Raw genomic sequence first — 117,010 nt, forward strand, 5'->3', positions numbered from 1 at the left:
GAAGCAGTAGCACTACAGTGGCTACTGCGATAGCCAGCTGGCCACCCTCACCCAGCCAAATTGCTGCTAGGGCAAGTGTGTTGGACACTATGGAACTAAAGTGACCTGTGCCACATTGTTCCCAGTGCAAAGCTAGGCAAATCCACAAGGCAGGAAAAGTCCAGGTCCTTGCTTACTTTTTATAGAGACACACAAACACTGCCCCTCCTCCGCCAACCTCAGCATAGATCCCTCCGCCAAGCAGCCCAGCTCCAGAGTGCAGGGGGCGGGTCCCAGGGCCTAGCCATCCATCACTATGATCGGCACGCTGTAGGGGCGGGGGCTAGTTGATCCCGCCCCGAGACGCCACAGGGGTGGGGCCATCAGTCTGATTGGCGGGGGGCGGTACAGAACCTCGTCTCGCCCTCCCCCCTGCCCCGCGGCTGGGAAGGAGGGGCGAAGCGGGCTCCAGTCGCCGCCTGTGATTGGTCGACGGCAACGTCGGGTGGGTGGCTCGGAGCCCTGTGATTGGCAGAGCAGCGCAGGGCCGGCCCCAGTGATTGGCAGGCGGCGGCGGCGCCGGCGGGTGCGTGCGTGCGCGGCGGCGGCGGCCGCTGAGCCGTTTGTTTTGCTGAGGGGTCCGCGCGCCCCGCGGAGGCGGCGGAGGGGCAGCGAGCCGGGCTCCTTCTCGCCATCCCGGTGCCGCCGGGGGGAGGGGCGGCTGCGAGGAGACGTCGTCTGCGGCCTGGGAATGCGGCGGCGGCGGCGGCTCTGAGCCCGCCCCCCTCCCCTGCGCCATGGAGCCGCGGCCGTGACAGCCTGGGGCCGGAGACAGCGCGCCGGAGCCGCACACTCCCCTCCCGCCGCGGAGCGGGCCCGGCCGCCGCCGAGATGGGTAGGAGTCCGGCGGGGCGGCCGTTGGCTCGAGTGAGGGGGGGGGGCGCTGCGCGCGCGCGCTCGGGCCCCGCTGTGAGGGGGGGGGGGCTGGCAGCTCCGGGGTTCGACTGAGAGCCCCTCCCCCCCCGCAGGTTGGGCTCCTCCCCGCTGAGGGGGCCACGCGCAGCCTGGGGTGCGGTAGCGGCTGGGGCCCGCTGCACGGGGGGGGGGGGGAGTTGGGAGCGGGGCTTGGCCCCCGCGCGCCTAGGGCAGGCTCGCGTGATCCGCCGGGCGTGTAGCTCGAACAGCGGGCTGGTGGGCACAGCCTGGTCTCAAGCCCCCCCCACCCTGGTGTGCAGAGCGCCCCCCCCCCCCCCCACACACACACACACAGAGCGAGTGTTTATTCCCGATCGGTTAGCGCACGCTTGCTATACGGAATCAGACAGACCCTGACGGAAGGTGCAAAAACCCTGCCGTGCTGTTATGTAACAGGCTCTTATCTCCTGTGAAAGTTAACACAAAATACATCTCTAGTGTCATGAGCTTTCCTTGGCAAAACCCACTTCCTCAGATGAGCCGGTGAAAGTTCACAATACTATACGTGTATTTGTATTTAGTCTCTAAGGTGCCACCGGGCTACTGTTGTTTTTTTAGGTTACAGACTAACAGGGCTGCCCTTGAAACAAAAAACAGGACTGTGTAGCACTTTAAAGACTAACAAGATGGTTTAATAGGTGGCTCATCACCTAGTAAACCATCTTGATAGTCTTTAAAGTTCTACACAGTCCTATTTTTTGTTTCAGCTGCACCAGACTAACACAGCTACATTTCTACCCTTCTGAGACTTTGATAGGTGATGTCAGGTAGTAGTTGGCTTATGCCCTTAAACATGAATTTGTATCCCTTATAGTTTTCTTTTTCCTTGTCTTCTGTAACAATGAATGTAATCATAAGAGATTTCTAGGGATAACTTTTCTTTAAATTCTACCAACTGCTTTGTTTTGTGGCAGAGTTCCATTAGTTAATTAGGTGTTGTTTGGAGAAGTGTTTGCTCATTTTCATACATGTTTACTTTAATTTTTGCATTATAAAAAACTAAATAATAGCATTCCTGATATTATTTACTGTATATCTTTGTCACATCCCCTTTTAATCTCATCCTGATTCTAAATCCTGCTTGAAAACCATTCTTGAGCATGGTTAGAAGTAATATTTCTTGCTGCAGTGTCTGTGGGCCTATGTTTTGAACAAGTTATGGTGGTTCTGTTACTGCCCAGTAGTACTTGACAATTAGTGATATTTGAGGAATGTAAACATTTTGTAAATTTTTTTAAAAACCAATATTGATTTTTTGATTGGTAATGTAAAATACTTATAGTAAAAACTTGATCAAGAGATTGGAGGCTTTTTCAGTAGCATAAAAATAATAGGGAGACATTTTCAAATTCTGATTAAAGTCAGGCACGTCTGAAAGGTGAATGAGCATGCACAGCTCCTCTGACTTTGATTGAGATGGTGGAAATGTATCACCTCTGAGAATCAGGCCATGGATTTTGAAATACGGATTTAGGTGCATCACTGTTGACATCCAAATGTGAAAATTCCGGCCATAGCACTGATTGTAGCTTGGAATTCTATCAGAATCTTCAGTCCCAGGGTGAAGCAAGCTTCCATTCAGTCATCATTTGTTTTTCTTAATTTGGACAATAAACATTTTTAGACAAATAATGGAGCTGAATAACTGATGTTGCTTCTACAGGCTGTAGTAATTAAATCTGATCTATTTGAGTTAATGTTTTAGGAAGGCATGGACTATAGAAGGAAGCACCTTACAACGTTTTCTTGGTTTACCTAGTTTCTTGTTTAGTCTGTTGTAAACCAGGAGAAGAATTTAATTTATGTAAGCCAGAATTTATTACACTTAGCCATGTTTGTATGCTGGTGAAGACTACTATATACCTAAATGCAACATTGTCTAGTTGCACTGTTTTAAAAGTTGCAACTTGGTTTTTTTTTCTGACGTTTATCTTGTTTTAAAACTCTGCTATTACTCTCCTTGCATATAATTTGTTAAAATATAAATCCATGCAGCATCACTACCAAGGCTTAAAATGATGTATAGAATTTGGTTTAATATTCTTGTAAATTCAGATGCTCATGCTTTTAACTCCATGACTAGGTCATGATTATTTTCACTGTATTTCTAATCTGGAGTTTTCTCTATAGTAACAGACCTGAAGGTCTTTAAACACACAATACTTGAGAGTGAAAGTTTCCCTCCCACTAAAATGCTTACTTATCACACTCATATAGCTAATATTTGTGTTTGCATTCAGGAGTTGCAGAAAGAAAAGGGGTGATTTCACAGGTTGTTAAACTCTCCACCTTTGGATAATTGTTCTTAAATTATGAGCAGAGCACTGATTATGAGGCAGCCATGATTATTGAAATGTCTTTGAGGATAGAAAATAAAATTAGATAATTGATTCAAATAATGGAGGGCATTTTCAGTATGATAGACATCAGGGGACGACATTGATGGATTTTTGGATAGTCTAGGTTATACTGTATTATTCGTTACACTGTTTCATCTAGCTCTGTACATTTCTTCATAAATTGCTCTAAAAGACCTAAAGTTAATATAATGAAAAGTTAAAGGGATATTAGGTTTGCATTTTGAGGTTACTCCATTAATGCTGCTGAAGCACATTAAAGTTGATTCTCTTGCACTTTATAGGAGGTTACAACTAAGCATTAATTTCTGTACAGAGCTATTCAGCACCATTAGAGAAGCTGATCCTGCTTTTGTTAAAGAGAAACATGTGCGTATATTTGAGAAGCAGTGGGGAGAGCTGTGTTGAGACTGAATGGCTTGTGCTAGACCTAGACTGAAATGCTCATTGCAGGCCCAGCTGCAGTTGAGTCTTTCCCTCAATCTGCTTTTTTCCTGCCTGTGTCATTTCCTTCCCTTGGCTCACACGCTTACCCGTAAGCAGAGCTTTTAGGCTTTGCTGCATTGACAGTCACTGTTGCATTATGGGGGAGGGGGAAGAAATAAGTCTACAACCAGTTTTTAATTCTTAACAGTTTTTCTGTACTTTAAAGTTAAGTAGAGGAGCTCTGGCTTTTGACATTTCTAATTTGAGACATTGGCAAATGTGGAGACATAAGCTTCTAAAAGTAAGATAAACGAATTAGCATAGAATGTCTCTAATGTAAGACATTGTACTGTTTAGTAGTAATTGTATTACAATAGTGCCCAGAAGTCTGACTCAGGGATTGAGGTCAGTCATGCTAGATGCTTACAGACATGTAGTTAAAAACAGCTCCTGAATGTTATGCAGTTTTATATCATTAATAATTTACTTTTACAAAATATCATAGGCTACACTGACCAGTGTGCACTGAATGGCAGTAAATTATACTTGTCCAATTATCAAAATACATCCTAAAGCTTTTTTATTTTAGAGCCTGAAATTCATTGATTGCTATGGATTTCCCAGTCACTGGGTCAAACTGACTAGATGCCTCTGTCTTAAAAGGTGTGCATCTTTCTTACAAGTAAATAGCAGACACTACTGTCACCATCCCTCCCATTCTCATACCATGCAAACTGGTTTACAGAGGTTTACAGGCTTCCTGTTTTTAACCAACGTGCAGATGCTTCTATGCTCTGTTTGTTGATCTTTGATTTTTTTTAAAAAACGATTTCAATCCCTGCCATAGCAAATTTGCTGACTTGGTTTATTACACAAGTCTGAGTGAATTTTAACTGAAATAAATGTTTTACACAAGGAATAACTTTCCCTGTAAGTAGCAATTCCTCTTTATCAATGTTATAACATTCTGGAGTGTAGTTTTTAAAACATGAAAAGCATTTCCTGGACAACATCTTTCCTGCACAAAAGCAGAACTGTGTTTCCCAGACCTACTGGAGACCTAGAAAAACAGAGTCTCTGTGTTCTTCAGAAGTTGCGTAGATTTCATTTGTAATAACTTCTGCATTGTGACATAAAACAGATAGTACTGCAAATACTTGATTTTTTTTCAAAGTAAGGCTATGAAATCCTGAGCATATTAACATACCTGTTGGTATACATAAAAGAAACAAAGCCTTTCAAATTTGTATTTCCATGACCATACAGATCTTATCTGAAGCTACACTTTCATATAAAATGAGTTTGAATATCAAATATTTGATTTTGTTTGCTGTAAAAATGTGGAATGGTATCTAATCTTCATTTTCCACTTTACTAAAATGAACTTATAACATGACTTTTTTTTAGCACTAGGGATTATTCAGCCAATCAAAATTGCCTGTTTAGCTGACTGTTCCTAGCATTGTCACTATTTAACTTGGGGTTATGTGTCTGTGAAGGATATAAAAATAAATAGTCAGTAGTTAAAATGGCAGAACAGTGTTGTATTTGAACTTAAAAGGAGCTCAGTGTTCTTGACCTGTTTCAAAATTGCATGATTGGACTTGAAAGTGTCAGGATATTAAATAGATCACATTTTAAATTGCTGTTATAAAGGCAATGGACACATGCAAGACTTTGAAATTTCCTTCTGCAGCCTAGTTCTATAATATACTTTAAAAAGACAATTTGAAATATAAACCTTTTTAATGGCAGTGTTTATGGTTGAAAGCATGATACCCATAGTCAGTGTTTATATAACTATTACTGTGCATGTACACACAGCAAATTTTGATACTAGATATTAATATTTGTATCCCTATGGTCCACCAGAATGTACCCTAGCCACCTCGGTGCTGCTGACTGTACTTTCAAGTAGTATCCCAGTTCCATAAGTTTTCTTGTAGTTTTACACTTTCATCTCTTCGTTGGGGTATGAAATGCCAATACTAACAAGAGTAAAGAGATTGCAGTTAATTTTACTGTTTCTCTTACACAATCAAAGTGCTGTCAGATGCAAAATGTAAACAAACATGATGACAGAAATCTTTATTTTTCAGCATGGAAGAAAGGAGACCCACTTAGGCAGCAGGCAGCCATCATGGCTTAATTACTTTTGAGTACTTGATTCTCAATTTTAAGGTAGATTAATTTTTTAAATTTTTTCACGGAATATAAGGTTTCAGTTTTAGGCAATATTAAGAAATACCTAAGGCAGTGGTGGGCAACCTATGGGCCAAGGGCTTCATGTGGCCTATCAGGGTTCTGTGTGTGGCCCACAAGACATTTTATTTCCTGTTGCCCATGTTCAGGGTTGCCGAATTCCACTGGTTTCTGTCCATGTAGTTTTGTTCTTGCTGATATTACTAAAGTGACATGCACGTACACCAAGGACAAGTGAATTGAGGTGCTTATGGATTGCGGACAACAACCCCTCAAATTCTAATGCACAAGCTCAGTTAGCAAAACAACCAAGACAGTCTCCCAGGACAGGGTAAAGACAATTTTGCGGCTCACTGAGATGGAGAGCTACTTGTGCAGCCTACTGACTATCTTAGCTTGCCCATCGCTGACCTAGGGCTAGATTACATGGTGGCAGCTAGGGATGTTAGATATTGAATAATTGAGTAACCACGTGAATTCTTATTAGTTACCCTACTATTCTATAGTCCCCGGGGTGGGGCTGGTGGACAGTGCACTTTGGCCCCACTCCCAAGGAGTCCCCTGCCACCCCACTCTGCTGCCTCTGTATCAGAGGCAGCAACATGGGGTGCCAGGCAGGAGCTGGTCCATGAGGGGAGCCAGTTTAAAAACCAGCTCCCTTAGCAGAGCTGTTGCCCTCTTCTGCTGTCTCTGATACAGAAGCAGCAGTGTGGGGTGGCAGCAGCTCTGTATGGGGTAGGGGTTCGAGCCGGGCTGCATGCCCACCTAGCTCCTAATACACTGCCGTAGCAGAGGTAGATCCCAGATCTGACACAAGCCAGGACTGAGTCAGGCTGCTGGCCAGCCTGCTAAAACGTTTACTGGCGGTGAGTGGGGGAAAATGCATATAGTAAAAGCTTATAGGTTGATACTATAGACTAATTGGTAAATTAACTACACTATTACAGCCCTAGTGGCACCTGGAGTAATGCACTTTGGGGGGGGGGGGGGACCATAAGAGCATCTATAGTCAGACCAATGGTCTATCTAGACCAGTATCTTGTCATCCAACTGTGTCTGGTGCCAGATGCTTCAGAAGGAGTAAAGAGAACAGTAGTTTGAGTGCTCCATTACCTGTTATCCAGTCTGAGTTTCTGGCTGATGGATGTTTAGGGATACCCAGGTCACGAGGTTGTGTTCTTGACCATCTTTGCTAATAGCCATTGATAGACTTATCCTCCATAGACTTATCTAATTCTCTTTTGAACCCAGTTATACTTTTGTCCTTCTTTGTCAACTGGCAGTGAGCTCCTGAGGTTGACTATACATCTTGTGACATACTACTTATAGGGTTTTTTTAAATCTGTTGCCTATTATTTTCATTTGCTGATATCTGGATCTCATGTTTATGAAGGGGTAAATTCTTTCCTATTTGCTTTCTATATGTCATTCATGATTTTATAGACGTATATTATATTATATTATCCCTCTCCACCCCTGCTTAACAATGTCTTTTCTAAGCTGAACAGTCCTGGTCTTTTAAATCTCTTCTCCATACCCGTAATCATTTTTGTTGCTCCCTCTATACTTTTTCTAATTCTAATATATCTTGTTTGGGATTGGGCTATCAGAACTGGATGTAGTGTTCAGCGTGTAGGTGTACAATGGATTTTATATAGTGGCATTGTGATATTTTCGGTCTTATCTGTTTTTCCTAGTGATTCCTAACATTCTGTTAGCTTTTTTTGACATTGGCTTAACTATTTTTGTTGAAGTCTGTAGAAGCTTTACCAGTAACTAGGGATGTGCATGGTTAACTGTTTACAGTGTAATAGCTAACTGTTATTCAGGAACAGCCTTCCCTCCCCCAGCATATGCGAGGCTGCCAGCTCCCAGTCTGCACAGGCTGGAAACCAGCAGCCCCTGCCCACTGTACGAGGGCTGCTCCAGCCTGACTCTGGCAGGTACAGGGGCCAATCCAGCCTACTGGGCTGCGACAGCCCCTGCCCACTCCCATTTAATCAGTTAACTGGTTAAACCTAATGTTTAACTGGTTAACTATTTAAATGGGATTTTACATCCTACCAGTAACATTAATTAGAGCAGAATTAAGTCAGTGCTAAGTACTTTTGGAAATCCTACAAAAGTTTCCATAGCAGGAACTGTAGTCTGTACAGAGATTAGCACAGTAACACTGACCCTGACTGGAGCTTTTGGCTGCTGCACTATTACAAATAATACATACAATTCCTTCTTTTGCTTTGAACTTGTAATGATTTGTTGCATTCTTTTGAAAAGTCTAATATATTCACCCCTCCACAAATGCCACTTTTGGGTGTAATAATATAAGTTTGTTTTGTTATTAGTAAGTCAGTTAGTGACCTAGTCTCTTTATAAAAAGTAGCTTAAATTCACGAATAAATATTTTTTATCAAGTGCGTAAGATGAAATATGAGGAATAAATGTGCACCATTTGATGAAGCAGAGTGGTTTCTTACAAGATGTGTGTATATGTAAGAAACATCTGTACTGTAATATTGACAGTCTCATGTTCCCATTGATTCTAAGTCTCTATAATCATTACCTATGTAAATCAATATCCTACAGCAATAACATGCAGCTAGAGTGGATACAAATGACTTGGGCTTTGTTAAAATTGTTCAGAAATTAGCCTCTGAGACAGCTGTAGATTCTAGTTTAACCACATGATAAACTTAAAACTCTAAATGCATTGAGAGAGGATGGGAAATTACATATCAAGGTCTGCACATCTAAGTAATTCTGATCTCAGGTATATGACTGATCTTAAAACAGTACAGCCTAAAACTGGATAGTAAAACTTGATTACCTTGTCTGTTCTGCTAGTATTTCTTACAATGCTTCCAAATACAAAACCTACATTAATAGGTTTCCCTTCACCCAAGTCTCTCTCCCTCATCACCTCATCAGTCTTCTGCCCAAGATCATCAAATTTCTGCAAGATTCTCAGAGGATATTACAGAATTTTCAGTTTGTCCAAAGTAGAGTTTATCTTTGGCTCAGTTTTTGAGAGCAGGTTACACTTCTACTAGAGGAGATTTAACTGGATAGAGTGTCTACTAAAGAAACAAAAACCTGGAGTGAAAAACTAACAAGTTCTCATGAGCTTGACATATGGCAGTCCAAGAATATAGTACAGGAATAGCCAATCTTACTGACCTCCTGAGCAGCATACAATAATCTTCAGAAGTTTGAGATACTCAAGACACGTGCAACCTGCCCTGCAGATTGGTGCCTGCTATGGCACAGGAATAGTCCTGAAACCCCACAGCGCAGACGCCCCAACCTCTATCACCTCTACTGCAGGGCAGAAGCCCTGAGTTTCCCCCACCCAGTCTAGTGGGTGAACGATGTGAGGAGTAGGGGGCTATGTGAGTCACACTTTAACTGTAAAAACCACATGTGGCTCCTCAGCCAGTTTGGCCACATCTGATATAGTATGTGCCAATAACAGTAGGGATGTTAAATAGCGGTTAATTAACTAATTGAGTAGTTGACTACTCGATTAGTCAGTAAGGGGGGGCACTCACTACAGCCACTGTGGCTCTTCATTTTAAATGCAGTAAGAGCTGCTGGACTCTTACTACATTTAAAGTGCAGAGTCCCAGTGGTGTTAGCTCCTGGGACTGAGCAGTCCTGGCTCATGCTAGCTCCAAGACTGCTGTGGCTCTGCCATCTCTCCTCTTCCCCCGCATTGCAGAGATGGTGCTGGGGGGAACCAGCTTTTAAGTTGGCTACCCCCAGTGCCCACTCCTGCGTCCCCCTTCCCTCCCTTGCTGCCTCTGATACAAGGTTAGTGGAGGAAAGGGAGAAGTGAGTAGTCATAAGAACATAAGAATGGCCGTACTGTGTCAGACCAATGGTCCATCTAGCCCAGTAGCCTGTCTGCCGACAGTGGTCAGCACCAGGTGCCCCAGAGAGGGTGGACCAAAGACAATGATCAAGCAATTTGTCTCCTGCCATCCTTCTCCAGCCTCTGACAAACAGAGGCCAGGGACACTATTTCTATCCTCTGGCTAGTAGCTTTTTATGGACCTAACCTCCATGAAATTATCTAGCTTCTCTTTAAACTCTGTTATAGTCCTAGCCTTCACAGCCTCCTCTGGCAAGGAGTTCCACAGGTTGACTACGTACTATGTGAAGAATAACTTTCTTTTATTAGTTTTAAACCTGCTACCCATTAATTTCATTTGGTGTCCTCTAGTTCTTCTATTATGGGAACTGATAAATAACTTTTCTTTATTCATCCTCTCCACACCACTCGTGATTTTATATACCTCTATCATATCCCCCCTTGTCTCCTCTTTTCTAACTGAAAAGTCCCAGTCGCTTTAACCTCTCCTCATATGGGACCCGTTCCAAACCCCTGATCATTTTAGTTGCCCTTTTCGGAACCCTTTCTAAGGCCAAAATATCTTTTTTTGAGGTGAGGAGACCACATTTGTACACAGTATTCAAGATGTGGGCGTACCATAGTTTTACACAGGGGCAGTAAGATATTCTGTGTCTTATTTTCTATCCCTTTCTTAATAATTCCTAGCATCCTATTTGCCTTTTTGACCGCCACTGCACGCTGTTTGGAAGTTTTCAGAGAACTATCCACGATAACTCCAAGATCTCTTTCCTGATTTGTCATAGCCAAATTAGCCCCCATCGTACTGTGTGTATAGTTGGGGTTATTTTTTCCAACGTGCATTACTTTACACTTATCCACATTAAATTTCATTTGCCATTTTGTTGCCCAATCACTCAGTTTGGTGAAATCTTTTTGAAGTTCTTCACAGTCTGCTTCTGACTATCTTAAACAGTTTAGTATCATCCGCAAACTTTACCACCTCACTGCTTACCCCTTTCTCCAGATCATTTATGAATAAGTTGAACAGGATTGGTCCCAGGACTGACCTTTAGGGGACACCACTAGTTACCCCTCTCCATTCTGAAAATTTACCATTTATTCCTACCCTTTGTTTCCTGTCTTTTAACCAGTTCTCAATCCATGAAAGGACCTTCTCTCTTATCCCATGACAATATAATTTACACAAGAGCCTTTGGTGAGGAACCTTGTCAAAGGCTTTCTGAAAATCTAAGTATACTATATCATAGAATACTAGGACTGGAAGGGACCTTGAGAGGTCATCGAGTCCAGTCCCCTGCCCTCATGGCACGACCAAATACTGTCTAGACCATCCCTGATAGACATTTATCTAACCTACTCTTAAATATCTCCACAGATGGAGATTCCACAACCTCCCTGGGCAATTTATTCCAGTGTTTAACTACCCTGACAGTTAGGAACTTTTTCTAATGTCCAACCTAAGCCTCCCTTGCTGCAGTTTAAGCCCATTGCTTCTTGTTCTATCCAAGTTTTCTCCCTCGTCCTTATGACACCCTTTTAGATATCTGAAAACTATCATGTCCCCCCTCGGTCTTCTCTTTTCCAAACTAAACTAACCCAATTCCTTCAGCCTTCCCTCATAGGTCATGTTCTCTAGACCTTTAATCATTCTTGTTGCTCTTCTCTGGGCCCCCTCCAATTTCTCCACATCTTTCTTGAAATGTGGTGCCCAGAACTGAACACAGTACTCCAATTGAAGCCTAACCAGCGCAGATTAGAGCGGAAGAATGGCTTCTCATGTCTTGCTTACAACACACCTGTTAATGCATCCCAGAATCATGTTTGCTTTCTTTGCAACAGCATCACACTGCTGACTCATATTCAATTTGTGGTCCACTATAACCCCTAGATCCCTTTCTGCCATACTCCTTCCCAGACAGTCGCTTCCCATTCTGTATGTATGAAACTGATTGTGCCTTCCTAAGTGGAGCACTTTGCATTTGTCTTTATTAAACTTCATCCTATTTACCTCAGACCATTTCTCCAATTTGTCCAGGTCATTTAGAATTATGACCCTATCCTCCAGATTAGTCACAACCCCTCCCAGCTTGGTATCATCTGCAAACTTAATAAGCTTTTTATACCAATATCTAAATCGTTGATGAAGATATTGAAGAGAACTGGTCCCAAAACAGACCCCTGCGAAACCCCCTTTGTTATGCCTTTCCAGCAGGATTGTGAACCATTAATAACTACTCTCTGAGTGTGGTTATCCAGCCAGTTATGCACCCACCTTATAGTAGCCCCATCTAAGTTGTATTTACCTAGTTTATTGATAAGAATACTAACGCCTTACTAAAGTCTAGGTATACCACATCCACCACTTCTCCCTTATCCACAAGACTCGTTATCCTATTAAAGAAAGCTATCAGATTGGTTTGACATGATTTGTTCTTTACAAATCCATGCTGGCTGTTCCCTATCACCTTGCCACTTTCCAAGTGTTTATCTACTGGATCCCCGTTGTCTGCATGTTTGTTAACCCCTTCAGAGAACTCTAATAGATTAGTAAGACGTGATTTCCCTTTACAGAAACCGTGTTGGCTTTTGTCCGACAAATTATGTTCCTCTATCCAAGCACCAGCTCCTGCCTGCTGCGTGCGCCCCCTCTTCCCTCTCCCCCCCCGCTCCCTCTGATAGAGGAAGTAAAGGGGTTGGTGTGTAACTGTTAGGATGAACTGATGAGTCCAGGCTTATCAGTTAGCATTTACCCATTTACATGATTAACATCCCTGGTGTACACCGTAAATTTAAACCAAGTTGTAACTAGGATAAGGACATCCATGACCTTGATTCAGAGGCTGGGACTTGCATTAATCAACACTTTTCACTGTTGTAGCAAAGCATGAGGTCACTTGACTTGACTACTGTCCTGTAGTTAACAGAAACAAAAAACAGGACACTGTAGCACTTTAAAGACTAACAAGATGGTTTATTAGGTGATGAGCTTTCGTGGGCCAGAAGTGGGTCTGGCCCATGAAAGCTCATCACCTAATAAACCATCTTGTTAGTCTTTAAAGTGCTACAGTGTCCTGTTTTTTGTTTCCGCTACACCAGACTAACACGGCTACATTTCTGTAGTTAGCAGGCAGCATGGATGATGAAAAATTTGCTGATGTGAGAACTGAGACTGAAGTTAGCAGGCAGAGCCAATGTATTCTTTTGTTAATGAGGAAAGGCAGTACAAGTCATCTCACTTCCACTTGAAAGTTGAGCTCCTTGTAGTTGTGACAGGCAACATTGCGGAGCCCAGTTTATTCATAATGCTGGGCTCATAGTGTCTAATACAATACCAGAGTTCTTAATACTGTTGCTCTACCTGCTCAGCTTTGGAAATAAATGCTGCTGGTTTCTCATGGTTAACTCTCCAGGGCAGAGACCACATCGGGGCACTCTGTGTGGTACCTATCCCAATTAGAGCCTCCGGGTACAAATCTAGTATAAATGACATAATTAGTTGCTAGCATCCCAATCATGGTCTTCTCACTGATGCCCTGTTCTGACTTCTGTCCTGAAGATGTTTTAGCTTCCTTAGGAAACTTTGTTCTGTGAACCTGTGTTGGGGCACTTCTTTCCATATCCCCAAAATAATCACATAAGTTTGAGACACAGTAATAATACAGAATAATTGATTGGTGGGTTTCTTTCTTGCTGTTATGCAGGGCTATCTCTGTCATCAAGAAGTAAAAGTTCTCAGGAGTAGTAGAATGTAAGGTTGGGCAGGACAGATGCTTTCCTGTTACAGCAAAATTCCTCCTACCAGCCCTTCTGAGTGACTTGATTCACCCACTAGCAAATTTTGCTAGGTAGAATGAACATGGTCGTGGGAGGTAGGAACTACTATTTTCTAACTCTGGCTCTGACCTCATTAGTTTTGTGACATTGGACAATTTTACCCTTCCATTTACCTACCTCTGAAATGGGGCTTATATGTCATACAGGTGTCATAGGGATTTGTGGTTGTGGATGAAGATGAGGATGTATTTGATGCACTTAAAGATTTCTTAACATAAAAAATGACTATACTGGGTCAGACCAAAGGTCCATCTAGCCCAATATCCTGTCTTCCAAAAGTGGCCGATGCCATGCTTCCCGAACAAAACAGGAAATCAGCATGTGATCCATCTCTAGTCACCCATTCCCATACAGGGACACCATTCCTGCTCATCCTGGCTAATCCTGAGTTAGAACAAAACTATAGTTTTGAATTCCTGACAGTTCCCTGATACTCACTGAAAACTTGCATTTTGTCAATTGCAGATGAGCAGGAGGCATTGAACTCCATCATGAAGGACTTGGTTGCACTTCAAATGGGCCGACGTCATAGAATGCCTGGCTTTGATACCATGAAAAGTAAAGATACTGCTCACTCTAACAAACAGGTAAAGGATCATTTAATGGAGATTGAAAATTATGCCCTGATGTAAGGATAGGGACATAATTCAAAATGACCTTAGCAAGTTAGAGAAATGGTCAGAGGTAAACAGGATGAGGTTTAATAAAGAGAAATGCAAAGTGCTCCACTTAGGAAGGAACAATCAGTTCCATACATACAAGATGGGAAGCGACTGTCTAGCAAGGAGCATGGCAGAAAGGGATCTAGGGGTCATAGTGGACCACAAGTTGAATGAGTCAACAGTGTGATGCTGTTGCCAAAAAAGCAAATATGATTCTAGGTTGTATCAACAGGTGTGTTGTAAGCAAAACTCGTGAAGTCATTCTGCCGCTCTACTCTGCACTAGTTAGGCCTCAGCTGGAGTACTGTGTCCAGTTCTGGGCGCCACATTTCAAGAAAGATGTGGAGAAATTGGAAAGGGTACAGAGAAGAGCGACAAGAATGATTAAAGGTCTAGAGAACATGACCTATGAAGCCAGGCTTCATGAACTGGGCTTGTTTAGTTTGGAAAAAAGAAGATTAAGGGGGGACATGATAGCGGTTTTCAAATATCTAAAAGGGTGTCACAAGGAGGAAGGAGAAAATTTGTTCCTCTTGGTTTCTGAGGACAGGACAAGGAGTAATGGGCTTAAAGTGCAGCAAGGGAGGTTTAGATTGGACATTAGGAAGAAAATTCCTAACTGTCAGGGTGGTCAAATATTGGAATAAATTGCCAAGGGAGGTGGTGGAATCTCCCTCTCTGGAGATATTTAAGAACAGGTTAGATAGACATCTGTCAGGGATGGTGTAGGTGGAGCTTGGTCCTGCCTTGAGGGCGGGGGGCTGGACTCGATGACCTCTTGAGGTCCCTTCCAGTCCTATTATTCTATGATTCTATGATGTATTTGCTTCAACTGCAATAGAGCACCAGTATTGATGCAAGTCCTAGTATTGCAGAGGTATGTGCCCACTTCATTGGCTTTATTCTCCCCTAATTTGAATTTAGTCATTATTTTAACTTCACTTTGGGGTTATTTATTCCTTCTTTTGGACTAAAGAAAGTTTTGTGACCTGTTTAGAGCCACTCCATGATCTGTCTTCCTGGTATATCTAGAAAGACATCTGAGTAGATTGGCTGAAAATGCTACCAAGTGTTTTTTTTTCTTTTAGCGTACACAGTCCAGCTTTCGTTATTTTTATGACCTAACATTTTAATAATGTTTCTTTTAAGAAAAGGCAGAATGCCAGCAGTCCGGCCCTCCTGAGCAACCCTACAATAACAAACCAGTGTGCCTGTGCAGTAGAGGAAAAAAAAATTCCGGTAAGAAAACTGGTTTCCGTTTCAGAATTATAAATTAAGAGAATGTTCATCGTCCGTGACGTTTACAGAGCTCATTTAAGCAGATGTGGGAGATCGAGAAAGGTGTGGCATTTTTTTCTATTGCCTTTATCTTGTTGCAGGAGAATGTACCTTCCCCAGGAGAGCATTGGAGGCTCCATTACTTGAATAATTTAAATAATCTAGACAAAGTTCGGGGGATTGTTTTTGTAGGGATGAATCCTGCACTGACTTCTAAGCAGGAGAGAACAGGATAACAAATAGGTCTTATCTGGCTAAGACTAGTGAATTCAGAAAGACCACATTAACTTAGGAAGACCACCGTGTGTCATTTAGGTGAATCCCAGTTCAACCCAAACTCAATGTAACCCAGAGGCGCTGGGACCATTGAGAGGAAGGGTGAAGTCTTCTGTACATCTGTAGCTAAGAGCCAAGTGACTTTTAGCTCATGCAGTAGAGACTCATGGCTTTAGTCCCTAAGGTCCCAGGTTCAATCCCACCTGCCAATGGACCTGAGTTGTGGCCACTACATCATTTAAAAGCCAGTTGACTCTTAGCTAAGAATATAGGGCAAACATCACTCTCCCTCTCAGTGGTCTCATTGCTTATAGGTTACATCAGCAATACCCCCTAAAGCTTTTAATTTGCAAATATTTGTCCAGTACTTTCAAAGAATTCAAGTCACCTGGGCTTAAAGACAGGATGTCAGATGGCTTTAGAGGACTGGACCCAGTTTAAACTTTGAGACTGTTGTGTATATCTAGTTAAGTTCCTTCCTGCCCCCTGATCTCTGTCCGTATTGGATGTATTGCCTCACTACTGACCCAGGGTCAACAGAGGACAACCTCCATTGTAGCAAAGTGTGGCTGGCTGACTGAATGTGTAATAAGCCACATTTTACTACAATCAAAGATGAGCAGCACTCCTAAATCTCCCTGATCAGCTTTGAACTTTGATGTCCTGCTGGTGTGGGATCAGAGTTCAACACCTATTATTTCTTAGGTGGACACAGTCAGACTGCCTGTCATATTTGGTCTCTGATACATGGTAAATTCACTGGTCTATTTTTCATGGAATTGTATTGCCCAAGCAAGGGGTGCTCAGTGGGGTAAGAGTTAGTTCACTCTTATTTCAGCTAGACACCAAGGATCAAATCTTGGCTTATTCAGCAAGTGGGAATGAACCTGGTTTCCTGATCTACACCTGATTTGTCCATCATGCGGAATCTTCACCTCCATTGAGCACAATTAGCACGTTGTTCAGAAGAGGATTAGGACTAGGGGTGTGAGTGTCAGACTGTTTGTGCAGTGAATTAATTATCTGTGCCCCTCTCAAGCTAGTGCTTAGTCCAGTGGTGTTCAACAGATTGAGTGCCCATTCCAGGAACTGCTTATGCTTTTCCATATCATAGTGGCCATGTCTTTTTTTTCCTTTTTCCATTCCTTTGTCTCCTCTCTGTCTCCCTGAGCATATATTATCCTATTTTTGTTTTCTTTTATCCTAGTTTTTTCCCCCTCTGTGTTCCCTCGCTCATTAGAAAGCTACATGCACCATAGAGTTGGGGAGTCTTTAGGAAGCTCTTTGGAGCCAAGCTGTTTGTTGTGAGATCATAGATGGTTTGAGCCAGAGAGTTGCTTCCAGAGTCCGTAGCCCAGTAGTGGGCAACCTGCAGCCCAAGGACCTCATGTGGCACGTTGAGGTTTTATGTGTAGCCCATGTGACATTTACTGTTGCCCATGTGCACAGTTGCCAGATTCTGCTGATTTTTGTCCACATAGCTTTTTTTCCCCTGTACTTTTGTACAGTATTACAAAAGTGACATGCACTTAAAGCAAAGACCCGTGAAGTGAGGTGCATGCTGATTGTACATAGCATTGTGAGAGCTATGTGCTCCCTCTGCATCCAGTTGGCACACTCCACAAATTCTAGGTACTCAAGCACAATTAGCAAAGCTACTGTATATCAGGAGACTGTCTTGGTTATGACAGTCTTGAGGCCCACTAAGATGGAGGGCCACTCATGCAACCCACTCACTAGCCTAGATTACCTCTCACTGCTGTAGTCCTGTGTGCAGGAGCTACCCCTATGGATTACTCATTAGAACAGGGAGGATGGATTTCAAGAAACTACCAAGTGCTGCACCCGTAGCAGCATGTTTTTGCAGAGCATCAGACTAGATCTGCTTTCATAACCTACTGTCCAAGCTGTGTGTATTTCAGGGTGAATGTGGTCTGTAGGAATGAATCTGTTGGTTTTTGCCTTTTGTCTGGATACCCTAACTTTACCTGAGTATCCAGAAATCAACTGTTCTTGTGGTCACATTGACAAGAATAGCAGGTAATTGTCAGGAATCCAGCTCTCTTTTCCAGTATTTCTCATATTGTCCCTGAGTGTCTATGGATCTGTAGTTCCCAAGTTTAGCTTTTCAGCTCCATATAGTTCTACTGAAACATAGATAAATTCTGAGATGTTCATCCTAACCTTAATGAGAAGTCAAGTGTCAGGAGAAGCTCTTAAGTCATCCACGGTGCTTAGGAAGGCATTGAAGGAATGATCCAGAATAAGGATGTTAAGAATCAGGTAACTGACTAATCATGTAGTCAGTACAATTTGTATTGACATGATTAGTAGATAAGGGGAGGTGCTCTGTTTCTGCTCGGTCCAGGAGCTACCCCCACTGAGATTCTGCAGTTTAAATGAGTAGGATCCAGGCACACAGGCAGTCCAGCTTTTACTACATTTAAACTGCAGAGCCATAGCAAGGGTAGGTCCGGGACCTGACATGAGCTGGGACAGAGCAGTCCTGACTTGTGCCGGGTCCTGCACCTCTACACCTTAAATGTAGTAAGAGCCACCCTGCTCTTGCTACATTTAAAATGTAGAGCCTAAGTGGGGTGAGGTCCAGGAAAGGTTGACGTTGAACTAGGTGGGCCATGGGCCAAAAAGTTTGAGAACCACCAATCTAGATGTTTGAAAATGGATTTCTTAATTATTTGTTCCGTTATCTTATCTGGTACAGAAGTTAATTTCATCTGTAATTCCCTAGATTACTCTTATTTCCCTTTTTATAGATGGGCACTATATTTCCTGCACTCCTGTGCAGCTTTATTGTGCAGTGTCTTGACAGCTACCACCTTTCACCCCAGAAAGTTTTTTGCCAGTTGCTGAAATGTAGCCTATCCCCATCCTGGCGTTATTAGTTGAGATAAAATTCTAGGATCTTTGGCTCTCATATGAGTCTGTCCTTTAATGCTATAGGAACAACTTAATGAATGGAGAGCAATAGTAGGTTATCTTGTGTGCACCAGCCTAACTGGAGATCGGAGGGTGTCTAGTGTCCACTCAATGAATATATTGTGGAGGTACTGTCCTCACAAACTCATGTGTGCCTGGTAGGGCAAAGGTGAGAGCGGGATCCCAAGGAGCCCAGGATTGGGCTGGGAAACAGGACCCAGAGGAGCACACAAGTGTTCTTACATGCTCTTAGGTGTCTCAAACTCTCCTTTCCAGCTCTGAGCTGGCTGCCTTACACCCCTCAAAATATTATTTAACACACGTGTTGTCTTTACATCTATTAAAACATTCCTTTCTTTGGTGGAGGTCTTAACATCCTTTATTCTTTTGCTCATTACATTGTATCTGTTCTTCAAGCTTATTATGGGGATATACACTTGAATTTTTTTCTTGTTTCCCACAGCTAGTGCTCATTTTCTCTTGTGTGGTTTTTTTTTGTGGGGGGAGGGGGTTGCCTGTTTCTCAGCATGTATTGGAGATTGAGAGTTAGATCCCTCTGTCTACAGCGCAGTTGAAGTTTTGCTATACCGATTAGCCCAGCTGCTGCTGCTTCTATGGAGAAAATAATTTTCAGCTACAACACAGAAGTTCTTATTTTTAAAAATTGGACTTAGATTTCTAAATTAATTGCTTTAAAGTTTTTTTGCGAATGAGTGACATTTTCAAAAGTTCTTTTCATATGCAAATGAATACATTTTCTATTGGAGTCCTCAGAATCCTACGTTCTGTTGAAATTGACTTCAAGTCAAGTGATGGTATGTGAGGCAAGTCTTTGAAATTAACATAAATAATGCAGCTGTGAAGAGAAATAAGCATTTTTGAAAAATGCTCTTAGCTTGCTTAATGCAACCTCAGACTGTGCTGTGAGAAGGTGCAAATCTCTTGCCTGCTCCTTTCCCTGAACTCTGTCTGCCTATCATCTGCTCTGGCAGGATTTCTTTGAATTCTTTAGCCAATCCACAGATGAAATTCTGTGAAGTTCTTATTGATTCAGTCTCAGGCATAGATGTTTTAGACTCAGAAATGTTGTGAATTTTTATAGTACTGATCACCGTGCTATCCAAGTGTAGAATCAAAACACCAAAGCCCAGAATTAAAGGTTTTTTTCACGAGCCATGAGGCAGAGGAAGGGAATTTTGAATAAAAGGTGGGTTGTTTTTTTTAAAAACTTCAACTCTGAAGGAAGGCAGAAGGCATTCAATGCACCAATGCTGAGATTTTCAGAGGAAACTAAGGCTGTTAGATGCTGAACCCCTTTAGGCTTTTGAAAATCTCTAGTCATTTTCATGTCTCACAGGGGCTTAACTCGAAATAAGCTACACAAATTGAGCTACATCAATTGCGTAGCTTATTTCAAAATGGCTTATTTTGAAATTGGGAGTGTCTGTGCAGCACTTATTTCAAAATAGAGTACTCTTCCTCTGACTTCCCTTACTCCTCATACAATGAGGAGGATTACAGGAGTCAGAGTAAGAAGTCCTCCAGCTTGACGACAGTATTTCGACATTATTTCGAAATAACTGCCTGCTGTGTAGATGTGGACTAAGTTATTTTGAAATAATGCTAGTTATTTTGAAATAATGTTGCTGTGTAAATGCACCCAAAGATGTAAAGAGAAACTTTTGAAAGCAAAAATGAAAGGTAAATGTTTGATTGCCTTTTGACCCTTGAAAAACCTTCCCCTTATTTACAGATTTAAAAGAGATTTTTATTTTTCTATAGTGCATAGACCTATAGAGACAAGACCTTCTCTAGTGCTTCATGAAAAAGGCACGTCTAGACTGGGTTTTTTGGCGAAAAAACCTCTTCCGCAAAGAGGGTCAGAAGAGGATATGTAAATGAAGCGCAAAAATATGTTGATCAGTGCTTCATTTGCATTTCCCCTTTCAGAAGAGGAAAGCAGTATAGATGTGCCCTCTGGCAATCACTGTATCACAGTACCACTCCTGCAGTAGTTTGCAGGTAAACCTGGGCCCACTTTCCACCCCCAGGTTCCAGCTCAGGGATCTTCTATACAGCAGCCAAGGTCTATTCCCTGCAATGTGCTGCCTTTCCCCAAGATACCCCTTTACCACCTATAGCCAATCTCTTTACTCCCTTCTTCCAGTGTAACTGTAGACAACTCATTTTTGCAACTCCTCCCCTTCCTCAGCCCACCATGCCCTTCTGCTTTCAGTTTCCTGTCTCTTGTAAAAGCCCTCTCTCTCCCAGGTGAACTTCTCTCTAATTAGTTTTCTCCAGCATAAAGCTCTCCTATTTCCAACCTAATTAGCTGATTGGGCCTGGCCCTTGGACTGAGCCAGTGTGGGGAGCACGCCTCTCGTACTTCCCCCATACCTGAGCAAACTTTAGGAAAATCATATGTAAATTACTTTGGCTGCAGATCATTGTTCTTCTGGTCAGGAAGTCCATTTGTCATGATCAGTTATGTACCTACAGGACTTTTGTGGGAATACTGTGTACTGACTGTGAATGCATGGGTCTCTTTGAACTGCATTCTTGACCACTGGGTCTGCCAGATATTTCCGCTACCTTAAAGAGCATTTCCTGGCTTCTTTTTTTTTTTTTTTTTTTAAAGTTCCTAGATGTATGATTGCCTATTGTCTTTATGGCTTTCACAGCTGGCTTCATCCACTCTAATCACTTAGGGTTGCACAGCAGAAATTATAATAACTTATCAGAGCAGATTTTTTCCTTTTTAGTTTTTAATCTTTGTGATCTAAATTGGGATTTGAACTTCAGTCTCTAGTGGTTAAATGTGCTGTACTTTCACTCCCTGTGCTATCTAGCATCCTCTCCGTTTACACTTTAGTTCACAGGTACCACATTGGTGGGTACGTTAATAAACCCTAGATAACGTGGATTGCAAACCTACATTTTAAATAATGACATTACAAATTCCTTGTATTATGAAAGTATTGGTTGTGACTTCATCATAGAGGCTGTATATAAAAGCAGGGATTTAATGTCTTTTTATAAATAAAATGGCAAATCCTCCCTCATTTTTATAGTAGGAATATTAATTTTAGATTAATTGGCTAATCGAATAGTCGATAAGGGTGCACCTGGTTTTTAAAGTGTAGGAGCAGCCCCAGAGTTGTTGCTACACTTCAAAGGCGAAAGCTCTGTGGGAAGCACGGGGCCAGCGGAGGACTCAAGCAGTCCCCCCTGGCCCTGTGCTCCTGTGATGTTTCAGAGCAGCAGCACTGCATGGAGCTCAGGGTCTGGCTCCTGGCTCCAGGCTCCATGCAGTACTGATGCTTTGAAGCACCCCCTTTTTTCTCTCTCTCCCCTGCTTGCTTCCTCTTTCTGATAGAGGCAGCCAGGGGTGCAGGAGCAACTAATATGACAACTATCCGATAAGCATTTATTATAGCTACATTGCAAAAGAAATAACCTATGGCAGTGAGTCTCAAAGCTTCAGTCAGCTGATTTGGGCTTGTGCTATAGCAGTGGTCCCCAACCTTTTGGGGCTGCCAGAGGGTGGGGCCGCGCACATGCCGGGTGCCCCGGGGGGTGGGGCCGCTCATGCGCTGCACATTCGGGGGCAGGGCCACCTGTGTGCCTGGGACCAGCACTGCCCATGCGCCCGGGCTAGGTGCCACCCATGCATGATCACTCGGTGAGCATGATCCCTCGGCTGGGGCCATGGCACCCGCGGGCACCGCATTGGGGACCACTGTGCTATAGGATTAAAAATAGCAGTGTAGATGTTCCCTCTCATGATCTAATTATAACTGTAGATTCCTAGAAAGGGACCAATTTAATAGCACCCATCTCTCTAAGTACTTGAGAAGTAATTCTACCAGTCATGATCACTTCTTCCCAACTAATTTGCATGCTGCAGTCATTTGAAACAGAGATGTCAGGAAAGCAATGCTTTACTTAGTAAGGAGTTCTTGTGGTTTGTTTACTTGCCTCATATCTGTTGCTGCTCTTTAAAAGTTCCAAGGCCACAACCTAGTTCCCAGGACCATCAGTGAGTAAAAGAACAAAATCAACACATGCACTTGCTCAGTCTTCCCTTCTGGTGCATGAGGGAATGAATCGCCCCTCTCTCTATTCCTTCACTCCCCACAATCCTCCCCTTTCATATCTTTTGTCACCACCTCATGCTCTCCCCATATATGGGTGCTTCCTCACCCTCCTCTTAGCTCCTCATGGTGCCCAGTGTTCCTGTTGGTGCTGGTAGAAGAGGAGAATATGGTTATAACTATGCCAGACACATCACAGTTGTGTCCTAGGCAAATTTACCAAGTAAACTTCTATGATTTAAAAAAAATTACCTTTTGTCCCAGATAACCAAGCTAATATGTCAATTTCAAACTAAGAATTAGATATGTTCCTTACTCTTTTGTGTTGCTTTGTTGTCAGATCCTTCTACCTGGCTTGTGTGCTCCAGATACACATCTCATTGACATAAACCAGATAGTAAGTTTGAGATGTTACAAAATTAATGCTGCTTTATAAATTTGTAGTCTGCAGGTGGTTATACTGGGAGAGAGACACTAGTTGAGCAATGGTTCTGCTTGGGTGCAATCATTTGAGAGAAAGGAGCAACAAAGAATGATGCTTCAGTGAGCATACTTATTGCAAGGCAGAATAGACTGACCATCTGTTGATTTCTGATGGATGCTACCAGAAACCAGGCTTTATTATTTGTCATCAGATAGGTGAGAACTTACTAAATAAGAAACAACCTGATTATTGGAAAAATAAGGCTTTTTCTGGGATTAAAGAGGGAAGAGGGTTGAAAACTACAATGTATTGAACGAGAACAGAGAACAAAAAAATCATATTTTGTCACACAGGTCCTCATTATATGCATTGTTATAACTTATGAAATATGCCAAAGAGTTGGATGATGAACTAATCTTCTGTTTCATCTCTCTTGAGCAGAGTGACGTAAGGATAAAGTTTGAACATAATGGGGAAAGACGGTAAGTTTTGGCCTTCAATGTTTTCATATACAGTATTTCTGTTAAAGTATGCTAGTCAGGCTACATGGATGTGGACTTCAAAGGAGTTTCACATAGTGCATGACATTATGACTTTGAGCTTAATTGGGTTTCTGTTTGAAATGGCTGACTGACTAAAGAGAGTTCTTTAACCAGGGTGGGGTAAAGGGTATCTCCTGTTTGGATTCTTGAGTTCTCCCTTAGTGCTCCCCCCAAACTCCTGTTTTTCACTTTCACTTCCTTGAGGTCCTTTTTTAAAAATCCTATTTGAAGTTTTGTGGTTCTGTCTGTAGTGTTTATTGTGGTCAGAGGGGCTCCTTTGGAAGAAGGCAGGGATTTTCTCTCTCCCCCTCAACACATGCTTTTGTAGCTTAGGGAAAGAGGGAGAAGGAATCTTAAATTGAAAATCACTGGATTGGTTGATTGCCTTTGCAAACCAGAGTCAGGATAACCTGTTGGAAGTGACCTGTGTTTTGGAAGAGCAGCTGTAATATTCCTTCAGTGCCTCTGTGTTGGCATCATTGACTGGGAGAAGGGACCCATGAATGCACAGTTTTGGCAAATCCTACCAGAAGATGACATGGGTGAAAATAGAGTGCCAGTAGCTGTAGTGGAACTTATCTATGTATATTCTACCTAGAGTTACCCTCTCCTTCTTTGTTTTGGTCATAATTGAATTAACCTCTAAATATGCTTTCCAATCTGTGAACCTTACCTAAAATCTGAAGGTTAATGCCTCACTGATGTACTGCTGGGCAAAAATGTACTGAGACAGATAAGCTGGTTTGACTAGTGTGGGAGCTTTAACTCCTCCTCTTCTAGGCTCTGATTCAGTACATGCGTAGTCTCACTCAAGCCAATAGGATTACTTATGACCTAAGCAGGGATGTAAAAAGGGTTAAAAGTACTAACCATGTAATTGATTACAATTTAATCAATTTCACCAGGCCTGGGCAAAATACGGCCTGTGGGCTGGATTCAGCTCACCAAGCCACTGGATCCAGCCCACAGAAGCAGCAGGGAGCCCCAGGCAGACTCCCCTGCAGTCCCACACCGCCACTTAGAAAAATGACTGTAGGGCCATGTCTCTTTAAAAACTGTGAGCTCGGAGGGGAGAGCAGGAAAGACTTCAGTTGTAACTCCTGTACCCTGCACCCCCCCCCCCCCCCCACTCCCCATTGGCTGGCTTCTGGCCAGAAACTGGCCTGTGGGAGCTGCCTGTTTGAACAGGCAGCACACAAAGCACCATGCCCCCCTTTCCTCGGTCTCAGTTATTCACACAAGCACATGGCCAGTTGCAGGTGTAGGGCAAGCAGGCAGGCTGGCTGGCTAAAACTTTTTAAGCTCTGCAAGCATTTAGCTCGGCAGGCAAGCAGGCTGCTGGCTGGTAAGTCTCCTAGCCAGAGCCTGCCTCTGACATCTCAACCCTTTCCTCCACCCCCTTCCCCCACTCTGTATACCCAAACCCTCTGTCCCCCTCCTGCACTCATACTTCCTCCCAGATCTGGCACCCCAGTGCCCTGCTCCAGATCAGTCCCCTTCTGCCTAGGTTACAACCAAAACCCCTGTACTCCAGTCTCCTGCCCTAAGTCACAACCCCTTCCTGCCCTAGGCCACACTCCAAAACTCTACCTTTGTCCCCTGCCCTAGGTCACAACTACTGCCTTCACCCAAACTACCTTCCTTACCCCAACCAAGCTCCTTTCTGCACCCATCCTTCATCCTGGTCCCTGCACGTCCTCCAGCAATATCATGGAAGAGTGCGGCCCTCAGCTACTTTCCAAAATCTTGGAGTGTCCCACTGTCTCAAATTATTGCCCATTCCTGAGTTACACAGTTAAACACTGGTAATTTTCTACCGGCTTGGTAGCTTCACAGAGTTTAACCGATTACACTTGCAACTCTAGGCCTATGTTACACATGTTTCGAAGTACCTAGTTGAATTTAGGGATGTAATCGAGTAGTTGACTATCCGATAAGCAAAAGCTTATCAGATAATCGACACGCTAATCGACTAGTTGCTTCCCCTCCCTTGCTGCCTCTATCAGAAAGAGGCAGTGTGGGGGGGAAGAGGAGAGGGTACTGGGGGGAGCCAGCTTAAAAACTGGTTTCCTCCAGCTCCATGGGAGGGAGCAGGGGTGCAATGGCTATGTTCCACATTTGAAACCCCCGCTGGGGGTCTTGTACATTTCCGAGATTGAAATGCTGCTGTGTGGCACCCGGGGCCAGCAGGGAGTCTCCCACTGACCCTGGGCTCCATGTGGGTGCTTCTCCTTTGAAATGCACAAGAGCCCTTCAAAGGCAGAGAACGCCATGCTAGTCCTTATCGACTAATCAAATAGTCGATGGAAATCCCATTGACTATTAAATTGGTTAATTAATTTAAATTTAACATCCCTAATTGAGTAGGGGCCCTGTGCTGTGCTATGGATATATAATCACTGTTAGTGGAAAGTGGAGATTACATACATCACCCCTTTTTGTAACCCTCAATGTACTTATTTAGCTAACATGGCTTGCCTTTGGAAATAATCAAAAAGCAAAGGAATTCCACCATAAGTGGCTTTCCTCAGTCACGATCCTGCATCTTGTTGTCATGTAAATAGGTTGGTCTCATCAACTTCAGTGGGACCTTTGAGTCATTAAGGATGACTTAACTTGTTTTTTAAAATTGACTATTTAGAGTAGATTCAGGTTTCATACCTGTCCTGAGTTTCACTGCTGAATTTTATGGTTGTGCAGTAATTTTTCTATTTTTAAAACTTTCTCTCTTCCTTGTTGCTGCATGAAAGACTTTCACAAAAAGAAACTCTTCAAGGCAGGCAGTGAAATTGGCTGTACACAAAGTGCTGTACATTGTGCAAAAGAAACTTAAAATAGAGATTTTTTTTTTCTTTATTCTTTTAGCTCTGGTCAATTTATATGTTTTATAGCAATAAGAAAAAAAGTCATTCTAGCCTGAAGTGACTTCCAGTTGGCAGTGTCTTTGTTTGTGTTAGTACTTATTTTACTTAGCTCAGGATAGTGAAACTGGCTTGGTCAACTTCATTTTTCCAGTGCTTTACTTTCTGATGTCTTTGCATTATCCCTGCACAGCAGTTTGTGAGTTGTAGTCACTGCAGGAAAAGATTTACAAAACCCCAAAATTAACACTGTAAGGCATTCCCATATGTACCATTTAAGTTCCAGCAGTTAAAATGTATTAAAGTCCTGCTGTTCCCACTCTGGGGGCACAATTTATAGATATAGAGGAGGAGGGGGGAGGGTTCTTGCAGTTTAAGAACATTGTTCTCATGTTCTTAAGAGGTGGATGAATCTTGAAATTATTTCAGTTTTGTCGTAGGATTACAGGAGAAGAGAGTACTGTAGCTCCCTTTTAATCCAAGTGGCTAGTCAAAGTTCAGGTCCCTAGGAATGTTCCTGTTGGAAGTAAAAAATGATAGTGTAGTATTTTCTTTGGCACAATCTTGTTTATTTACAAGAAATGTACAAAGTCCTGTGTCTCTGAACATAGGAGGAATCAAATAGTAAAAAGTTTATTTTGTTCACAGCACCAAGAGCTCTCTTTTTTTTTTTTAGCCTGCACCCATGACCCAAAAACCTCTTCTCAGGTTTCATCCCTGGTCAACCGCCATGCACTTTCCAGCTATCTGTTCGTGTCAGACTTCAGTGTGGGAGGGATACAAAACACTGCCAAAACCATACACAGCCAAAAGCCCCTGGATGTGTTTCCACACACCTTTTTTTATCTTGTATGTGGCTTATGCTTACAGTTATGTTAATTCAGGAGTGAATTAAATTTACCAATCTCAAGGGGGTTTCTTGCAACCCATAACAAGATTTCACCCAATTCCGTGATACTACAGACAGTAGAGAGAAGGCAGGGAAGAGTCAACAATTGCATAACCCCTTTTTAAAGCCATTGGATCATACCACTCACAAAAGTCACTGTAGGAATTCAGGCATACAACACACTAATTTTTTTGATACACAAAGAGAAAATCCAAAAAGTAGCCATAGTCGTTCCTAATAGAGCGCTGACGCAATTTGGCTTTGAATGGCACACAAGAATGCTGTTGGATACAGCAGAGCCACTTTGCAACATGCTACAATATTTTGTGATACACAGTGTTGTCACAAGGTAACTTTGGAAGTGAAACCTCATAATCAGTGCTATTGTCTTTCATATCTCCTTCCTAAGTGCTTATATTTAAGGTGAGACAGAGCTCAGGGGAGCAGAAAGTTGGGTTTTTTAAGTAACATTGAAATGAAAAGCTTGATTGTATGTTAGTCTAATTATGCAGTTATGCTTGTCCCAATTCCCCATTCCCAAAGTGGTATGCAGTTACAGACAGTAAGCTTGCACTGAGAATGTAAGTGTGTGTGTTTCATTTCAGAAAAGCTGCCAGATAAAACCACAAATATTTAAGGTGGTTAGGCAGGAATGGACTCCTTAAACCCTAAACTCCATGATTTTGTGTTAGTTTAAAAACTGTGCACTCCTCTAATAGAGCTGTTTCGGGTGCCACAAATCTTGTGTGTTTTTCCGTGCAGTGTGTGTAGAATAGAAGTCTTTATAAGGGGCTTCACTGCAGCTGAGAGCCAAGTTACATTTGCCCAGTGCCAAAGTACTATAATTTCATGGATTGGTTTCTTGGTAATATGCAGAAAATGTTATTGTGGGCTGCCTTTTTTAACAAGGGCTATTTCTACATAGCTAAATGTTGTAGGTCTAGTAGTAAGGGGCTGAGGAAGCAGACTGAAGTTAGGAATTATTAAAATAAAACCACTATACAGTATACTTAAAGGATATCTAGTGGTAGTGAAATTTGCTAGAATATCACTGCTGGAGTCCAATTTCACAGGGCGGGCAAGCAGAAGCAGTACAATTTGGAGCTTTCCAAGCAACAGTGTCTCTATTCTGATCTGAAGGGATTGCCTCCAGTTAGAACAGGAGTTGAGGGGCCTACCAGGATTACCAATTAGTGTTCAAGTTGTGGCTTTTGTGATGTGGACTTCCGTCCACTAGGCGTCTCATAGGGGTAGCCATGTTAGTCTGTAACTTTAAAAATGAGTAGTCCTGTGGCACCTTAGAGATTAACAATATGTATAGTATCGTAAGCTTTGGTAGGGGGAAAAAACCCACTTCTGTAGTTGAGCTTGAGACCACTAGGAGCTCATTTGAAATGCTTATTTGTATTGGCTCTTTCAGGACTTGAGGGTGAGTCTCATATCTTTTACAATATTTTATTTGAAACATAGGAATACGAGACTTCCCATGCCAGTTCAGAGGTAACCAAACAAAATCCCACCACCTGGCCAGTTGTGAAATATTTGACACAGTGAAGTGAGGGGTGTCCTTCCTGTCCAGTGTGGTGGCCACCTTTTAAGCTTTGAAGTGTCTGCTTTGTTTAGCACAAAGTGCAAACATTTTGTTCTTTCTGTACAGCTTCTAGCACTTTTTGTTCCATGATGAGGGCTTCTAGGCATGACAATAATGCAAATAATAAATAATAATGGTGAGCATTGTCCAGCATCAGTTAAATTCAGCTATATTCGTTGACAAAAAAAATTGAGTATTGCAAGTGTTTGCATAACCGCAACAAAGACTGTACAGTCCTGGCTAGTGCTGCAGTTCAAGTTCTTGAGGGTTGGATGGCAGGGCGAACACTGCAAAGCAGTTTTTGTGAATCTGGGATTTTCACTTGTCAACTGTGCTTGTCCCCGTCTCTGCTAGAGGAAAGAAAACACTTCCAGGGAACAAGTTTACTTGTGGGAATGTTCATGGAAACAGCTAAATTTAAGCAAATGTTGGAAAATATCAGGAAGTAGCTCTTAAATTCATAAACTTGAGTATTTGCACCAGAAACTTTTATTCTAAAAGTGAAATGACCCTATATTGGCCTTCAGCAGGACATGAACTTGTGACCTTTAGAATGAAATGTGAGTCTCTACCTCTTGAGCTAAGGAAATAACTCATTTATCTGGCAGCTATAGTAGTAGACTTATCATCTTATGTGGAACCAGCCTGTAGAGGGAGATACTCTACCAGTATAATTTACATATTTATCTAATCAAGGAACAGAAACATACTGTGATGTCTGTGTCCTGTCAGACAGCTCTAACTTGTCATATGTACTCTGAATGAACTGCTTGCAAGGAAGCTATGAGCCAAGAATCCCTTGCAAAAACAAATGATTGAGAAAATCGCTCACTGTTAAAAAATAATTTGACAGAAAAGGGCAACATTTGAATGAATGAACGAACAGATTCATGTGTTAGAATTATTTACCCAGTTCTAACCACATCATTGAGCCAGTGCATCCTTTTAGTTTGGACAATCAGTGACTCTCTCTTTCGCTCTCCAGAATTATTCCCTTTGTACGACCTGTGCGATATGAAGATGTACAGCAGAAAGTGAAAACAGCCTTTGGCCAACCACTGGATCTCCATTATATGAACAATGAGGTACAGACACTTGCCAGGCAGTGAACACTGGCTACTCCAGAGACTGAATTTGAATTTAATTTCAGATAGAATCTGGAAAGCTGTTACTGTTAGCTCTGGGGAGGAAACAGCACTGCTAGCAAAAATCACCTGTCTTCTAATTGTTTGCTTTGGGAACATTGACATCTTACTTTCTCTTGTACGTGTTTTTTGGAGGGGATGGAGGGTTTCAGGGGAAACTGAAGAAATTTGGAGTAATTTCCCATTGTGTTATCCATTCCAAATGCTGGTTCTGTTGAAATTCCCTTTTGTCTCCCCTTCCCCCCACTCCAGGAACATAGAATCATAGAATCCTAGGGCTGGAAGAGACCTCAGGAGGTCATCGGGTCCAGCCCCCTTGCCCAAAGCAGGACCAATCCTAACATGCTACTGGCCTTCCTCTTTTTCCTTATCCATACTGTATCCTAAAGGATGGATTAAAAAAAAATCTGTCCTTACCAGTAATGGTGCCATAAAAAACTAAGAGAATAAGTGGATCTTCCGTGCTGGAATATGATTTGACATTCTTTAAGGCAAATTGTTCTCCAGAACTTTCCTTGGGGCAAAGATCCTGTGTCTGATAAACATGAAAGTGCAACGTTCTGTAAACATTCAGAGGACGGTGATTGCTTTTTAGCACCAGTGTGCTAGGTGCTGCACAAGATATCCAGTGAAGATAATATCTGTCCCAAAAGAATTTACAATCAGATAGAAACGGTAGACAGGATGCATTAAAGAGGCAAAAGTAAGGTGCTGGATTTTTGTTTGCTTGCTTGTTTGTTTAATTAGCTTGATTAATTTTTTGGCATCTCAAATGATAGCATCTTTCCTGTGGGCTATTCACTTTTACTTTTATCATATATACGGTGGAGTTATGCTATGGAGGAAGTATGGCAGAAAGCGGCGCACTGTGAGGAAAAAGTAGTAGGAGATAAATGAGACCTTGAGAAGACCACCTGATAAGAGTTGGTTTTAAAGATGCAGGCTGGGATGGAGCAGTGTAAGACCTTGTCTCCAGTGTAAGATGGAGGCAAGCACAAGATGTTTGGACAAGTGAGGATCCAGGGAGGCAGATCCTATTAGGTGAAGATAATTTATTGGCTGAATTTTGGATGTATGGCAGGCTGTGGGGCTATGTCTAGACTGCAAGCCTCTTTCGAAAAAGAGCGTCTAGACTGCAAGCGAAATTAGTATGTAACACTTAGAAGAGTTGGATACATTACATAACTTCCCCAGGAGTCTGTCATTTTTCCCCCCTAATGAGATGCTCCTGAGCCTCTGTGCTTAATCTCATGGCTTTGTAGCAAGGTGCACATTCTTCTTTTTATTCTCTCCCACAGGTGCTCAATCTTGTCTAATCTGTCTTAAAAACCCTGTTGTTCCTCCTTCCTACATTAGCCTGTTATCTGAGGCCACTTTCCATCTGTCCCATTAATCTTGGATTCACAAATATCACTCAGGACACTGCTGTTGTATCAGGAAGTGAGGAACCTCTTCCAGACTCTGTGTGTGTGTGTGTGTGTGTGTGTGTGTGTGTGTGTGTGTGTGTGTGTGTGTGTGTGTGTGTGTGTGTGTGTGTGTGTGTGTGTGTGTGTGTGTGTGTGTGTGTGTGTGTGTGTGTGTGTGTGTGTGTGTGTGTGTGTGTGTGATATCCACAGAGCAAATTCATGTAGAAATCTCAGCCTCTTTGCAGCTTATTCCCGTGAGGAATCTTCTGTGAGGCCAGCCAATATTGGGAAATGGGTGGGAGGAATGTCCCATGCAGAAAGAAGGCATCATGCAGAGCATTAGTAGAAATCCAAGGAAAGGATAATGAAACATTTGGAATCCTATCATATATTCTGTGTCTTCCAGTGTTTGTTTAAATTCCTTATTGGACAATACATGATAAATGTATAGCTCTACTAACTGAGTTTCTTTTTGTTCTACATTTTGCAGTTATCTATTCCTTTGAAAAATCAAGATGACCTGGATAAAGCAGTAGATCTCTTGGACCGAAGCTCAAATGTGAAAAGCCTTAGAATATTACTGCTGTCCCAGGACAGAACCCATGTAGGTAACCAATTCTGTGACATTGCAATTAAGTCAAATGCTTGAGATTTTTCACCTTGAGATCTTTGTCCCCTAGTTAAAGAGCCTTGCACTGCAGTGATACTCCAATAGGAGAAGTAATAAAAAGTAGTAAGGCTGCTCTGCTTCACGCTTCACATTCAAATAGCCTCTTTGCTTGGACTTTGCTAGTAAGTATTGGCTTAATTTTTTTCCTGGTTCAGCAGACTTTTAAGAGTTAAAAATAAGTATAAACAGTGCCTCAGAAGCATTCCCTGGAAAACTAGATCAGGTGATCTTAGTGGATTTCATTCATAGATAAATTGACTTTTGGTTTTGATTAGATGACATATACAGTATGAATTTTATAAGTTAATATTTGTTTGGCTGGATTGGACAGTATTTTGAATAGAGTAGGCAGTGTCCCTATAAGAACAAGGTCGGGCACTTGTGAGGTATTTGAAAAAAAAAATGAGTGCAATATGAGGGACACTTTGCCTGCTAGCCCAGAGAACAGAAGAGCCCGCAAATGTAAATTCCTTAATGGTCAAAACTTGATTTTTACATCACCATTTCAGAAAGCAAGCCTTACTCTTGAAGGTATAATATTAGCACTTTTTGGGGTACTGAATGCCTCATGAAATTGCTGAATGAGCTTCAGAGCCTTTCAGTCTGTAGGTCTCTTATTTGAATCCAGCCTAATTCAACAGGAAGCTGCTTCCATTTGATGGATGTCTACTTCTGCCTTTATTTATGAGCTTGAAGGTTCTTGGTTCCAATTCCCACATCAGAAACTTGCTGTGCTATGCATTGAGAGAACATGAAAACTGTCATACCCTTATTTCCTCCTGGAAGAATTCCCTGCACTCTCTCCATGCTAAGCCTAAGCCGCACTGGCAGGACTGTGAGTGTGGGAGGGTTGTTTCTGTTGTCAGTGTACACTGAGTCAGTAGTTCTGAGTGCTTCCATCAGCATTAGATTCAAAGAACTTTTTTAAAGTGGAAGTTTATGATTAAATGCAAATAGCTAATAAAACCCTCTGCAGTAAACAATGAATTCTGCGTCCCTTACCAGCCATTAGTCAGTGCTGTCACGGTGTCCTCTATTAGTTGTTTTTCCTCTTCTGCTGGAAGCAGAAGCAAATTGTTGCATCACAAGGGCTTCAGAAGGTGCCACTACTTCCCCTCTCCTCTGACTTCCTCTTCATCTCCAAGCTGCTTGACGAGAGAGCCCTGCATGGGATAAAGCAAAAGTGCATGAATCTAAAGGAGGCTTCTTGGCTGCGTGATCTCATCCCAGCGGGAAGCATTTTTTCCTGAAGTACAGGATGCAGATTTTGTTTTGATTGGGCTCTTTTCTTTTTTGGGGATGGAAAGATGGTGCAGTGGCTTTGGCACAAATGTGTCTGTAAAACTAATTAGTTTCTCTGCACCCGCTGTGACTTTTTTGGTGACAATATTTGTATTCGTTTAATATTGTCACTTGCCAGTTGCAATATGATATACCCCTTATCTTCTTTGAAACTCTTAGCCTTTGATTCTTTCTAACAGTACAAATGCTGATGGTAAGAACTGCTATAGCCCATTACCGGTATAAATAAACCGGTAGAGAGGATTGAGTAGTAGGGCTAGATCCTTACCAGTGTTACACCAATAACTGCATTGGAGTTTACTGGTTTAATCTCCCTTCCATTGAATATACAGCCTCACAAGATCTTATGAACTAGATTTGTCTGTATCAAACTTCAGTCAGATGTATTGGTGGCATTCTTAGTATGGTTATCTATTCCTATTGAGTCATCTGTGCCCTTCACTCTTGCTGTCCCTTCTGTCCCCAAAAACCATACTCTTCATGTTCCTTGAATAGCTGGGTAGATACATGGTTGGATTTTTCAGAAGGTCTCAGATTCGGCCCAACTATACTCCCTCTTTTTTCACCTTAAACTCAAGCCATTCCTTGTTAATATTTTCCATGCTGTGTATGGTAACATAAGCTACAGTGGCTGGGTAGTTATGATACTCAACTACAATCCTGAAGTTTGTGGGTTCAAGTCTCCCACCTCCCATTCATCCTGTTGCAAAATGGATACCAGATCTATTGTTAGGGCAGTGAAAGATGGCCTGCTGTAATGCTGGCCTCATCACTTCCTTGTGTATCATTGGCTGTGAGATGGCTTAAACCTGTCAGCCCAATAAACCATTGGCTTGGATGGTTTGATTTTAATCATAAAATACTAGGACTGGAAGGAACCTCGAGAGGTCATCGAGTCTAGTCCCCTGCATACTAGCCTCATCAGGTTTTTATATACTGGTTACACACTGCAGTGTTCATAGTCTTCTAATGTAAAATGAACCACTCAAAAGATTGCCTGTGAGAATATAAAGATAGGTTTGCACTGCATATGCATTAATTATGTGGTCACATACTGGTTTTCCTCAGGACTAATGCTTCATTCAGAGGTCAGATGGTTGCTCATAAGAGCTCTTCCTCACTTGTTGCAGAAGTTGGAAGGTGTATATCAGGCAGGGGATTTCAGGCAGAGAAAGAATGGTCTCAAATTTAAGGAAGTTGAAATTTTCTTGGTAAAGTGAATTTGATCCCTGCTTCTCCAGAAGAATTCCTGAATGATGCTAAGTAAGATGCTTTAACCCAACTTCTCCTATGTGGTCACTTACTGTGTTCTCATTTTCTGTATCCCCAGCTTGGTACCTGGGATCTAATCAGCAGAAATATTGATTACACACAGCTGCAGCTGAAGGCTATGACCATATAAATTGCTATGTTAATGCCAAGTATCTGACAGATCAGATTCTGTGTCTCAAAAAGAGTGCCTGTTGAATTAGTGGACACTTTTTATCTTATTTTTTCCATGCTTCAGTTTCCCATTTATGAATAATATCCTCACGTCACATTGATGTGACTAAGTTAGTATTTATGAAGCACTCAGATACTATAGTGATAAGCACCATAGAAAAGGCCACAAGGAAATTAAAATTCTGCCCTCCGAGCAGTATTTGAATACTGTGCTATAAGTCCTGGAGTGACACCAATGAACAATGAGGTTAAAATAAAATATTTAATAAGTTACTCCATCTATTCTTTGACTAACTTAGAGGTCCTTTGGAAAAAATAATGTGTAATTAAAGACTATCATAATGCACATGTGCAAGGGGGCTGGATTCAGGTTAGCCAAGCAATCTTAAGTCTGACATTTCCTAACTTATGTGTTTGATTATGTAATGTTAATGTAGATTTTTGTGTGCAATTTCCTGTCTTTAAAAAAAAAAAAAAAAAAAAAAAAACCTCCATGTGGAATCATAGACATGGTTTGGCTGCAGGATTGGAACCTTTAAATCCATAGCTTAGCCTCTGGCACTTGAGTTGGTGGAGTAACTGATAACAATACTAAGTTGTCATCCTCTGTAGTTACTAAAGTGAGGACAAGATATAGTTTAGGAGATCTCCAGGTCATCCAGTCTCACCTGTGTATTACAGCCTACTAAACACCATCCAGCCACCCCCACACCAGATTCATCAGGCAGAACTAAATCAACGTATTTAGCCCTCATACACTTTGCCAGTGGGCTCAAACATTGGCTGACACTAAAGGAATGGGCAACATTTGGTTCCATTTCAGATTGTGAGGAGGAAAGTTCTCTAGTAGTCGGATACGTCTGCACCTGTTTCATCCTCTAATTGGGAAGCTTGACCTGTTGTTACATGTATTGTTCCTTCTCTCTGCATGAACACTTCAGTCTTCAGGGCTGTCCTCCATGCACCTTCTTGCTAACAGTAAAATTCATACTTTAGAAAATGTGTTCAGGCTGCTCAAATTTCTGCTTTCTTGTCTCTCCCAACAGACTAGTTCTTCACCACATTCGGGGCTGCCAAAACAAGTCAGGATCAAAACTTCCCAATCTGTGGGGGATGTGAACACAGCCTACCAACCACCAGAGCCCAGAAATAGGCACCTGTCTGTCAGTGAGTATTTCTCTGCATTTTCCAAACATCTTCATCTTCTTGACCAAGTGTAACCATTGGGCATTAGTATTCATACTATCAGAGGAGATAATTGACTCATCCTAGAAATATTTCTATGGCAAAAGAATTTATCAAAAGCCCCTTGTTTTTGTGATATAATAATAAGGAATATTGATGTGATCTGTTGAACAGCTTAAGAGTTGCTAAGTGGAGTATCCTAGAGATTCATTGAGGTTAGAGGTTTGCAAAGGCCATATTTAGTCCATTAAACTTTTCTATTTAGATTGGCATTTTTGTCCACAAAACTAACAAGAAATGCATCTTGGGTTGTGGCATCTAGCAACCACCTTTATTAAAGTTTTACTTAGGATCATAGAATAATAGGACTGGAAGGGACCTCGAGAGGTCATCGAGTCCAGCCCCCCACCCTCAAGGCAGGACCAAGCTCCGTCTACACCATCCCTGACAGATGTCTATCTAACCTGTTCTTAAATATCTCCAGAGAGGGAGATTCCACCACCTCCCTTGGCAATTTATTCCAATATTTGACCACCCTGACAGTTAGGAATTTTTTTCCTAATGTCCAATCTAAACCTCCCCTGCTGCACTTTAAGCCCATTACTCCTTGTCCTGTCCTCAGAAACCAAGAGGAACAAATTTTCTCCTTCCTCCTTGTGACACCCTTTTAGATATTTGAAAACCGCTATCATGTCCCCCCTTAATCTTCTTTTTTCCAAACTAAACAAGCCCAGTTCATGAAGCCTGGCTTCATAGGTCATGTTCTCTAAACCTTTAATCATTCTTGTCGCTCTTCTCTGTACCCTTTCCAATTTCTCCACCTCTTTCTTGAAATGTGGCGCCCAGAACTGGACACAGTACTCCAGCTGAGGCCTAACTAGAGCAGAGTAGAGCGGCAGAATGACTTCACGAGTTTTGCTTACAACACACCTGTTGATACAACCTAGAATCATATTTGCTTTTTTTGCAACAGCATCACACTGTTGACTCTCATTCAACTTGTGGTCCACTATGACCCCAGATCCCTTTCCGCCATGCTCCTTCCTAGACAGTTGCTTCCCATCTTGTATGTATGGAACTGATTGTTCCTTCCTAAGTGGAGCACTTTGCATTTCTCTTTATTAAACTTCATCCTGTTTACCTCTGACCATTTCTCTAACTTGCTAAGGTCATTTTGAATTATGTCCCTATTCTCCAAAGAAGTTGCAACCCCACCCAGTTTGGTATCATCTGCAAACTTAATAAGCGTACTCTCTATCCCAATATCTACATCATTGATGAAGATATTCAACAGTACGGGTCCCAAAACAGACCCTTGCGGAACTCCACTTGTTATCCCTTTCCAGCAGGATTTAGCACCGTTAACAACAACTCTCTGACTACGGTTATCCAGCCAATTATGCACCCACCTTATCGTGGCCCTATCTAAGTTATATTTGCCTAGTTTATCAATAAGAATATCATGCGAGACCGTATCAAATGCCTTACTAAAGTCTAGGTATATGACATCCACTGCTTCTCCCTTATCCACAAGGCTCGTTATCCTATCAAAGAAAGCTATCAGATTAGTTTGGCATGACTTGTTCTTCACAAACCCATGCTGGCTATTCCCTATCACTTTATTACCTTCCAAGTGTTTGCATATGATTTCCTTAATTACCTGCTCCATTATCTTCCCTGGGACAGACGTTAAACTGACCGGTCTGTAGTTTCCTGGGTTGTTCTTATTCCCCTTTTTATAGATGGGCACAATATTTGCCCTTTTCCAGTCTTTTGGAATCTCCCCTGTCTGCCATGATTTTTCAAAGATCATAGCTAAAGGCTCAGATACCTCCTCTATCAGCTCCTTGAGTATCCTGGGATGCATTTCATCAGGACCTGGTGACTTGCTGACATCTAACTTTCCTAAGTGATTTTTAACTTGTTCTTTGTGTATCCTATCTTCTAAACTTACCCTCTCTCTGCTTGTATTCACTACATTAGGCACACCTCCAGACTTCTCGGTGAAGACCGAAACAAAGAAGTCATTGAGCATCTCTGCCATTTCCAAGTTTCCTGTTACTGCTTCTCCCTCCTCACTAAGCAGTGGGCCTACCCTGTCCTTGGTCTTCCTCTTGCTTTTAATGTATTTATAAAAGGTCTTCTTGTTTCCCTTTATGCCTGTAGCTAGTTTGATCTCATTTTGTGCCTTTGCCTTTCTAATCTTGCCCCTGCATTCCCGTGTTGCTTGCCTATATTCATCCTTTATTTGTCCTAGTTTCCATTTTTTATATGACTCCTTTTTTTATTTTTAGATCATGCAAGATCTCCTTGTTAAGCCAAGCTGGTCTTTTGCCATATTGTCTATCTTTTCTACACAGCAGAATTGTTTGCTTTTGGGCCCTTAACAACGTCCCTTTGAAATACTTCCAACTCTCCTCAGTTGTTTTTCCCTTCAGTCTTGCTTCCCATGGGACCTTACCTACAAGTTCTCTGAGCTTATCAAAATCTGCCTTCCTGAAATCCATTACCTCAATTGTGCTGGTCTCCCTTCTACCTTTCCTTAAGATCATGAACTCTATTATTTCATGATCACTGTCCTATACTGTCTTCCACTTTCAAGTTCTCAACTAGTTCCTCCCTATTTGTTAAAACCAAATCCAGAATAGCTTCTCCTCTGGTAACTTTTTCAACCTTCTGAAACAGAAAGTTGTCTCCAATGCAGTCCAGAAACTTATTGGATAGCCTGTGCCCCGCTGTGTTAGTTTCCCAACATATGTCTGGATAGTTGAAGTCCCCCATCACCACCAAATCTTGGGTTTTGGATAGTTTTGTTAATTGTTTAAAAAAGGCCTCATCCACCTCTTCCACCTGGCTAGGTGGCCTGTAGTAGACTCCTAGCATGATATCACCCTCATTTTTTACCCCTTTTAGCTTAACCCAGAGACTCTCTACACAGCTATCTCCTACGTTCATCTCCACTTCAGTCCAAGTGTGTACATTTTTAATATACAAGGCAACCCCTCCTCCCTTTTTTCCCTGTCTAGGAGCTGCCATAGCAAATCAGACAATATTCTGATATCTCTGATAATGGTTAGTATCCGATGATCAGGCTAAGGGTAAATACAATGGGTAGCTAGGGTCTGCCCCACTCGAAACAATGAGAAAATCAAACTAAACAAATGTACCTTCATTCCACTTCTGTGAACTATTCATAGCTGCTATTCTAATGATTTCATGTTCCAGTTGAAAGATCTTTGTAAGGGCTGCTGACTGTAGCAGGCATACACTTTTCTGTAATGAGTTCCAAAGCAGCTGCATTTCACTTAGCAGTAGGCCAGCCATAACAGAGCACTGAAGGTCACTTCAGTAATGAAAATTTAATTCTTGTGAGATGTTGCGTATCAACTTGCATTCATTCATCTTCAGTTCTGGGTGCTTGGTACTTCACAGGAAGTTCTTGCTATGCAGACCCTTACCTATACACACATTCACCTGGCATGCAAGAAGGGGTGTGGGGTCTGGGAGGGAGTTTGGGTGAAGGAGGGGGTTGTGACCTGGGGCAGGAGACTAGGGTGCAGGAGGAGGGGCACAAGGTGTGGGAGGCCAGGAGAGAATTCTGACCTAAAGGTGGAGTCTGGGAGGTGTTGCAGGGTCTGGGTTGTGAGCAGGGGCAGGAGTGTAGATGGGGAACACAGGGTTGGGAGGGAGAGACTTGGTTTGCAGGAGCAGACTCTGGCCAGAAGGTATTAACCTAGGTGGCTTCCAGCCAGCAACCTATCTGGTCTCTTAGGCAGGCTCCCTGCGTTCCAAGTCTCTGAATGCTGCTCAGTGGATGGCTGCAGGGGCCATGTGCTTCTCGGAGTGCTGCAAGCTCACAAGGGAGATATGTCCTATGTTGATTGCACCACAAACACAGCTCAGGCAGCACCCATTGGCCGGCCCCTGCAGCGGGGCAGGCAAGGATCCTGCCTGAGGTACCCACTGGAGCATGGGCCAGATCCATCGTGGCGGGCCAGATGCACTCTGCAGGATTTTGTCCACCTCAATCTAGACTATTCTTACCAAGCATCTGTGATGAGGTTTCCACATCTTCCCCAGAGCTTAACTGTTTTTGTTTTGATTTATTTTTGCCCAATATCTAACCTAAATATCCCCTGCAGCAGTGAAGCCAATTACTTTTTATTGTACCTTTCTGTAGACACGGGGAAAAATTATCTTTTTAACAGCCCTTAACGTAATTGAAGATTGTAATCAGGTCCCCCTTGATAGTCTCTCAAGACTACACATGCTGTTTTTCATACTGTTCCTCATAATTTAGATTTTTCTAAATCTTTTCTCTCTTTCTTCTCTATACTCTCTAATGTATTCACATCTTCTGTAAAGTGGTGCTCAGCACTGGACACACTACTACTGCTGAGACCTCACCAGTTTGTAGTAGAGTAGAACAACTACCTTCCATGTTTTCATTGTGACACTTTTGTTAATACACCCCAGAGTATTTGCTTTTTTGCACCTACATCACATTGATGTCTCATTCAGTTTGCGACCCCTTGCAAACCCCCAGATTCTTTTCAGCAGCCCTGTTGCCTAGCTAGTTAATCCCCATTTTGTGTCTATATATTTGATTTTTTTTTTCTTTCCCAAGTGAAGTCCTTTGCACTTGTCTTGATTGAATTTCACCTTGTTGATTTCAGTCCAAATATAAGGTCAATGAAGCGCCTTTGTAGCCTTGGACAAATTGCTTACCTCTCTGCCTTATTCTTTAATTTCACCATTTGCAAACAGGGAGGATCTTCTCAGTTCAGTGTTCACGAATTATAAAGCTAGAAGAGACCATTGTGGTAATCTAGGAAGAATGTTTATAAAACACTGGGATTAAAACAATGAAAATCACTGGAGCAGGGGCTGTCTGTCTGGGATTTGTGAATGTTGTAAAGGTTTGCAACCACCCTGCTTGGGTTAGCTGTGGGTTTTTTTTAACACCTCTGTGGAGTGTTTGAACAAAAGCAACTATTTGTTTTAGTGAAAAAAGACACTAGAAATTAACACAGTATCTAGGACTGAGGGCCCAAGCAACTTGTGTAGCATGTGTAGCTGCAACCGGAACAAAAAGGGCATTCTCTGGGTTTTCTTTCTGTGCATGTTAACTTTAAAATAGGGCAGCAGTCTAGTTCTGTAGAGGAAGTGTAGTAGCCATGCTTCCCTGAGTGTGATGGTTTTTTTTTTTTTTTTTCAAAAGACAGACTCAAGTTTCAAAAAGCTTAGACAGACAACCCCCTTTTCCTTCTTTATGGCATCCTGAAGATTCACTACTTTTACTTCCTTTTCAGACCACATCAAGGTGGCTAGCAGGCACCTCATTTGTAGCCCAGAAATAAATGTGGAGAAGACTCTATTTCTGTCACTGATGTACTTAGCCTGTAGATCAGACTAGATCTCTGGAATGTGGCTTCTCCCCTCCCCATCCTCTCCTTTAATTTGTGTTGCGAAATGTAACTCGGTTTCCTGGAGGATTTCAAGCTTTGCTTTTAGCCTCCTCTCTACATTTGGCATAATACAGAGCAATGTTCTGTTGTGATGGTTTAGCTGTGCAAAATACACCTGTGTAGGTACCCATCAAATAAAACTAAGCAGGTTGCCTAAAGCCTGCTATGCAATTGAGGTTTCTGGAGTAAAGATAAGATTTGTAAAAACAAAAAACAAAACTGAAAATGGAGCTAAGCGCTGTCTGGCAGCACTTGTGTTTTTTTCCACTCACTTCCTTTGATATACATTGATTTAGAGCCGACTTCCTTTTCCTGCCCAGTGATGGTGACCTTTCCACAATAGCAGCTGGCATGAAGCCAGTGGGTCGCAGGCTCCCTTCATCAAGCCAGGACATTGTATCGGAAAAAGTGAAAGTGTGTTGTCCTGACTCCGCCCACCTATGAAGCATGCTCTCCTGTTTATCTGGGTTCTGATTGGCTTCTGACCCCTGTAGATTTGTTTGGAAAATAAGGCAGTAATTGTTTTTAAAAAAACAGATGTAAATTGTAGCACATACTCAGACACCCAATACATTCCAAGTTATCCCAAGGCATAAATTTTCCATTCCAGAGCTGTCCAAAGAAAACTCACTTTAATTTCAGTTTACTATCGCAAGTGTAATAAACTAGAGAAACAGAGTAGTAATAGTAGTATGAAATAATGTCATTAGGAATGCATTTGCCAGTTATGTGCTGTTGTAGCAGCTGGGCATATTGCATAGGTTAAAGACAGCACCATATAAGAGCACAAGTCTAGGAGTCTTATCTTCCCAGTTCTGCTGCTGACTTTGTCACCTTAGTTAAGTCACCTTGGTCTTGATATTTTCTTCTAAAGGTCCTGAGCACTTACACCTTGAGTCAAAGGGGAGCTGTAAGTACTTAGCCTAGCCTTTCTGGTAATCAGGTTCTTACCCTAGTTTTGCATGTTTTCCCCCCTCTGAAGTTAATCTGTATCCTCAATGAAATACTGAGATGCTCAGAAAGAAGAATACTAGAGCTTAAGCTATCCTCAGTAGGCAATGCACACTGCACACACATACATTCTAATCAAACATCTGTTTGACCAGAAACCTCTTACAGTAAGTACCACAATGTCTTAATGTTCAGGTAAAATGTGGCATGCTCTTAATTTTTCCATAGAAATTGTTCTCCTGGCCTGTAGTCATTGACCTGTTCAGGTTGGTTAAGACTAAACTGTTAATCTTTGCAGTGCAGTCTTCAAGCTATTTATACAGTACCAATCTCACATGGCAGGGAGGAGATTGCTGGATGGGCTTACTAATGCAACCCAACATTGCTGCAGGTCTCCCAGAAAGTGTATTTAATGAAACACTAAATGTTTTAATATTTAGCACGTGTGATGCTAGTAGGCCTGCATGATGCCATTACTCAAATGAAATGGTGCTCTATTTTGCATGTAGTAATTAATAAGGGTCCTGACAGGAATGTTTTTGCATAGGCAGGAGCTGGTCAGGAAGCAAGGGATAATGCTTCCATTACTTGTTCAGGGTAGCAAGGAGACTCTCTGCCTTCGAATGCTCTGTACTCTCCAGCAAGCACTGAGATTAGAAGCTGCACCTAGTCTCAAGTAGTCTGTCTCAAGAAGAGGAGGACAGGATTGATAGCTGTGCTTTGTTGGGAATCTGGAGCCTCACAAGTGACCCTGCCGTGGTTTTTAAATAGCAGTCTTTCTGTTGAATGATTAATTTGTTAGCACTGCAGCCATGTAGCACCTCTGAGTTCAGTCTCTGTGCATCCGTTACATTAGCTCCAGAATTGCTCTCCCCACCGGGAATGGTCCAGAATTCTTGACTTCCTGTTCTTGGCTTCCTTGTTTATCTTTATTTATGTGCACACAATCTCTCAGCAAGCATCTGGATAATAAACCTTCCTCTGTATCTGTGAACCAGGTTCTCAGAACACAGGCCGAAGCTCACCTCCCCCTGGGTATGTTCCAGAGAGGCAACAGCGAATTGCTCGCCAGGGTTCTTACACCAGCATAAACAGCGAGGGCGAGTTTATCCCAGAGACCAATGAACAGTGTGTGAGTATAAACGTGTGGAGAATGGGGAATAAATCCCACATTGCTGGCACTTTCTTGCGCCTGCCTTTGTCCTAGAATAGTCACAGCAAACAACCACTGCTTGCTTGCTTCCGTTCAACTATGCATCTATAAATGTTGTTTATGTACCTCTCCTGAGCAGCCCTAGAAACCCTCTGCTGCACTGCCAACAGCAATCGCTATGCATGAACTGGTCAGGTTCGTCACTATCAGTGAGCTCTTTTCTGTGCATGCTTGACACAGATACTCTGGGTCACCATCCCCTGGTTCTATCATCTTTTACTCCTTTGAGCAGATGCTCAAACACATCAGGTAGTAGGACCACAGTGCCTCTTGTAACTAGAGAGGTCAGTTAGGGAACGGAATCTCTGCTGCTGCTGCTGGAGTCAAATGGAGCACTCGGATATGAACTTGCAGTGGCACTTTACATTGGCAAAGCTGGGGAGTGGGACACCCCTATATTCTGTGGAAGCTACTGGCTTCCAGTATGATGCACTTTTCCTTCCTCAAATATGCAAACACAGGCTGTAGGACTTTAACCATATTGTGCATGTCAGGACACTCCATTATCTAAAATAACACAGTGGCTCCAAACTGGTGCAACCATAATTCTAACCAGCCCCTAACGGGTGTAATTTGTAAATAGTTCCCTTCCCCTTCTGGATTTGCCCCAGTCACTCACTCTGGATAAGCAACGGTGACTGTCTGCATCCTTCTATGCAGCATCTTACTGTGGGAACATCAACTCAGTTTCCTATTTGCAGTTTATTACCTTGTTTTACAGATGTTGGATCCTCTAAGCAGTGCTGAAAATTCCATATCAGGAAGCTGTCAGTCCTTGGATAGATCGGCAGACAGGTACAGACTGATAAGAGCTTTCCTGATCAGATTGTGATGAGATTGTGTAAAGATCAATTTATTTTTACTTGGAGATAAGAAGATCATATTTCTGCATAATTCCCAATACTCTCTCTAGAGATTTAACTATATCTTAAGGTGGTTCTGTTTTCTGGCAAAATCCTAAACCAATCAAGTGGGACTTAAGTAGTTTGTTTAAAATACCACCTTTCAAAGCATGCAGATTGTGTGGGATCTGGACTGTCAGAACATTGACTACATGACATTGAAATCTGACAAGACGCTACTTTCAAAAAATACACACTCAAATAGTGATGATATGGGGCATGTCATTACATTAGACCCTTAATTTATAAATTGTATCCTTTATTTCAAAGGGAATTGAGGGATTTCTCTCCCTTCCCCTCTCTAATCCTAACCGTGCTGGCAATAGAGGGGCATGGCTGCTCCTGGGATGGTGGGGGAGGGTCACCAGGATCTAGGAAGACTAAATAAGAAATCTTCCTAGGGAATCTGAAAGGTGGGTCAGCCTCACTCCAGCTGCGTAAGAGAGATGGGTGTGAGAAGCTTGGTTTTATGGCCGAGGTTTGTGTAACCACCTTCCTTAACCTCTTGGAAGACTTTGAAAAAGGTTTCTGCAATTGCTGTCAATGAAGATGCTATTCTTCAGCGTAGTCCAAGAATTCCACATGTTGGGGAAGAGTAAGAGGGAGACTCAAAATATGCTGTTCACTATGTTCCTTGGCAAGGTGGCTGCTTTAAGTTATATAGAGAGAAGTGTATGTTGACCTGCACAAGTAGGAGAACTGTCTAGGCGCAAAAGCTGGACCCTCAGAAGTGATGGCACATGTTGGAAGATTAAACCTGGCTAACTTGGGTTAAGCCTGGTCTTAATTTTCACATCACATATGTACAGAATAAATCACTCCAGCATCAATCATATTGCTCTGTAGTATCTTGTCTTTCTGTTGCTTATGGGCCCAGAGGTTTGAGAATTGCACTTACCCATTTGGAGCTGAATTAACTTCCTTTGCATTCCTTGCACTGGCCACTGCTATCTGTCTGAAATGGCTTGTGCTCTTCTTTAAATAGCCCTTCTTTTCGGAAATCACGGATGTCCAGAGCGCAAAGTTTCCCCGACAACCGACAGGAATTCTCAGGTATGTCAGCATCCAGTATAAAAAGCATCTGTTGTAGATATTAATACCGGTTTTCACTTTAATACCTGCACAAACACATTAGCTACACTAGAGACTCACTCCTTATTTTCTGTTGTTTTTGGTGACTATCCCCCTTATTTATTGGGTACATCTAGAGAACTTAAATCTAGCTATGCATTTACTGCCTTTTCTTGTTAAGTCTGCTGGTGGTAGAATGTGCTGCTATAAGAACTTGTGTACATTGCATAAGGAGTCTCACTCTCGGCTCCTTCTTGTTCTCAGATCGTGAGAATCAAATCTATGACAAAGCAGGGAAAGGGGGGACATACCCTCGGCGCTACCATGTCTCCATGCAACACAAAGATTACAGCGACGGTGAGTATGTTTCAACCTTTTGGGTTGAAATTGGAGTTGAAGGAGGCAGCAGCTCCATAAGTGAAAAGCATCTTTAGGTGGGTAGGAAAGCAACTAGGGCACAAATGTAACTCCTCTACTTGGAGAGAGACACTACACACAGCTTCCTTGTGCACACGTCGCGCCTTGCATGATGGCGGTAACTCAAGATGAATGCTGACATGTGTGGACCAGGTTCCCCTCTTATTGCGGGTTTACCATCCTTTGCTCCCTCTGAGGGCATCCCTGCTGAACAGTGCCTTCCTGGGATAATGAATTAGCACTTTAGGTTCCAGGCTCCAGACTGTGGCCAAAGAGGCTTCTACCTTGGGAATCCACTGTATATCTTTACCCGGTGTGGATCTTTGGCACCAGTTAGACCTTGTCCTGCTCAGTGAGCTTTCTTTGAAGAGTCTTTAAAGCTTCATTTTCCTAAGACACTAATGGATTTAAAGGAATAATTCTGTTAGATGACCTGCTGGCTGCTTGGGTAATTTTAGAGATTAAGTGAGTCTTAGCCTGCAAACCCTATCGAACTCCCCCTTGTTTTGTTATGTTTGTAAGCCCTGGGGAGTTATCTGGCAAGCCAGACTTTCAATCCTCTTACTGCAGCCTATGTGACCATTAGCAAGCCTAGGAGCTTGTGTAGCAGTTTCCCCACTAGGGCTCCTCAGTCTTCACTTTAAGAGTAAGTTCCTGTTTGGAGCTTGGTGATGCTGCAGAAGATCTCAGCTAAATTGTCCAATGCTCAGCTAGCGTACTCTCCAAATGTCTGTTTCCATGTGTGACTTGTACTGTGGTGGATTTCACATCTGGTTTCCCCTTTTCCTGGGATTTAGGCTCTGACCGTACTTTCCTGTTTGTGCCTAGGTTATTTGGCAACACTTAACTTTTTCTCCTCTCTCCCTCTTCCCCATTGTTAATATCTTTAGGCCGGAGGACATTTCCCCGGATACGACGGCACCAAGGGAATCTATTCACGCTAGTGCCATCAAGCCGCTCCCTGAGCACCAATGGGGAGAATCTGGGCCTAGCAGTGCAGTACCTGGACCCCCGCGGACGCCTGCGGAGTGCTGACAGTGAGAATGCTCTTACTGTGCAGGAAAGGAACATCCCAACCAAATGTAAGTGTTTGGCTGCTTTGCACCTATCTGGGACAATGGGTACTGAGGGGAGGTATCGTGGATGAGGGGAGAAGACTCCTAATTCAGTGGAGCTGGTGTCCATCTGTCCAAGAGCCTCATTAGGACACACTGCTCCAGAACCATGCAGCCTCAGGGTTGAATGTGAACATAGCTGTCTACTCTGGTTCCTCTGGTAGACTGGTCCTGATGCTTAGAAAATAATTGTCTGAAAACTTGGTGCTCCTCCTGCTGGATTGCCTTTAGCTCCCACCTGTGGTGGGGAAAGCTAGTTTGTATCGTGCTAGGAAAGCATTTCCAGTCTTAGAATATCAGGCTTCTCAGTGTTCTGATCATACTATTCAGCAAATCCTTTTTTAGTACATTATGATCCGATGGTGTAAGAGAAATGTCAGTGGCTGACTATGCCTGAAATAGCTCCAGTGTCACTAAATAAGAATATTTGGATTTAAAAATACTTTGACAGCAGTCCCTAAAATACCCAGTGCTGTGTCCCTCTCCATGATCCATACCAGCAGTGGTCTGTTTGCTGCAAGCTCATGCTACAATAATTTTCTTTCCTATTAAATAGCATTGACAACTGTGCCACAAGGTAAACAGCTGAATCCAGTTGATGACTAGGGTTTTAAAGAGCTGTTTTTCTGTCTTGGTTTTGTTGTGTTGAATAAGGGTTGACAAGTACAGCTCGTTATTAAGAATTATTTTTGGTTTTGTGATTCTTGGTAGTAAGATTTATTTCCATGTTAATGGAACCCTTGACTTTTTGGGGAATGTTTCAGTTGGTAAAGAATACAGATATCCACATTCTTCCCTCATAAAAAAATAATAGATACAGAAGCAGAAAATGTTAGAATGTAATGAGCATCAAGGACCTTGTGCAGCGGCTTTGAAAGTTAACCCCCTAAATTTGAGTCAGTAAACTGTTTAAAACAAATTAACTAGATCAAATGTATCTCCTTAAAATATTGACTCCATATAGCAACGCTAATTCTTTATGCCTCTTTGCATCTTCAAATTGTCCAGCTGGCTGCATTCTGGCTGTTTTGTTTTTTTATAGTGAAGGTGCTTTTCTTAGATGCTTCTTTGTACTGTAATTGGATGCAAAGTGGAGGTAAAACACTGACTATCTGATTTAGAGTTCCTGTTTCTTGCTCTGTGCTGGCGTAAATGGCTGCAAAATATGTAGTTCAGTAGAAAACTGAGCTAAATTATCAGAATCTACCCCCAGCGGTTTTGTTCCCTCACAAAACACTCTTCTAGCCAGAATTTTGATAAGGACCCCTGGAAATGGTGTCAAAACATCTTGTCCTTACTGCCATTTGCAGCGGGAAAGAAGCGATCTTAGCAAGATACTAGGAGATTATGGGTTTGATATTCACCTCCCTCCCCCTGAGGTAATGGCAACTTCTACTGAGCAGATGCTGGGAGGAGGAAGTGCTGTGTTCCAAACCAATAGATCACTTACCTGGCCAGAAACAATTGCTGTATTCCAGTGGATTTATCTCCGTGGAACGTCGATGGTGGGGTGAAGCATCACTAAGTTCAGTGAAACAATTTGTGACATATGCTCCAAGTGGAACTGCACAATAGTATTTCATTGTAATTGGGTTCCGTGTGTTCATTGTCGCACAAATGTGATTCAGTGATTAGAACGGATCCAGGAGTGCAAGTTGGATTTTTGAATTCTCTTCAAGATTCTGCCACTGACGCACTGTAAAATGGGTATTGAAATTGCTTCGTAATAGGGTCTGGTGTTTAAGCAACTTGTGATCCTCAAATAACACTATAAAAGGGCAAACTTTGTTGTGTTTGTAGCTCCGAGTGCCCCAATAAACTGGCGACGAGGGAAACTTCTGGGGCAGGGTGCCTTTGGTCGTGTGTACTTGTGCTACGATGTGGACACTGGCAGAGAGCTTGCTGCTAAGCAGGTCCAGTTTGACCCAGACAGTCCTGAAACAAGCAAGGTATTTGAAAGAACGCCTCAGTGCTGCCAAACCTAACTCTGCAGACTTGGAGAGTTTTGTAATGTGCCTGTCTCTCTGAAAGCTAATGTCTTCTGCCTTTGCTAGGATCCAGGCTGCAAGGAGTCATTTAAAAATTGCTCTTACGGTAGTGTTTATCTAGCTTATGCTTGAAATTGAAATCTATTTCTTTACTCTACTTTTGGCCCTCCATCCCCTTGTGGCTGGTTGCCAAGTTATTGTGGGTGCTAAGCTGCTACCATTAGCCTTGTTGGGCAAAAGTGCATGTGAAAAACAACATTGAGACATTTGGGGGGTTGACATACAATTTTGTGTTTGCTAAGCCCCTTTACCAAGGGTAAAGTGGTAAATCTTGGATTGGTTTACTGACCTAGTCTGGTGTCCATTTCAGGAAGCATCTAAAGATTTATTGATCTCTAAATTGAACTTGGGTATGTAACTTCTTAGCTAAAAGGAAAACTGTATTTCCATGCTGAAAACTTGTCTGTCTGTCTTCCCAATTTTAACTGACACTGCTGTTGAAATGGGAGCATGGGGACATGGGGTGCATGGCCTTGCAAGAATTATAGAGTAACTTGCTGCTGCCTGCACCATGACTCTAGTGTTCAGTGCCATTGGGTGACTCTGCCAATTTAACATGCCACCTTCCCAACATCTAGTGAGTTCACTGAGGCTGGAGAACTGATCCATGAAGGTTTGATTGCTTTGAGCAATGGGTTCCAGTTTAAGGGAGGACCTGACAATCAGGATCTCTTGATTCAGCCTGAAATTGTTGGGTAGCCCTCCTGCATTGCATTGTGAAACCCTGTGGCAGTTGGATGAAGGAAAGAACCATCATTTGTGTGTGTGCAGATGCTTTAGATTCTACAACATCTGCATCTCCTCTTCTGCTTGAATTTGAATAATACTCCTGAGCATAAATCGAGACAGGGTACCAGTGATTAGGGTGTCTAAGAAATACCTTGGTATCTAAAGGGCTGAGGGATACCCATGCTCATTCCTAGCACATCTGCAGGGTTTTATATTCAGTCACTGTTAAACAAAAAACAGCCCTCCAGTATGGGAGGGAAGGGTAAAATAATTAATCTTTTTTAATGACTTGGCCAAAGCCATGCATTAAGACATTAGCTTCTCCCTGAGTCTGCGTTAATTAATGCCATCCAGAGGACAGCTTTAAACTAAGCCCACAGGCACAAGGGGTCACATTAGTGCCATCCTGGTTGTATCATGGGCAAGGGTTGTTGAAATAAGGTTCTCCTTGTGCATTATACCTAAACTGCTCTCAACATCTGTAGGAGGTGAGCGCTCTGGAGTGTGAGATCCAGCTGCTGAAGAATCTCCAACATGAGCGCATTGTTCAGTACTATGGCTGCCTGCGGGACCGAGCAGAGAAGACCTTGACCATTTTCATGGAGTATATGCCTGGGGTAAGTCTACAGTAAAGGTACACCTACACAGCAACATTAGTTCAAAATAACTTAGTGTGCTTCTATACAGCAGGCAGTTATTTCAAAATATCAAAATACGGTCAAGCTGGAGGACTTCTTACTCCAACTCCTGCAACCCTCATTGTACGAGGAGTAAGGGAAGCCGGGGGAAGAGTGCTCTATGTAGAAATAAGTGCTGTGTAGACACTCCCACTTTCGAAATAAAAGCTATTTCAAAATAAGCTACGTAGCTCAATTTGCGTGGTATATTTTGAGTTAAGCCTGGTATGTAGACACACCCTAAGTGAGCAAGCAACGTTTGAGTTAGAAACGCCGTCCCTGTTGGTTTACTCTGACCAAACCACCCTCTAATTCTGAACATTTCAACCTTGACAGCCTGTCAGAGCACTACCGTCCTTCCCCTCCCCCCACGTCTCCTTTTTTATTATGGAGGTATCCCATTCTCAACCACCCACTTGTCCTTGTCCCACACATGTCTTCCTGGACTCTGTGCACGGAACACTCTTCTCTGAGGCTATGCCTGCCTCTTCTGACAAAGCCCTCAAGCAATCAGATGAGCAATAAACAGTTGGAGTGAATCAAGGATTTATTATATAACTAAAACATGTGATACTGTATTTTTAAACCTTTCCCTGCCCTCTCACTGCATCTGATTGGAAGCCCTTTAGGGCAGAGACTGTTTCTTCCTGTGTGTCTGGACAGTGCTTACCGTGTTGTAGGTGCCTTGAGAATACATACAAATTCACGGGTCAGAAGTATGCAAAGACATGGGATGGCTCTATAGTTTCAGTGTTGGAACAATAGCTTCTAGCCACTGACATCTGAGGCAAACGTGCATATTATGTGGTGCTTAAAGGACATTGTTTTGGAAGATCTGGGAAATAATCCGATCAGGGCAGTTGAAACTTGGCCCAGTGTGATCTGCCATGATATTTACCTGTGGGATAATTTTGAGAAACTGGAATTCCCTAAGTCCCTTGCATGGCTGGATGCCATTCTTGGTGTGCCCCATGTGCAGGGGATTGGAATTTCTTTACCAGCATTTTCTGTTGGGGTCATGTATGTGCTCTGCATGTTCACACTCCCCCTCCCAAGACATAAAGGGTTAAGTTACACCAACCTCCACTCCATTCCTTATCACTAAGGCTGCGATTTAGTAACAGGTATTTTTAGTAAAAGTCATGGATGGGTCACGGGCAATAAACATAAATTCACAGGCCCATCACCCATCCATGATTTTTACTGCAAAAATACTCGTGACTAAATCTTCATGGGGAGGCCACTGCTGGCAGGGTTCTGGGACCAGAGGCGCCAGCTGCCACAGGCTACCCCAAGATCGTTGCCAGGAGCCGCTGAGTAGCAGCTGCTCCAGCAGCCCGTAGGGGCAGCCGTAGCTTCAGTGGTCCCTGGAGCCAGCTGCCAAGGACTACCACAGCTGGTCATAGGGCCACTCCAGCAGTGGCTGGCTGGGGGTTACCTGAGCATCTGGGGTCAACCACATTGGCCGTTGCAGAATTCAGAATTCACAAAGTCATGGAATTCGCGACCTCCGTAACAGATACGAAGCCCTATTTATCAATTCCTGTCTCCTCTTAGTTATTGGAGTCTCTCTTGTGCCAAAGTTTAGTGTAGTTACTGTAGTTAGCTTTTTAAAATTTTAATTTCACATCCTGTTGGCAAAAAACTTTAGCTGGTAGTCCTGCAGTGATGTTGGTAGTATCCAAACAGACCTCAGATAGTGGGTCTCCGCAAAGGGATTAAAATCTTGTTTTATACTCCATCCTACCACAGGATCATTATTTCTGGCTGCTGCCAAGGAGAAGTCAAGGCAATCTAGTCCCTCTACCACAGGGGTCAAGGAGCTTAGAATAGCTTTTTTTTCCTTGGTAGAAAAGAATTTGTTTTCAGCTAGTTTGCACCTCAGAAGAGCTGACCATATGGTAAGCACAAACTCTTGGGTAATAAGTAGATTCTGTTGTTCTTGTGGATTATTTCTGAGCAAATCTTTCCTGTTTGCTTTTTGGTATAGGGTTCCGTGAAAGACCAGCTGAAGGCCTATGGTGCACTGACAGAAAACGTGACACGAAAGTACACTCGCCAGATTCTTGAGGGAGTCTCCTATCTTCACAGCAACATGATTGTGCACAGGGACATAAAGGGTGAGAGCACCAGGCCAGTCTTGGGCACGGATGTGAAGATGGGGGGGCTGAGTGTTTATATAAGAGACTGCAAGTCATGGTTTGGGGTTTGTTTGAGCTTTAGTTGTCTGGGTGATGTCTCCTTTATGATGGCTTTCTGAGGGCCCAGAACATTGAGCATAGGAACCTTTATCTGAGAAAGAGGACAGCAGTATATGGAGGAGCTGAGGGTTGGTGGTTGTAATGATGATTTTGCGGGGCGCTCTAGTCTTTAAAATATCTCAACTGCAACTGCTGATCTTTCTCCCACATCGCAACAAAATGAGGCTTTGTCCCTGGCTGATTCTCACTCCCACTTGCCTCCTATCTGCCGTCACCTGTTTTGCTTCTTTTTTGGTTCCCTTTTAGATTAGTCTGTGCCTGGTCAAATTGGTATCTTTTCATTGGACAGGCAGGATGGCTCAAGAATACCATGCAGGTATTGCTTGAAGCTGCTGTTCTACGTATCTTACTTCCCCTATGCGGAAAATCTTCTCTGACCTTGGGCACTACTGTCTTATGTGACCCACAAAACCTTTAAGCCGCCAGTTCCCAGTATTATCCTGTTAGGAGCCAGCCAGTCTCCTTAGGGTTAACAGTAGTTGTCACACAGTTTGGTTATCCAGTGGAGGACGACGAGTATTCTGATGAGGGTGAAATTTCCTGTCCAAGCCTGTAAGTCCACATCACATCTTTACCAGACTGATAAAAATGTGTGAGTCATTGGTACTAAAACAGCCTCTTTCTACTGGGTCTTGTATGTTCACCTTCATGCTATTCACATGAGCACTGATCTTCTCTAGCAGGTTGTTCACCCCCATTCTCAATGCCACATTTACACACTTGTCTCCAAGGAAGTGGCTGGATCCCTGTCATACTCTGCATAGGGCCCTGCAAACCTAAGACTGCCCAACAGAGGGCACTCGAAATGGGGCAGAGCAGGTATACGAAGCAGCAGTGATTCCACTGTGAATGAAAAAGGCCTCAGCTTAGGCTCTAGCATAGCTCTGTACAGCAAGCCCCCATCTGCCAGTTCCCTTTGGCCAGAGTAAACAGGACCTCTAAGCAGATAACATGGGCTAACTTGTTCATTGCATGAGTTCAAAGTCATCTAATTAGTTCCATCTGCTAATCTTTGCTTTCTGGCAAGCAGAATATACACGAAACGGCCCCTTTCTGCAGAGCTATGTACAGTCTCAGCCATTGACTAGAGGGGCCCTTTATAGGCTGCCTGACCTGTTAGCAGACACCACAACAATGAGAACACTGACTCAGCGCTCTCCCTCTTCCCCTCCCCCCACCCCACCCCCTGGCCGCAACACACACACCCCTTCACTTCCTTGTGTTTTTCCCTAACGTGGCAGCTGTTGGCACAAGGCTTGTTTGCAGCCTGTAGATCAAAGATGGTGGCCTGTCAGGCCACCAGAGGCTTAATTGGGGAAGATCCTATCATGGTCCCAGGCACATATGGGTGAGATGTACAGCTTGGAAATCCAGCAGCAGGACTGTACATCAGCTGCCTGAATTCGTTTCCTTCCAGGAGCCAATATTCTCCGTGACTCTGCTGGGAATGTGAAGCTTGGAGACTTTGGGGCCAGCAAGCGGCTGCAGACCATCTGCATGTCTGGAACCGGTATCCGCTCTGTCACCGGCACGCCGTACTGGATGAGCCCAGAGGTGATCAGTGGAGAAGGTTATGGAAGGAAAGCAGATGTTTGGTGAGAAGTTGCTCAAGCTTTATCAATATTCCATGCAAAGATTTACAGCTTTCCTTGAGACGAAGGTGGTGCGGTCAGTTGTTAATGAATCGGCCCTGCCTCTATAGAATTGGATTCAGATTTAGCCTGGATCAGACATGAAAATGAATTTGACGCAATATGGGCTAGCTGATAGTGTGAGACCTGGAGCTTTTGGACTGTTGTGCAATCTCATCTTCAGAAATCCATTCCTCAAAGCTGTGGTCCCCAACTATTGCATCACTGCATGGAGGCAGGAGGGAAGAAGCTACGGAGATGTTTTTCCAAGACACACTCTCTCCTGTTGTTGTATTTCCATCCTTCACATATCCATTAATTGTGTCATATCTTAGGGTACATCTAGACTACACGCTTTTGTCGACAGAAGTTTTGTCGACAGATACTGTCGACAAAGCTTCTGTCGACAAAGAGCATCTAGACTACATCCAGTTCTGTTGACAAAGCAAGCTGCTTTGTCGACATGGCAGTGTAGACGCAAAGGACAGTTTACATGCAATAACGCCTTCTGTCGACAGAACTCTGTCAACAGAAGGCGTTATTCCTCATAAAATGAGGTTTACCAGCGTCAACAAAATTGCTGAGTTCTGTCGACGTTATGTCGACAGAACTCCGTGGTAGTGTAGACGCAGGTTTAGTTTTGTCGACAAAAGTCCACTTTTGTCGACAAAACCCTGTAGTCTAGACACACCCTAAGTTAGACAGAAAGCCAATTGGGATACAGTCCTGACTTTAGCTGGTCTACAGTGCCATAAATATGCATACTGGTGTATACAGAACCGTGGGGTAGGAATGCGTTGGACTAGGAAAGTAGGGGAGCTGTAGGTTGGGATTGAGGTGAATTGGCAGACAGGCATATGGAAATGATATACATTCTGATTAGCACAAGTCAGGAAACTGTACTCACGCAATAGAGGAATTAACAGTCCCAAATCCCTGAAGTATTAGTTTTTAGAGACAGTGGGCTGGCCAGCGCCATAGTTAAGTTTTGTAGCTTTAATAAGAGTTACCCTTAAAAGCAATGCTTATGTCTCCTGAAATAAATGAGGACTGGATTATTTTTCCTACAACTACTTAACAGAATTGTAACTGATAATTTTGCCCATTATACAGTGGTCTCTCCCAACTAGGAAGCTCTGGGAAAGAATGGAGCTTGTGTGCTTCCCCCAGGATTGATGCAGTTGTAAATTTCCTCTTGGTGCTGACACTGGTCCATTCCCATCAGAGCAGCACTGCTGTTGGCTGACCTCCAGGTTTTACAATCCTGATGCTTATTCTGAGGTCAGAATTTTCCAATCCCATGTTAGTCTCAGAGTAGATGTGTATGGGAGAGAGACAGAATTGTAACCAATCTGGCGCTCAGTCTCCGTTGCCGACCTCTCCAGTTTTTTTTATAGCAAAATATGTGAGTTATTTGTTATTTCTGGAAAAACTTGACATAAAAAACATTCCTGCTGTTTGCTGAATATGTTAAAGAAACTGGATCTGCTTAAATGGTATAAATCAGTCTAAATAGTAAAATATCCCTGCTTGGTCTTGAGCAAAGCCCAGCACATCAGCACACATGGTTTGCATTTTCTGTTCTCTTACTAAATTTTAAACTGCGGGGAAACCAGTATTAAACGTTTTTGCTGGGTTTAAACCCCGTCAAACAACTGGTACTTGAGAATGCATCAGATTTAATTCCTTTCCTACCCTGCTTTAGCGATTGCTGGGAATCTGCCTTTGATGAAACGTCTTATTCTTCGCAAAGCAGATCAGAGAGTTTAACTTAAAGGTGGATAGGACTTTTCCCCCTATTTAATAGGGAAGCGGGAAGTGTGATTGGAGAGCCAGGAACTTCTCGGCTGTGAGTGATTCCCTCTTGGCCTTGGGCTGGTCACTTCATTCTTCTTGAGCAAAATTCACTGCCATTATGCATAGGCACATGAGATACCACAGCTACATGGGCTTCGAATCCCTGCCAAGTCTGGTGCTCTGCTCTGTAAGAGGGGGATAATGAGCTTTCCTTCCACACACAGACAGCAAGGCTCCTAGGCTTTGTCTACACTACGAGTTTAGCTGAAAGAGGCAATGCAAATAAAGCACGGATTAGCATTTCTTCGCGCTTCATTTGCATAATCTCTTTCGGTCCGTTTTTGCGCAAAAATCTGCTGAAAATGCTAATCCGCGTTTCATTTGCATTGCCTCGTTCGGCAACACTCAGTGTAGCATAGCCCTAATGTCTTCCAACTCTGAAGAGTGATTTTTTTTTTCAAAATGGCCCTGTGTGATTCCACATGTTTGACTTACTGCTTGTAGGGGTACAGAGGTCTTATTCTGTCTTGAAGCCCTGCAAACCTGCCCCTGGGATGTGTGAGTTTGGCTGGGTGTTAGCCTGTCGTGCACAAGCACCTGTGATGCCAATTCAGAAGGTCAAATGATGCTTTCAGTGGGATCTGTGTGGACCTGTTGCCTTCAATGTGTAGCACAGGTGTTAACTGAGGACAGAGTTTGAAGTCATAGGCTTCTACAGGTGTAACTTAAAAAATTGTTGGAGATGTGTGAGCCACAGTAGAACCCAGCTCGCTCTCCCAGAGCTGCCGACACCTAGCACAGTACGAAAAAGTAGCGACATCACTTGTCAGCAGGTCTGGCTTGGAATCCATGCAGGGAGTAGATCTGTGTATGAGGCCGTTTTTATCATCCCTTTTCAGAGCAGAGCAGAGCAGTACCTGGCCCCTAGCTGCTAGCAATTCCTCTGTGAATGTGAAGCGTTGTTGTATGAAGCCCCATCTCATTTTTTTTTTCTGTCTGCTTCTCCAGGAGCCTCGGCTGCACTGTCGTGGAGATGCTGACTGAGAAACCCCCCTGGGCAGAATATGAAGCCATGGCAGCCATTTTCAAAATTGCCACACAGCCAACCAATCCCCAGCTCCCTTCTCACATATCGGAACATTGCCGGGACTTTCTAAAGAGAATCTTTGTGGAAGCCAGGCAGAGACCTTCAGCCGAAGAGCTGCTCAGACATCACTTTGCACAGCTCCTGTACTGAATTACCTCCTCTGCCAGCCATCCCGCAGGGCTTTCAGCGCCCCTGTCTGGCGAAACCATGCAAGTGACCATTGCGGAGCTGCCTCTTCAGAATGCTGTCTCAGCTGTCGTAGCCCTCTGGGCACGTGATGCTGAGGAACCTGGGGTCTGTTCTGTTCTGCAGGACTGATGCTCATTCCACCAATGGCTGCGCAGCACCGAGCTGCATTTTGGCCTTGTTATCTTGTGGTGAGGTTGCAGCTGGCTGCATGTTTTCTGCAGGCACAAGCAGAGGGACATAGGAAGCTTCTTGTTGAATGTAAATAGGCAACAGCAATCTGGACCAAAGTGGGAACTGGAGGAGCTATGTTCAGAGTAGAAACCTACGACAGCCGTCCAAACCCGCCCTCCACAGGGGCTTTACAGTGGGGATTGCACTCCTTTCCAGACTGCTAGGGCTGCCAGGTTTCTGCAGTACAAGAATCCAGCAAAGCCATGTGTCATTGAGCACACGCTCTATATATAATTATATATTTTTCTTCTTAAGTATTCAGCATCTGAAGGTGTTCAGAAAATATTGATTCAAAAATATGTGAATAGTATTATTTTATAGTGAAACCAGGGGTGGGGGGGGTTGCTTTGCTATCCAACTGTCAAGATAATCAGAAAGGAGGTTCCAGCAGAACATATGCTCTATAGGGCCTAGGCTAGAAGGCTCTCCCAGTGAGGTTAGGGAGTCCATACTTGATTCCCAAGGCCAAACTTATCCTAGCATCAAGACATGGTATCCTCATTGTACAACCCTAAGACTGCTAGTTCCAAACAAAACTCTTCTTTCTGCCGTACCTGTCTTTTCAAAGTGATACATTATTTTTACCAATCCCTTTAACCAAAGATGATTTCAATGCTGCCAGAGAACTTACTTCAGGGAAAGGTTACATATTTGCATTAGGCCAGACTGACACAGATATGCGGAGAAATTGCCCTTTCCTGCATAGGAATGAGTTTACTGGACACTAGTTTCCTGGGTCTTCTAGGGTGAAACCAAAGGCGATCTTTCCCTGCATGTTTCAGTGTGTGCAGAAATACTCAATTCAGGTTTCCATGATCTTTTAAAAAATATTAGAGAAGCTTTTCTAATTGAGCCATGTCAGTCAGTGAGGCAAAGGTAAAGAGCATTTGTTTTGCCTGTCTGAAAGCAACTGGAAAAATGAGTCTTGCTCTATAGTATCTAGTCATGGATACATACCAAGTTTCTGATATCTGTGCCCCTTGTGGCTTGCTAGTCTCAAAATGCTGCATTATGATTGGTACACTACTAATCTACCTGGTCTTAGTGACAGGACTGAAGGCAATAAGATCCAATTTAAAAGCACTATTGAAGCAGGTTGTCATGTTTTTTATTGAACAGGCTCCTCACCTAGGAATAAATAAGACCTTGGGTTAATAAAACTGTAAAGGCGTAATCTAAAGTGGTTTCAGGGATCAGACTGAGAGGGTCCGTTCTGGTCAGTTTCATGGTCACAATTTTAAAAATGGTAAATGTCATTATCTCAGCTATTTAAATCTGAAATGTCAGTGTCGTATTTGTAGGAGTTCTGACCCAAACAGGAACTGAGGGGTGGTCACAATGTTATTGTAGGGGGCTTTGCGAAACTTCTGTGCTGCTGCTGATGGCAGCGCTGGAGAGTGGCAGCTGCTGGCTGGGAACCCAGCTCTGTAAGCAGAAAGACTGCCAGCAGCAGCACAGGCGTATGGGTAGCATGGTATGATATTGCCACCCAGCTCTGAAGTCAGCACAGAAGTAAGGGTGGCAATACTGAGACATGCCCCCTAAAATAACTTTGTGGCTGTCCTAGAATTCTTTTAGGTCAGGACCCCCAGTTTGAAAAACACTGGTCTTGTCACAAGCAATCTGAATAGCATAGCGTAAAAGTCCGCAAGACCACATTTCACAGGGGGGAAACCAGATTTCATGATCTGTGATGTGTTTTTCATAGCTGTGAATTCAATAAGACCCTATGTATAAGCAGTGAAAGTGGGCTAGTGATTATTATCCGTTTCACTTTCAGGCTCTCAGCCTCTAACATAAGAATGCAGTATTTAGAATCATAGAATAATAGGACTGGAAGGGACCTCAAGAGGTCATCGAGTCCAGCCCCCCGCCCTCAAGGCAGGACCAAACTCCGTCTACACCATCCCTGACAGATGTCTATCCAAGGGTGGGAGCATCTTTCTGGGAATTATTTAATTCCTATGGACACACATCTGTTGATCTTACAAAAACCTAGATTTTGAGCCACATTTTTCCAGACAGCATCCCTGTTATCAACATATGGCCTCACTATGCATTGTCATCATTTGCACCAGTGAAAAGTGGAGTTAGATGCTACCACTCTGCTTTGGGAGCATTTTACACACTCTTTGCTCTGGTGTGAATGACCACATCAAGTGCAGGACAATGGAAAACTGGACTCGTTCTCAATAGAAGTAGAACTGAATAGTCCTTCCATTGCCAATGGCAGCATTATTCAAGCCCGTGGTTTATCACTTGCAGCCAGCTCTTAACTTTCAAAATATACCAAAGATTAGCACCTTTTCCTGCTTCAGAATTTAACTTGCAGGTATCCAGCAGCCACGAGAACCAGTGCAACATTTCTGTCTTGATTTGGCCCATTTTTACCTAGTTTGTTCTCACAAGGCCTGCTTCCATGGTCTTTACTCCTTATCCAGCACACCTCTCTTTGGGAGAACACAATAGGGGGCTGAGGAGATGGTGTAAATGGTTTAACGTTTCAAAGCAACTAAACCTCAGGATCTGTGGTAGCTTTTACCTCATACGTATCCGTGGAACGCTGTTCTGGAGCAGAGCAAATAGCATCCTGCACTGACGTGCCAAGTCCTTCACCCTGCCGGCACTCTGACCTTATCCAGAGCCCTGGAACTCCCTGCCAGTACTGAAATGTGCCTACTCTGTGTATACACTTGTATTCCAGTTTCTATTATTGGAGGAGTGATTGTACAGTGACAGAAGCCTTCTGTCTGAGAACATGGAAAGCCAGCTTGAACTTCTTGTATTCCAGTACCTGACCCAGTGCCGCCTGCTTGGCACAAGTACAAGCCAAAGCATTACTTGTATGTTTGGAGATGCACTTTTATGAATGTAGTTTATATCGCTCTTTTTTAGCTCTTTTTACATCATGTAAACATTGTTGCCTCATACTTTTATTTATATCGTAAAATCATATTTGGTGATTTTTATATATAGCGACTTGACTGTTACGGGGTGGGGGGGGAAATTTGACACCTTTATGAATTTAAAAAGGAAAAAGCAGCTGGTTTTGCAGAGTATTTGCTGATGGTTTATAACGAGTAGTGCCGGTCCAAATGCCGCCTTTGCTTCCTCACGGGGCCTGCCAGGCCCTCGCCCCCTTCATACAAATTGAAAATCTAAAATGCTTATTCTGTCCCAATTAAAGCAACCATGAGGCTTCTCTCTCGTTCGCACTGAGTCCTGTCTGTAGAAAGGGCCTTAAAGGGAGCAGCAGTTGCATTTGCCCACTACTACAAGATCTCTTGGCTTTGCCAGTGTTGTGTAAATGACAATAGAACCCATTTTGGGGGCTTGTCTGCCTAACATTAAGTACTGGTGACTATTCCAAATCTTATTTTACATCTTCAGCTGCTCCGGCCAGCAAGGGAGGGAAACTCAGTGCTTGTTCTGAGCTCTAGGATCCTCAGGCTAAAGGCCCTGTAGTAATGAAGAGAATTAGAAGCTCTGAGGGATTACCCGGTCGTAAACCCTTGCTCCTGGGACAGTTCAGGCCTCAACTCATTTAAGGTGAAGAATCTGCAAAATCCTCATTGGAAAGGAGATTGCCTCACCGCTATGTCCCGTGCAATCCACTTAGCCTTGGAACGGATCCAGTTTAGAGGGGATTTAATTTTCATTGAGCTTGTGGGGAAACAAACACTTGGCATTTTGGTCTTGGTGTGACGATTCTGTGCATTCCAGGTTATCCACTTGCTCTCCAGCAGATCTGATTTCTCTCCCAGTCACTGTAAATCGCAGCAGTTTGGCTTCTGTTCTTGGTGGGGGGCGGGGTATTCCAAAGGGCTGCAGATCACAAAACCCATTCCCTAACTTTGCAAAACAAAGTGGGCCCTAGGGGAAATTGGTACCTACTTTGCTGATGTACATTCTTTCTGAGGTATCCGCAGGCTTGCCTAACTTGTGCTGCCTCAGGAACCATATATCCCCCTGTGTAACCGCTGTCGGGTATATGACCACAAGGTGCCCCACACCATACAGTAGCTTGGTGCTTAGTCTCTGTTGCTGCTGGGTGGGAGGGGTTTTGAGTGTCTGAATATGAACTGAAACCTGTGTACAGCACCAAGCACTCCCTGCAATTGGGAATCAAGATTCGATTTTTTTTTCCAGAGGCCTGCCATTGGGATTTGGGCACCAACAGCCAGAAGTCCTGTGACCATCCCAGGTGCAGCTGGGAGCTGATCATGCATACTAGGTCTGAATTTCCCCACTGGGAGGGAGACGTACCTGAGAGGCAGTTTAGGGGACTCTGGAGTCCATAACTACACATCTGGGGAGCAGGGAGATGTTACGGTCTTAACCTGGGTTGTGCAGAAGACCTTGAACCAGTAGTTTATCTGATTTATGTATTCTGACCAGGGGCTTGCAGTGCAAAGCCAGACCAATGTATCGTTTATTTACAATAAAATGATCATTTATATGAAAGCTGGCTGCTTTGATGTGAACACGCCCGGGGGACCAGTATCAGATCGGACCAGCTTCTGCTGATGAAAGTGAGAAGCTGTGGAGCTTCACGGAACTTGTCCTTTCCACCAAGAGAAGTTGCCTCTCCAGTTAGTATTCCCTTTCTCACCTCGTGTGTTGTGTGCAAGGTCTAACATGATGACGACAACCTTCAAATGACTCCCTTGCCTTGAGGGTCTCTGGTAACTGGGCGGGCAATTCCACGCACAGGGCTGTCGCCAAATCTCTCCCCTTGCAGAAGACTCTGAGCATCAGCTCTTCCTGTCGTCTGTGCAACTCTAAGGGAGACCACAGAATAGGATGGAAGTGTCTGTGCTTCTCTGGGTACTTCCAAGGCCCCCTGTCACAATGGCAACTGAATGCCCTCAGAGAACTGAAAATAGAAATGCCATTCTCCGTTTCCAGCTTGCCAGAGAACAGCTTGATTGATGTATCAGGCGTTTGGAGAGAGAGCAGAGTCAATGAAAGGCTCTGCCTTTTGCTCTGAAGGGCGGTGAACCCCATGTTCCAGCCCCCTTTAGCAGGGAGTTCCAGGATCTAAGGCTGACTCCTGCGAAAGCTCTGTGTCCCACGCTGTGTAAGAACGTTACGGCTGATGTGGAACATGGCTATGGTAGGAGGTCATTGTGGGGAAGGGGGAGAGAGGGTCTTTTGGAGACCTGCGGTCAATCCCATGGAGGACTCAGAAGCAGCACTGGATTCAGATCGATGGTGAGACCGTGCGTAGACCTGGGGTGATGTGCTTTTGGCAAAGTGGTGTGTTTGGCTGTGGAGCTCTTGGGGGAAGTAACCTGGAGAAGTCCATGAAAACCTCTATGGCAGTTCTCACCTACAAAGGGCAGTCAGATGCTGCCAGCTGCACCCCTGACGGAAATAACCAGAGACAATGGCAGTCAACATTATTTTCCCTTGAGTGTTGCCAGCTGGTCCTTCCTGAAAATAAACCAATCCAAGAACCAGTCTGTTGTGTATGGGGCATGTCATGGAAATAGACACATTGGGCTTGAAAGTGAGGAGGAATCCATCAGTCTCGTTGCTCAGAACTGTGGTGAGGCTGGGGAAGTTGCTTCGGGGATTTAGATGCCAACTCCCACTGTCCCGTGTCTCTCCAAGCCTGACTCATTTGTGGTATCCCAGGAGAAAGCACAAATCAATAGTGCTTCCCTCAATCCCCTGGGAACCACTTTCCTCAAACTCGCACTGGCTTTTTCTGGGGCCTTTTCAAATTGGTTCTGCTCTTGCCTTAGTCACTTGAACAGTGCCAGGTTCTTCCTTTGAACCTCTGGCTTCCCTGAGCCTCACGTGCCTCCAGGATACTTTTCTCAAGACTGAGAGTAGCTAGTTACTAATATTTAGGTGTTGGTTGTAGTGAAGTATGGTGGGACATGAGTAAAGGCAGGTTAACAGTCTGATGCAATATCAACCCCTAAGAGTGAAACAACTGAGGGTTTTTTTTAAAGGGTCTTACAGTCCCAAAGCATTTGCAACCCAGAGACCAGAGGCTGGCTGGAGCCACAGTTCTCATACAATGCTAGAAATGACCTCACATCTCCTTACTCTCTTTCATAGGGAATCATAGATCACTAGAACTGGAAGGAACTTTGAGAGGTTCTCAAGTCCAGTCCCCTGCATTCATGGCAAGACCAAGCACCACCTAAATCAGGGGTGGCCAACCCATTAAATGAGAAGAGCTGAAACAGCGGTAGAAAAAATGTGGAGAGCTGCACCAAAATTATTGAGCAAAAAAAAAAAAAACTGTCCCTTTAAAAACCTGCACCCAGAAAGCACCGGGGTCCGATTGTAGGGGCACGAGGGGTGGCTTCATAAGCTATAAGGGAGGCTTCATGAGCTGCACTTTCAGGGGTGAAGAACTGCAGGTTGGCCACCCTTGACCTAGATCATCCCTGACAGATGTTTATCCAACCTGCTCTTAAAAACCTCGGATGATGGAGATTCCACAACCTCCCTAGGCAATTTATTCCAGTGTTTAATCACCCTGACAATTATTCCTAATGTCCAACCTAAACCTCCCTTGCTGCAATTTGAGCCCTTTTATCTGGATCCTTTGATTCCTGGTCTTGCAGAATGAAGAGCCTGGCATCTCCGGGGGAGTCACTAAAATCAGGTGTCACCTTCTCTTTCCCCTTTTAGAACAATAGATACTTTCTGTCCCTCACATAACACTGACACGCTTCCCAACAAACATCCTTGCATGCTGAGTCTTCTGCCAAAGTCTAGGTGGCTCTTCCCATCGTTGTCTTATTTCTTAAATAGTTTCCCTTCTCTGGCTTGTGGTGGTGGTGGAGATAGAGGAAAATAACTGGCTGCGGTGGGGTGTGTGTGTGTGTGGGGGGGTGACTAAGCACAGTGCTGATAGATTTAGTGACTTCTCACCCTTCATGAGAAACAAAGGGTAAAATGCCAAGAGTAACAGGGACGTATGCCGGTGGGGTGGCGCTGAGATGGCTGTTTCCCTTTGAAAGGAGCAGTGCTTTTTTTGTGATGGTACTGCCCAGAGCTTACCTGGAAAGAATGGCAGGTACTGGTACCTCTGTATGGAAATGTCCGATGGTCAGCTGGACTGTGTGTCTTAAAGGGGCTGTGTCTCTGAAAAGGGCAATGCCGGACTTTTTTTTTTCTCTCAACTTTTCCCCTGAAATACCAACACCTTTCTTTGGGGGGTGGGGGGGAAGTACTGGAAAGGAGCATTTGATTGCGGAGATGAAGGCAGACATTATAAATCTTTGTTATATGCGCCCTTAATGGTTGTTCCTAGTTGGACAATAACTCCTGAATTTGTGGGGCCCTTGTTTTCTGGCGTGTGTGGTGTGTATTGTTACGTCAAGGCTTTCGTCTCATGTACTGTCCTCTCACGTGTTGCTGTGATCATCGCCAGGTGCCTGCCCGTTGTTGTGACTCAGCCTTGACGATGTAAACATGTGGTGGAGGCTCACTGTGTTTTCCCTCTGACCCCTACGTGGCTGAGAACTGGAGCACGTCCATGTTTCTCTCCAGAGAGTCTCTCACGTTTTAGCTCCACCTCAGGTCTGTCCGAGTCCCTCAGCCGGGAAAAAGCACAGGCCTGGAGAGGGGGAGGGCTAAGCGTGAGGCTTGTACTGAGTTGCGACATAAAGACCTCGTACCTCAAATAAGCTGCCATGGAATGAGGTCTGGGGGGGCACCAAAGGGCCCTGCTGTTCCTCAGTTGGACGTGAGTTGCCCGGCGCCTCGTGCCGCATGGCCGTGCCCTGCCCACACAGAACAGGGTGGGCAGCGCCACAGCGGGGACATGGCTAAGAGGGTTGCGTTTTCCGCTGCGGTTAAGAACAAGGTCTAGGGCTCTGTTGGATGAGGGAGGAGCTGGCTCTGTTCTTACCCCCGCTCTTGCTGGGTTTTTTGCTCAACTTCCCGACCCTCCCCCCTTCTCCAGAAAAATCTAAAGTGACTAGGGCAGCGTTTCCCAAACTATGGGCAGTGGCCTGGTACCAGGCCGTGGGAAAAAGATACCGGGCCTCAGCATGGCTGCTGGGAGGAGAGCAGAGCGGGGCAGGCTGGGAGGAGGCGGGGAGGAACCGGCTGCCGGGAAGCAGTGCTGGGGGCAGCGTGGCTGTCCCGGCGGAGATCTGGGCGGGTGGACAAAGCAGGGTTGGGGGCAGCGGGGCTGTCCCTCAGGGATGGGGGGAGGGGTGGCAGGAGCAGGGCTGGGGGCAGCGGGGCTGTCCGCTGGCGGTGATCGGAGAGGGCAGACGGTGGAACCAGGGCTGCACGTGGGGGGGGGGAGCTGGCCAGGGGAGATCAGGAGGAGGAGGACGGGAGAATCAGCTGCCGGAAGCAGGGCTGGACGGGGGCAGCGGGGCTGGTGGTTTTCGGGGGAGCAGGGCTGACCGGGGGAGATTGGCGGGTGGCGGGGGAACCGGCCGCTGGAAGCAGGGCTGGACGGGGGCAGCAGGGCAGGACTGGGGAGATTGGGAAGAGGAAGGGGGGGGGAGCGGGACTGACCTGGGCACATGCAGACCCTGGCAGACGAGTGAGTCTGGCCAGCGATTCCATTTTGCCCCCTCCCCCCACATACCCTCCCTGGAGTAGTTGCGAACTGCCCGGCGGGTAGACACGCTCAGACAGCGCGAGCACATCTACCAGCCAGGCAGCTAAGGACTAATCCACCTCATTAGACAATACCAGGCATTTCATGTGTCTGGTAACTTCTCAATTTCTTTCCCAGACAAAACCTTCAAATACCGGACTGTCCAGTACAAAACCGGACACCTGGCAACCCTCCCCTTCCTTGCACCCTCCCTCCTAGCCAGATACCCCACCCCCACTCTGCTCCTGCTCCCGCCTCCTAAAGTGCTCATGTGGCACCCGGTCCCCCAAGCCCTGGCCCAGGCTGGGTGGAGGATGCGGCCGGATGAAACACTGAAAATTTATTCATTTTTCATTCTTTTTTTTCTATGCGTTTATATTTTTGGGCTGCAAAAGACAGCACTGAAAAAGAACAGGTTCCAACTAAAGTAAAAAGTTTGGGAAACTCTGATCTAGCAGCTTTCTATCCATCCTACAGTCCATTTATCCAATCCATAGTCCCTTAACTTGCTGGCAAGAATATTGTGGGGGACCGTATCAAAAGCTTTGCTAATGCTGGCACTGGGGGCTTTGGGAGGACCAGAAACAACTTATTTTAATATTCATCATTTGCTTATTGAATATGCAAATATATGTTACCGGTCCTCCAAAAGCCTGTGAATGGATTTACTGGTCCCCATGTCAAAAAGTTTGGGAACCGCTGGACTAGGGGTTTTCAGGCTGGCCGCTCCCTCCCTCCCTCCACTGCGCTGGGAGCCGACCTTGGTGCCGTGTGCGCGCCAGGCAGGAGGCAGTGAAGCAGACTGACCTGCTCGCCCGGCTGCTTTCCTCATCTGAGGCGAGCCGAGGAAACGGGCTCCCCGGGAAGTGACAAGCCAATGTGGCCTCTTCCCCATCTCGCTCTGCCCCTCTCTAGAGACGGGGTCGGGGTGCCCGGGGCACGTGGCTGCTATTTGTTCTAGACCCAAACTTCCCATCTGAGGTGACACTTTTATCCCTCCCCCTACGCCCCAGCATTTGTGTGGAGCTGCGTTATGGTCGCAGGTCGCTGTGACTAGGCGGGGGGGGGCCCTGGCCTGATGTGTTCACAGTGGAGCTAGACCAGCAAGGACGGGTGGGCGGGCAGACAGGTGCCTCGTGGGGAAGGTGCTGTTTAAAGCTCCACTTCCCCAAGCGTGTCCCAGCCCCAGTATGCTGGGGCCCTCGGCCCACACAGCCCTAGCGCCTTCAGGGCATGGGCCGAGCACAGGGCTTAATCTACCCGGGCTCCTCAGAAAGCAGCCGGGGGCCTGGTGAGCGTCTGTAGGAGACAGCTTTGGAGCGCAGGGCGAGGACGGCCTATCCCCCCTCCGCCTCCCGGCAGGGGCTGAGACGTTCCGAGGGAAACGGGCTTTGCTCTGCACCGCAGGACAGGCTGACTGTGGCTGGGGCAGGAGCCTGTCTCGTCCCATCGCTGTGCTCGTGTCAAGGCTTGGTCTCAGGTCTGCGGGGCAGGCTGCTATGTTCAGCCCCTTTGTGCTGCTGGGCTTGCCCCCGCCGTCTGCCACATGCGTGTACACTTGTGCACACGCACTTGTGCAAGTGCACGCTCTGCAGCCTCTGCCACGTCGCTTGCTGCCTGTCCCCTGCTCAGCCACCCTGGCCGCCGGGCTGGAGCCAGGCTGGCTTAGAATCATCCCCCCCTCCACCCCTCGCTGTTTGTGGCCCCTGCAGGCTGAGCTGGTTGTGTGCCTCACGGATAAAACGGCTGCCTGAAAGGTCCTGGTATGAATCCCAGGCAAGGGGGTGCACAGCTGCCCTGCCCCTGTGACAGGCAAAGCAGGGACTCTTGGAGGCAGGCTGCTCTCGCATCTGGCCAGCAGGGGGCAGTCACAGCCACGATCAGCTCAGACACCTCATAGGGCTGGGAACCTAAAATGTGGCTCCGGGCTTTCCTGGCTCCAGCCCCTAAGCGTGGGGCTACTCCCCCCAGCACTGAGGAGCCTTTGCTGGCACTCTAGTCCCCCCGCCATCTCCCCATGGGGCAGGAACACATCAAATATATAAGCCTGGGCCCCTAGGCTGTAGTAGGCGAAGGGATTGTGTGTGTGTGTGTGTGTGTGGTGGGGGGGGGTCTTTTCTCCTCCTCAGTTGGGGGCTGTGTCAGGGATAGTTTGGGGATTTTTTTTTCTTCTCACTTGTGGGCGGCCCCTGCCTGATTTTCCTGTGGGTCAGTGGCCCCCGATCCAAGGCAAGTTGTTCCCCCCTCCCCCCGGAAAGCAAAATGAGGCAGGCCAGGCTCAGAAACCTTGTATTACAAAAATAATCCAAAACAGCGCATGGGCGCAGCCTGGGGCACACAGCCGCCCGCTTGGGCTCTGGCGCGGAACGTACCAATCAAAAGGCAAATAGAAAAACCAGACAGACAACGTTAAACGGTCACGGGGCAAGGGCGGGAAGGCTGAACCATCCCAGCTGCCCTGAGCTGCTGCAGACCAAAGAGCGAGTCCCCCTCCCCACCCCAGCATCAGTTGGCGGGATGGGGGGAGAAGGAGCTGCCAACGTGGCTCCGTGGACCCCAGCTGCCCACTTCGGGTAGCTGGCCCTCCTGGGACGCGTGACTGGGGTCCGGAGTTAAAGGGCGGGCGGGCGCTTTGCCCCCTGGGAGCCAGTGGTTCTGCCCCCATTTCTGCAAGGGGGCCCCTATAGATGTTAGCAGACCCCCCCATGTAGGCCTGGGCCAGTCCTGACCCTCTGTCCCCCCCGAGCATCTTATGCCCAGGTCAGGTAGGCCCCTCCACCCGTCCCCACTGGGCCCTGTGCTTTGCTGCCCCGCAGCGCCGGCAGGTCGTCTTTGCTCTACATCAGCTCAGCCAGCCCTCGGTTCAGCTCGTCGCTGTCTCCTGCTGGGTTGGGAGCGGGGGGGAGGAGGGAGAGGTGGGAAGGGCCCCCCCCCTCATGCCGACTTGGTCCCGCTCTCCACCTCCTTGTGCACCCAGAGCTCCTTGTGCTGCTTGCGCCCGAAGCCCTCGTCGTAGTTGCCTTTGCTCTTGAAGAGCTGCTGGAAGTGGGGCTTGCAGTAGAACTCGCCGTGCAGCGCAGCGTAGCTGCCCAGGCTGGAAGGAAGCACACAGGGCTCAGTGGGGCGCCGGGAGCAGCCAGCAGGGTTGGAAGGGGAGAATGAGAGGCAGGGGGCTGGGCAGAGCCAGGCCGAGTGGGGCTTGGGGAGCGGAGGAGGCAGGACGGCTGAGGGGGAAGGCCTGCGCCGTCTCTGCGTTGTCACAAGGCTCTCAGCAGCCTCCCAGGATTCGGGGGCAGTTCCTTCCAGACTTGTGACCGGGCCTCTGGAGGAGCCAAAGCAGCCACGCTCCCAATGCTCCCGGCTGTTCCTGCGCCCCCGGGCAGGCTGGCTTGGGACGTGGGGCATGGCCACGCTCTGAGACCCGCTGGTTGCGTTCACCCAGCATTCACGGTTCCTCCCTTCCTACCCGAGCAACAGCCAGACCCACCACGCTGGGCCGCCTGACCGTGGCACCCGGGGCCCGCAGGCTGTTGCCTGGCCTTGCCCCAGGGCTGCCTCTCAATCCTGCGTCCCGGCAGGGCGTCTCGGAGGGTTCGAGCACTTGATCCCGAGGCTCAGCAGCGGGCTGGGACTCCAGGGGGCTCAGCCTCAGCCCACCCCCTCCCCCAGCCTAACCCGCTGCTCACCTGAGCTTGGCATGGCAGTGCTTGCAGCAGAAGCAGGCGTTGTGGAAGACAAATTTATCGGCCACCAGCCGCTCCATGGGGTAGACGGGCTTTTGGCAGGCAGCGCACATCTCCTTCACCTGGGCCTTCAGGCTGAACGACTGCGCGACACGGAAAGCAAGGGTCAGGAGCGGGGCCCTACCCCAGTCACAGCCCACGTAGATCAAGGTCATGGGATTGCAAAAATCACAGAGGTCGTGATTTCAGCTATTTCAGTCGGGAACGTCCCAGAGTTGTAGCTGTAGGGGCCTGACCCAAAAAGGATTTGTAGGGAGGGGAGGGTCATAAGGTTATTGTAGGGGGGGGCTGTAGTACTGCTCCCCTTACCTCTGCGCTGCTCCTGCCTTCAGAGCCGGGCAGCTGGAGAGCAGCAGCTGCTAGCTGGAAGCCCAGCTCAGCAGCAGCAGCACAGACAGAAGAGTGGCAATACCATGACCCCCCTGAAATAACCTGGCAACCACCCCTACAATTCCCTTTTTGGTCAGGGCCCCGAGGTGGGAAATCCTGGTCTCCCCCGTGAAATCAGTATTGGAGAGGCGAAGGGTTCACACGCCGTGATGCAGTTTGCATGGCTGGGCGTTTGGCAGGGCCCTAATCATGCAGAGAATCACAGAATCCTAGAACTGGAAGGGACCTTGAGGGGTCATTGAGTCCCCTGCCCTCACGGCAGTTCCAAGCACCGTCTACATCATCCCCGACAGAAGAGCTAGAGGACACCAAATGAAATGAATGGGGAGCAGGTTTAAAACTAATCAAAGAAAGTTCTTCTTCACACAACGTGTAGTTAACCTGTGGAACTCCTTGCCAGAGGAGGCTGTGAAGGCTAGGACTAGAACAGAGTTTAAAGAGAAGCTAGATAATTTCATGGAGGTTAGGTCCATAAAAGGCTATTAGCCAGGGGATAAAATGGTGTCCCTGGCCTCTGTTTGTCAGAGGCTGGAGAGGGATGGCACGAGACAAATCGCTTGATCATTGTCTTCGGTCCACCCCCTCTGGGGCACCTGGTGCTGGCCACTGTCAGCAGACAGGATACTGGGCCGGATGGACCTTTGGTCTGACCCAGTACGGCCGTTCTTATGTGTCTGTCCAACCTGCTCTTCAATATTTCCAGAGATGGAGATTCCACAACCTCCCTGGGCAATTGATTCCAGTGTTTCACCACCCTGACAGGTAGAAAGTTTTTCCTAATGTCCAACCTAAACCTCCCTGGCTGAAGTTTAAGCCCATTGAAGGGTCGGCGCCTGACGCCATCGAGTAAGCACAGGTATCTGGTCGCCATGGCAACCCGCCCACCAGGTCATTCTTAGCATTTTATATTATCCTGTATGCTAGGGCACCGGTCTGTGACATCAGCGCCATCCACCCCTTGCGCCGGCTAGCCCCTCCTTGGCCATTTCCACCGGCAGCGGCTGTCGGCACCCAGGTGCTGCGGGCACCAGCTGCCTTGTGGTTTGTTCTTTCCACGTTCAGCCGGTGACCCCCTGCCATCGTCATGCAGTGGCTTTGCGTTACGCCGCCTCGTTCTGCCCCCACAGCGGCCGCCCCGGCGTGGGGAATCCGGCAGGTCAGGTACCTTGGAACGTTGCACCGTGCTGCTTCCAGAATTGCTCATTGCCTCCTGAAAGGAGAGAAACCAACAACATGAGCGATTTGCCCGGCGCACAGCGCGAGAAGGGCAGGACAGCCGGCAAAGAGACACCGCGTCTGACTGGGCAGCAGGGAGACTGTGGCGGATGAGGTGTGTGGAGGGGGTGGGAGGCATTTTTCTAAGCCCTCCAGGCTTAATTTTTCACTGTCCATTCAGAAACAGTCAACTTCTCCCTGGGGCTTCTGGGTAATGTAGTCCACCAGTCTAATGGACATTTCCTGTACCAAGTAGCACTACCACTGGAACTACCATGCCCTTGGCATGCTTAGGCCAGACCTTTCAAAAACTCCGCCCCCGCACAATCGGGGTCAGATTCTCCCGGGCTCAGCACGGTGTCTTCACTTGTAAAGGGTCTGACCCGTCCCTAAGTGGGAGGTGAGCGCTTTGGAAAATGCAACTTGGCGCGACAGGCAGAGTCGGACAGACAAATCCTTCAGCCTCACATTCTCGGGCACCGCAGCTAGCGTGGTGGGGCTAGATGCGTCACCCCAGAGTGCTCACAGCCGGCAGCAGGTGTTTCTACTGGTGGTGCACGTCCACACATGCCTCGGTGCACATAAAATTTATTCTGCACATGGATGGAAAAAATGAGAGGGAACATTGGTATGGTGGCCACCCTGGACCCATGGCTCAGGACTGAGGCTTGGTGTTACACGCACTCACTACTGCAGCCATAAGGAGGCAAGTGGCACTTACTGGTTAGTTGTATTACAGCCGTGCCTCGCTCCAGCACCTGAGCTCAGGCCCACTGCACCAGGCTCTGCACAGACACACAGCGGCTTCCCCAAAGCGTTCCCAGTCTGACTAGAGAAGCCAGCTGAAGAGTGAGAAAAAGGAAGTTTCCTTATCTGCGTTCTACAGATGAGGAAGTGAGCACAGAGAGGTCAAGTGACATGCCCAAGGTCACCCAGGGAGCCTGTGGCACAGCCAGGAGTGGCACCTAGCACTCCTGAATCCCACACCATTGTCTCAGCCACAGAGCCAACCTTCCTCTCTGACTGCGTCCCCTCCCCAGCACAGACACCAACAGACGTTTTCCCTGGCTTGTGCTGGAGCGTTACTTGTGCTGATCCCGTTGACTGCCCCCAAAAGGCTCAATCAGGTGAATAATCGGGGTGAAAGCAGAGCGCCGGGACCTGACGCATAACGACCCCAGATTCAATACGACACTAACTAGCGGGCCAGGAGGCTCAATAGTGTTTGTGGCTATAACACAGCAATGGGGAACCCCAGGCTGCGTGAGCGGCCTCCTTCAGGTCTGTGGGCCTCAAGCTTGCCCCAACCAAGACAGTCTCCCGGGACAGGACAGGTTTGCTCACTGTGCCTGCATGCCTAGAATCTGCAGCCAACGCTGTGTGCAACCGGCACGCCCCTCACTTCACGTGCCTGGCTTTACGGACAAGTCATCAGTAAGCAGAAGCTGGCAACCCCGCACGTGGGCAACAGTAACAAAATGTCTTGTAGGCCGCATGCGGCCCGCAAGTTGACCCCATTGACATAACCACCAGCTCGTATCTGCTGCAACTACCCCCAGGTCTTTACGCTGTATCTGCTGCAATCACCACTACGTAACTACCACACTCCGCTCAGTGTGCTCCCTGTTTCAGTACTGCCGCGTGTAACCAACAACCGGTGGCTACACAAGGCTGGTGTGACCCCTTCACTGGTGTAGGAGCCAGTACACAAAGAGGATGTGGCCAGTTTTGTACAGGCCCAGTTATACACAGCTCAGGGACTAGTGCGACCCTGGCCAGGCCAACCCAGCCCAGACTGCTCTCGTATGGTGCGCCGCTGCCTCAGTGTGCCCTACAGGATACTGTAGAGATGCAGAATCACTGGGGTGCACGTCTGCCCAAGCCACACCCTCGGCATCCCCTGATCCGCACCAACCACTCTTAAGCCTTTGCTAAAGCATGTGACCTGCACATAGGGTTGCCAGGTGTCCCGTTTTGAACCGGACAGTCCAGTATTTGAGCTTTCTGTTCAGGAAACAAATTGAGAAAATTTAAATGTCCAGTATTTTCTAAATAAGCTGTCATGTAGATTGTGATGCAATGTCAAGTGTGTCCGGTATTTTTGTTGAAACCATCTGGCAACCCTACCTGCACAACCGGCCGATTTACAAACTAGAACACTGTAATAATAACCTGGCATGCACTGTGTGAATTAACACCCGGCCAACTGACAGGTCACCCAATGTAACCGTCCCCGGGGACTTGTCACGGGGTGGGTGTGTTGCCATGGGAACTGGCTCTTGGCGCTCCGCTATTTAATATTGTGATTAGACAATCTTTCTATTAAGTGGCCACTGGTCGTGTCTGTCTGTCATGGGATTTTCAACTAACAGTTAGCAACTACCTTGGCACATACTTAGCCATCCAATCTTTCTCCTACATTGCTAGCTTAAAACTTGATTTTTGACTTTTTAGCGCCCTTTGTTCTTATTTTCAGTCTTTTGATGCGCTTTTAGAAAGAATTTTTTTAAAAGTGTTTTTTATTATCACTGACCTCAAAGAAAACACAAAATCGTCCCTGATAAAGTGAGTAGCTACCACACAACAGACGGGGGACGTGGTGAATAATGGCAGGGTGGTCGCTGAATCGCTTGGCAAACAGGGCCCACGTGTGTTACTATAGCTGTATGTACATGCACATCTGGGCACAAGGAATCTAGCCCAGGCTTATAGGCTGGTGGGAATCTGTCTTGGGAAACAGCAAATCGGAAAAGCTGCATGAGGCCCTGGTGTGACACGGTGACTAAAAGCAAGCCTGCGCTCTTGGGGTGTGTATACCCGGGAATCTCAAACAGGCGCAGCGAGGTCATTGTACCCCTGTATCGAGCACCACGGCTGCGTTCCTGGGTTCACAAAGGATAAACGGGAGCGGGGGCAGAGCTGAGCCGTGAGAACAATGAAAGGATTAGAAAACCTGCTTTACCGTGACAGACCTCAGGAGCTTAGCAAAGCGATGGTTAAGGGGTGATTTGATCCCTGTCGCTAGCTACATGGGGAACATGCAGTTGGGCTCTTCAGTCGCACAGGGAAAGGTAGGACCCAACCCAACGGCCAGAAGGTGCAGCCAAGTTCAGCCAGGAAAGAAGGCAGACGTTTCTAACAGAGACGGAGATTAACCGCTGGAACAACTGGCAAGGGGTCCAAGGGGAGTCTCCCTCCTGGGTCATTTTAAATGGAGATCAGATGGTTCTCTCAGCCCCCCGCTCGAGGAATTCGCGCGGGGCTGTTCCGTGTGAGGCGGGGGGTCGGATGAGCTGGTCCCGCCTGGCTTGGGAATGGTGAAGCCAAGAGAGAGCCCTGGATTCGCACCCACTGGCACCGCACGGAGCTGTTGCGTGACTGCCTGGCGGACAAGGAGTCTGACCCGCCCTCTGCGGTAAAAGGGCCAGGCGTGGATTGAACACGCTAGGCAGGCTTCCCACCGCTGCCTTCTGCTGCTTGGCTACAGCCTTGCGATCAGCCAGGAAATGCCTGCGCAATAGTCAGGGGAGAAAAGCTTTCACAAGCCCCTGCCGAACACTTCCTCTGGGGGTGGGGGAAGGGGCGCAGGGAACGGACTGCAGCTTAGGAACCCCCTGGGAGCCAAACCAGCTGCAAGGGGGTGCTGGGCTCCCATCTGGCCCCAGCTGCTGTCCTCTAGTGCGGGCCCGTTGCCGGGGGCAGGGGAGACTGGCAGAAGGGGATGGAGTTTGAGGACCTGTTGCTGCAGGGTGTGAACCAGCCTCCCTCCCCACGGGGCGGGTAAGGGAAGACGAGTGTTTCTACAAGGCCCTGCTCAGGGCCCGACTTGGGTCGTCCGCGTGTGACCGGAGTGCTGGCCTGTCGGGCCTGCCCTTGCAAACACCAGATCTGGGCTGGGGGCGCTGCCTTTTCCATCGCGTGTGCCCCACGGCGGCCAGGCTCAGAGCCAGGGTGCCGGGCGAGATCCAGGTGCATAGCTGGGTGCCACTCACAGTTGGTACCTCCCAGCACGAGCAGGAAGCCTCACACCTCACGACCCTGGAGGCACCTGGGGCCCGGCCCCCTGGGACTGCCAAGTTCAGTGGCATCATCCCCCCCAGCCCCAGTTACGCCAGAGGTTGCTGCCAGTCGCCCCTGCGGCAGTTACCCCATCGCCTCGCCCGCTCCACCCAGGGGCCTGACACGGTTACCTGCACCCTGGCTTGTCATGGACAACAGCGCCCAGTCTGACCTGGGTGTCCCAGGGGGAGGCGAAGAACCAGGCCCTCAGGGTTTCTCTAGGGAGCAAAGGGGTTAATGGGCCTCTGGCAAGTGATTCAGCCGCGTAGCCCAGCTCAGGAGCCCTGAATTCACTGAGCTGTGCAATGACAACGGCCTCTCGCTTTGGAACTGCAGGCGTGGCTGCTGCTTGAAAGACACCCCGACCGCCTCGCCCCCTCTCGTCACTTCTCTGTCCCCCCACGGGAGCCTGCCCCTGCCAGAGTCTGCGGGGCACCTGGAGCAGCCTCCCTCTCCATCCATCCCCTTTCCTTCCCCAGCACCGCCCCTCCTCCCTCTCTCGCCTTTGAGGGGAAACTGTGCAACACGGGTTGGAACTGCCCGGTTCCAGGGGCTACACCACAGACATAGCCCAGCTGTTAGTGCCTGTCACAATGTGGCTGAGGCCAGGCGACCCAATTCTCCTTTTGGGTCAGCCCCTAAACAGATAGAACCACGTCACTGGGGGGAGCAACGCAGCGGGACCAACCTTATCCCCCGCCTAGCCAGCGCTGCGCCGAGCAGAGGGCATCTCCTGTTCACCGCCTCGCAGGGAGGTGGATTAGCCACGCCGACGGGACGGCTGCGCCGCGGTCACGCTGTACGTGACGAGCAGCGCTCGCTCCCACCAGCACTAGCCTGGCGTCACCTGCTGCCGTGACTGGAGCAAGATAGAAGAGCATCGAGCCCCGTGGAACCTCAGCGAGTGGGCAGAAGCAGTTGCAGGGGTTGGAAAAGAAGCCGCCCTTTTGCAAGGGGGCAACGGCAGCGCGAAGCGTCCGTGCAGGCCGACGGACGCCCGGGGAACTGCCCTGCGCATCCCAGCACTGATGGGCAAACGGGCCCAGCCCGCTCCATGCCAGGTTCCTGCACAGACACGGCAGAGTCTGCTCAGACGTCTCTGGGCATGCTCAGTGCCCCCGGGACAAATTAGCAGAAAAACCGTCATGCTGAGGCTGAAATACACCCATGGCCAGAGCAAGCTGCAGGGTCTCACCTCTTAGCAGCCTCGGTCCAGGGCATTACACGTTTAATACCCTCCCCGTCGTCCTTGGGGGAAGGCCTAGCCCTGTCCTGGAGGGGGTGTCCTCAGGTTTTTTCCATCTCTACTTAGTCTGATCCTAAACTGGGGTGGGGATCTGACCCCCGAGGCTCAGGGTTCCCCCCCTACGTTGGGGAGCCCATGCTGGTGCTCCAGCATCCCTCCCCCACTGTGTCTCCATGAAGCTGGAACACACAAAATCTGCTAACCCAGGCCCCCAGCGTGAGGGGAATGTGGGGAGGGTCTTTCTCCTTCTCAGGCGGGGACCATCTCAGTGAGAGCATTAGTTTGGGGTTTTTTTTAGGGTTTTTTAGGGGTTTGGGGTTTTTTGGCACATCTCACTTGTGTGCAGCCCCTGACTGATTTTTCTATAGGCCAGAACCCCCGAACCTAGAAAGGTTCCCCACCCCGTCCTAAAGGATACAGATACTCCGGATGGAGGTGACAGATTGCCATGGAAACGCTAAAAAGCACTTCAGCAGCGCACGGCAGGTCCCACGACGGGGCCACAGAACCCGCTAATCAGGTTTCTGCTTCCGTGGGGGTCAAGTCTCCGACTGCTTGTCGGCTGCAGCTGAAGGGCAGATTTTCCAAAGCACCCAGCAGCTGCTACTGTGACATTTAATGGCCCGATTTTCATCCGGGCTCCCCCCCAGCGCTCTTGTGAAAACCTGGCCAGAAGGCCCCAGCTCTGGTCAAACCCTCCGTAAGACATCGCTGATCTCGACTCTCGCCTCACAAGGTGGCTAGTGGTGAGTATCCGCCAGACAGTCGGGGCCAGCAGGAGACGCACGAGTTTGTTGCTCTAATTACCATCCCTGAGGTCTGGTTGGTCACCTAAGTCACGTGGCATCACCTCTGCTCCCTGATTGGGCGACTGAACTATTTTGAATGGCTTTGAGATGCGGCTGTAGAAGACGACACGGTGAGGCCACCACACCACCTCCAGCGTGAGACATACGAGCCTCTAGGGCAGCGGTTCTCAAATGTTTCCCACCCCCCCTCAACACAAACCTTTCTGCAGACCACCAGCCAGCCACCCATGGTCACAAAATGGAAGCTGAAAGCGGTGGGGGTGGGGCGTCCAGGCAGAAGGGGGGGGTGCAGGACCGGGCCGGGGATGGGAGGTCTGGCCAGGACAGAGGGTGCAGGAGCAGGCCGGGGATGGGAGGTCTGGCCAGGACAGAGGGGGGAGGAGCAGGCCGGGGATGGGAGGTCTGGCCAGGACAGAGGGGGGAGGAGCAGGCCGGGGATGGGAGCTGGTTTGGTGTCTAGCTGGGAGGGAGGGTGGAGAAGGGGGTGGAGTGGGGAGTCGGCGGTGGGGAAGGGTGCACGACTGGGCTCCGGGTGCAGGGTGTCAGCAGGAGAGGGATGGGGGGCGCTTACCCGGCTCCTCTCCTCCTAGGCACCGTCCCCCTCCTCCCCCCATTGGCTGGGATTCAGGCGAGTGGTTTCCTGCACTGCCGTTCCTCTAGCGCTGCAGTGCACGGAGCCGCTTTCTCCGCAGCGAGCTGGATCTGGCCCATGAGGCTCCAGGCTCCCCCCCCGCAGCAGGAAGCCAATGAGTGCTCCAGCCTTGTGAGGTTGGGAGCCCCACGCCCAGGGCCCGCCTGCAGGACAGTTGCAGACCAGCGTGGTCCATGGACCATGCTCTGGGAACCACTGCTCTAGGGTCAGGCTGCATTCCCCAAAATCTCTCACCTGCGTAACACACCCACGTTGGGGGGGGGGGGGGGCAACAGGCACCGAACTAGGAACCTCTGGCTCTAGCACAGGGCTGGGCAAGATCCGGCCTGCAGGCTGCAGCGAGCCGCTTTCTATTTACATCCTGCTGCCTGTGCCACCGAATTCCCAGGCAGTGGCTCAGGCAGCAGGAGCCTATTGAAAAGTCTCAGGAAGGGGATGGAGCCTGGAGCCCTTTGCTGAGTTATTCATTCAACTCTGGGGGGAGGCTTGACTCCCCCAGTCCCGCCCCTTTTGCCCCAGCCCTTCTGGGGTGGAGCTGGCTTGAGACCATGTACCAAAATTCAGTAAGTGGCCTTGTACGAAAAGTATTGCCCAGCCCTGATCTAGTAGACCCACTGTAGTAGCCCCATCAACCTTAACCCAGCTTCCACCGGCGGGGGAGACCCAGCGGGTTTGCATTACACCTGTTGGGTTTAACAGTTCAACCAGCTGATCCCAGGGCCTGTTTCCAAGCCGGCTCCCTGCCCTGGGAACAGGCGGATGCGCGGCTCCTTGGGTGGGCGGGGAGAGGGGAGGTTAGTTTTGACACTTGCTCTGTGAGATAGTAACTTCGGGGAGCGAGTAACTTACGTGAGTGGGGGTGGTGCTGGCGGGTCCCTTGGCCTGGAACATGGCTCCGTCTCCCTCTGCGGGTGGTTGAGTCCTGAGGGCGGCGGTGGAGGCCGGATGCTGCCAGGCTGTGGGGGGCTCAGTCCGGCCCTTTGCGATCGCTGGGAAGGAAACAGCAAGAGGCACCCGGCTCGTGAGGGCAGCCCCACGCCCTCGCCCTGGGCAAGCTGCCGTGCGTTCAAGGCTGGGCAGGGGTGGGGCTCAGAGCTCGTGGGCTTGACACCGACCGGGGGCAATCTGCAGGCTGGGTCCCCAGGGACATATGTGGAGCCGCAGCTCCAGGCGTGGCATGGGGAAATGGTAGTGGAAACAGAGCCGCTTGGTGGGGGTGCTCACCACTGTCCCTTTCCTGCCAACACCTTCTTCCTTCCCCAGGTCCAGCCCCCCGGCTCACACGCCCGGGCTCCCAGCTGGGACTGGCGAAGGAACCTGAGCGATGCAGGCTCCCAGGCTCCTCTGAAAGTCCCAGCCTGAGCACCTAATCCCTGGGTGAGTTAGGGGCCTAAATACCTTCATCCCACCCTGAGCGGGGCTTAGCCCAGTGGCCGGGCACTTGCCTATGAGCGGGGAGCTGCTGTGTAGCAGGCTGGGCATATGGGTCTGTAATAACCCTATGAACAGAGCCTGTGAACCAGGCCGAATGGGGGCGCCCTTTGTGGCTGCATTGGCCTTTCCTATAGCCAGCCAGCTTCCTGGGGTGTTGGGAAAACACAGTGGCTCCTGATAGGAGCCTCCCAACATGCACTTGGGGGGCCAGTTGCACAGCACATGGCCTAAGGGGGCCCTGTTCCATGGCTGGGGCTCCTCGGTGCTACAAATTAGAAATGTCCGTCCGTCTGTCTGTCTGTCTCTATTTGTTCAAGAACTCCTCCTAAGCGGGAAGAACTAAGGGCCACCAAATTTGGGAAGTAGCTTCCTCTTCTCCTAATTTAAAGCAAGAGCAGGGTTTGGTTGTGCCAGGAAAACAGGAAGTGCCAGGAATGGGACTGGTTTCCATACCATGGAAAGGGAGGGGCACAGAGCGGAGGGATGCAATACTGAGATTGGCCACTGAGGGCAGCGAGCTGATCCGGGTGAGCTACCCTGCAGAGCGACCCCTGTGGCAGCTGCACAACCAAGAGAGTAGCTGGTGGGCTGGGGGCTCCATCATCTTGTCTGCTACCAGACTGGGTAAGGAGTCCCCCGCACACTCCAAACCCTTCCCCCCGCCCTCCCCAGCCCTTGGCTGCAGCGCCAGAGGGGGGAGAGTAAAGACTCCAGACCTTCTGCCAAGGCAGGGAGCCCAGGGAGGAATGGGACACTACCCCCTCCCGGGAGAGAGTGATCTGTCTGGGGGGAGAACGGGCTGACTTGCAGACCGACAGGCCCAGGGGGTGCTGAGCCTTGGGGAAAGCAGGCAGGCGGACACGCTGTGTATGGCTGTAAGAGCTCTAGTGCTGAGAGCACCAGGAAAACTGGGCTCACCCCCCACCCTGGGCCCTTCTAGCCCAGGAGGAGCTGGGGTCAGCCCCTGCAAGACTCTTGGCTCTAGCTCTAGAAGGGGCCAGGTGGCCAAGACCCCCCCCCCAGCTCTGCGCGGTCTCAGGCCCAGGGTGCAGGGTTTGCTGCCCTTGAGAGCACAGCTCCGATTTTACCTAACTCATTTCCCGTCTCCTCTGTGGTTTGCTTGTTATTTCCTGCTCCACCGAGCTGCACAGCCGGAGTTACACTTGGCCAGACGCGTACCCGGCTGGGTCAGCGCAGGCCACCCACTGCCCGCCGGAACCCAAACCTGGCTCCAAACACCCACTAGCAAGGGGGCTCGTGAGCCACACCCACCTCGAGGGGCTCAGACCCTTTCCTGGGCTTGTCCTAAGGCCCGGCCCTTGAGAACCAGGCCCCCTCCCTCCTGAAGGCCATCAAAGGGGCTTTGGGCCTCCAGAACCAAGGCTGAAAAAGCGCTAAGCTCTGACCAGGCTCCACAGGCTGCGTCGCCCCGCGGAGATGGGCCGTTGTCAGCGCCAAGGGGACGCTCAAGGCTGGGGAGACCGTCAGAAAGCGGAGATGGGAGAGCGGAGGCTGCATCCCCCCATGCGGGGAGTGAGCTGCAAGCACCAGTGCTGGGGGAGGGGGAGAGAACTTAGAATCATAGATCTGGGAGGGCCCTCGAGAGGTCGAGTCCAGTCCCCTGCCCTCACGCCAGGACCAAGCACCGTCTGGATCATCCCTGACAGGTGTGTGTCCAACCTGCTCTTTGATATCTCCAGTGATGGAGACTCCACAACCTCCCTAGGCAATTTATCCCAGTGCTCAGCCACCCGGACAGCTGGGAAGTTTTTCTAATGGCCAACCTACACCGCCCTTGCTTGGCACTGCCCAGTGCCCCGCTGTCCAGCTGTTAACGCCCTCCAGTACGGCGGGTCCATAGCTGCCCAGCCTGGTCTATGGGTCACAGGAACATCATCCTGCTGCCCCAAAACATGTCCAGAGAGCGAGACTCTCACCTATCCCCACCCTTCCGCACGCCCCCGCATCTTCCCCACAGCCACGCATTCCCAATGCCCCACTCAGCCCCCCACTCATCCCCGCCCCCTGCACACACCTCTCAACTACCCTCTTTCTTCTTCCCCACTCCCCCCGTTATCCCTGCCCTTGACACACACACTCAGCTACCCTCTCAACCCCGCCCTCCACAAACTGCCAACAACTGACTCCCACACACCCCTTCACACTCACCCCAACTACCCCCTCTTGGCACCCCTCTGCACCCACCCTCCACACCCTCTCAGCATGCCCCCACGCTGCCAACTGCCCCTCAACCCCACACGCCCATCAACCCCCAGCTCACACCCATCAGCCTGCTCCTCCCCCTCTCTTTCAACCCATCATCCCCCTCCCACCTACACACCCCCCTCCACATACCCCTCAACCTGACCCCATCTCCCTGGCACCCCCCTCCGTACACACCTCTTAAGCCCTGCTCCGATGGTACTTGGCCTCTCTGAACAGCCTCATTCAGCTCCCCCCCCACCCACGCGTGTGCACACACAAACCCCATTCAGCCTTCCCCTTGCACCTCTCTATCCCCCTCCCTACCCATCTCTATCCCCCTCTTCCCCTCCTTCCACACACCCCCACCAACGCTCCCCAGCGCCCCCTGCCCTGCACGGCCCCATGTCAGAGCCCCTCCCCTCTGACACACACCCGGCTCAGACCCTCCTCACCTAGCAGAGCTCTCAGTCACCCAGGCACAGGGCAGGTCCCTCGGTGCCCAGCTCTGCGTGGCTCAAATAGGAGAAGTTGCTGCACATCCTTCCTGCCAGAGGCCAGGAGGCAGCCGTGACAGCCGCAAGGGGAAGGGTGGGCGCCGGAGATAAGATACTAGAGATAGGAGGCTAGAGCCACAGGAGAGGCTCCCAAGAGGGGCTCTCTGCTGTTTCCATCGCCTCCCCTTAGGCCGTAGGGAATCCATCCCAGGGCCTTCCACACTAACACAAGCCTCCCCCAAGGAGCAGACGGCTCCGCCTTAGGGACTCACCAGGCCCCTCGCTTGCTAGCGTTTGCTAGAACCCTCATTTTTTGAAGAATAAGGGCTCTTGCAAAAAAGGGGCTTTCCGACAAATTGCCCCGTCTCCACCAGGCTCTTTAGCAGCAAAACCCCTTCCGCAAAAGAGAGCAGCAGAAGAGATGCAAATAGGAGCGCAAATAGGAGGGGGGAGGCAGCATAGACACAGCCTGCGAGCCAGTGTGATCTTGGCTAGTCCCTCAGTTCCCCAGCTGCAGTGGAGGTAACAGCACGGCCCTGCCTCCGCGGGAGGGCACGTACGTTACAAAGCGTGAGGCGCATCGCTTCTGCCGAAAAAACCCGGCAGTGTAGACGTAGCCACAGTGGCAGAGCAGGGATTTGAAGCCAGGTTGCCTAGCAGGTGCCCTAACCATTAGGCTATCCTTCCTCTCCATGCTTCAGAGCGTTCTTACGCGGCTCGCACACTGCAGTTGGGTCAAACGCTCTCTCAGAAAGCTCAGACCCTGCCGGGTGGCGGATCCCAGCCATGCAGGAGACACTCGCATAGGCGCAGGAGTTTACAACCACCCAGGCCACAGGATCCTGTGGGAAGAACGCTCTGTCTGCACTACTACCCCTCCTGCAGGGCGCTGCACAGATGGCGCACTGCGTGGCCAGTGTAGATGCACCCAGAAGGGTTGTCTCAGCCCCAGCTGTCTCGGTGTTTCCCAGTGTCTCTAGAGCCACGGCCCGACCATGAGAAGGCAGCTCATGGGCTGCTCCAGTTTGTTTATCCGAAGGCTCCAGAGCCACAGAGCCTCGCGGCTCCCATTGGCTCTGGTTCGCCGTTTCCAGCCCGAGCCGACACGAAACCTCTCAGTGCTCACGCAGGAACCAGCTGACCTCAGCTGGGCCACGGAGGGGGGAAGGGGCTGCAGTGACCGAGCCAGATTCATCCCCAGCACTGCCCCCTGACGTCAGGGTGTCAGCCAGCGAGGTGCTCCGGGCTGGTCTCTGAATGCAGGAGGCTGCCTGATGAGATCTGGCTGGACAGGAAACCAGGATTTACAAAACGCAGCAGGGTCCCCACAAAGGTCTGCTTCCTTCCCTGCCCTCCTTCCCCCGGAAGACACTGGCCTTCATTCTCATGTACATTAGGGGCCATGCTACCCCGCTCTGATAGTGCCATTTACACCCCCTTAAAGTGTAAAAGAGACTCAAGCCCCCTGCATCCCAGTGCTCACGGCTGGTGTGTCAGTGATTTCTGTTGAATCCTGTTGTCATTTCTATTCCTGGCTCTGCTACACACTCGCTTTGACACCTTGGTCATGACATCAGGCTGCCCTCTGCCTCAGTTTCCCCATGTGCAAAGTGAAGTTTGTGGTATTGACCAGGTGGACCTCATGGGGGGGGGGGGGGGAGGCAAAGGATAATTCTGTCTGTAGACTACAGCTGGTCAGGAATTTTTTAAACTCATTCCCCTCCCGCTCATAGAAAAAGGGTTGATGTTGAAACAAAATGTTTTGAAATGATCAAAAGGTTCTGACTGACTCAACCGAGGGGGCGGGGGAGAGGGAAATCAGGATTTTGTTTCACGGATATGTTTGAGGTTTGTACTTTTCATCCCAGTCTGAGACAGGGGAAAATGTCAAAGTCTTGAAAATGTTCAAGAGCATCTACGAGGCATCTACGAGGGATGCTGTAGACAGTGCTTGGTGCTGGTGTGAGGGCGGGAGACTGGACTCCTTCAGGTCCCGTCTAGTTCTAGGATTCTGTGTTTTCATAGGACAGGAAAACACTTTCCCTCCCAGCGGTAATGCAGAGCACTTTGTGCTAATGAATCATCAGTGATCCAGTGCCCTGATACCCCTCTCTGCAGCCCGACACACCAGCAGTAACAAAAGGCGTGACTTTAATAACCAAACCGATTTAGGGCTGCTTTCTCATGGCCCCTCTTGACACTCAGGGGAGATGGAGCATTGTCACCCTGCTGCCTCTGGGGGTGGAGTCCCCGCAGGTGGGGGTACTCGGGGCTGACTCAGCACCCGGCGAGCTTGTCGGAGAGCGAGGCTGCCAAGGGGAGACATGGGGAATGCCTCCTGCTGGGATTCTCATCCTGGCGTTGAGGCATCTGAAGTCAAAGAGCAAATGCCCTGGCGAGGAACCGGGTTTCCCACTTAGTTCTGCCAGCTGGAGCCTCCTCCCAGGCCAGCGCTTGCTGGCTGACGGCTGTGGGGCCCTGCGTGGAATGAGCTGGTGAGTACTCAGCGCAGAACCCGGGTGGAGCAGGCAGCTCGTGCCCCGGGCCAGCAGGGTCAGAGATGATGAAGGGAAGAGATCACAGTGAACGAGCTGCTCCCTCACCACTACAGGGTGCCCCTCCAGGCCTGGGTTTCCCCAAGGGCAGGGCATGGGATGGAGGGGACACCACAGCCTGCTTTGTTACTAACCACCCTGCGCCCTTCCATGACCATTCGCCAACCCTGGATTTCCTTAGGGCGGAGTCCTACAGACTTCAGCAAGTGTGTGCCGGCCTCAGCACCCAGCCATTCCCTTCGATCATGATTGATTGTCTCTGCTGCCAAGCGAGGGGTCTGCAGGGTGGGAGGGACTCATCCCTGACCCACCTGCAGCCCCCGGGGCCATGTGACAATGCTGAAGCATCAAAACGAGTCCCTTTCTGCTGACACTGAACAAGGAGCTCTATTCAACTAAGGAAAACAGCAGGCTCCCTTAAGCGGCTCCGCACCCCTCTCCCCCCGCCCAGTATCCTGCTGTCGAGTTAAAGAAACAGTACACGATCGTCACAACCACCAACCCCAACACCCTCCCAGGCACACCCAGACTCCGTCTTCCGCTCACCGCTGCCCCATCCCGGTGCAATCTAGATGCCGTTTTCCCAGAGGGGACTGAGATGTTCTGCAGAGCGTTCGTGAGGAGCAATGGTACCTCTCCACAAAGCAGAGATCCTCCGTCCCTGCCTCCTCTGCTCCCAGCCACTCGGCTCACAACCCCCTCTACTGAAACACCCCACCGGTGTGGAGCAATCTCTGTCCAGATGGTGAGCGGCCCTTCAGAAAGCCAAACGACTTCCTGCACAGCTAGTGAACCGGGCCCCTCTCAAGCAGATGGTTCCCATTACAAGCATGGAGAGGAGGGTGTTTACTAGTGGGATAATTGTGCCTGCGTCAGACTTTCCCAAGGGTAACGGGCAGGGCAGGTCTCCCGCGCACTGCGGGTCTGGGAGAAGCAGCCCCAAGGAGGTGCCTGGCCTCCTTTGCTATCCTCCTTTGAGTGAATTTCTGGCTGGGAAGAAGTGCCAGGAGAGCCACCCCCACCCCCCGCACATGCTCGGCCAGAGCAAGGGAGGATTTGCACTCGGTACCTTAGACAAAGCTCTTCCCTCTGCACCAGGGAAGCATCTGTGAAAGGCTACTTCTACACTGATTTTTTTTGCCAAAGAGGAAATGCAAATGAAGCGCTCATTTGCATATATTGCACTCTCATTTGCATATCTTCTTCCAATCCTTTTTGCGGAAGAGGTTTTTGCAATAAAAAGCCCCGTGTAGACGGGGCCATTTGTCCGGAAAAAAACCCTTTTGCGCTAGAGCAAAAAATGAGGTTTACAGGCTCTTGCGCAAAAGGGGTTTTTCCCGACAAATGGCCCCATCGACACAGGGCAAAAACCTCTTCCGCAAAAAGGATTGGAAGAAGATATGCAAACGAGAGCACAAGCTATGCAAATGAGCGCTCCGTTTGCATTTCCTCTTCTGCAAAAAACCACAGTGGAGACGCAGCTAAAGAGAGCAGCCAGTGCCCCTTGGTGTTGGTTGCCCTGACGTAGCTATCGTGTGGGAGCAATGGCGGTGCAAGTTTCACACCCACCCAGTGTGACTCCCCCTCCCTTGTGTCCATGGCCCATTCAGCCCCTGGTCTCTGCACCATGACCGACAACCAGGGCACCAACTGTGGATTTGTTTTGCCATGTGGAGGCCTGTCCATGGGGAGCTGATCTGACACCCACCAAACTCACGGGGCCCCTGTTCCTATAGCAACAGCTTTAGGGCCTTGACAGACCCGGGCTAGATTGGAAGCGGTTGTCCCACCAAGATCACAGCAGGGCCGGGAGGCTGCACTAGCCCGAGCACTCGCTTTGGTGGGCCCAGCTAGGGGCTGGCAGGGGGATTGAGACCTGGGTGTCTGTGGGAGTGACGTGTTCCTGGCCGCCCATTAGTGCGGAGAGCCTGGGTCTGAGCACACCCAGGGCCCACCTGCGAGCCCTCCCTGGAAGCTCGGTGGGGCAGGCGAGGGGAGAAGAGCAGGGGAGGGCAGGCTGCTGAAGGGCGGGGTAGGTCTGTGGTGGAGGAGAGCTCCTCATGGTCTCTGACCTGTACTGCATTTGAGACACTGGGAAACAGACCAGGAATGAACAGCACACGGTGATTTGCCTTTAGGGGCAAGGTGGAGACACCAATGATGGCCCTAGCTGGAACTGGGAACGGGTGAGCTCAGGTCCCTCTGCTACTAACTCCCCTGTGTGACCTTGGGCAAGTCACTTACTCTTGCTGTGTCTCAGCTCTGCATCTATAACATGGGGATAACAGTACTTCCCCTCTCCCCTCCCGACACTACAGTGTTGGGGCCACAGAAGTACCTTCCCCAGATGCCAGCCCTCCAGCTCCCATTTCAGCCTCTTGAATGGTTGGGAGCATCCAGGTGCAGCTACAGCTTCCCCATCCCTTCTCAGTGCACCCCGATCACACTTCTGCCAGTGCATCCCTCCAGCCCCTTTTCCAGCCACCTGCTGCTGCTGGGCTGCCTCGTGCCTCGTGGGAAGGAAATCTGCAGAGGAGCTGCTGAAGAGAAGCAGTTTCTAGGAGAAACAGGACTGCCTTTGTCAGGGTGACAATGCACGAACCCCTTTGGAGCAGAGAGAGAAACACCCTTCCACCCACAGCATTACTGCATCTATGGAAGCAAAACAGGAGAGGCTGGAGCAGGTATCCTGAGAATGACCCCAGGAAGATGGGAATGTGCTACTCTGTAGCAACGGCCTTGCAATAGTGGGGTCTCAAAGCCCTGTACAAGCCCCGCAGCACCCGCCTCTGGTGGGTGGGTGTCGAGACACCCCTATTGTATGGCAAGGGGAAACTGAGGCACAGAAAGATCAGAGACGGCCCCACTGCTAGGTGCTAAGACAGGCAGTCAGAAGAGGTCCCAGTGTAGGTTGCTGACAGGACAAGAGAAATACTGGGGTGGGAAGAGGGCGGAGGAGTTAGTGCTGGAAGAGAGCGGGTCTGGAGGAAGTGCTGTGGGTGGCCCCACGGAGCAGATGGATGCACTCAGCTGGCAGCCAGTGGAATCAGAGGAGCTGGGAGCACCACACCTGCCCTCGGCCGCCAGGCTGAGAGGCCCAGCTCTCTGCCGAGGGAGCCCCAAGTCAGCACGCTGGCCATGCCAGAAGGCAAAGAGGGGCCCTTTGCCAGGCTGGAGGGATGGCTGGGACGGTCTGGTGACTGGTGGAAGCTGAGTTCCTTTGAGGCGCCTCCATGAGCAGCAGCGTGGGAATTACTGTGGCTAACGGACTCTCATTAAGACAACAACGAAGGGCACTGGAGCTCGGTCCCTGCCACAAGGCCCAGCCCCTCAGAGATAGGTAGGCACTTGACACTCATTGATTTCAGTGGGAGGGAGGCCCGTGGGAGGGAGGCCCTTAAACACCGCACTGGCTGGAGGGTGCCAGGCCAGGTCTGTTTCTTACAGTATTGCTGGGGAGAGGCCTGATCCGCCCACTGAGGTAGCAGACGGGTCTTCTGTCCCCGTGGCCAGGCAGGGGGGTGGAGCAAAGAGGGACCCCCCATCCCAGTTCCAGCCTTCTCCCTGGCAGGTCAGAGGCCCCACGGGGTTTGGAGGAGAATCTTCTGCAGGGGTTGACACTTTTGGGCGCGTGTCTGATAAGCATCAGGACACTGGCCCGCTCCAACCTGGGTGCCCCAGAGCTCTCAGATCAGGCTGTGTCTGAGACAAGCCCACAAACACTAGACAGCTTTGCTCCATTTTCACTCCTCCATGCATCACGGTGACCCTCCCTCCGGCTCCCTCTAGACCAGGGCTGGGCAAGATGCGGCCCGGGGGCTGGAGCCGGACCACCAAACACTTTGATCCGGCCCGCAGACTGCATCTGGCCGCTTCCTATTTATATCCTGCTGCCCCTGCCATCAAATTTCCAGGTGGCGACTCAAACAGCAGGATCCTATTTAAATGGCTCCCAGCTCCCAGTCACGGCGCTACCCCCGCACGGGCTGGAGCTGCGAGCCCTTTAAATAGTCGCAGCAACCCTAGGCAGATGCCAGGCAAGGTGGCAGCAGCAGGGAAGGGAGCTGTGAGCCCTTTGCTGTGTTTTCAATTCAAAGCCTCTGGCCCCAGACAAATCTGGGGGAGGCTAGTCCCCAGCTCCGCCCCTTCCACCTCAGGCCCCACCCCTTTGCCCCAGGCCCCACCCCTTCCAGGGTGGATCTGGCCCGTGACAACGCACCAAAACACAGTAAGTGGCCCCCCTATGAAAGGTATTGCCCACCCCTGCTCTAGACCCATTGGCTCCCAAGACTTCCTGCAGCTGCCCAGGGCAGGCTCATTGGCTGATTGTGGGGGAGAAAGATTCCCTCAGGAGCAATTGCTCGCTAAAGCCTCCCAGAAGCCTTTGCACATCACTGCCATCTCCTTGGGAGGGTCCACAAGCTACAGAGCGCAATAATAGTGGCTCAGGGGACGATCGCCAACCGGCTGCAGCCTCACTGGGCCGATCCTGCAAGTTGACACTGAAGTGAGTGGGAGTCGTGGGCACTTGGCTCATTTCAGGATCAGGCCCTTATTACGTAGCTCAGCTAATTAGATGCCAGACAGTCCACGGGAGCATTCGCATTGCCCAGCCAAACACTGGTCCATTTGGTGTCCTATTCCTAGAAACAATCAGTACCTGATGCTGCAGGGGTTGGCAAAAGCAATAGATGCAGCCAGCATGGCATATGCTGCTGTGTAGGGGAAGCATAGGGTTCATTGGGCTCGAGTTATACTGGACATAAATTCCAATAGTATTTGACTTCCCAACATACTGAGGCAGGGAGTTCCACAGGTAGGTGAATAGCTACATGAAGAACTAGAAGACCTATGGTAGTTAGGTACAGGTGAATGGCTAAGACAACTGAACAAACAAGGAATCCACTATTCTGCTAGATTTTTTGACATTTGTCTTAAGATAAAATGTACTGGGTTTCCGGCATTAAAAAAATAAATCAACTGCCACATTCTCATAAGGTGCATTAGCAGAAGCCACTGAGCCATCTTGCCTCTATAGCTTAATCTAGGCCAGAGAACTCTATCCACAGAGGCTAGCATGTTTCCTAGCAAATGCAAAGAATTCAACCAGTCTCTGATGAGAGGTCTCAGAGGGTTCACAATTTACAAGGCTAGGATTATTGGACTAAGCCCTCTCCCACACTTCTCTGATACCGAATGGTGTCAGTGTTGGTGAGACCTAACACAGACCTCTTGGGAATTCTAGATCAAGGTGATTTGGAGACAAGAAATTAAAAAAAAAAAAGTAGGAGACTTTAAAGGAAATCCAGTCATTCTATAAACAGGCTTAATTCATTGGAAACTCCACTATTCCCTTCAATCTTGCTGCTCTCCGTCATCTACAAAACTCTCTGCTTTGTAGTTCTCTCACCCTCCCACCCAATGGGTCTGTTGCATCTATCTGTCGCATCCTGTCTAACATGCAATCTGTACTCTAATGGGTAGGAGCTGTCTTTTTTTTTGGTCTGCAGAGCTGCTAGCACAATGGGGCCCTGACTCCTGACTGCTGTAACAAGCCTTTGCCCTTCCATCTAAGGAGGTTTTACAAATATCTAGCTAAGCGTGGCAACTTTCCTAAGATGTAAAATAGCCCATGACTGAAATGCAGCCATCTCTGTGGTGGGACAAAGCAGCTGTTTAACAGCACGCAGCAACGCTGTGCAAAAGTTTAGGACAGGAAATAAAGAGGAATCCCACATCTGACAAACTGCAGAAGGCATTTTAGGGAGGCCAAATAGAATCAGGAAAGGAAAACAAGGGCTTAAAAACCCTTCTCTGACAACAAGTGCCATATTATCTTTAGTGACCACATATGGCTGGGAGATTCATTTTAGGTCTCAGGAGAAAAGGCGACATCTCCCTCAGCCCAGCACCTTGACTTGGCGGAGAGCACTTCCTATCACATCAACAACGAGGATTTTCGGTTTGGTTTTTGCACCATTTGAGGGTTTCTTAGAGGACTCCTGAGTAAATAGTATTGCACAATGGCACCATTCAGAGCTAGGCTTGATCAATTGCCCTGCAATTATTCTATAAGCCCATGTCACTAATTGCAGATAAATCCACATATTTCTTCCTGCCGTGGAGAAGTGACAGCTTAGATCTTCCCTGAAGACAGTCTTGCCACAGTCTCCAGCAGACCTGATTTCTGTGGCTAGATCAGAAATCCACAATCACTGTGTACTTCACTACCAGACGCACACCCACAGAGACAATACCGCGTCTTAGCAGTGGTCAGCAGAAACAATTTCCACTGAGTAAAATGGGAGCAGAGTGTGGCCTACAAATCATTTCTTGTCGGATTCCACTGGACTAGGTTTTGAATGATCCGTTTGAATCGCACAGGTCAGTGTATCACTTCTCTGTGCTTTGGTTTCCCCCACCTGTAGCATGGAGCATCCTGAGGAGGTGGGAAAGTGTTGTGAGATCGATGGATGCAAAGTGTAGGATCAGAGCTAGATTTTATTATTAAAACTCAGACCTGGAACAATCTCCCAATCTCCTTGCGGGTGAGGTTTAAAGCCAGACTGGACGAGGCAGGAGGAAATGCACGGTATTAGCCTAGGGGGCTGGATGCACGGGAGTAATCCTGTATTCGCCAAGGGGGATAAAGTCGTTGCGATCTAACAGCTCTTCTTCCATCTCTGGTGGCTCTGATCACATTAAAAACGGGCCCCTCCAGCCCCTCCCTGGTGTGTATTGCAGCATGTGACAAAGAGCTGCTGAAGAAGTTACAGCCCGACCAAAGCTGGGAAATTGAAGGGAGGAACAAAACAACCGTGCGGCGCAGCGAGTGGGGGTGAGGCGTGCTAGCTAGAAACAAGAAGGGTGGGGAGCGGTGAAGGGAGGGCACGGGAAACACTCAATAGGCCAGTGGTTATGGCATTTCCTGGGTGTGGGAAAAGCACATTCAGCTCCCTGCTTTGAATTGGGCAGAGCAGCACCAAGAAGTGGCATCTTGCCCGGCCCACGTGCGTGTCCTAGCCAGAGTGGGGGGACCGGAGAAGCCATCCTGGACCGGCGGAAACTTCCATGGTGGCTGCAGCATTGCCACCAAAGGCTTCCGTTTGGCCAAGGAGGCCTTTCCTGTGGGCCACGAGTTGGCTGCTGGGCTGAGGCTCCAGCCCAGCATGGACCCAGCAGGCTCCCTCTGGCTTCAGCTCACCTCCAGGCCGCCTCCTCACCCTGCAAGCCCAGGCAGGGCTGGGAACCCATCTCCCCAGAGGGCGCACGCTGCACCCTGTCTCACCCCGGCTGACCTCGCCTGCACCTCTGGCAGGGCTGAATTTGCAACGGAAGAGGCGCTGGGGCTGGAGACATTGTTTTACTTTCACAACTGCTGTAGCGAGCGCAGAGGGGCCGGGTGGTTGGGGCGCAGAGGGGCTGGGGCGCAGAGGGGCCAGGGGGCCGGGGGTTCGGGAGGTCGGGGCGCAGAGGGGCCGGGGCGCTGTCCAGCCAGAGGTGCGGGGCACTGAGCTGCCTGCCCAGCCCGGAGCGGGCTCAGCCCTGGCACGAATTCAGTCCTGACCGGTGGCCCCCAACAGCCCCCGCTTGGGGATCCAGTAGCCTAAAGACTCTGCCTCCAGGGCCCCCCCGACCTGCCCCCCAGCCCCCTCGGGGAGCAAAGTTGCAGGCCCCTTCTCCTGTCTGATCCGCCCCCCCCCCCGCGCCTCCTTCTGCCCGGCTCGGCGCCTGCCTCTGGGCATCTCTCTCCATCCCTCGCTCGCCCTGGGCCCCCGGCCCCTCCCCAGCGCCGGCAGCTTTGTCTGCTCCGCCGGCCCGGGCAGCTCCTGCGCCGCGCGGGGACTCACCATAGGCCCGGGCAGCGCAGGGGGGGAGGCTGCCGCCTGTCCGTCCGTCCGCCCGCTTGTCTGTCTGTCCGTCCGGCGAGCGGGGCTGGGGTTCGTTCTGCCCAGACCCGGCTCCGGGAGCTGCTTCCTGCGGGCTCCCTCCCGCCGCCGCGCGGCTCCTTTTATCGCCCGGCTGCTGCCTGTGATTGGCTCCTCGCCTCTCTCCTTTGTGTGAAGCAACCTATAACCCCCGCCTCCTGCCGGCCCCCCCCCTGCACCCCCCCCTCCGCCTTCCTCTGCCCACCGGGGTCCGCCGCCGCCCCAGGAGCACCGCGACACGCCCAGCTGCTTCCCTGGCCTGAGCATAGGGCGCTTGGCCAAGCCGAACCCCCAGGGCACATGGAAGAAACCGCTCTGCAGGTCTCCATCTCTACCCCCTGGCAAAGCGGTGGGGTTCGGGCTCAGCCATCTGTGGACATGAGGTCAGCAGCGGGAGGCTCACTTAGCAGAGCTGTGGGGCAAGATTCCCTCTGCTCGCTGCAGCCCCCTTGCCCCTAGAAGTTCCCTCCCTCCCCAAGCTCCCCAAGAGTTGTTAAAGCTTGTAGGGGTCACAGGACTAGATCTCGGGGGGGGCGATGTATTTCCTTGGGAGATCTCTCTGCTCAAAGGTTCACAGCAGACATGTTCCCTTCCAAAGGATCAGAGAAGGCATCCCTCAAAGGTACTTACTTGGCCCCATTACTGTATGTTTGAGCATCTCACAGCCTTTAATTCATTCACCCTCACTACTGCCCTGTGAAGACAGGAAGCAAGTTCCCTCTAATCTTTTCCACCCATGTGTGGAATAAATTGTATGTGTCCCAGAGCATGTACAGATATGAACCACCAGACTGAGATCTGCTAATCAGCGGGGCATCATGTGAATCTCTCCTGTGTGGCTGCAGAAGAGAAGAGTGAGGGGGGATTTGATAACAGCCTTCAACTATCTGAAGGAAGATTCCAACGAGGATGGAGAGAGCCTGTTCTCAGTGGTGACAGATGACAGAACGAGGAGCAATAGTCTCAGGTGACCATCGCTTCCAGGGAACACTGGTTATCACCCATCTACAGAAGGGGGAACTGAGGCACTGAGAAACTAAGTGATTTGCCCAAGGGCACTCAGGAAGTCTATGAGGAAGCTGCACTCAGCTCCAACATCTCTTTTGAAATTCACACGTCCGTCCAGTGTCAGAAACCTGTTGTGGGATTTTGTTTTGGAACCCCACTTAAGAATGATAAAATGAAGTTTGTTTCCCATAAGTCCCTGTGGCACAGTACCACTGATATCTCTCTACACGGCTGCATGCCATGGAAGTACAGCTTGATGAAGTGGAAGAAGCCCCAGGTGTGATTGGATGAAACATAAGTCTGCAAACAAGTGAACTAATGTGCAGAACTGGGCTACAGAACAAAATACCAAAACATGAATGAATTTCCAAAGGTGTTTAAAGGGCTGGGAGGCAATAACAAACATAACGTATTACATAAAGTCCCATCCCTTGCCTTTCTTTCCTCCCTGTTACTGAGAGGCAGTAAGGGGCCTCTTGGAATCATGGAATCCCAGGGTTGGAAGAGACTCAGGAGTCGTCCAGTCCAACCCCCTAGTAAAAGCAGGACCAATTCCAACTAAATCCCAAGCAGAGCTTTGTCAAGCCCAGACTTAAATACCTCTAGAGATGGAGATTCCATCCCCTCCTTAAGTAACCTGTTCCAGTGCTTCCCCACCCTCCTAGGGAAATAGTTTTCCCTAATATCCAACCTAGACCTCCCCCACTGTCACTTGAGACCATTGCTCCTTGTTCTGCCATCCGTCACCACTGAGAACAGCCTCTCTCCATCCTCTTTGGAACTTCCCTTCAGGTAGTTGAAGGCTGCTCTCAAATCCCCCCTCACTCTTCTCTTCTGTAGACTAAATAAGCCCGAATCCCTCAGCCTCTTCATGTGCTTCCTAATCATTTTTGTTGCCCTCCTTTGGACTTTCTCCAGTGCGTCCACATCCTTTCTGTAATGGAGGGCCCTATCATGGGATGCAATACTCGAGATGTGGCCTCACCAGTGCCAAATAAAGGGGAATAATCACTTCTCTAGATCTGCTGCCAATGCTCCTCCTAATGCAGCCCAATATGCCATTAGCCTTCTTGGCTACAAGGGCGCACTGTTGACTCATATCCAGCTTCTCATTCACGGTAATTCACAGGTCTTTTTCTGCCTAACTGCTGCTTCGCCAGTTGGTCCCCAGCCTGTAACAATGCTTGTGATTCTTCCGTCCCAAGTGCAGGACTCTGCACTTGTCCTTGTTGAATCTCATCAGATTTCTTTTGGCCCAATCCTCCAATTTGTCCAGGTCACTCTGGATGCTGTCCCTACCCTCGCATGTACCCTCTCTCTCTACCTTAGTGTTATCTGTGAATTTTCTCTTCACCTTGAATGATCCCTTGAAATACGTGTTCACAAGTTATACTGAGCAGTGATAATCTAAGTATGTTTCCCAGACCTGAAGAAGAGCTCTGCGTAAGCTCCTAAATTTGTCTTTTGCACCAATAAAATATATTACCTCATCCACCTTGCCACTAGTCCCCTAATATCCTGGGAACAACCTAAGTACAACAACACAGCATACATAAAGTCTCATTATCACTGACACAGCTGAACTTGACTGGATGGTAAAATTGGAGGTTGTTGAACAAATACAGACACTAAATTACTTTGTTCAGAATATGATCACTGTAATAAAGTCCACACAGCAGAAGGTCAGAAATACTATGCATAATCCACAGTGCCCATTTGCGTAGTGAGACATGCAAGAAGAAAGCCGGAGATGCCTCGTTATGAATGCTGCCATGAAAGAGTGTGAAAGCTATAATGAGCACAGGAAACACATCGGAAAAGAATCACTGAAAGCATGTAAGTCCTTGTTGCCCTTGGTCCAAAGCTGGTGCTGAGCTATGGGAATGAAACAGGAACGTAACTCTTTAGATCTCTTACTAGTGACTACCACACCTTTTAAAAAAAATGCAACTGAGCTATTGCAAATCATGCTGGGTAGCAAGGTACCATTTGCTCATCAGGGGATCCTAGATAAGTCCATGGTAGAAAATGCCCCACAATTCCAAAACAACTCAATTTGGCAAGTCCTTTGGCTAGAGCAGTTTGGGGACAGCCTCATCACACAGCCAGTGGGACAGTCAACACAAAAAGCACAGGTTTGGGGTGAAACCCTGGCCTCCTTGATGTCAATGGTAAAACTCCTGCTGATTTCATCTTTGAATAATTAAGAAAAAACAACCTCCCCAACCTCACTTTTCCCATCCGTGTGCAGAATACATTTTTGTGTGCACTGAGGCACGTGCCAATGTGTACCACCGGGAGAAACAAAAAAACCTAGCTGGGGGCGCTCTGCTCATCAGCTGGGCAGCATTTGGATTTCTCTGGAGCATCTGTATAAGTACCCAGCTTACAGGGAAGACTGCCCCTAACCCAGTGTTCAAATATCACAGCACTCCCCATGATGTTTTTATTGGGATTCAATGACTCAGATACTCATGGCCAGGAGGAACCCCTTATTACCAACATTGAATGTGCCTCTCAGGCCAAAGACAATCCGCCTGCAGTAGTTAGAAAAGAAACGTATGCCCAGAAAGTAGAGCAAAAGAACAACAAGAATGCCAGGCCGAGGGAGTGAGAGAGGAGGTTGGGTTTCCCACAGAAAGCGGGAAAAGTCAGTGCTGAGCCATCTGCCCACACCCAGGTGATGTGTTGTCACCCGTGGCTGAGGGATGCCCCTCGGAAAACATCCTAAGCACAGTTCAGGAGACGGGATCTATCCATGGTACTTGTGTGACTCCCATGACCATACTACTCAAGCATCTCTCTAGGGTTGCCAGAAGGGTTCAACAAAAATACCGGACACACTTGACATTACATCACAATCTACATTACATCTGATTTAGAAAGTACCGGACAGTTCTATTTTCTCATTTCTATTTTCTCAATTTGTTTCCTAAACAGAAAGCTCAAATACTGGACTATCCGGTTCAAAACCGGACACCCAGCAACCCTACTCTCAACCTTTCATATATTGACCCCCAATAGGGGAGGCAAAGGGAGACGTTCCTGTGGGCCCCGGTGATACAAAGGGTCCCAAAGCTGCAGCGGCAGCCGGGAGTTCTGGGGCCTTTAAATCGCTGCTGGAGCACCGCGTGGCATGGTCCCGGCAGCACTGAGGGCTGCCTACCCCCAGCCCCGCCCCTTCTGCCTGAGGCCCCACCCTTTCCAGGGCCACAGAGCAGGGCCTCCCCCCCCCGCCTTGCCTTGCTGTCAGCTGTTGCCCACAACACCCGTGGGGTAGGGGAGTGCTGCTGTCCACATGGTACAGGTGGGAAAATGAGGCACAGGGAGTATGTCTACACTGCCTTGTACCCCTGGCTCTGTGGAAATGGGTGTTTCCGAGTCTATGCTTGAGCATCCGCACTGCATTGTATCCATGTAATCGGGATTGTGGGGCAGCCCCCCCAGCTGTAAGGCCCGGGACAACCCCCCGCCACAAGCCCCGAGCTACCCTTTTCCCTAAGCTCCACCCCTGCTCCGCCCCCTTGTCCCACAAGCCGGGGGGGTTACCGAGATTGCTGCCCCCTCCTGGCCCGCTGCGCTCAGCGTCTGCGTGGCAGCAGGAAGTGGCATGCCTGGGGCTGGGGCTCTCTGCTTCCTGTTGCCACGGAGACGCTGAGCGCAGGGGGCTGGGAGAGGGCGGCAGGGTGGGGCAGGCTGCCAGGCCTCTCCAGTGTCTGCTGCCGTGGTATATGCAAGGGGTGGGGAGTCCTCTGCTGCACCTACAGGCCCCTCTGTAATCCTGGGGGACAGTTGCCGTGGCCGCTGTGGAGCCCTGCAGCGCACGAGGCCTGTGACGGCCCCAAACCTTCCTATGGCTTTGCATGCAACATACCCACATTGCACTACGTGGACTTGACTCGGGTCTGCGGCTTGTCCTACATCCACGCGCCAAAATGACAGGCCTGGGATGCATGGCCTAGGACCCAGAGGGCTTGCTGACCAGTTATGTGTGGAGGGTTGGGATCAGACCCTGAGTCTAAGCCTTGGTTTACAATGCGGTGTAGACATACTGCCGTGAGACTCCATGGCAGAGGAGGGAACAGAATTAGATCTTCCAACTGTCCCCCTGACCACCAGGCCTTCCTCTCCTACAGGCCCGGCCAAAGGGTTTGCGGGGCCCAAGGCAGGATGCTGGAAGAGGGTCCCCAGGCCTGGCTGGTGGATGGTGAATACTCAGCAGTGCAGGGCCTCAAAGTGGGGGGCCCAAAGCATTTGCCTTGCTCGCCATGCCTTAGGGCTGGGCCTGCTCTCCTGGTTCTCTGGTTCTTGAGGCCTTCCAGAGAACCAGGAGAGGAGAATGCAGGTGACTGTGCTTGGGTGCTTCGTAGAGGAGCACGCCCCCCACCCACACACACACACGCCAGCATCAGAAAACTGCCAAAACAGCAAGCACAGTCTCCAGGGAGTGCCTCCACCTCGGCGTGGGAACGGAGCACAGCACAAGGAGCTGCTCTGAAGAGAAAGCAGCAGCTGTTTGATCAGAAAGCCACTGAGCTGCAGTGAGAGCTTTTACCGACAAGCCACCCACTACAAGTCAGAATAGGGAAATTCCAGAGCTGGCTTGACCTTGTGTCAGCATTTGCACCTGGGCAAAGGAGGGTGTAAATTGTTACCCTTCCGTAGCCTTTTACACTCTCCTTTTACTCCCACTGCACCATGCGTCATGAGACAAGCTACAGGGCAATGAAGAAACAGGCCCCATGGCTCTGTGCAGTAGCCGGAGCGCTGCATACAAAGACGTGTACAGTATTTGGCTGGGTTGCACTACGTGGCCGGGTCAATCAGAGGGTCGTGGTTTTGGTTCGTATTAGCTTTTATGTTCGATAAAATAAAAAAAGGAAGCTGGAAGGGCAGCCACTGAAGTGAGTGGGAACAGGCCCCTGCCGTGTGCTCAGGGGGTACATTTTTTAACCCTGAGCTGACCCATGACTGAGATATGGAAACAGAGTAAAACATAAAAACACCAGGCTCTTACGCAGCATGTTTCATCAGAGGATTGCAAAGAGGCCAGTGTTATTAGCGCCATTTTACAGAGGCACAAAGAGGGAAAGGGACTTGCCCAAAGTCCCCTGGCAGGCCAGCGGTAGAGGCAGGCTTAGAACCCAGATCGGCTGTGTTACACTCCCCCAAAAGACTGGGAGCATTCATACCCTCCTCACCACGTTAACCTGATATCTGGGTGGTGGCCTGGGTCTCATGCTAAGAGAACAGCTGCACAAAGGGCAGCGAGGGGACCAGCTTATATTGTCTGCGTGGGAAGGCTCTTAGCTAGAAAGCGTAGCAGCAAACCTGCCATGCTCTGCTCCACACCCCTCTATGCGAGGACACCCTCCCTTTGCCACAGCTAAAGGAGTTGGGGTGCTGCGCCAGGGAGACATATTGCGGGTCAGCTCTGAGATGGGTTGGCATAACCACGGGGGCAGGGATTTGCCCATGTCTCCCATAGCAGGGTGGGGCACTGAAATGGGGGAGGGGGTGGAGGACCAGAAGAGCAGAGGATAGGCTCCAAATTGGGAAATTAGGCAGGAACTGGGGCAAAGGAGCCTCAGAGCTAAGACAAAGGGGATTGTCTCACTGCCTCTATGACAAAGGGTGTTCAGCATCTGCTCCGTAACAGGGGATCCGCCAGTGCTTGGTAACCTGGCGCTGTTGCCCTTCAGGGTCCCAGGCTGGATTCTCGTGCTCCATGGCAACTCCTGGCTCCTGCCCTCCTCCCGCAGCCCCAGCGAGACTCGTTCTTCCATCTCAGCCTCTGCCACACCCAGAAAAGCTTCAGAATGATGCTCAGCGCTATTACTTGTTGCTATGGTGACAAGCAAGGCACCAGTGCGGGTGCATGCTGAACAGCAGAGCTATGAGAAGGCGGGGGAGGGGGAATCACATCCCACTTACACCTGCTCCTTCTTCTGCCTGCCTGATACAGCCCTGTCCCAGCATCTCCCCCTCCCGAGCAGGCCGGACAACCTCAACATCCATGTCGAGGATCTGGTATTGGTCAGAGAACTCCCTGCCCTGCCCAGAGCCAGATCCATATTGTGTGGCTTCCAGTAGAGAAAGGGCAAGCAGGACAGAGTCAGGACCTCTGGGTTCTGACTGACTACTTGGTGTTGCCCTGCCATGTCTCCCCGTGCCTCAGTTTCTCCAGCAGAGAAATCTGGGGTAGAACAGAATTGCCAGTGAATGCTGGCAAGGTCCTTGAGTGCAAAGGATTAACAAAGCTTAGACAGGCTTGGGGTAGATGGTGCTATGGGTTTATGTAACCACCACTGGGTGGATTCAAAGATGGGACCTCTAAAGCTTAGAGTAGGAGCCTCTACAGCTTGAACTATAAAGCCAACTGGCATTCAACCTAGACAGTAGAGCTCCCTTGTTCTTATCACTCGCTTTAAGTGGTGGGACAGCGAACCACACTAGGCATATGGGTTACATTTACACTCCCTCACTATTACTGGCCAACGAGCATCCCTGATCTCTACTCAGGCTGATGTAACCGCAGGGGAGGAGGGGGAGAAGGTAGCCCAGGGGATGTGCTCTTCTCTCTTGCTCCTTCTTGTTTGTACTATGATTGTTTCCTCCCCCCTCTGCTCTCCCCTCTGGTCACACTGGGGAAATCAGGCAGGCTTGGAGCTGCCATAGCTCTGGCCAGAGACAGATTCTGTCAAGTCAACAGGTGTGTATGTACAGGAGGAGGAGGGAGATTTGGACAGTGTTTCTCCCTTTATCATGGCCCTTCAGAAGCTGGGTGACAGTGTGAGCTTTGAGGGTGTCGTGCAGCTTCCGAGCAGAAATTCCCAGCCCTTGCGTGACTCACTTTCCTGTGCCCTCCTCTTCGCTGGGAATCTGTGTGCAAGCATTCATTTGCATGTGTGTGTGTGTGTGAGAGAGAGAGAGAGAGAGAGAGAGAAATGGAGTTGGGGCGCTGCTTAGGGAGACATGCTGTGGATCGATCGATCGATCTCTCTCTCTATCTCTCTCTCTCACACACACACAGAGAAGAAAATATTGACTCCATAGCCCTTTTGTTTGCTTTCCCCAGCCCCACTGATGGGTTCTACAGCACCCATTGAGGAAGCCAACAGCTTGGGGAAGCTGCTAGCAGCAGACACAACTCTCCTAGGAACAGACATTATTACTGGTTGCTTTTGACAGGGTCTTCCAGACCCTCACTCAAACAATATTCATCCCCCACTTCAGGCCCATGAGTGCTACAAACCAGAGCATCTGAGTGCATTGTCTGGCTCTGCAGCTAGTGGGGATGTAATTATAGAACATGGCCCCGCTTGATTATTACAGGAGGATGATAAAAGGAAGAATCAGGGAGCGACAGATGGTCCTGGGCAGCCCATTGTTTGATCAGAAACCTGCTCAATCTCTAAATAGCTCAAGCCTGTAACATCAGTTAGCGGGAACATGCTGCACCTTCTGAACAGTGACAAGGACAGACTCGTATACATTTCGTTACATCAAAACAAGGCCAGGAGGAAAGGATTTAATCTCGTTAAAAGAAGACCGAGGTCAATATTCCGTGGGGAACCCAACATGTTTTTCTAAAGAACCGAGTGTAAATCTATCTGAGAGCAAAATGGAAAAGGATGGTGGGGTTGCTACAGAGACAAGATAGATGAAGCGGTATCTTGTTTTGGTCCAACCTCTGTATTGGTTCAACCTCTTGAAAGAGACAAGCTTTCAAGCTACACAGAACTGTTCTTCAGGTCTGGGAAAGGTACTCAGATATGTCACCGCTAAATACAAGGTGGAACAGATTGTTTGGCATAAGTAGTTAACACATAGGCTATGTCTACACTCGCGGTTTCTTGCGCAAGTAATATGCAAATGAGGCTAAGCGTGGAATATCGCCGAGCCTCATTTGCATACCTAATGAGCCACCGTTTTTTTCAGAAGAGGCTCTTGCACAAGAAGGAGCGTCTACACTGCCCCGTCTTGCGCAAGAAAAACCCTCTTGCGCAATGCTGTTACACCTATTACTTTTCAGGAAGAATGGCGTTGCGCAAGAGGGTTTTTCTTGCGCAAGAAGGGGCAGTGTAGACGCTCCTTCTTGTGCAAGAGCCTCTTCTGAAAAAAACGGTGGCTCATTAGGTATGCAAATGAGGCTCGGCGATATTCCACGCTTAGCCTCATTTGCATATTACTTGTGCAAGAAGCCGCTAGTATAGACATAGCCATATTGTAAGAGACCATGCAAAATTCCTCTCAGTCACATATGCCCCGCAACAGGGGTTATTCCAGAGGATGCCTGCGTAGCTCACGTTAGAATCTAGTCCCCTTTTAGTCCTTAGCAGACATGATCCACATGACATGAGAAAAGCTCAGAAGGGAACTGCTCAGTTATTGCAGTGGTGGTGGTGGGGCTGTATAAGTACCAGAGAGGGAGGGATGAGGTGCTTTGGCTGAACAGAGTGAGAGCTCATGTTTAGAATAGCTGGGGATGCTGTAGACCAGAATGAGATGCATCAGCAGGGGCCTTGGGATTAGAATAGTGATGGAGACTGTAGATAAGGACTATGTGCATGGGCAGAGCTGGGGTGGCACTGGAACGGGAATGCCAGAGGTCATTGTAGATCAGGATTGAGGTGCATTGGCAGAACTTGAGGTGCATTGATACCAAGCTGGGAGCGGTTGCAAGTGCTCTGGAGAATAGGGTCATAATTCAAAATGATTTGGACAAACTGGAGAAATGGTCTGAGGCAAATAGGTTGAAGTTTAATAAGGACAAATGCGAAGTACTGCACTTAGGAAGGAACAATGAGTTTCACACATACAGGATGGGAAGTGACGGTCTAGGAAGGAGTGCTGCAGAAAAGGATCTAGGGTTAATAGTGCACCACAAGCTAAAAATGAGCCAACAGTGTAACACTGTTACAGAAAAAAAGCAAACATGATTCTGGGATTCACTAACAGGAGTGCTGTGAGCAAGACACGAGAAGTTATTCTTTCGCTCTACTCTGCCCTGATTCTGCCTCAGTTGGAGTGTTGTGTCCAATTCTGGGCACCACATTTCAAGAAAGATGTGGAGAAATTGGAGAAGGTCCAGAGAAGAGCAACAAAAATGATGAAAGGGCTAGAAAACATGAGCTATGAGGGAAGACTGAAAGAATCGGGCTTGTTTAGTTTAGAAAAGAGAAGACTGAGAGGATAAGATGCAATGGGCTTAAAATGCAATAAGGGAGGTTTAGGTTGGACATTAGGAAAAACTTCCTGTCAGGATGGTTAAACACTGGAATAGTGTAGGGAGGCTGTGGAGTCTCCATCACTAGAGATATTTAACAGCAGATTGGATAGTAATCTGTCAGGGATGATCTAGACCAGGGGTGGACAAAAGCCTCTTAGCAGGTGGGATCTGGCCCTCCTAGGGCTTTGATCGGGCTTGCAAGGCAGTTCCAGGCCCCACCCCCGAGTGCAGGGGTCGGCAACCTACGGCATGTGGGCAACTTATGGCAAGCAAATCAATTTTCAGCAGCACGTGGGAGGAAGCTCAGCCCTGCCCTTCCTCCCCCATGAAGCTGCTGGAGAGCGCTCCCTCCTCCCTGCAGTGTGGATGAAAATGAAGCTTTTTCGGGAAAACGGCCGTTTTTCTGAAAAAAACTCTGTAGTGTAGACATACCCTCAGGTGCAGCCACATCAGTGAGCGCTGGAGATTTTTGGAGGAGTTTTTTTGCTTCTCACTTGTGTGGTCCCCAAGTGATTTTTCTGTGGGTCAGTGCTGGGTGGCTACCAGGCAACAGGTTAGCAGCAGGGCCAGGAGCTGCCAGCCATGTTATGTGAATTCTAAGCCTCCACCCCAGACAACTCTGGGAGGAGGCTAGCCTCCAGCACCCTCCATTGGCCAGAAGTCAGGAGGTCGGGACCCGAGGCCAAGCAAAGCTCTCCACAGGGTAGTCGTCAATCCCACTCCTTCCGCCCAATGCCCCACCCCTTCTGGGTCAGCCCGCGGCCACTTCTGAAATTTGTGAAGTGGCCCCCTTCAAAAATTATTGCCCACTCCTAATCTAGACGGTGCTTGGTCCTGCCATGAGGGAAGGGGAGTGGACTTGATGACCTCTCGAGGTCCCTTCCAGTTCTAGTACTCTGACTCTATAACTGTATTTGTCTGACCATACAGTCTGAAGAGAGTGTTCCCAGTCTTTCCTGTACTGGGCACTAACACACTTGAAAACTGGGCATCACCTCTAGAAATGAGACACTGCCTGTAGGTGGCTTCTGCTACCCACAGGGAGGCTGGTACGATTTGGAGATGCATCCACTCTGAGCGGAACATGCCAAATCATTTCACACCAGCCACTAAAGAAGAGAAAGACTTTTGGTTATTTCTTAGGTGACCAGAGAGCAAATGTGAAAAATTGGGATGCAGGGGAGTAATGGAAGGGGGGGTAATATGGTCCTTTTTAAGACAAAGCCCCTAATTTCAGAATGGTCTTGATAATATCATGATGTCTGGTCACCCTAGTTACTCCTGACCCTGACACAAAGGGAACTATATAACTCATCCCACTCCCAATCCTTTGAGCCATCCAGGATCACCAATAAATCCCCCACCAAATACACTGAATCCTCTTTACTGGAGGATAATGGTGATACCCCATGCTGCCAACCACACTCTTTGCTTGGCTAGTTCAAAGTTGGGAGCCAAATGATTTGCATTGGGGACGCTTTCTGCTCACAGGAAGCAAAGCAAGGTTGCAAGAAGATGAGACACAGGTGCGAGGAGGAATTAACCTTTCAGGTGCCATAAGCTTGGGGATACACATGCTTCCTAAGCATTTTGTTGGCAGGCTGGAAAAGAGCAGTGTTCTTGGTATTCAGAAACAGCTGCTACTGACTCAGAGTAGCTTATAATAATCTTTTCTATTAGCTCCTTTCAGACATAGGGATTGCAAAGAGCTTTACCATGGGAACGCAGGCACCTCTAGGCTGGGGTGTGGGAGGCGTTTAACAGGGCACAGTAGTCTGGGAAGAGACCTGCTGTACTGTAACAGCCAAAGGTGGAGTTTGGCCAGGAAAGAAAGGCTAATGCCCAATACTACCTAGGAGTGCGTGGGGCTCCGCAGTGTTCGGCTTTCCCCCGTTCAGAAGGGAGCACCCAGCAGGCCAGGGTGCTTGCACCAGCCTCTCACCTGCAGGGCAGGGAAGCATTTCCCAGCCTGGGCCCTCGGGCTAGTCTCATTAATGCCCCCAGGAGCCACAGCACAACTGCCTGAAGCAGAGCAGCCCAGGGGGGGCGGCATCAGACCCTCTCCTAGCTGGGAGGGGTAGCTGCTCTCTCTGGGCAGCCCCTGAAAAGGGAAAGCTCCCTTCTGAGGCCCCTGTTTCCCTCTCCCCTCCTGGGGCGCTCCTGCCCCTCCCCTTCCTGGGGCCCCCTGCTTCCCCCTCCCCTCCTGGGGCGCTCCTCCCCCTCCCCCTCCCCTCCTGGGGCGCTCCTGCCCCTCCCCTTCCTGGGGCCCCCTGCTTCCCCCTCCCCTCCTGGGGCGCTCCTACCCCTCCCCCTCCCCTCCTGGGGCACTCCTACCCCTCCCCCTCCCATCCTGGGGCACTCCTACCCCTCCCCCTCCCATCCTGGGGCACTCCTACCCCTCCCCCTCCCATCCTGGGGCCCCTGCTTCCCCCACCCATCCTGGGGCGCTCCTACCCCTCCCCCTCCCCTCCTGGGGCGCTCCTGCCCCCCCCCCCCCATCCTGGGGCCCCTGCTTCCTCCTCCCCTCCTGGGCGCTCCTGCCCCTCCCCCCGTGCTGGGGGCCCTGCTCCGCTCCTCTCCCAGACACAGCAAGCGGAGCCAGAGGCTGCGGTTCCCCCTCCCCGCCGCCAGGGGGCCCAGCGCGGCGCTGCTGCCGGCTGCTTCCTTTCCGCTCCAGCCCGGCCCGTCTCGTTGGCGCCGGTGGGTCCTTCTCTCCGCTCCTTGCCGGCCCCTCTCGTTGGCGGCGGAAGATGGCGGAAGAAAGCCCCGTCTGCAGCTTCCTGTTCAAGAAGCGGGGCCCGGCCGCCGGTAGGGGGCGACGCAAGCGGCCGGGCAGCGACCAGGAGCAGGGTGAGGCTGGGGGGTCGCTCCCCTGCCGCGGACCGTGCCATTATCGCGGGGAGGGGTGGTGGTGAACGATGCGTTTCGGGCTATGCCATTTGTACTCGGGGGGGGGGAGGGTTTCTAGGTTTGTCTCATTATCACTGGAGACGGTTTCTGGATTGATCCATTATCAGTAGGAAAGGGGGGAGATTCCGGGGTAGGCTGCCCCACTGTCACTGGGGAAAGGGGGGTTCTGGGCTGCCCTAAAGTGTGTGTGTGGGGGGGGGAGGGGTGTTGGGCTGTCCCACTGTTACTGGGGAAAGGGGGGTTCTGGGCTGCTCTAAAGTGTGTGTGGGGGGGAGGGGTGTTGGGCTGTCCCACTGTTACTGGAGAAAGGGGGGTTCTGGGCTGCTCTAAAGAGTGGGGGGAGGGGTGTTGGGCTGTCCCACTGTTACTGGGGAAAGGGGGGTTCTGGGCTGCTCTAAAGTGTGTGTGGGGGGGAGGGGTGTTGGGCTGTCCCACTGTTACTGGAGAAAGGGGGGTTCTGGGCTGCTCTAAAGTGTGGGGGGGGAGGGGTGTTGGGCTGTCCCACTGTTACTGGAGAAAGGGGGGTTCTGGGCTGCTCTAAAGTGTGGGGGGGGAGGGGTGTTGGGCTGTCCCACTGTTACTGGAGAAAGGGGGGTTCTGGGCTGCCCTGAAGTGTAGGGGAAGTTGGGCTGTCCCACTATTACTGGGGAAGGGGTTGAGGGTTTCTGGGTTGCCCTAATGGCATGGGAGAGGCAAGGCGTCTGGACAGTGCCACTGTCCTGGTGGGTGGGGGAGCCCTGACATCCTGGAGAGGCCTGGGGGCGCCCTCCCCACTCACCCCTCCCCCTTGGTTGCTCCTGCCCCATGGGACTCTTGAACTGATGGTGCCTTTTTCCCTTGGAGGGGCCGGGGGCCCCCCAAGGGCTGGTGCCCAGCCTCTTGCGCAGGCTGAGTGGCCCCCAAAAGCCCCGTGCTCAGGCCCTGGCATGTGGGGGTGCCCCTTGGGGTGAAGGGACATGGGGCCAGGGCCTGACCCAGCCCAGCTGCTCCTGCCCCTCAGGGCCCTTGAACTGATGGCGTCTTGTCCTCCGCAGGGAGTAGCAGCGATGAGGGGAGCACGGTGGTCAGGAAGGAGAGGCGGCGGGACACCCACAACCCCATGATCCAGAAGGTGACCAAGCCCATCACAGAGATGCCCAGCTCCATGCCTTGTCCAGTTACTGCATCCCACCCTGTGTGGGACCAAACTCCTGGTCAAGTGGGGGTGGGATGGGTCCCACATTCGGCCCCTGGAAATCCCTGGGGGGGGGTGCCAACACCATGAAACTGCTCAGCAGCTGGTTTGCCAGCACCCTCCCTCAGCTGTTGCAGTGTCATACACCCAGCCTATGGATCCAGCCAGTTATACATTTTATTTGGGCTCATGACAGATTCAGACTATACAGAATTCAGGTTCTCACCTAACAGCCCCCCTGCCTCCAAAAACAAAAGAAAACCCATCCCTCTGTTTTGAGCCCATTTGATTATGGGAAAATTCTTTCAAATGTGCAGACAGTAATTGATGCAGAAGTGACTTCTGGGGTATGCAATGCCCCACGGTCAGAGAGGTGAACTTTCCTCTCAAGGGGGTAATTTATGTTTCAAAGCCTAATGAGGATATACAAAGGACTAGATTTTACTAATCTGTGAGCATAAATGCACAGGTTGGGTAAATGCATATGAAAATGGCCAGCATAGGGCAGTAAGTGGAAGATCTAAAAGATCTAAAAGTATCCTGTGTGACTTTTACCCAGTGTGATGCAGTATGCCACAATAACTTCAGTTAACTTCAGTAACTGAAAATCTAGGCTACTGCTTTGCTGGTATAACTATACTGGTGTATTATGTCAGCAAAGGGGTTCTAGTGTGGATGCAGTTTCTATTGATTTTACCAGTATATCTTATTTCATCCCCCACCCCAAGAAAGAGTAATATCAGCATCAGTGAAGTTTTGCCTGTATAGTAGTATCTGCTGGCACTGCTAGGAGGGGTCAGGGATCACACCCTGGCATGACAGAAGCATACTGGCAGAATTCTAAAGCTATGGCTATCCCCTGAAGCAGTTAAGCTGTGTAAGGATTCTATGGCTTGTTTGATTTTTCTCAGACCTCCTATTGTTATCCAGTGGAGATGCACGGCAGATTGAGGGAAACGAAAAGTTCTGGCATTGTAGGCTCACAGATCCAAATTAAACCTATAACTTGGCTCTCTTAATGCAAGAATTTTACTCTGTGATGCCCCTTGATCTAGGAGAATCAAAGGAGTTTTGCTCTGCCCTCCTTCCAGCCCAGCGGTGGCTGCATTAAACCAATGCTTTGTGGATATGGGCCCTGATTTTGACAATTTTTCACTCCACTGATTTGCTTTCCTGGGCTGCAACACTGTCTCTGGCCAACCAGGAGAACATGTCTGGGTGTTGTGTTGTGTGGATCTTTCTCAGTTCTTCAGATATTTGCCTTTCCATCTTTCAGACCAGGAAAAGTGATAAAGAGAAGACCTCGTATGGGGCAAGCAGCAGTGATGATGAGGGGGAATCGCAAGGAATTGGTGTCGCTTACAAATCAACGAGATCAGCGGTAAGCACAATGCGCCACATGGCTTTAAAAGGGATCAGAAGGGACACTAAGATCACTTACTCTGGTCTCTGTTATGCAGACTATGTCATTGGTTGGTTTTATGATTGGGCGCCATGGTCAGGTTTTGTTATTGAAACTCTGTTTAGTGCCCAGATGGTGCCTTTCCCTCTCTCGTTAAAGTCTATGGTATCTGGCCCCCATCACCGTAGGATCTGAGCGCCTCCCAGTCATTAATGGACCCATCCTTACAACGCTCCCATGAGGAAGGACTGTGCCATTATCCCCATTATTGAGTTCAAGGTGTGCTAGAAAGACCTAAATGCCAGAGAACCTGGAAAGTGCAATGTGTTGGAAACATAAAGTGACACCAGCCTGGCTCGGTTCATCATCAAGGTGCAAGAGTGCAGAGCAACAAGCAGCCAACTGGCATCAGCGATTAGCCACTGTCCCCATTCCTTCAGCGCTGTGCGTTTGTCCTGCACTCCTGACCATGGGATCTAAGGACTTTCATACTGTGGGTGTTTTCTCTTGGCTGAATGGAGAACGTGCTTCTTGCATTTCAGAAACCTGTCGGCCCGGAGGACATGGGAGCCACGGCCGTGTATGAGCTGGACACCGAGAAAGAGAAAGACGCCCAGGCCATCTTTGAGCGCAGCCAGAAAATCCAGGAGGTCAGTCAGCGGTGGCCCGTAAAGCCAGAGCTCTGTGGGGAAAGCCGCTACATTCATGCGTTTAATCATGTGCCGAACCCCATCTCCTGCCTGTCCATCCCATCAGGTGGTTTGCTGAGTCCTGAGGGGCTGCCTCAGAACTGGGGTGGGGGGGGGGATTGGTAGACGAGAAGGTACCAGGTTCCAATCTACCTGCTTAGTGCAAGCAGTCAGATGCAGATGATCCCTGGCGGTTCACATGGGACCTATGGCTGAGAGGTCTCGGACTGGAGCAAGGGATGCTGCCAGTGAGGCTGCACTGGTTGGAATGGCAGGGTTCGGCGGGTGTGCTGGCTGAGGAGCGTTCTGTGTGAATGTGGCGCTGGTTCAGGACTAGGATAGCAGAAGGGCTGCAGGTCAGGAGTGAGGTGCGCTGGCAGATCTGGGAGTGGGGAGCCTTCGGCTAGAAGAGCAGGTTGGAGGAGGGAGTCGGGTCTGGACTGAAGCGCTTTGCCAGAGCTGTGGTGGGAGCCGGTCCTGTTCCATCCCTTTCTTCTGTGAGCATCAAATTCACCTGCCGTTTTCAAAACAGGGGAACGGGGAGAAGCTTTATTTTCCCTAAGCTTGGCGAGCCAAGTATAAATCCCTTCCCAATTCTGGTGGGCACCTCCTGGCTTCTATGGCCATCTGAGTGTAGAAGGGAGCTGGGGGAGGAAGTCAGAGAGCAGAAGAGGTGGGGGGCTGGGAAGCAGATCTCGGAGACAGAAAACTCCACGTTCTGGTCTGTTTCATCGCTCTTCTGGTGTAGGAGCTCCGAGGGAAGGAGGACGATAAAATTTACCGGGGGATCAATAACTATCAGAAGTACGTGAAGCCCAAAGATACATCGATGGGGAACGCCTCCTCGGGAATGGTGAGGTAGGTGCTACCGGAACGATGATCTCCGACCTGGTCTTGTCACTGGGCGAGCCACATTGTGTGGGTAGGGCATGGAGGTGCTTGTGGCATGAACAGCAGAAGTGTCCATTCTGGGGACAGCGTGTCAGTCTCCAGAGTTGCGAGCTGGTCCCTTTCACCAGCACTTCTCTTCTTCAGAAGACGGATTCAAACCAGACCCCATCTCCGAAGCTTCCGTGCGCCCATTCTAAGTGTTCTTGCATCCCTTTCAGAAAAGGCCCTATCCGTGCGCCAGAGCACCTGAGGGCTACTGTGCGATGGGACTATCAGCCTGACATCTGTAAAGACTACAAGGAGACGGGCTTCTGTGGCTTTGGAGGTGAATGGATCTCTTCCTTTCTGCAGCACCCCCATCCCACCCTGAATTCTAAACTACCTCTTTGAAAAGAGAACTTCAGGCAGGCGCAAGTTAAGACTCACTAAATCAAACTTTGAGGATGCCTCAGCCGGCGTCCGGTACTCCTGTTTTTGCTCCTGTTGGCCTCCCACGATGGGGACGCCGCCAAGTTCGGCTTAAAGTAAGCCAACTCAAGCTGTGTAGAATATGTTGCGTACTTTAAGCCAAGCTGCCAGGTCTAGTGTATTCCTGGCAACAGTCTATTTCCAACTGTAGCACTGACTATCCCCTGTAACGTTAGTCAAGCCCCCGCTAGCAGGGAATGTGTGAGGGGATGTGTTCTGCTCAACTTTGGAAGCCCTGAGGGCCACAATGATATTCACAGCACATGCTGAGGGTCGCAACTTGAGTGTGGTTGCATATACATATGCAAATAGCTTCTTTCACACTAACGGGCATGAATACAAAGATTAAGGCAAAACTACACAACACGCCGGCCCCATTTAAGTCAGTTCTGCTATATTAATAAAATGCAATATTTACCTGATTTCCACCCACTTGACAGCACTTTTAATGAGCAATGACAGTCCAGGTATTGAACTACTAAAAAGCATCTCAACAGAAGACTGTTATATTGACTCCTTTTTTGTTTTGGCTCCCACCCGCAGGCCACGTGTTGAGCCCCACGTAAACCCAAACCCCACCGCGGGCTGCAAACAAACAGTTCACGTGTTGAGTAGCCCTGCCCTAGTGTGTGTGTGTGTGTGTGTCCCACCCATGGCCTTGTTCAGTATGATTCTCGGTGTTCATCAGCCCCTTGATCAAATGCAAGCAGGCCTCTGTAGTCTCCATGAGCCACGCACCTGCATTAAACACAAGCGGGCATTGCACTCTGGTAAGCTCTGCTCCTCTTGGGCAAAGTGCAGGCAGCCCCGCAGCGCAACACCCACTTGCAAAAGGCGGTAACTGAAGAGTGGTGGGCGGGAGCGCTAACTCCTTGTCTGTTTGTCCTGTTGCAGACAGCTGTAAGTTCCTCCACGACCGCTCTGACTACAAACACGGCTGGCAGATTGAACGGGAGCTGGACGAAGGACGCTACGGAGTCAACGGTACAATAGCAGGACTCTCCCTTCTCTCCCTCAGTCCCGTTCTAATGAGGTCTTGCAGCGCTGGTCCTTTAGAATGGCCTGGGCTCGCTGGGGATGAAGAGTAAAGGAGAAGTGATCAGCGACTCCTTTCCTGTCTCAAACGACACGCTCCAGAGCAGGTGACAGGGTTAAGTTGAAGATAAAAGGACAGTTCTTCATGGCAGTGGATCCCCAAACCGTAGACCTGCCTCTTGCAGGACTGTAGAACCCAATCCTGCAGCTGGGTCACTCTGTCCAGTAATCGCTGCTGTTGCAAGAATGAGGAAGGACTGAGCTGCGCAGCCTCAGGATGATGCTGACTGCCAGAGGGGCTGCAATGAATACCTCTTCCATGAGCAGCACTGCCCAGTGGGCCAGGGAACAGAGGAATTAGGCTTTCCTTGAAGTGTGGGGTATGCCAGAGGCAGACTGTGGCCAAGAGGAATCAGCAGGCTGATCTTCTCTGATGAATCCTCTGCTTTCTGAAAACGTCTCTCCTTCGTGGGTACTGACCTGCTCTTGCCCCGCTATGAGTGAGCTATCTCCCAGCTTGTGGAGTGGGGTTGGTGTGACATCTCGCTCACTTCTGGCTGTGTCCCTTTCACTTGGCTTTCTCCCGGTGCTATTCCCTGCCGTGTCCCAAGGCCACAGCCTGGGCAGCGCTTGGGATCAGCAGCAGAAAACGCAAGGGGCTGAGTTGCAGTTGGGTTTGAAGCCGAGTGGTTCAGTGGCAGCTAGTTTGAGAGGAATCCGAGCAGGGAGGCCTTGCTGAAGTCTCTGCTTGTAGCAGTGAGTGGGCGAGGAAGAGGAACCTGCTCCTTTGTGAGATGTGCAGCAAGCATGTCTGCTCATTGGGCCTAATTATATCTTGTTCCCTCACACGCTACTGGCATCAGAGACGCCCAGCTGCCAGAACTGGATTATTTATGGCCCAGGCCCACCTGCTGGGGGCTTCCTGCGCTGTCAGTGGTTCATGCTCTGGGCTTGGATTGTGACGGGATGACCTGGGTGCCCCTTTGTTGCAGCCTGGCCATGGGGAATTGTTTTCTCTCCTGCAGATGAGGAAAACTATGAGGTGAGCAGCGATGAGGAGGACCTGCCCTTCAAGTGTTTCATCTGCAGAAGCTCCTTCAAGAACCCCGTGGTTACCAAGTAAGCAGTTGTCTGGGCTACGGGATGGAGACACAAGGCTTGGATCAGTCCAAGTCCACCTCTCGCTCTCGGTGGCTGGTGTTATTACACACCTGTGAGCCTTTAAGTTCCTAACTGCCTGGATGCTTCCTGGGTGTGTGGTGTGTGGTGTGGTGTTTTTTTTTAAACCCCTCCCCTCCAAGGTTCCCCAAGTGTGCTCATTGTCCATTGGAACAGCAGCTGATTTATTCTGGCTTTTCTCACCAGCCTTTAGATTTTCATAAGCATCATTATCCCCACTGTACAAATGAGAAACTGATGCACGGGGCGGTGAAGGAACTTACCCAAGGTCAAAGAGTCAGTTGGTGGCAGAGCTAGAAATAGACTCCAAGTGTTGTGATGGGTACACACACCACCCCGGCAGCGCTGAGCAGGAAGGTCTTTCTGTCTGGATGAGGAGTGTCTCCCCTGGTTTGACAAGGTCCCGTTGGCATGTCCAGGGGTTTGGTCTCTGAAGCAGCCCGGCTGCCATGCAGGACTCTTGGGTGCAGTTCTTATCATGTTTCCTGTCCTGGAACTCTGCAGAAGCAGCAAACTCCGCCCCTGGGAGCAGGGGCTTTCCAAGATGCCCAGGTCTTGTGAGGGTGGGCTGGGGTTATTCCTGTCTCCAGGCTGGGGTAGGTTCTCTGTATTTGTACTGTAACAGTCCCACTCAGGCTGTAATGCCCTTGCCTGCTTGCTGCTGTAGGGGGTGGAACACTGGCTGGAAGTTCCCCTGGGGGTCCCATGGGAGTGAGAGGAGGCAGAGCCCCCTTGTCCCAGGTGACTTTAGGCCTATCTCCTATGGCCATAGTCCTTTGTGCGAGCCTTAACTCGGTCCCCTTGTGCCTTCCTGGTAGGTGCCGACACTACTTCTGCGAGACCTGCGCCCTGCAGCATTACCGCAAGTCCAAGCGCTGCTACGTGTGCGACCAACAAACCAATGGTGTCTTCAACCCGGCCAAAGGTGCCTCTCCCCTCCTACCCTGCCCCTTGCAGGAGACACAGGGCTTTAGTGCCATCGAGGGGTGGAGATTACTGAGTAGGGAGGGCCGCAGTCGGTGGGGAGGGCTTTCTCTCCACGTGGCGGGGCTTGGTTCAGCGCAGCCTGGATCGCTCCCTTTGCTAAATAGATCTGAAAATACTGATGCCCAAGCTCTGAGCAGGTCTCCAGCCTCCATCAACTTGTAACCACGAAGAGCTGCCTGCTCTTCCCCAGCATACAGCTGGCCAAGGGGGGCCAGGTGGGGAGGGTTTTGTGATGGGCAGGATCCAGTTTTCCTCTTCTGCCACGAGTGGGGGAGACAGGGCAGCTGCCAGACTGGACACAGTGACCACGAGCATCCAGAGGGGCTGTGCAGCGTGTGCATTTGAGTCACATTCCAGCAGGCGGTGGCGGAACGTTCTAGAAATCACATTTCCCTTGCTCTGCTGGGGATTAGCCTGGAGCCGCAAGGCCTGGAGGCGAGCGCGCCTGCTCCCACTTCTCACTCTGCCTGAGGGATCGCAGCTGTCAGCTGAAGCTGCCTCTTGCTGCCCATCTCCTGTTTTGGCATCATGCTCGCTCTTCTTGTGCCTGACCATCTTGATGCCCCTTCACCCTACTGGATCCTTGCCTGAGAGCAGAGCAGAGCAGCAGTTCCAGGGCTCATTCCAACCCAGCTGCACCTCCTCACAGCCAAATCTGCCCTCTGTAGCTGCTTCTGGCCTTTAAATGGCTTTCCATGCCACCTGTGTCATGTGGGGGAGCAGCAGTGCTCATGAAGCACAGAATCAGAGTCTCACCCCTTCTCCTCTTGTCTCTTCCAGAGCTAATGGCAAAACTAGAAAAGCACAAGGGGGAGGAATCGGACCCTTCGGAACATGAAGACGAGCCACAGTAGCACGACTGTCCCTCCCTCCTCCACCCCCCAGGTTTTGTAATTATCCCAATAAAAGTTTGTAGAAAAAACTTGTCCACCTTGCATTTTGTGTCTAGGCAACTGCCCCAGGTCTGTTACTAGTTTAACCTAACTGGCAAGGGTCACTAGGAAACCCCCGTGAGCTTCTCTAGCTCTGTGCACGGAAGGAGCTGCTCTCTTCAGTCTCGCACACTAGGAAGCAGGGGACACTGGAAAGCGGAGGGAGGGGGAGGCAAGATCTCCCAGGAAGGCTAATCCAAGTCTTTTAGAGAGAATGTGCAGGCAAAGCTGCTGTTGATGATAATGGAATAAGGCAACACCCATCAGCCTTACCTCAGTCCCCAGAAAAATCATGGAGGAGATCCTGAAGGAATCCATTTTGAAGCACTTGGAAGAGGGGAAGGTGATCAAGAATAGTCAGCATGGATTCACAAAGGGCAAGTCGTGCCTGGCCAATCTGATTAGCTTCTATGATGAGGTAAACTGGCTCTGTGGACATGGGAAAGTCAGTGGATGTGATATACATTGACTTTAGTAAAGCTTCTGATACAATCCCACAATATTCTTGCCAGCAAGTTAAGGGAGTATGGATTGGATAAATGGACTGAAAGATGGATAGAAAGCTGGCTAGACTGTCGGCCCAATGGGTAGGGATCAATGGCTCGATGTCAGGTTGGCTTGTAGCGGAGTGCTCAAAGGATCTGTTCTAGGACCGGTTTTGTTCAACATCTTTATTAATGACCTGGATGAGGGGATGGATTGCACCCTCAGCAAGTTCGCAGATGACACTAAGCTAGGGTAGAGGTAGATACATTGGAGGGCAGGGATAGGGTCCAGAGTGACCTGAGCAGATTAGAGGATTAGGTCAAAAGGAAGCTGATGAGGTTCAACAAGGACAAGTGTAGAGTCCTGCACTTGGGATAGAAGAATCCCAAGCATTGTTACAGGCTGGGGACTGAATGACTTAGTAGCAGTTCTGCAGAAAAGGACCTGGGGGTTATAGTGGATGAGAAGCTGGATGAGAGTCAACAGTGTGCCCTGGTAGCCAAGAAGGCTAATGGCATATTAGGGTGCATTAGGAGGAGCACTGCCTGCAAATCCAGAGAAGTAATCATTCCCCTTATTCAGCTCTGGTGAGGCCACATCTGGAGTGCTGTGTCCAGTTCTGGGGTCCCCACTATAGAAAGGATATGGAGAGGGTCCAGTGGAGGGCAGCCAAAATGATTAGGGGGCTGGAGCACATGACCTATGAGGAGAGACTGAGGGATTTGGGTTTGTTTAGTCTGCAGAACAGAAGAGGGGAGATTTGATAGAAGCCTTTTCAACTTCCTGAAAGGAGGTTCCAAAGAGGATGGAGAAAGGCTATTCACAGTAGTGACAATGGCAGAACAAGGAGCAATGTTCTCAAGTTACAGTGGGAGAGGTTTAGTGTAGATATTAGGAAAAACTATTTCTCTAGGAGGTGATGAAGCACTGGAATGGGTTACCTAGGGAAGTGGTGGAATCTCCATCCCTAGAGGTTTTTATGTCTTGGCTTGACAAAGCCCTGAATGAGTTGATTTAGTTGGGATTGGTCCAACCTTGGGCAGGGGGCTGGACTTGATGAATCCTGAGGTCTCTTCCAGCTCTATGATTCTAGAAGGAGCAGGGGCCTGAGACGGCTCATGCTTACAGGGCTGTGGTTGATCAATACTCACGCTGCAACAC

At 48.7% G+C, this 117,010-nt stretch overlaps 3 protein-coding genes across 9 annotated transcripts; 2 read left to right on the forward strand and 1 right to left on the reverse strand.

The window, feature by feature from the left end:
- Positions 1-547: 547 nt before the first annotated feature.
- MAP3K3 (mitogen-activated protein kinase kinase kinase 3) lies at positions 548-62,603 on the forward strand. 5 transcript variants are annotated; one of them, XM_075911503.1, is made up of 18 exons: positions 548-874; positions 14,113-14,234; positions 15,459-15,548; positions 23,235-23,291; positions 23,757-23,800; positions 30,187-30,286; positions 32,243-32,356; positions 36,214-36,334; positions 43,770-43,903; positions 44,706-44,779; positions 45,872-45,939; positions 46,222-46,314; positions 47,265-47,456; positions 49,290-49,438; positions 50,752-50,883; positions 52,934-53,063; positions 54,622-54,799; positions 57,641-62,603. In XM_075911503.1, the coding sequence occupies exons 1-18, from the start codon at positions 871-873 to the stop codon at positions 57,867-57,869; spliced, it is 2,031 nt and encodes a 676-aa protein (XP_075767618.1). In that variant the 5' UTR covers positions 548-870; the 3' UTR covers positions 57,870-62,603. The 5 variants fall into 5 exon arrangements, with proteins under 5 accessions (XP_075767618.1, XP_025041765.2, XP_025041766.2 ...); XM_025185980.2 differs by lacking the exon at positions 548-874 and adding an exon at positions 12,912-13,682; XM_025185981.2 differs by lacking the exon at positions 548-874 and adding an exon at positions 12,912-13,682 and having other exon boundaries at positions 23,760-23,800.
- A 6,396-nt stretch (positions 62,604-68,999) lies between these two features.
- On the reverse strand, positions 69,000-93,738 carry LIMD2 (LIM domain containing 2). Of its 3 annotated transcripts, none has more exons than XM_075911221.1 (5): positions 93,379-93,518; positions 79,690-79,829; positions 72,025-72,069; positions 70,413-70,552; positions 69,000-69,820 (listed from the first exon to the last, which is right to left on the reverse strand). In XM_075911221.1, the coding sequence occupies exons 2-5, from the start codon at positions 79,729-79,731 to the stop codon at positions 69,661-69,663; spliced, it is 387 nt and encodes a 128-aa protein (XP_075767336.1). In that variant the 5' UTR covers positions 79,732-79,829; positions 93,379-93,518; the 3' UTR covers positions 69,000-69,660. The 3 variants fall into 3 exon arrangements, with proteins under 3 accessions (XP_075767336.1, XP_025041764.1, XP_075767335.1); XM_025185979.2 differs by lacking the exon at positions 93,379-93,518 and adding an exon at positions 72,796-72,916 and having other exon boundaries at positions 79,690-79,825; XM_075911220.1 differs by lacking the exon at positions 79,690-79,829 and having other exon boundaries at positions 93,379-93,738.
- A 12,545-nt stretch (positions 93,739-106,283) lies between these two features.
- On the forward strand, positions 106,284-115,369 carry LOC102454152 (E3 ubiquitin-protein ligase RNF113A-like). Its single transcript, XM_075911646.1, has 10 exons — positions 106,284-106,546; positions 107,641-107,717; positions 109,057-109,161; positions 109,725-109,832; positions 110,620-110,729; positions 110,981-111,087; positions 112,125-112,214; positions 113,291-113,384; positions 114,263-114,369; positions 115,212-115,369. The coding sequence occupies exons 1-10, from the start codon at positions 106,447-106,449 to the stop codon at positions 115,283-115,285; spliced, it is 972 nt and encodes a 323-aa protein (XP_075767761.1). The 5' UTR covers positions 106,284-106,446; the 3' UTR covers positions 115,286-115,369.
- The last annotated feature ends 1,641 nt before the right edge of the window (positions 115,370-117,010 follow it).

The sequence above is a fragment of the Pelodiscus sinensis genome, chromosome 29 (assembly GCF_049634645.1).
Source record: "Pelodiscus sinensis isolate JC-2024 chromosome 29, ASM4963464v1, whole genome shotgun sequence".
NCBI classification, from domain to species: Eukaryota; Metazoa; Chordata; order Testudines; family Trionychidae; genus Pelodiscus; species Pelodiscus sinensis.

Excerpts from the sequence above, each read along its gene's own strand:
- MAP3K3 (XM_025185980.2), top strand. Across the intron at positions 23,292-23,756 it reads TCATTGACATAAACCAGATA|CAGAGTGACGTAAGGATAAA; the intron begins GTAAGTTTGAGA and ends ATCTCTCTTGAG. Across the intron at positions 45,940-46,221 it reads CAACCGACAGGAATTCTCAG|ATCGTGAGAATCAAATCTAT; the intron begins GTATGTCAGCAT and ends TCTTGTTCTCAG.
- LIMD2 (XM_075911220.1), bottom strand. The coding sequence starts at position 93,723 with ATGCTCAGGCCAGGGAAGCAGCTGGGCGTGTCGCGGTGCTCCTGGGGC. Across the intron at positions 72,070-93,378 it reads CTGCGCTGCCCGGGCCTATG|GAGGCAATGAGCAATTCTGG; the intron begins GTGAGTCCCCGC and ends CTCTCCTTTCAG. Across the intron at positions 70,553-72,024 it reads GCACGGTGCAACGTTCCAAG|TCGTTCAGCCTGAAGGCCCA; the intron begins GTACCTGACCTG and ends CGTGTCGCGCAG.
- LOC102454152 (XM_075911646.1), top strand. The coding sequence starts at position 106,447 with ATGGCGGAAGAAAGCCCCGTCTGCAGCTTCCTGTTCAAGAAGCGGGGC. Across the intron at positions 107,718-109,056 it reads ACAACCCCATGATCCAGAAG|ACCAGGAAAAGTGATAAAGA; the intron begins GTGACCAAGCCC and ends TCCATCTTTCAG. Across the intron at positions 112,215-113,290 it reads AGGACGCTACGGAGTCAACG|ATGAGGAAAACTATGAGGTG; the intron begins GTACAATAGCAG and ends TCTCTCCTGCAG.